The 144179-nt window shown below is 40.5% G+C and overlaps 3 protein-coding genes across 6 annotated transcripts; 1 reads left to right on the top strand and 2 right to left on the bottom strand.

Annotated features, from left to right (window-relative positions):
• Positions 1-24326: 24326 nt before the first annotated feature.
• NOMO2 (NODAL modulator 2) lies at positions 24327-52948 on the bottom strand. 3 transcript variants are annotated; one of them, XM_062587929.1, is made up of 31 exons: positions 52811-52948; positions 51969-52058; positions 50930-50975; positions 50398-50498; positions 50188-50294; positions 49920-49992; positions 49230-49382; positions 47938-48075; positions 46291-46380; positions 45570-45675; positions 44943-45093; positions 43482-43659; positions 42601-42742; positions 41571-41702; positions 40615-40751; positions 40252-40339; positions 39625-39688; positions 38467-38562; positions 35789-35998; positions 35400-35482; positions 34268-34427; positions 34004-34130; positions 33253-33366; positions 32427-32554; positions 31691-31832; positions 30762-30845; positions 29176-29286; positions 27217-27318; positions 26875-26994; positions 25796-25888; positions 24327-24799 (listed from the first exon to the last, which is right to left on the bottom strand). In XM_062587929.1, exons 2-31 carry the CDS (start codon positions 51987-51989, stop codon positions 24668-24670), a joined length of 3429 nt encoding a protein of 1142 aa, XP_062443913.1. In that variant the 5' UTR covers positions 51990-52058; positions 52811-52948; the 3' UTR covers positions 24327-24667. The 3 variants fall into 3 exon arrangements, with proteins under 3 accessions (XP_062443913.1, XP_062443912.1, XP_062443914.1); XM_062587928.1 differs by lacking the exon at positions 52811-52948 and adding an exon at positions 52363-52500; XM_062587930.1 differs by lacking the exons at positions 50930-50975; positions 51969-52058; positions 52811-52948 and having other exon boundaries at positions 50188-50313; positions 50398-50420.
• Positions 52949-53609: 661 nt separating this feature from the next.
• LOC134147182 (ATP-binding cassette sub-family C member 6-like) lies at positions 53610-80703 on the top strand. The gene is made up of 32 exons (XM_062588064.1): positions 53610-53663; positions 54304-54480; positions 54724-54849; positions 55531-55668; positions 56168-56293; positions 57061-57122; positions 57969-58100; positions 58690-58902; positions 59773-59950; positions 60425-60586; positions 62214-62306; positions 62898-63101; positions 63715-63861; positions 64661-64748; positions 65030-65099; positions 65845-65971; positions 66493-66669; positions 67088-67255; positions 67603-67605; positions 68924-69088; positions 69503-69651; positions 70319-70439; positions 71586-71793; positions 72824-73134; positions 73851-74050; positions 74729-74855; positions 75600-75701; positions 76439-76585; positions 77126-77284; positions 77509-77675; positions 78142-78336; positions 78886-80703. Exons 1-32 carry the CDS (start codon positions 53610-53612, stop codon positions 78992-78994), a joined length of 4605 nt encoding a protein of 1534 aa, XP_062444048.1. The 3' UTR covers positions 78995-80703.
• Positions 80704-86038: 5335 nt separating this feature from the next.
• ABCC1 (ATP binding cassette subfamily C member 1 (ABCC1 blood group)) lies at positions 86039-142509 on the bottom strand. 2 transcript variants are annotated; one of them, XM_062587848.1, is made up of 31 exons: positions 142430-142509; positions 128034-128210; positions 127119-127244; positions 125671-125808; positions 124240-124365; positions 121538-121599; positions 120619-120750; positions 118956-119183; positions 118279-118456; positions 117511-117672; positions 116419-116511; positions 114805-115008; positions 112091-112237; positions 111633-111720; positions 110059-110128; positions 109079-109205; positions 107733-107909; positions 105431-105598; positions 104865-105042; positions 98638-98722; positions 97503-97641; positions 96409-96616; positions 95076-95386; positions 94300-94499; positions 93661-93787; positions 93218-93319; positions 91906-92052; positions 91267-91425; positions 89743-89909; positions 88815-89009; positions 86039-87598 (listed from the first exon to the last, which is right to left on the bottom strand). In XM_062587848.1, the coding sequence occupies exons 1-31, from the start codon at positions 142475-142477 to the stop codon at positions 87490-87492; spliced, it is 4578 nt and encodes a 1525-aa protein (XP_062443832.1). In that variant the 5' UTR covers positions 142478-142509; the 3' UTR covers positions 86039-87489. The 2 variants fall into 2 exon arrangements, with proteins under 2 accessions (XP_062443832.1, XP_062443833.1); XM_062587849.1 differs by lacking the exon at positions 142430-142509 and adding an exon at positions 135635-135730.
• Between the last annotated feature and the right edge of the window lie 1670 nt (positions 142510-144179).

Genomic DNA, 144179 nt, shown 5'->3' with positions numbered 1-144179 from the left:
TATACTCTTCTAAAATGGTTTTACTTATACTACACACACAAGTGCTTCTGCAGTTGACAAGGGCAGAAAATGACTGCAGTGTTTGCTATTTATTAACAGTGTGCACTCACACAGTTGAAAAAAAATGTGATCCTTATTTCCCCACTAATAAACCTGGAATTGAAATCAACCAGTTTTGGGAGTGGTGAGGTAATTATTATGGTTAATTTTTTTCAAATTGAAACAAAAGCCTTAGGAAAATAAAGCTAACTGTAATTCACACCTCCAGTGCAGATGGGAACCCCTACTTTGCTAATAGGGAAAATGAGGCAAGCAAGTTAGGATGAATCTCTCAATTTATACACTACAATATTAGGCATCTATATCAGGATAGCCACGTAAGTCAGATTTTCAAGAAGTGTCATTAGGTCAGAAGTATTTGGTATTGACAACAAGGACACTTTTGTTTACTTACGCATCTCTATTTTTATTTTCCAAGTTTTACTTCCATGTAGTTATCAATGTTTGGCAAACAGTGATATAGAGGTACATGAGACAACACATTCCAACTCTGAAGTAAGCCTTTTTCTGCCAGCCATCATATTAATTTCTGCAGGAAATTGCTCTGTCATCATTACACATGTTGATCAGTCCTTTCTGCCATTAACAGCCCTAGCACACTTAGGGTGAACTAGGGTGTGCTTTCCACGTGATATTGCAGTTTGCTCTCCAAATACTGACTATCAGATGGATATCCCTTAGAGTATTCGTAAGGGAGAAGTCAAACAATCTGCCTCACACCATCAAGTGGCTAGTTTTCCAGCTCTTTCTAGCTCTTTCGAAAGAGTAAAGAATATCTTTTCTACCTTAAGTTGGGATAGGAAAGGGAAGTACAAAAACCATCATGTCTAGCTAGAAACAAAGAAGAAAGATGCCTTGGGAAATCAGAGCAAACATTTACTAGGATTTAAATAAAAACAGACAACATACCTTAGACTAAATTAAACTATAAACTGTTTCAAGAAGGAAAGAGGGATTTTGAAGAACAAACTGCAATAAATCAGGAATAAGAGACTGAAAGCAGCTCTTTAAATAAATGGTCCTTTGTGCCATGCTGCTAGCTCAGACAGTACTCCTAGGTACAAAGCTGTTGTGCTAAGTGCCAGTAGTCAGCGAACGCTTTTGGTGTGCTCTGCCTCTCCGGAGGGCAGGGGCAGCAGGATGAACTGCACACCTAACCCATGAGAAATCCCAGCTGAAACAAAGCATGACAGATTTACAAATGCACAGACTGTTCCATTTATTATTTAAAAACATAACATAGAAGGGACAAAGGAAATGTATGTATCAGAGGAAAACCACAGATTACACATCATGACTCAAGAGGGACAGAACAGAGGCTAGCAGCCTAAAAGCAGGATTTGCTATAAAATGCAGTTACTGCACCTGCGGGCTCCTTAGTCACTATTCACACAACACATCCTCAAATCTGAGGAGTCAGTCCTGTTAAGAGCTGTCAAAGCCATCTTTCTAAATAATCCATATTATTTTGTTCTAGCTTTGCCATCCTTTTGGGGTTTTATCCACAGGCTACCTTGCAGCAGCAGTGGTGCTTGTCACATACTAGAAAATGCATAATAAAAGGTTGCACCGCAGGGGACACACGATGTTGTGCTGCAGTCAGAGAGAACAGGCCTCCAGAGATCTGTGTTTAGGACCAGCCTCCCAAGTAATGCTTCATCATTGATATATCTGGCCTATAGCAGCTGGCAGTCACAGTTAACCTGTGTACATGTATGCACACGTAGAAACCAAAGTGTGTGTGTGTATAGCCACACCAATTAACTGTGGGCCAGCGTAGCATTGTGCCCCTCCTATTACTATTGCAATAAGCACAAACATAGGGTCTAATTTATACTCCAGCCCTTACTTTCAAGTTTATATAGAGCTAATATGTTAAATAGCAAGTGAATGATTTTATAAAAAGAGTTGGATTTGAATAGAGGCCTCTTGATACAGAAGAAACAAACATTTCTGCCTCTCTCACTATAAATAAAGAAAAAAAAGGTTAGATCTAAGGGAATATCACTATTTCTTGAAGATATTCTTCAAATAATAGGACCACTGGTATACTGCACTACAAGAATTTTCTGCACACATTTTGAAATACTAATAGATAAAATTAACATGGTCAACAATTAATAAAAACTAAATACATACAAAATTAAAACCAGGAAAGTTGGAAAACATGCTGGTGGAAAACCAACTTCCAGAGACAAAAATCAAAGTGGATATTTGACAGGTCTGGTAGGGCTGCTAGAAACAGTCAGCTGAACCAACACCAAAATCACTTGAAACTTTCCAGCTCTTAACACTGCTTGGCTCTGTGCCGAGGCCGTCCTGTGCAGTTCAGTAACATCCACTGCTCCAAAATGTCCCAAAGTAAGATAAAGATCCAAAATGAACACTCAGTCTTTAGAGGATGGAGGCCAGGGTGACATGCACACTGTTGGTCACAGGACCCAACAACAGCCATTATACAGTCATGCCATTATAGTTACAGACTTAAATACAGATTCCTGAAGAACAAATGTTCAAATGCCTCAAATAGATTAAATGGAAGAGATTTCCAGGGTCTGTTCCTCACTTAGCAACCTACACTCTAGCATCTTTTGACAGTTCCTTCATTTCTGGAAGGTGAACTCCTATGTTCCTCACTCAAGTCACCCAGGAAATAAACTATCAAATGTCAGTGGCTATTTAAAACTGGCATTCATTTAGTCCCAAATAGATGTAGGCTGGCAGCACCCATTTCCAGCCAGGAATCTGGCCATCAAGATTTCAGAATTAACACCATTTTCTGCTACATCAGCTCAGCCTCATTAATAGCACCAAGAGCATTATATTATCTACATCAAATGCCAGTGTCTATCTGTCCACGCATAGAAACAGTCTCCTCGCACTTGGAAGCTGCTCCATGACTTTTCTCTCCTCTTCCTGAGCCAACTCCCATTGCAGAGAACACATCCAAATGCTTGCTGACACACAGCGCATTCAAATGACTTGCCTAAGCTCCCACAGCAAGAGATGGGAATGAGAGCATCTCACTTTAACACCACTCACAGTGAGTGTTTTAGGGAGTGGGAAGAACCAAACTGAATAATCAAAAGAATATCACGTCAAAACTGCAATTTAACTATGCCTCGGACTGCATTCTCTCCTTCATTCTTATGGTACTATCCAGCCCCAATTTAACTGAAGCAGAATTAATCACAAATGCCATGCTAGTGTTCAAACATTTGTAAATCTCACAGAAACTTGGCTCCAGCTCATCAAAATTTTTCAGACCTGTCTGTTGCATAAGCTCTGGAGAGGCTACAGAGAGTCTGTAAGTGTTCTCTCCAGGGACAGCTCTGCCATATAATAGAGTATTATCTAGATAGCCTCTAACTAGTTTCACACAGACCAGTTGCAAAATCTGAGAACTTAGCTGCATCTACACAGCGCTCCACTTCGGTTAATCAGCCTACACACAGGCCCATAATATTGTGGTTGTATTGCACGTAGGACCAGAGCTAGGATACCTGTCTTGAGTCTGTTTAGCACAGTACTGCACTATGCCTGTAGACATAACTCCCCAGTCTGAGCTGAGGCTGTAACACAGGGCTCAGCACTCTTGAATTCATTCATTCTTGTTTCTTCAATATTCACTGTATCTTCACATTTGCTGGTTCTCTAGTGCTCACTTCCTGACACCATCTACTCTACAGACACTGCAGTAGATAATTCCTTCAGAAGCACATATAAAGTTTCAATGAATGACTAATGAAGTTTGCCCTCTGCCTCTCCCTCTGAAGATCTATTAGCATTCATTACCATAATTTAAAATCTCATGGTTTGAATGAGATATTAAAAGGAATTTGAGGGAAAAGGCAAGGGTAGCCTGTCAGAGGTGAACAGTCAGGTCTCACTTGGGTGAGAAGGACCTGTTGGCACTTTACTCTGGAAATCAGGACTGGGATTATCAAAGTTGCCTCAGGAGTTTGTATAGGCAAGTACAAATCCATTTAAATTACCATTTAAATTAACATCTTCCACCAGCCAGCCCCAGAAGCTAACTCCAGTAACTCTGTCTAGAGTTCTAACATTGTGTAATTGCTACAGAAGCAACCCTGAAGACAGTCCCAGGGTGCCCAGCCCATACTGAGCCAGTCTGAGCAGTTAAGCACTATCCCAGGGACCCCACCACTTGCTTCTGTCAGAGGAAGACATTGATAACGGCAAATCTACATCTTTTGCAAATAAAGTAGTGAAGCAAACATCACTTCTTCATTCAACCTCAGTAGACTTGATCTCAGTGCATTCACAGTTGTCTGCTTATCTGTTAGCATTTCTCATGCCTGTACCTTAAAGTTAATGCTACCCAGATGGCCTCCAATCATACAGCCCTAGGAGCAACTTTTTCCCAGTGCTGAAAAGAGCAGGAACCAGAGATCATTAGTGGACAATGCATATTACAAATACTTTCTGAGGTCCAAAAGTTAAGTAATACTTGCTCCCTTGTGGATGGTGAATGTATACATATAACAGCTGCAGAACAGCTATTTTATATAGAACGCACTCTGCACCCTGCTTGAACTGCTATTTATATAAATATTCAAAAATCTCTCTACTCCAGTGACTTTTTTTCCTATCACAATTCATCTAAGTTGTCATTAAAGGAAATCTATTGCACAACAAAATGCAAGTGCAGCTGATTTGTTCAATCAGTACTCCCACCTCACAAGAACTTCTATTTTCAATAACATTAATTACTTTTCTTAACAGCCCTCCTCTTCTGCATTCACAACTCCCATTTTAAGCCATTGCAAACTTCTAGCATAGCTTGTAACTGTTTATGACAGATTAATACAATAAAACTATTCCAAATTGGTTTGTTTATTGTATACTGAAGGATCAGATTGCTTTCTAAATAGCATGCATTTATTGAGAGCAGGAAATCTAATTGTTTGGGATGTTTCAGGTTAAACCCATTAATAGTCCACATCCATGTGGCAGTTCGGGGCTCATTCCTCAGTAAAATGCAGCTCCACCCCCACCAGCAGGCCTAAATACTGCATCTGGCATCTATCTAAAACAGCAGTAATACATTTCATATGTATTATGTATGATTCAGCTGCTGATCAGCAACGAACAAAACTGTAGTCAAAGTACAACCAATCAAAATGTTGCTACCAACTTCAGTACAGCCAAGATTTTACATATTCTGCAGTACTCAAGGAATCCTTTCATCTGTATTTCCAGATTTCCTTTCATCTGTATTTTCATCTGTATTACCATTACTAACTCTTCACAGCTGTTCAGGTGTACTGCATCCCTAATAATACACAGCAATATGGAAATAGTTTTTATTCAAGTTAAAAACAAGCTGTCAGCAAGAGTATGCAGCTTGCAGAAGAGCACACTGCTCCCTCAGGAGCCTGCTGCCTAATCTCCCTCTATCTAGGCTGGCAGAGGCCTTGGGCCAGCCCTCTGCACACAGGTTCAGCAGAGCTGAGGTGGCTGATACCAGAAGGGAGTGCAGGCTTACATGTTCCAGAAACCTCTCATACCTCAAGCAGCACTGTTAATGGCTTCATCCTCAATGAATAATTATCACACCTATTCAACCTACATATAATTCCATCTAAGGAGATATAAAGCAGTCCATCCTACCTCCTTGATCAAGCAAATATATTCAGAAGAGAAACCTTAACGCTTGCGGTCTTAATTTTCCAGTAACATAGAACACAAGCTAAGTCATGATGCTTTTTTATCTGCACAGTCTACCTGGTGGATAGCTAGAAATGACATTGTCTCAAGCCCCCTGCAATCTAGTTCTCTTTACTCTCACTTTTCATTCTTCAATTAGTGATTAACTTTTCACTCTTCACTTACACATCTCCCCCCAGCAGGCGTCATGTTGGAACCTCATACAGAACACATATTGCACTGCTCACACCCATATGCTGCAGTTAAAGCAATGCTTCATCAAGACTTAGCAGACAGTTAACTATTTAAAGTAGCCGTGGGAGCTCAGACTATATGACCCCAGAAAAACCGCAGCAAGGTTACAGCAAACAATAACCACAGTGCTCAAAAAAAGAGAATCCCTTAAGAGCCAAGCTGCTGAAAGGAACATGCAACTCTGCTCCAACCTCACTGTCTTCAACACATCGCTAGTAAGATTGACAATCCTCAGCACAATACTTAGTTGCCATCACAGGGAATAAAAGGTGAAAACAACTCTTCATACAGCAGCCAACTAGTCCTTCAAGACTTTTCTAGCAGCCTCCTGCAGAACAGAATTCTATCCTTTAACTTTGCGGCTACATACGTACCTATATTTCAGGTAATAAATACTAGTTACTGATAAAGGTAACTGGGGAAATCAGACAACATAAAGCAGCTTTTTAATGTACAGCAAGAAAAGCATCAAGCCTAATAACTAGTTTTACAATAACTATAGTAATAGGAGTAGATTTGAAGCACCTTCAGCAAACTCCATTTAAGGAAAAAAATCAAGATGGTGAATAATAATATTCACTATATTCAGTCATTAGTAAATATTCTCAACCAATACATAACTGGAAAAAAATTCCTAGAACATAAGATTTCCCCTTCCCTTTTAACTACTGGAAGTGAAAACACATTTAATAGGATGAATACTAATTGCCTACATTGACAAACTTCTCAGTTACTCTTTTTCTAATCAATGAAACTTCAGCTTAAAGAACAAAAATTCTTTTTTTTTTTACACTCTCCTATTCACTCAGATTAATAGACTGCTATTCCAGAATTGAGTTGCACATTAATAGGAGACTAACATATGGAAGTGACTACATGCGCATCTGCAAGGCCACATACCTTTAAAGACATCATATATAACTTATAACCATTTGAAACTTAGAATGAAGGTACATAATTTTGAGCCTTGTGGTTTACTTTCAGTGCACATCCAACCCAAAAGGCACACAGAGTCATTTGTAGAGGCCTCTAAGTACTAAAATACTGTTCTATCAAGGGTATGGTTGTTTAAAGCCACTAGCATATCAATAGGAACATGAACTGATTAACATGAGACAAACCAACGCATGTGCAAAATTGTGCGTAAAATGCTGATGCTCCACTACTTTCAGTTCATATCAGCTGAGATTCTAGCTCTGCAGCAACAGCCCTGTGCTTTTTGCCCTCTGATCTAAGCCTGCTTGTGCATCAACAAAAAAAAAAGCACAAGGAGTACAGTGAATACACTACTCTGCATTTCAGCTCTCATTGCTATCTTCATTCAAAAGAACTGAATACATTGCAAAATTAATTCCCCCCAGTTCTTTTGATTTATAAGTATTTTTAAGCCAGCATGTCTACTCTATCTATTAGCAAGATAAACTAGCTATAGTATCTTGTGATAACATCACCTACAACAAACACAGTCATCATAAGCCTGAGGATTTCTCTATCTCTAATATGATTTGTATATTTTGTCCTTGCAAGTGTAAATTACTTTCTTTGCTTCCCCCCGCCCCTTGCAACTCTTATCACTACAAGGTCATCACACTATTATCAGCCACCATTCAGAAAATGCCAGCTGACTGATAAAGCACTCAGTGAAACCTTCCACTCATCCTTCTGAAGATTGTGGGGAGCTGGGAAAGGAATTGTGTCATTTGAAAACATAATTCAATATCAAATTGGCTCATATGCCACAGTATCTCAAACTTGTGGCTCAAGTGTGTATTGTACTGTAACCACAGCCTTAGATGTAATCACTGCATTCATCATGCAGCTAAGAACTCATTCATTCCAACATGCAAATTTTAATCAAGCATGTCACTGGCACATCAAGTCTATCTAAAAACAATTTGAAGCAGAGACTTCAGCTTTGATTTTTCAAAAGCTCAAAGGACTCAGAAGCACATCTTCAAACAGGACTCCAATTTTCTTTTGAAATACTGGCCTCCATCCCTAGCTCCAAATGCATACACACACAAAAGGGTTCCTGGCGAGTGTCTCCACACTCTGATCCTTTAACAGTAGCTCCTTCTAGCTGAAATACTTGGAGGATTAACTTGAGGTTAGAAACCTAGAGTTCAGCCTCCATTGTTTCTTTTACAACTGAGATAAGCTAAATCCCAGGTATAAAGCTAAAAGCATTTCATATGCTGGGGGTGGGGGAAGCCAAAATAATTATAACACATAATTAATAAGGATTAAACATATTAGTAAAATTAGCTGCAAAGAGTTCAGTCAGTTGCTCATATCTGTCATGTTAATAATTAACACTTGGCACTATAAATACTCAGACTATGTATTTTACTCTATTCTATTCACATGTAACAGCTATCACAGCCTTTTTAGGAAATTACTAATGAGAAAGAACAATTGTCTGAGCAGAGCATTGGACTAAGCCTAATTCAAGGGCTGGTTCCTGAATTTAAGAATTACCACCAGTTCCTACGTGAGTGACTTTTCCACCCCAAAAAATCTGATTCAGATTCATACCTACTGCAGATGGGAAAGCTTCCCCATATATGGCGCACACATCAATCCAGACCCATTAACAGAGCAATAGCTCATGTTTAAGATTAGCCTTGGAAACCTACCAGTTCTGTACTGTGCAGGAATTGTTTGCAACTGCAATGCTAGCTATTATATATAGATCTCCTTGGTGCACATCCTCCTCTTAGCAGAGAGGCTCAGCCCATTCTTCTCCAAAATCTAAACATGAACTGGTGCCTTATCTGCAGGCAAAATGCTCAAGTGAGTTTTTCTGGCATCTTTCTCTCTGTGGCTGCCATAGTAGCCCTTGTTTTGGCACACATTCCTTCCAGAAGGGACAAATGGGGGCTATTTAAATTATTCCATGCAGCCAGACTGAAGTTATCTAGACAGTCAATAATGCTGCTCTCCAAGATGCCAGCCAAACACTACCAGCAGCAAGTTAAAAGGCTTCCTATCCAGCCTAGGACACTGGCTTCAAGAAAGTGAATCTTAAATATTAATTTACACAGCAATTACACATCCTACCGGGGATATGCTTGTGGTGGTCACAGAATTCTGATCTGTCATAGGATAGGAAGGATCATCACTACCTAAAGCTGTGGAATCTTACCAGTTCCAGAGCTCCAAACCACTTAAGAGACATCATCTGCTTCTGTGTACAGGAATCAACCAGCTTCTAGTTAGGTTTCATCTGATCATTTTCCAGTTACACTGCAGTTCATCTATTCACTTCAAGCTGAAACTAACTGTCCTTAGAGTACTACTGAATTCATACATTAAGCAGAACAGGAGGAAAACTTCCTCCTGTTCCTTACAGGGACAGGAATTTGCTTAGGAATAATATTTCTGAAAGAAACACGATGATTGAGCTCTTGATTTCATTTTTTCCACCATACTGTAACACTTAAGTCACACTGTCCTTAGTGGCCAGTCATGAGGCTCTGGCTTTAATTCTATAGACACTAAAACAATCCTTCATGTCACAAATAAAAGTGATTCCTCTGCAATATAATGAAAGTTTTCTGCACCCTCCTAGGACACCAATATTCTGTTCCCACCACACTAGCAAGATGAAAGTACTAGACAGGTTATCACCACACTGTCAGAAATTCTTCAAGCTGCCAGCTGCTGCTACTTCAGCCCATTTTTCAATAACCACTGCTTACCCTGCTCACTGCTAAAGTCTTCCATTTATGGAACACAGTTACTGCTGACTGGCAGGATTGCTTCAAGAAGGGTAAGGGCTTTGCTAGATTGTCTGCAATGCATTTACTTACCCCCTCAAAGAGGAAGTGCCATTTAGTGACAGCTCTCCATCAGTTAGATGATTGGCAGGTTGCTCGCATTTCTCTTGTGAACAAAATTTGTAAATATGCGCTTAACATGTAAGAGCTGTCGAGTCAAAAAGTTTGAAGTATTTCTTCAAATATATAGACAACTTAACGTTAACTCCTTCCTTAATGTGCAACAGTAAAGCAGTCTTACATATACAGGAAGTGCTTTGACTTTAAGCAGCATTCTTTCTCCCAAAGAGAAACAGAGGGGACATGATCTTATTCAAGCACCTTTGAACTAATCGCTTAGGGAATTTTTCAAACAAATTTCCTAGATTCAGCTGCTAAAGGAATTTTTTGCACAACAGTAAAGAAGATCAAACACTTGCCACAAGGTTTTGCTTGATAATTAATAGGTTTAGTTAATAAGCACAGAAAGCTGAACTGCAAGTGGCTGGGACTAGACTGTCCTACCACAGCCCACCCTCCAGAAAGGCAGGCATATACCAGAAGTGAGGAGTTTCCTTGTTCAGTGCTTTCCTGCTGACCTTCTCAGGTATTTGAGCAATAAGAAGATGCCATAATCTGAAAGACCCTTTTCCAACACCCACTCTTACTACATGCATACAAGTTAAAATGAGCTGCTGAGAACTTGCTTAGATCTCACTTGAAATCAAGGCCAAGGTGCAGAGCATTTCTAAAGAGCCACCACAGGGAGCCCGTCAGAGTGCAAATGTTCACCCTGTGAGTTTGAAAAAATAGTAGTAATTAAAAAAAAACATTCCCTCATAGACACAGCACATGAATCAGGGCCCTCTAGCAAATCACCTGGTAAGAACCACTTGCAAGAATGCAAACAGTCCAATTGCTCTCCATGAGTTCAAAATGATGCAACTGGTAACTGTCTGCAGTCTACTGTCATGATACGGTGCATGTTACAGAGTAAGTGTCAGCGTAGGCTGGCATCCATAAACAACTTGAGTATTTCCAGTTTTAAAATAAACCACAAGCAGTCAGTCTAAAGGCTGCATATACAAATGCACTTTTGGACTTCCCTGTTAACAAGACAAATTATTTTAACGTCTGCACTCCTTAGCATTCTGGGGGAGGGGGGAAGCGAGGGATATTCCAGTATAATACTCCAGCAAACACTTTCAGAGACAATTCCTGATCCGCTTTGAGGAAGCTCCAAGCCAGCGACTACACCCCCATGCCACGGATTGGCCTGTCACCACGGATGTCTGGTAAGGCACGAGACAAACCCAAACCCTCGGAATCACGGACAAGTTCTGGGCTGCCACAGGCAAAGCGTGGCCCGTACAGGACATGCTTGCAAGGCATCCCTTCAGCTACACAGAGGACTCAAGGAACTCAAAGACCGCATGTTCAGAAACAGTAAATGAAGTATCACAGAATAGCCTTTTTCTCAACAGCTTGACAAATCTCTGAACACTTTAACCAACCGGTATATGTGCACTGCAGGAAGGGTTGGAAGTTTTGTTTATCCAAAGACATTGGCAAGCACTGCACAGCGCTGTGCTACATCCCCTCACAACTATTTTGGACAAGCACAGAAGCACCCACTTTGCAGAGAGCACAGAAACATCTGGAAAATCGGTCACCAACTGCTGCCACAGTGCTCTTGTGAAGAAAAACCTCACGCACTGAAGCTTGTCTGTTTTTCCAGCTACATCTGTTGGTCTAGCAAGGGATGTTACCTCTCCGTGCGCCGGAGCGGAGGGAACGCCACAGCCGCCCGGCCCAGCGGCGGCGGCGCGGGCCGAGGCCGGGGAGCGCTCACCACTCCGCGGCCGGCTGCTGGCCGCCGCCCCGCGCGCCCCGCGCTGCCTGGCGGAGCAGCAGCCCGCCCGGCCCCGCCGCGAGCCCCTCGGGCGGAGGGAGCAGCCCGCCCCGCGCACCGCGGCGCAGCGACAGCAACTGCCGCCAGCCGGCCAAAACCGGCTCCGGCCGGTCTGCAACGGCTTCCAAGAGCGGCGCGGGCACCACAGCCCGCGCGGCCCCCGCGGAGCCTCCCTGCGCCCCGGCTCCAGCCCGGTGAGGAAGCCGGCAGCGGCGGGGGCAGGGCCCGCGTCCGCGGGGGGCCGCGGCTCCCCACGCCGTGGCCGTGACGCTCAGGAAGAGCTTGGAAGAAAACCATTAATCCCTGCACAGCGGCGGGGGAGCAGCGAGGGAAGCCACCGGCACTACTGCCCACTGCTCTGCCGGGGGAATTTGACACCCACAGCACAAATATAGGAAGTCACGACCGTGGAGGGGAAAGGCTTGAGGTGTTCAGTTGTCACATGCTTTTCTCCTCAATATTCGATCAGAAACCTGGTGAACAGCAATAAGCGAAATTCCCCAACTAAAGAGCATTTTGCCTGAGATACCGGGTGAGCACGCAAGCAGCTCCTTGCCCTTGTTACCAGCTTCCCCCGACAGCAGCTCCTTTCTTGTTCCTGTATGTGTCCGTGTGATACCAGGACTTTCAAAAGGCACTGTAAATTCTCAAGACTGGAACCAGGCAGCCTTCAAGTCAGAGCAGTTAGCCTTAGCAGAAGTCTTTTGGATGGTATCACCTTACACTTGCTTTGGATTAAATCAGTTACAGCCCTCCTCTAGTCATCAGGCTCCCACTTCAAGATTTACCTTCTTCCCAATATTAAACAAATTGGATACTAGGTTTCCAATTACACATTTTGCAGAAGCGAATCCATCACTGATGCAATACATTAATTTTACACATTAATTCCAGATCTTTCCTACAAAACAAATGTTACCTGATTCCCAAGAAACATGACTTGTCAGCATGTGAAGGAAGTGCTGCAAGGCAGGCACAGGGCATGGGAGGCAGAGCCAGACCAGGGCTGACATAGACCATGTCAGATCAGCACCACATCAGAAGATGCCTCCCCACTCAAATGATTTACAGCCACTTAGAGAAATTTTGCTTTCTTTACTCTAAAGGAGTTCGCTTGCACAGGAAATGAACTCTCTGGTTGGAAATTTTGGGTAGTTTGTCTGTAGCACTCTTTCCAATCAACTGGGAAATGATCTCAATTTCAATACAAATACGCATAATATGAGGATGTCTCAGTCCTAGCTTTCTCTAATGCACTGTAATAGTTTGGGTTCTGGTTAACAAATCTGTGCCTACACCTAGTGCCATTAATACTGGCTACTTCAGAGGAAAGGATGAGAAAAAGTATATATATATATGTCTACTTTTATAAAGCAAGACAGTGGAAAATCCTGTTCTAGGAGGAGGACTAATCAGCAGACAGATCTAGCAAGTAGCTCCTCAGCACCAGTTGAGCACTTAAATTTCTCTCTTCTTTCCATGAAGCCCATTCTTATCCAAAGCACACAAATGTATACCTAAATTTAAACATACTAAAGAACTTTTCTTGAACTGGACCCTAAATATTGCAACTGTGAAGGCATCCAGCAGCAAGGACCTATCCGCAAAAAAAATCCTCCTCTGCATTACTGGGATTACCAAGTAGATAGTCCTGCCTGGATGCCACAAAGATTCCTGGAAGTACCAAAATTTGATGCAGCTCACTGCTATAAGCAGACAACTCCAAGCAGATGAGCAATAAGAACCGTGTGGGAAGCTGGCTCCATCCCTTAGATGCAGAGAGAGCAGCAGTCTTCCCTATGAGCAGGAGAGGAACAGGACAGCCATGTATCAACAAGACAGCCCTCCAGCACTTTCTTGGTGAGTAAATCTCACTCCATAGGTAATATATTAAACTGTTCTTCAGCCCAAGCTGAAGAATATTCTCTCACAATATTTCTTTCTACTTCTTAAACTGAGGCATGTTACTTTATGCTAATGCTGGAAGATAAGTCAAATAATAACTAAGTATTCAAGTACCTTAGATTACCAAAAATATACACATAATAACAGCATCTGATACAGCAAGACTAAGCCCTGGGGAAAGGTAAAACATAGGAATGGAAAACAGCAGACAAAAAATGAAGATTATATGGGTGAGAAGACATAAGAGCATGGATCTTTCAAGATCTGTGGCCTAAGGTCTCAATACAACTGCCTTTCTTTCAAACCATTACCACAAGTACCCTCCTCCTATTTTAGGGCAAAATAGTATTCTGACCAATTTCAGAAGTTACAGTACAGTACTTTTCAAACACATCTCCAGAAGACATAGCTCCATTCTTTTATTTTCCCTGGCTCCACTTCTGAACTCTATTCTTGTTTGTTTACACTATCAAAAAATATTCCAGTGGTTCTGTATCATTTTTGATAGCAGACAAAAGCAGACATCCTCTAAAGGCTCAGAGCTGTTCTGAATAGTGAAATCTTGCCATTCCACTCCTGGAAAAGTTCTCCAGCTGGATTTGGGGAATCAATGGCTTCCCATGCCTGTCAAGTCAATGCTTCTCCTGAAGTGAAGAGCGCTGATGCTTTACCCAAGAGAGAAGCACTACTCTTTGATAGGAAGCAAAATGCATCCTCTATCAGGATAAGTTTCCAGACTAAAGAATACATCTAATTTTAATTTGCTACACATAGATAATTGACTTTATATTGAAACTGCTATCATTTAATGTTTATCATATTCAGATCCGATGAGCAGCCTAAAGAGTAGAAAGTACATTTATCCAGCTTGATTTATTCATGAGCTCATCTTTGCTTAATACAAACCAAAGTCAGAAAAATCTTTAACCTATTCCCAGGACACACACCGGGTCATCCCATGAAGACTGTTTCACATGTCACATACCAGGAAGTCACATGAAAGATTCCATGCTTGTAAGTCATACTTTATTCAGTGTTGCCTGCAGACTGAATTGCTGCATCTAGTATTCCCAGCATTAATACTAACATGAGCTTTTCAGTTTCCCCTCCAAGTTCTTTCATCCTTTGGCTCTTCATTAGAGATCACTGCACTCACCTTTCTATTGAGCTTTCACTTAATAGAAAGCTCTTCAGCTTTCTAAATACATTAACACCTAGTCATCAAAAGCCTGTACAGCAGCAGTGTGCAGTCTGGGATGGTTGCAGTCAATTATTGTACTGTTCTTTCTACCACTTAAAGAAAGATCACATGTGTTTTGATACTTCGGTTCTTATTGTATCAGCAAGGCTTTGCTCTCCTTTCTTAAAGGCACTCCCGACACTAAAGCTACTGCTTGGCATACAGCCACGCCATCTCATATTGCAATCCTGAGAGAGAACATAGGCACACTGAGGATTATGAAAGGCAACGAAAGAACAGTTGCACTGTATCTTAAGCAGTGCACAGAAGATTTTTTCTTTTAGAAAACAGTAGATCAAGATCATATACTAGCTTTCCTTTTCCCATTTTAGAAGTTACATTTTAAGTCCTACGTGCTGCCTGGGGTCCATTCCTAGTTATAGCCTACTAAAATGCTGCTATACTAGTAAGTAAACATTGTTTTCTTTGCCATTTGGGGCTGAGAGAGACCAGTGTTACTGCTCTGCCTTAACAAACAATTCTACTTTGAGATCAAAAGAACAGGCACAAGGTAGAATACTTGAGATGTCTCTAGAAATTCTCCACTTACTATATAGGAATTGTGAATAACTTACAAAAGTCTAGAGATCGCCAGGTTATACATTGTACAAAATGGACATGACAAGATTTTGAGAATGGCAATACGGATTTGTATGTGATGAGCTGTTTTGCAGTATTTCCTACAAGGGGGCAAATGCCTTCAACACATGGCAACTTACAAAAGCATGAAATAGGACTGTTATGATCTCCTGCCCCCCATTCCAAAATAATAGTAACAAAAGCAATCTATTCCTCACTCCTCCCAGGAACAGGAAGACTTGAAAAGGGACAAGAAGAATATTAAACTAGAAAGTGCCAGGAAAAAAGGAGGAGTGATTTTTTTTTTTTTCAAAATTAACTCCAAAATAGTCTGCAAGCACAAGCACTTAACTTACAAGTGCATCTTCATTTAAATAATAATTAAATCCCTACTCAAGAAAACAGTATGCAAATTAGTGCTCCCTTACAGTAATTACAGCATGGTAGAGAACAGCATCTAAACAGCTCAGACTGACCAGTCATTGCTCAGATTAGATGTAAGGAAGTCTTGGAACATCATCTACAGTGAACAAATTCCCTTACTCCTGCAAGCCCAAAGGCATCTTACAGACTCTTCAGCACTTCCTAACTCATTTTCGTACAGACACAGAAGACTCCTGGAGCAAGTCAAACAAAACAGGCAATACTGTTGTTTTGTTAAGCTTTTGCAGAACACGTTAGCCCTTCCCCTCCACACACCCATTAAGGGGGATAAAAATATATCTTTTAAACAAAAAAACTTTCCTGTAAGATAAAGGTGAAAATACTCATGAGCAATATTGTAACAGCAAAAATCGAGAGCTAACACTTTGGTTACCAGCCCACTGATCTCAGCTACCTTTGCTCCCATACACAGAAGCACCATAATAGTACCCGGCCCTAGAAGCAACGGGGTACCTGGTGGGAGAACCTACCTCACTCTGCAGGAGATGGGCTCACATCTTCATACTGCTCTACCAATTCAGCTTGCACTTTTGTCTTCCAAGCTGGCCTTTCTTCAGGAGCCCCAGATGGAAAAAAAAAAAAAACCCTTCCCAACTCACAAGTTTTAAGTCTTCTAGTTTTACATTTTGGAGATTTAAACTCTTAATTTCTTTTCCCCAACTCCTGTTCCCTAGGGACTCAGACATATCTAGGCACCTCCACAGCTACAGGCCCCAGCCATGCCCATAGCTCCCAAATCACCTGAGGGCTTCTCCCAAGCAGAGCTTCCCCCCAGACAGCCCCTTACCTAGGACCCCACCTACTCATGGGCTGAGCCTTTCATAGCAGCCCACAGCCAGGTGTCATCTCACTAACAACGAAGGCTTCCCTTAAGCCACTTGCCCCAGCTGCAGCTGTTTGACAAATTTAGTGAATAGTGCAGCTGATGCAGCATAAATTTAAGCAGTAGAGCTATTGAAGCCAGGCTATTTAAAAAAGGTGAGGAAGAAGAGAATACAGGTGATGGTTTGTTGGGATACTTGTCAATAATCTGGGAGGCTTTTTAAAAAACAGGGAAGATAAATTGTTTCTCTTCGTGTATATGCTACTGACTGTCACAGGAGGCATTTACTGAAGCATGTGAACTGGGTCTCATAATTATTCTGGAAAGAGAAGGAGGGCATCCTGTAGGGGATCCTCCTGCTTTCAGGGTTTTACAAGAGCCTGATTGTGCTGCAAGAGAAATACTACAAAGCAGCAAGGGGCCCTGTCCACTGTTGCAGGACAACTACTGGCACTAGGGTAGCCCAGCTAATACAGCGTGTGCCACGTGCGTTGAGTCACAGGCTCACAGGAATTTCCTCGTATGCACGCTTTGAGTAAAAGCCTTTTTGGTACTTTACACATTACAAGCTGCTATAAATCTATCTGGCTCTTTATCTGTTTTCCTAGTTAAATGTCCTCATGGCACCAACAGATTGGACTATCAGAGCTTTCTTTTTTGCCAACCTTGCCCCCAACTTCAAATGCTATGTGCAATTATGGGCATCTACAGATCATGTTATATCATCAGCTGAGGGGATGCCAACACCTATGTGACCGCAGTGTATTGTAGAGACGTCTGAGCTATCTAAAACTAGTTCCCTTGAATGTTGGTAGCTTTTTAACTGTAGTGCTGTGAGGATCAGCACTAGCTACCCACCCTCATTTACTTGTTCAAGTTTTCCTGTGCAAGGTTCAACCCTGCAGCAGCTAATTCACAGGCCAAATCATTGTCTCTCTTAGATTTACATTTAAAAAAAACTTCTTAAGATGCCAAGATCCCCTTCATCCAATCTAGCAGAGAGGAATCTGAATGAATTCGTACCTTCCAAAAGAGTGCTTTACATGGCAAAGGTGAGACTGCATGTAAAGTAGTGGAAAATATTTCAGGAGGAGGCTGAGCAAGGCTTTAGTTATGTCCTGATCTGAAATAGGAAGGAAGAAAATTTCCAAGTCCCCAAACCATTTAGAGGTCTGGAAAACTCTTTTCTGCTCAGTCCTAATTTACCTTACTGACAGATTTCCTCTAGGGAGGGTTAAGAATGAGAGAAGTTTGTTTCTGACAATGGCAAAGATATAAATAAAGGCATCCACTGCCTGCCAGAGTGCCAGGTGTATCATATATCCAGCCTAACCTCTCAGATTAGACAGCTGTCCTGTGTAATTGTGAGCTTCCAAAAAATGGTTTTACTCTCTGCAAAACATTCTGGATGCTCGCGAGAGCCATTTGAATAATCATGTCTCCTTTCTGGAGAAGGACATGGCAAATTGACATTTCTTTTTATTACAAAATGAAAAGATAAAAATAATAAAAATCTAGTGAAATGAAATTTCCTGATTTTTTTTGACCAATACAAACGTGTTTGCATTAAATTAAAAATTCTTGCTTCAATTTTTGTATCTATCATTACATTATGAAATTAATTTTAAATGCTATAATATAATAAAATTAAAAAGCTTATTTAGGGTAAAAATATAAATGATCCACCTTGACTCTATCAATATGCTGCTTTATTTCCAATCTTTTAAAATGTGCCTTTATTGAAATCAGCACTTTCTCATGCATTTAATTCATCACAAATTTTTTAGATTTTTATTTCCAGTGTTAACCTGAGTACTTAGCTTCTGCAGAAATATGCCATGAACTCAGAAAATTTTTCATAGGGAATATAAATGGAAGTAACCTTTCCAAACAGAATATATTAACATATGCTGGAGACTGCGTTGGTAATTGTGAGACGTCTCTTGGTCTTTAATCACTAAAGCCATCATTTTAGAGTTGGTTTTATAAATGACGAGAGGACCAATAGCTCTCATGAGAATGCATTTCTTTTCTAGACCTGGGCACATCTCACAAATGTACTTTTTTTCTAGTAATTATTTTTAGAGCAGAAATGTCAGACCATTCCCTAAAATGATAAACAGATCTGATTCTTTAGAATTCCATTAAGCTGCTTGCAAATGAAATAAACCTCATCTGAGGAGTACAAACATGCAGATGGCTTGTCCCTGTTATACCTTATTTCTTCAAACAGAAGGAAATTAGAAGAAACCAGAAATGAACAAATATCTCTAGGCCCTTCCTTTAGTCAGTGCTCATTGCTCAAAACGACAAAGGCATCAATTATTACACGCTCATACCTGGGCCACAGAAAGGCAAGAAAAAATTTCTGGAAAAGAGAAATACAAAAATAGAGAAAAAGGCCCTAGAGAGTGCCAGCAGATTGATGCTACGCCCTCTGCTACTGCTTGTAGGAAATCTGTTTTGTCAGCAACAAGATTAGTTTATGATTTGCACTGTGACTGTACCATTCTCCCCCCAACTTTTAGCTGTGCCCTTTGAAGCATGCACATCTCCACTGTACAATGTAGCCTGAGCCCCCTTCATCAAGGATGCCTACGCCAACAAAATGAACAAAATTGTTCAAATTGTTCATTTGCGTGTGTCTTTCTTTAGCACCTATTATTTTCTTTTGCAGCTGATAATAGGAAGGCTAGGAGTAGGAATTTGTTGGTGGTTTACCAAAAATTCCACATATTAAAATGAAAAAAATCCAAGTAGCTTGACTCACTGTGAGAAGAGACCTGTGAAGAAACTACAGTCTTCATGATGGAGATTTAATTATTCTAGTATTGACAAGAGTAAGAATTAGAGAAGGAATCAACAGCTGGCTTCTGCAGGTTTATCTTTCAGTGTTTATTGAGCTCTTAAGATATGATAAATTCAATAATGGTCTGGTAGGTGTTTAGTGCTTTATGTAATATATCATCAGGTTGAAAGTAATCATGGTTTTAGGCTATGAAGGCAACAACATATGAACAATTTAAAATAAGATTTGAGACAACATCAAGTTGTTAAACTGAAATATTCCCGGGGAGGGGGGGAGGGGAAGAACAAGGAAAAAGAGGTGATATTTAAAGCAAACAGTAAATAATGCAATCATGTTGCTCCTAGAAATAGCAGTTATAAGTGATAATGGAAGTTACTGGAGTAAGGCAACAACATATCAAATACAGTCAGAAAGCAATTACAAAAGGTATAGTAGAAAATTGAAAGGACAAGCTAGCTGATGTAAAATGCTCACAAAAGCTTTGTAAAACATTCAAGGGGAAAAAGTTGCTCTTGCTAATAATAATCTGTGAAGGCTCAGAGAATGATAATTAGTGTAGGGCTGTTCCTCATTTAAACAAGGACATGCGGGCCTGTTCCTGGTTTAAATGAGTGAGTGGCAGAGATTAAATTCATCAGTGTTCTTTAAAAAGTAAAAACCACAGAGTTCTGGCATCAGGCAATAACATACCAGAAATAGATTTACTGGATTTTCAGAACCTTTCAGAGATTTTCTGAAGCCACCAATGTATCTATAAGGAAAACATGACTTACATGCACAACATGAAACCATCATTTGGCATGATGTGGGCTAGCACTGTTGTGCACAACTCAAGAAACCTGATATCCTTTAGGCTTCCTCCACGCTACTGATTTTATTGCAAGTTAATTATTTTAATTGTAATTGCTACCTGTAAGTTATGCCCAACTTAAATTACTTTCAGATTGGAAAAAAAGTACAAATATAGATGCCATACACCACGGGGAATACTGAACAGGAGGCAAAATTAGTCATCAGTCATCTCAGGGTTCAATTCCACAGTCAGCCTCAGTTTTCTTGGACAGGTCAGTTACTTAAATGTCTAGTAAGATTCTCACCTTCAAAATCCTGAGTGTTTAGTCCATGTTTCTCTAGCACGGGGTTGAGGAGTGTGCTCATTGTTTTTTAAGAAGACAGCTGTTTCTATAGTGCACTTTTAATATCCAAAGAACAAAATTTACACAAGGAAAAAGAACAGCAACAGGAATCAAATTGGAGGATTGGATAGTAGGGATGGGGTGAGTGATGCCGAGGGAGAGCCCAGAGCATCGTTTTCTTTGTTGCTAGAGATGAAAATATCTAAGGATAGCTCCATAGTGTTGATTCATTTCGTTTTTATTTTCTTTCCTTGGCGAGTTAGAGAAGATTGCAAGGATCTTACCTGGATCCCAGGACGGGGCCAGGCAGGCAGTACAGGGGTGCATAGGGCAGCAGCTCTCGCTGGGCTGGCTGCCACATCAGGCACTTCACCCTCTGTAGATCTGCAGACCCACTCTCAGTGTAAATTATCATGGTCCCCCTATGCACCCTTGTAAATGAAATACTTAAGAAAAGCAAATGAACACAGCCCCAAGAATCTGTCTGTTGACAACTATATATCTTCTGTTAAATAGCACAACTCAGAAAATACTGAAATGACTGTGAAGAAACCTGGGCTGCTTCACGCTTGCTGAGAATGCTCATTTCTCCATTTTAAGTACATTTCCTTGCTTTTAAGCACATTTGATTTTTAAATGATTACCGCCTCTTTACTTAACAGTATTGCTGCTAATGCAGCTAAAATACTTGTTCTTAGAACCTGACTTGATCTGACAGCCATCTAATAAAGAGGGTGCTTTAGGAATTAAGCTTAATCACCTCCTAAAACAAATTGTGAAATTCAGTATTAATGATCCGTTTTGTTCTTAGAACAATTCTGTTGTATTCTGTGCATCACTGATGAGCTGACCAAACATGGGTAATATTCATTTTTGTTTTCGAAAGAAAAGCAAATAACATTCAATGCTATCTTTACCTGGAGGGCTTTAGTCTCCTTTTCAACAGGATTCAGACATTTGCTATATTTAGCTCACCAGACAAATAATTCTTTTGCTATTATGCTTCCAAAAAATAGTAATAAACACTGAACTTCAGATGTTTTGAAGTAAGAGTCAACATACAAACATTAGTCCCCATTTTGCAGTTAATTCTCTGCGTTAACATAAATGAATTAGAGATGCAGTAATGAAAATCAAAGCTGCTGTAACTGATGAGTTTCATGGGAAATACTAAAAACTCCAGTCCAACTGGTGCTGAAACCTTCGGTTTAGGAGCACAAGATGGACTGCATACCTTGGACAGCCAGAGCCAATATTATTTAAATACTCATCCAAATCCACCAGTTCGGCACTGAAAAGCACCGTGAGAGCCGCGCAGTATAAAGGAGATGCCGCACGGCTGCCTGCTCTGCACGCAGACAAAGCAGACGTGTCGCACCCGCAGGGCTGCGGGTGCGTCGAGGTGCTTGGCAGAGCACAGAGGCCCCGGTGCCTCTGCTGAGCAGCTCTCCAGAGGCAGGAAGGGTTTGCCCATGCAAACTTGCATGCTCGTTCCTTGCAGTGCCCTGTCAGATTGCTCAGTGCTGGAGTACGTACATATCACAGTCTATCTTAGCTTTCTCCACGTGGCTCTGGAAATTTGAAAGACTGCATTGCCGAGTTTTCTCCTTAGGCCCATGGTATAGCTGATTATAATTGGAAATACTGATTTCTTAGCATTTAGTACTTCAGTTCTACTTTAAAAAATGATCTTGCACTTTAAGTTTTCCCCATGTTCTTAAATGACTTTTAACTATGACTTTTCAACAAGGTGAAGAACTGCAAGCTATACTTTTTGTTAGAAATAAACACTTGGAAAGCAGAATAGATTTCAGGAACATAGCACTGAAAGCACGTAGGCTGCCAGTGTGCTGCCCAAGGGAGAAGTCCGATCAAGGGACATTAGGTATTGGAAGTGAAGCTGTCCACACAGGACAGGCACGGGTTCGCTCCGATGAAGCCTTCTTTGACCTACTCCCCCTCAGTGCCGCCGCAGTCCCTGCGGTCCCCGCTCTGCTCCTGCTGGGGCACTCGCAGCCCAGCCGTTCTGCTCTCCCGCAGCACACGCACTGTTCCAGGTGCCCTCGCCCTTCTCCAGCTATTTTCCCAATCTGCCTCTACAATTTTCCCAGATAAATCAATATCGGGATAAAATTACTCTATTTCTAGTCTTGCAAAAAAGTCTTTACGTAAACCCCTTTTCTACATTCACAGGTCTCCCTAGTGTTGTCCGTGGGAGGCTATAAAAACCATTCACGAAAGATGACTTGGAACCAGCTGATCAGTTGGAACTACTCACAAAAGCCGATTCCTGCATTATGGAAAAGATCTCACTTCAATACTTGCTATTTTCTTGGAGGAAACAGTTTGGTTTAAGCCTCTTGTAGTATTTCCAATGTTTAGTATCAATCATCAGCAAGGCAAACAGTTCACAAATCAGTATAGCTAGTAGTCCCTCAAGTCACATGTAAGTGTGCATTTTTCTCCCTCAAATATTCCCCCAAAGTAGCTATTCCTCTATCAGTATGCACCATCCTAAAATAAAGATGTATTAAAAAAAATTAGAATTTATTTGCAAACCCTAGAAGCATCTTATTTTCACCATTTCATCACAGTAATATAAAATTTAAGGTCATTAAATAGAGAACATGATAGTTTATTAGAGTTTCATCTCAAACTCTATACTTACTTGCTTTTCCAACATTCTTCGCCTTTACTCTGTTCCTGATAAAATTTCCCTCAGAGATTGTGTTGTAATGATGTAAGTTCAAAAAGAATGATCACTAACTGGAAGGAATTTTTAGTTATTTAGGCTCAAACTAATGCAAGAATACCAGCAAAAATAGCAAAAAACCTTTAGCATAGAAGTTTCAAAGAACAGTAGGGTGTGTAAGCTTAAATATTTGAGCATAGAGAGACTTTATTTCAGTCCTATAAAAGAGAAACATTGCCACTTACTGGCAATACAGACATCTATGCAATATTTGTAGGCATTTATGTGCATCTTTCAAAAGCTCTATTAACCTTTATACTATTTGTCAATAAAAAGCCCCATTAACATTTAAACTGTATATGTCTGTCTATTTCAAACAAGAATCAGAAGATACCCAGTGAGAAACAGTTATTACAGCCTACATTGGGTCTGTACGTGTTGAAGATTTCCAACAGTTCAAACTTCTTTAAAAATATATACATATACATACACACACACACATATATATACACATATATACATACATACACATACATATATATGAGGTGGTTATTCCTCCACCTGGCAAAAGAGCTGCCTGTGGCCTAAATGGGAGATGTGACAAACACATAAACAAAGGGTTATCTCAGACAATGCAGTCCTAGAAAGAAAGTACAACCAGCTGGAGGAACTTCAGGAATAGTGGAGGTCTAAAGATGCCACATAAACTTGAAATTTCAATGTCGCTTTTGCAGTAGGATCACCAGAATTCATCTGACTTTTAACACTAATGTAAGTTCATCTTTGTTTCCATCAAGTAAATACTTGATTTTAATTACAAATAACATAACCATTGAATAAGAACTGAAATCACAGCTGTGCAGATGACAAAGACCCTTCAAGTCAAGTTGCTGAACTGTAGGCACCAAAGACATAATTCACCAGTTGACCTATGTCTCCAAAAACTTTGTTGTTTGAAGCACTATTGATTTAGTAGAACCCTAGGTGCTGCTTCTTTAAATTGAGTATTTGCAAGTGTTAGGAAAAATGATCTTTAAAAAGACTGAACTTTAAATAAAGAATTTTATTACCACTGCCTTTACAAGTGATTAATGAAGACAGCATGACCCGTTCCATTAAAGAGAAAAAAAATTCATTGTCTTCAAGTATGGGAGATGCACTCACAGTGACAACAAAGGCCTTCATTTCATTATTTTATAACAAGGAAATCTGTAGAATCCATAAAAAATTTACAGCCAAAATGGAGCTAGTATGACAAATGAAGCTCATACAGAAACAATGAAAATGTAAAGTCCACAAATTCATCAAAAATGTATTTTAGTGGCTTTGCTTCCTCAGGCTCCAGTTTGATGGAGCATCATTTTATGCAGTCATCGCTTCCATCTCATGTCCGTCTTGTCTTCTGTTTTTTTGTTTGTCTCTTTGCGTCCTCAGGGCCTCCTGTGTCAGAACCTGCCTGTCCAAGTGCACGTACTCCTTGCAGTCGAGTCGTCAGCTGCAGCAGTAAGGGAATAAGCTGGCCAAAAAAGGGGGGGAGGGAAGAAGCAGTATGTGATTACAAAGGCATACAAGGTCTCAGTGATAATGTTTTTTAGACTCATATGTCTCCAAATAACCCTGCTTGACCTGAGGGGTTAGACTACATGATCTCCAGAGATCCCTTCCAACTTCAACTGTTCTATGATTCTGTGAAATGGAATCTATTGCATAAACAGCACACCTAAAAACATGTTAGAAAACAGCAGCTAATTCTTGGGGAGCCAAATCCCAACCTTCTGAAAATTTCTGATCATCAAAAATTAAAACGGTTGTCACTTTTTCCTGCAGTAATCTATGTGAGAACAAGATTTTGAGTACTGAGACTGGAAGATGACCACTATTTTCAGGGGAGGCAGAGAGTTATCAGTGCCACATAGAAAATCCTAGAGAATCTCATGGTGTATGTTATTTATCCATGTTTAAGGGAGTAAATCAAATTGCACAGACAAGTTTATTTTCTCTTAACAGCAAAACTGAAATACAATCATATCACCGGAAACTAGAAGAGCAAGGCTTGTTAACAAAGAAGGGATAATCTGGTAGCTCTTCATATATTCCTCTTGAGTATTTCACATCAGGGTGGGCGTAGAGCTAAAGAGACCAGGTTGATGGCTTACATAGGTTTCTTTTTTTTCCAGTCTGCTATTCCTGATGCCAGTAATTTTTTAGTTCATATTATCACAGTGTATGGCTATCTGAATTTGAATGCTGTTGTACTGTCTTTTCCATAGCCGTGAAAGGAGATAACAAAATTCAGAAACAGCACAGAAACTCAGCTTCACACTAGCATTTTTAAAAGGAAGGTAATTGTCCAGAAACTTGGCTACATTTTTTCTTTGGTTGAAATGTGTCACACAATGTGACATTTCTGCCTAGATACACATCTCAACAAACTCTCATTTTACACAGTAAAATATATTCACTGATAGGAAAACAATATTTGGATAAGGACAAAAAAACAAACATGACCTACCTTATCATGGTTGTAGCCAGCCAACAACAGAAGCAGCGTCAGTGGCAATGCAATATAAGAACCTTGGGCAACATCTTGTTCTGGCAGCTTTCTCTGAAAACAGTGAGGACCATGGACTTTAAATGGCTTGTTTCAATCATGAAAACTCCCAGCTTTAAGCAACTTTAACAATAGGTTTGTATGGCATGTTCAGCCCTTCCTATCTGACTTCTTTCCAAGCACCACTCTAAAATTTAAGCTACCTTCACTTTCAAATCAGTCCCACTAATCAGATTCATACATCTGCTACTTTTTCCTAGGGTGCTTGGGTTTGGGGGTTTTTTTGGTTTGTTTTTTTAAAGCGAATTCAGTAATGGTCAGTCACCACTTTGCAGTCAGCCTGGTGTGATCTGATTTACTTGTCACATTGCTTGAATCTCTCTGATCCCAGTGCTAACACAGCAGCAACCACACCTTCATAAAATCACTCAGGCATATCTGCATCCGTCATTTATAACTGCCATTTCATGTTTCCCTCATGTTTCACTGGCATCTGAACATGCAACGATGTAGAAAAGAAATAAATCATTTATGTATTACGAGAATAAACTGATTGCACTGTTCAGTTTGGAAGTGCAAAAAGACACTCCCTCTCTCAAGCGAGAAGTTTTCTCCTCACATTAGTTTGAGAATCCCTCTGCTTTACTCTTCTATCTTGGCTCCTATAACAAAAAAGAATTTTTGGCCTGGTGACATTTCTTTCCTATATGAAAATGTCCTTAAAAAAATTCCTGCAACAATCCTATCTTTCTCCCTCAGGCCCCAGTTATTGTACTTCTTTCAGCTATAGTCATAGCTGTATCTGGTTCCTTAAATCCCTACTTGCCTCCCACAACATACCAGATTATTACATTGCTGTTCGAAGTCTTAAATATGGCCAAAACCAAATTCACTACCACTTCAATGCCTCCCATAAAGCTCTTCATATCTCCATAAATAGAAATTATGACCAAAACCACAAAATATATGCAGGTTACAATATCCAGACACTGTTCTCAAGGTGAACACCTGAAATTAATGTTAAAATATTTTGTACTTACAGAGGGACTAAAGATCAACGTAATGTGTTTATGGTATCCAACGGCAGTGAACGAAACTTGAGGTAGAGTATAATCATACTGTGATTTGGACAATGTAGAATCCAGAAGCACTACATAATTCTGTGGGTTAAAAACAAACTCAGTCTATAGTGATGGTAACAGTTTTTGAGACAAAACTAGATTTAAAGACAAAAGTCAATTTAAGAGGCTTCAAATCTTCTGAGACACTGCTCACTTCAGCATGAGTATACTACAGGCAGACCAGAGAGAACAAATCAGCCTCTTCAGGAAAAAAAAAAAAAAAAAAAAAAATCTAAGCTAATCATTCAGCAATATCCTTACCTCTCCATCGCGGAGCAGTGGTGGGAAATGGAAAAAGAGGGATTGGCCTAGGTTAACTGTATGAATTGGGTTGTCAAGATTTTCACTTTTGTAAAGCTTCACCTGTGAGGGAAAGAAGAAAGCATAAAACTAGGCATTTGTGTATGTAACAATAACTATTTTAGACACTCGATACCTTAAGGGATAAAAAGCACTTCAAAATTTATTACGCAGCTTATAAACAGAAAGATGCTAAAGCCAATTAAAAGAACACCTGAAACTGTTCTAACCCGGAATATGAAATCACATAAACAGGCTTTTAACTGAACTTCAAATAGTTTAGGTACAAGTGACGTCCAGCATTTTCCCATATCTAAACATAGCAAAAATAGTCAGTATTGTGCATCAATAATTTACTAATTTTTATTCAGCAATTCTTTTAAATAATTCCAACAATTTCGTAGGAATTTGCAGATGGGGTTTGTTTCCGTTTCTCTGATAGGCTCATTTTGCTTTGTTTCAGTTTCTTTGCACTTAATTACCAAACTAGACTCTCAAGCTGCAGAGTAGGCCTAAATCCTGAGCACAGTTTGCTCAGAAACCAGCTTAATTAAGAGGATTGCAGCATACCAAAGTAAGACCAGTAGGGGTACCAGCCCTTCCTTCCCCCAAAAGGCATGTATGCACCTAACATCTGTCAGCCACTGTGCCTCCTCCAGAGGAGACAGACTGAGCAAAGTGTTGGATTTTGTGGACTGCTGTGAAGCAGCTGACTTAAGTCTCCTACCACCCACACTATCGTTTATAAAGTTCTGGATCAGATATTTGTCGAGACTTGGTTATTCTTGCAAGTCACAGGCCAACCAAATTCTCATCAGTTCTAACCAGTACTGCATGATCACAGCTCCAACCACAGCTCACCAGAGCATCTCCACCTGTTTCATCAAGTTCATGCACCCAGAAGAGGCCACGTTGAGCTCTCAAAACCTCTCACTTGTGCCTGTATCAAATCTGAGCACACCTTTTCAGGACAGAAACCTCTGCAGTGAAAACAATGCCTCCAATCACGCGCACTTCACAGCACTTCACCAGCACGTAAGCACTACACACAGTACGAGACCCAGTCTAATGTGGAACAGGTACAGACTTGAATAACTTCCACATCAATAAACTTTGATATCAAACTCTTATATGTTTAGGCTGAATGTATATGTATATGAACATAAGGGTCTGAATTCCTAGAAAGATGGGAAGCATGCTCAGGTGCTCTTCACTGAAGTGATACGTTATCTCTTCATACGTGCTCTGAGCATCGGATGCTTTGAATGCCCCAAAGCCCAGTATCTTGCCAATGAAACCTTGGCAAGTAAGACACGTAACAGACTAGTCAGAAAGAAATCTAGGCATTTATATTTGTAGTAACATTTCAAAGGAAGAAACTTTTAAATTTGAGAAATGATACTACAGCTCCTACCATATTAGCACCTTTTACAGATATCCTCAGCATTTGTACGCTAAGCTGAAAAGATCACAAGGGCTTTGCAAACTTTTTCAGACCACAATGCAGTTTTCTAAGTTTTGAAAATTTAAGCTATACTACTTGTTTCATACACTCTTACACAAATGTACTCTTACATTGATGTGTCCTATGGTATGTTTGTATTCACACACTATTTTCTTGGTAACAGACATATATGTCAAAAATCCCAGTTATTTCACAGATAAATGCAGTTCTGTGATGCAAACAACTTGTTTCACCTCTGGTGTCTTTCTTTCCTTATAACGAGTGCATCTCTCAAGAGGGAAGACCCAGAAAACAGAGTCAGCAACACTAGAATTTTAACTCTGCTTGTAATTCAAATTCACCTTCATTAAACAATTAGCCATAATTTGAATTCAGTATGTGCTCTGGCTACTGAAATTTTCCAGTGACCCCACAAAATACCCCATGCTTGACAAAGATCAAAGGGCTGAACTTACACATAACGTGGAGAGATATTCTGAAGATGTAATCACATTCCCACTTAAATCAAATTGATTAATTTGCCGGAACGCTATAATATTAACATCGTCAATATCACTATTCCCCACCTGCAACACACAACACAATTATTTTTTTTATACACAGAGTAAGAGTTAACAGAATATAAATACTGCTCATAATTTTAAACAAAAAGTGAATTTTGTTCTATAAAAACCACATGGAAGCTTGAAGTCTTTCCAATTGCAATTACTTTTCCTCTAGAGCATAGAACTTGCAATTAGACTTGTGCATTATCAGCACAAGCCTGATGGCATTAATTTATTCAAACTAAAAATGGAAGAAGTATCAAAAGCATGCATTATTTTGGGAGTAAAGGGCTGAGTTACATACACAGAACTGCCTGAAGTCTGAATGTCAGTCCCAGTGTTTTGCTTCTGTGCTGAAAAATGCATATTACTATGCTAGGATGTCTATAGAGCTGATTAATAAGGAATATGCACATACCATAATATAACCTACTGCAAAAAAACACAACTTCATATGCTTCAAAGTTGTTTAAAATATAAGACATATGTATTTCTAAACCTGAATTCTGATCAGAATAAGGAAAGACACTTACAGTAACTACACTACTAGAGAGCTTACAGCTGGGCCAGGTACCATAGGAACAGACTGGCACCACTAGGGTTGTTCATTTTTTCCAGCAAGTACCTTTTAAATGTATTTCTCTCTTGCAGAAATGGTAGGCTAGGTAGGATATAACTAGTACAAACCACTGTAGACACCTATCACTTGCATTATGTAAGCTTCATTTGATTTTCTGTAACCTGAGAGGTCATTCTTCTTCCCTTTCCCAAAAAGCAAGCACGCTTAGCAGGAGGAATCTAAGAACTCAAAAAAATTCTGCCCTGCTGTTTTCTTGCGAAGGAGTGCGTTCTGGTCAGATGCCTGTTCAAATTTGAACTATCTCCCACTGAAAAGTTCTGGACAACAAATGAAGGTTAATTAACCTTTGCTGAATCTCAAGAGACAAGTGAGGGGCAGCTAACACAAATCTGTAAGGATGGAGGAATATTTTAAAGGATTTGCTCAGTTTTAAATTCAAAAATTATTGCATTTTATAAAGATTCACAAGTCTGAATGGCAATTTTATCTACCACAAGACTGCAGGATTTGGACCAGACAGAGCATAGTAAAATATATCTATCAATCAATAATTAAACATAAGATAAGATCATATGACAAATTTTGACACCTTCAAGTAGATAGCACTTTGTTCCATATCATAAGGGAATGCTGAAAGGTATCCTATATATTTGTTCTCTTTTATTTGATGCATGGTCTTTCTGGCTGTGAAAGTTCTTTACACTTGTTTCCTCTTCGGGCTTGATTTTATTTTAATTTTAAGCTATGGTGCTGATACACAATAGGGGACCTGCATTTAGAGAGCTAGCTTCCTGAAAACCATTTGTCTAAACAGAATGCATTCAGCTACTTTGCTGCTGACAGAATACACACAATGTTTAGGCAGATTCAAGACATAACATTTCACATTAAGTGATCTGAAAAAACAAACAATTACCTCAATTGCCCGATGCTGCGGTAAAGCTCTTTCAATATGATCATTGCCTTCAGCTTTGAGTTGGACATGATACACACAACCAGGCTAAAAGCAACATTCAGATGATAAAACCCATCACTGATTAATACATGCTTTATCATTAGACAAATTAAGATAGTCAGACAATTTTCTAATATTCCAGCGCCTAAATATATCCAAACTTACCCAAGTAAAATTTTCCTTATGCTGAATAGAAAATTTATGTGAATGATTAAGAGTGTTTACTTCCAGCAATTACAGAAAGGCTATCACAGAACTTTCACTAGTTTGTTACATTACGTGATTAAAAGTAGTCATCTAAGGAACGTTTTAGTTGGAAAGAAAACACATTAAAAAATTAAAACCAGATTAAATGCTCCTTTCTATTTCACCATAACTGCTTACTCCACATGTAGTGGTCCCAGAAATTCAGCTTCTGGGTTTCCTGTTGAATGGCTTGCTTCAGACGTATGTTGTACAACCATACACGCAATGGTGCCCCACTAACACACCCTGCTGTAGTATCTTCACAGAAGAAAGTAAATGCTTCCCCAAACTCTTTTGCCCAACAAAACTCCCTGCTGCAATAGCTACGCTTTTACTTGCCTACCTGTTAGACAGGCTCAGTGCAGCAACTGAGGACACATCATGGGAACTGTCCGTGTTTGCTTAAAGGCCACCAAAGTATGCTGGCAGAAAGTTCCACAGACTTACCCGAACACATTTTTCCCCTTTACTAAAATAAATTATCACTACATGAAAATGTTTCCTACCACAGAGAGGCTCAAGGGAATCTGAGCAAACAACTTGACAGGAAAACAGAAATCTGTAGCTAATTAATAAAATACATTTTATTGCTCCATGATCACACTAACATAAAAGCAAATAATAAAGAGTATTATAATCCTTACCAGAAGGCCACGTAGCCTGAACTTGCCCTCTTCATCAGTTATTGTGTCTTCTCCATAGATGCTACACTCTTTCTGCCCCACAGCTTCTACTGAGACTCCTTGCTCAGGCTCTCCATTTAAAGAGGAAACTGTGCCGTAACAACTAGAGGTAAAAAGAGAACAAATTGCTACAGATCTGCAGATTCTGTTTTAATGCATATTTTAAAGACATTTTATTGTTATAACTGATGGGAAAAGTACTTAGTATATTTAGCATACCATGGAGAAGAAAACAGGAATACATAATATATATGTAAAGTTGTTTAAAGCATTTAAATTAGCTGCAAGTCAGAGCACAGTTTTAGGAATCTGAGTCCCTCTCCTCCAAGGCTGGACAACGGCATACAGCTCTGAGGGCAAGAAAAGGGAGAACCTTGAAGTGAGATATCTGATGTGGTCTGCCAACCAACACACAGAACTCCCCTCTCTGACTACATAGAGCACCAGTCACCTCCAGTGCTGCTAACAGTATTCACAGCAAACATCCTGACATCTGGGCTCAGCAATAAACTCCTATCTATGTGAATAGGCTAAAATAACATACTTAGACACAGAATAAAACCCCAAACCTCCAGCACAATGGTGCATCAGGATAAAACACACAGTTTGCATAACTGAAACTGTGCATTTTGCACAATGCATGTTTGCATCCAGACACACTATGTATCATTTCGCACAGCATTTCAGCTCTACTGACCTGTAAGCTGTTCTGTAACCAGTTATTCGAATTTTAAGATTCTGTCCTTCCTGAACTTCAATCATTTGTGATGATGGTTCAAAGCGAAACTCTTTCATCATGGGTTTAAAATAATACTGCCCTGGGCTCTGCAGAGAGGTATCAAGCAATTTGTTTACTAACAGTGACACAAAGATTCACCAACTCCAGACAATTACATTTGTGCAAGAGCTCCCTGAAGAGCTGAATTTCTCTTCCCCAAGCATAAGTTAAATTGGTTGGAAAATATGAACACTTTAAAACAGAGAACACATTGGACAATAAACCAATTTGCTCTTCCAGGAAACAAAGTCTGAAAAGGGGAACTGTTGCCCTAATACTTTAGTAGAAGGGCTCAAGGACAGGAAAGTAACCGGGAGAGAAAGATGTATGCATCTGCAAACTTAATTCTGGCATGTCTACACACATGTACAGATCAATAATCTAATTAGATTTCTTTTTTCTAAAGTTTCTTAAATGATCACTAACAAATTGAGTTTCTTAAATGATCACTAACAAATTGGCTTGTTTCATGTTTGCAGACTGCACATTGGTAATCAAAATCAAGATCATATGCTTTCTTTGAGGAGAATTCTCTTTCCACGTTAGATTTCACATTTTTCACTTCCTAAAATTTTAAGTGCTGTCAGGCAAACTAACAACTGGCCCCTCTACGGAAGCTACAACTCTCATTGTGTGTTACAATCCCATAGGGAAAAACAAATGAGAAGCATTGATAACATCCCAATTTTGGAGGGTAAAGTAATTGTAGCATTGCCACATTCAGAAGAATTAGTTTCAACTTTACCAGATTGGAGAAAGTCAGCATGCCGTTATCCTGTGTAAGGAGGTTGGACCGGAACACCCCGCCACTGAGAGACAGGAGAACTCCAGCAAGAGCTTGGTCATCGTCAGATCTGATCTATTTTTTGAACAAGCAGTAGTTGTAAGTACTAGCTATGGTTGCTTTACAAAGAAGAACTCAATATAGAATCCCCTTGCGGACTGCATACATTGTTGGCTCTGAGCCCTCAGCTATGAGCTGAAGAATAACAACCACATCTGCAGCATATCCCTTCCTGTCACACCACAGGGCTACCGAAGCTTGTGCTCCCAACATCTGGGCAGCAAAGGTACACAGAGCATCTGCCACTAGAACAGCCATCCCCACGCTCTCAAAGGAAACGTGGGAGCCAGAGTGAAGAATCCCATAGACTAGAACCAGGTACCAGCTGGATCAGCCTGTACATGAAGAAAACCTCTCTGAGGGATAAGAGTAGCAGAAGATAGTCCAACTCTGCAAAAAGCAAAGAAAGACAGTCTTTCGGATTGAAGGTTCTAACATTCGCACTATAAAACAAGCAAGATAACTCCTTTATGGCAAGTCATGGTCTACTGCTATACTCATTCACTGAGATTTGATTCCCCTAAACAAAATGATCAGATCCCCACATCTCACACCCATTTGCGGTTGGCTAGGAGAAGTGGGATAACTTTTTTGCCTTTCAGGCTCTCGAGTGCACACTATTCATTCAGCACCCAAAGCATTAGAATATTACCTCAAATGTTACACCAGCAAGGGCAAAAGCTTTGAAGTCCCCAACTGTTCCTTCTACCGCAGTCAAAACAAACCCTTCTTTCTGAGCAGTAACAGTATATTCCAAGTCACTGTGGAGTGGCCCGACACTTCAAATAAAGGAAAGAATAATTTATTTCAGAAGAAGTAAGTATCTGCCAAAAAACATTTGGGTATCTCACAGGTGTTGTCAAGTCACAACACAAGTGTAAAGAACCCAAAAGAGCACAACAAATCTGCTAATTACCTGTAAGCACCCTTGTCATCAGTGAAAACTGTGATCAGTGGAGAAGTTGACCCCTTTTCACCAATGACAATCTCCACACCCTCCAATTCAGGATGAATCTGCCCTTCCAGAAATAAGCCTGCTTTTCCATGAATTTCTATCAGCTTTCCAGGACAGCTCTCTTGCTCATTGCAAAAGGGATTCAAGACAAGAAGAAAGTAAAAAATTGTCACCAATTTGTCTTACAGCAATAGTTTAACTACTTCCAAAGTGATCGGCTGATGTTCTTTGGTTTAGAATAAGAGATCAACCCATATAACCACATACCTTAAAACTTCTGAACATTAACTAAATCAGTAACTGAGCTCAAAAGCTGCAAGCATGTCTCCAAAACAAACATTTTGAATATTTGTAGGGTGCTTTGAGGATTCATAAAGTTCCAAGGCCTGTAGCCACATGGAGAACAATATTCTCCACTGATATTACACTGTGCTTTGATAAAACTTGTTGAGGTCAGATTGAAATCAGTATTTGCCATGCTTCAAGACATCATATAAAAAAAAAAATAAATTTACCTATGTATTTAGAATTGGCACAGCAAAGAGGCACCTAACATTTTCTATTAAAATCTAACAAGAAAAGGTGTTCACTTTAGGAACTTGAGGGCTAGATGGACACTGACTGCACAGGTAGCATAAACTGACTGCTGATAGCCCTGACAAATGTAAGGTTTTTCCTTTGTAAACATTTTTATTATTGTAATTTACTATTAAGAAAACTTGACAGAAGCTTGAATTTGGTAACACTCTTGAAATACAAACATACTGCTTTTTTCATCTATTTTTCTAGACAGCAAATGTAATACAAGTAATTCTGAGAATCTGCTATCATTCCAAAAATCTAGTCTTTCCTCTTGTGTCAGCTGGTCTAGCCACGCTTGCAAGGATATTCTGCTAATAAAAAGCAGTATCTGCATTCTCTACCAAATAGCCAGGTTTCCAAATTCCACAGAGTGAAATTAGGCCACCAATGAATTTCTGCAATTGAAACTGCCTTCCTGGTTTTACCTTTGTAGAGCTATTCATAGGTTCACCTGTAGGAATACATTTCTGCCTTAAAATCTATTTGAAGAAAAAAATTTGTTTATATTCACCTCCACTAACAACTGTTTCCACATAAGGTGGGTAGAAAAGAAGCTCTTTTGATGAAGGGGTCACAGTGATTTTCTCTCCAGACCTATAAAACTCAGATAAGATACAATTAGAAGATAAAAAGGAATTAATTAGCAGCTCTCTTGTACTACACAGCAGTGTATATTGACTAGAGGACCCATCTAAATACCCAAATAGGGGCGGAGGGAAACAAAACAATTACTTGAGCTACATTCGTATTATCTGGTACTAGTTTTCCTTTAGCGGGCAGGCTAACGGCAGGTTCTGTAAAGCAGCTCTTTTCGTTATGGAGTATGTCAGTGTTCTGTTTGGTGGCAACATTAGACAGTAGTACAAAGAATACATCCTGTACTCTGGAGCTCTGTAGTACCTTGCCCAGTAGGAAAATTCATATAAGAACGGTCCTTGGAGTTCCTCCACCATCTCCTGCACTGGTGGCTTCGTTCCTTCCTCCTCTTGACCCTTCTTTTCTCTCTCCTGTCGGCGGGCCTCAATTTCTGCCAGCTGCTGCTCCCTACGCAACTCCTGTGCAGATTTCAGGGGCCCTAAAACTAAGGCAGGTTCACTGTCAATGGATGATCTGAAAATGGGAAGGAGAAAACAAAATAACCTCCTCTGGCATAGAGAGATGGGAGCTCTTTATATCCCTTTATGCTCCAGTGGACAAATCCCAGGATTTTTTTAAAAACCCATTCCTTTAATTCTGCTCTTTATTCCAAGTGTAACTAAAACTTTTAAACCTCCATATGAACCAGTTACTACTAAAGAAGTTTGTTCATAGGAGCTACAGAAAATCTACTACAACTTAGCCTAGCAGAAAAGGACCTACTTGCAACACTTGTGGACAAAAATTCTGCCCCATCATGTTATGGCCATTCAAGAAGTCACACCTCTTCCTCTTATCTGCTACACCTCAGCATCCCACTACAGAGCCAGCAGAAAAACAGTAACAAACAACAACAACAAAAAAACCCTACCCACATCCTTACATCTCAGCCACTTTGCAGAGTCCAGCATCCTAGCTCCACTTTGGTTTGGGGAGTAAAGTGTCTTGATTTTGCACAAAACAGCAGACAACAACTCTCCAATAGGGGCAATAACCTCCCACAGAAGCACTGATGAGCCAGAGGGAACCCAAAGCAACACAGTTTGCAAGAGTAATTTAACAAAGCCCTAAGCCACAACAAGAGAAAGACTGGAACTCCAAAACTGAGTACTAGTTTGATGCAGAAAGGATGAGTTACACAAACAAAAAAATACTGGTAGCTTGCTTTTCCCAGTACTACCTTCCCTCAGCATATACCTCTCAGGGATAAGAGTATACAAGGAGAAAATAATTTTGTCACTAATAAATACTTCCAATAGCTGGCAAATTCCAAGAAAAGCTCTGATTTCTGCCTATCTGCCTTAGAAACCTGAACCATCCAGCTGTCTTGTCACTGTCTGTTAACAGATTACTAGATAAGTTTAACCAGGTTATTTTAGTCAGCTTAGAACATTGCATCTTAATTTACCTTCTCTGATCTTATGTCCTCTCTTTCTTACCAATTTCTTCTAGCCTCCAGCCATCCTTTGCATCTTATCTTGTCTCTTCTACAAATAGCCTGAAAAACTAGTACAGAATATTGCAAAATTCTCTAGGAGTGAACTGAAAAGATCATGATTACTTTTTCTGCAAACATGCTGTTAGGATATGCTTTCTCCTACTTCAATATTCACTAGTATTCAACTCTTTCTTTTGAGACAAACATATACTACTGCTCTATCACACTAAATTTTATCAAAGACTCTACATTTTTTTCTCCGCAGTCCACAGACAATCCTGAAATGTATCATTTTTTTTCCTTAAAACCTATTAAAAACCCATACACACACATGCACACTCTCACCATATTACCAGTTTAATTACTCTAGTCTCACTTTTCAAACAGAGAAGTGTAGAGCAAATTATCACTAGGAACTGCTAAGAATAGTTTCATTTTTTTTTAACTAACTGAAAGGAAACAACTTACTGCCACAGATCTTAAACACAAGAACAGACCTACTAAAAACAACTGTCTGGCTTTTAACTCCAAAGCTCTTCCCTTCATGTTGATGGCATTTCACAAAAGAGACTTTAGCTAAAAAGATTCACATGGCTTGAAGAGAGACAATCTCTGTCAACTGAGCTGCCTCCAGACTACCTGCCAGCAGTCTCAGGAAAACCTCAACCAACCTGGAAGGTCGGTATGATATTCACCTCCTCACTTAGCTGTTTCTAAATCCTAAAGGCTCTTTACTGTCTCAGTATTCTTTTTCCAGCTGCTGTAGTTGCCGAGTAGTTGCAGTTTTAAGTTCACTAAAATCAGGGACAAGGCAACGCGCTGCAGGAAATACACTCTGTTAAGGTATTTTCTACACTCAAAAAAACGTTTGAAATCGCCTAGTCCAGAACAAGTGGACACCAGGAAAACACTAATAAAGCACTCATCATTATCAGCCTCTTTCAGGCAGATCTGCCACTTACTATATGCTCCGTATAATTAAAGCCGTTCACAAATCAGTGCTCCCTAGTGAGCTGTGTGTTCAAGTAAACATAAATTGGCACATTAGTGTGTGATCACTCTGCACAGTTTTCCTTTTATAGCCCTCTTCACACCACTAACAATACTCTAAAGCAACAGATTCTCTTCTTGAAGTAATAAAAAAGGCAAAATAGATCCTGGTGCTAAGGAGCTCAGACAAGGCTAAAACAATATCCTCTGAATTGTGAAATTTCAGATCACTAAGAAGTGTAAACACTCAAAAAAATTATTCCTTTTTACCATGACACAAAAATAGAAATGCACTACAATGAAAAGAAGTGTCAGTGTTCGAAGTGATGACTGATTTTACAGGCTACTCAAAGCACAGCTTACAATTAAAAAACAAACAAACAAACCTCTTACAGTCTAGATTGGGACCCCACTGCCTTAGAAAGCAGCCACTGAGGTATTAAAAGCAAAATAAAACTTTATGAGCAAGATGCCTTCCCCCCTTTTTATAGGCCCAAGATTTCCTCGTTCTTACTTAATGGTAACAGTCACATCCATTAGTTTATCTGTTGAAATCGTGCCAAGGACATGGTGTCGAATTGCAGTGAGCGTCAGTATACTTGGAGAGGACCTATATCAAAGTAATAAAAGAGATGAACTTAAGGTCACCCTCTTAAAGAAAGTAATCAAATCTCATTTAGCTGAGTTTGTGCTCCCATTCCTAAGTTTAATGTGCTTTATAAAAGACAATACACAAATTACACAGGCAAAGCTACATGGCTGAGATGACAACACACTGGAAAGGGAGCGATACTCAGCTCTGAACTCGAAACTACTGCACGGCATTGGCTAAATTACTTCCTTGCTTCCTGCCTCCTGCTTCCTCTCAAGCTAAGGTCGCTTTGATTGATTTCATATGTGCAGTCCCTTTATACACAGCAGAGGGATACTCACCACTTCTCCATATTTAACATGGTTCAAGATCTCCAAGGTCTAATTGCTCTTTGCTGTCAAGGGGTATCCTGTTTCCGTACACTTACTTGCTTTATGCTGGCTCTGACATTTATCACACATCTCTCTGAATTCACTAACACAGCAAAAAACAATCAGCTTTTAATGCTGTGTTAGTTTTTTGCTCTCTAGGAGCAGAAACACTCTTTTTGGAGGCAAGGAGCCATTAAGCACCCTGCCAAACTATAACCCAGCAATAACTAATAAAACATGGCTGACCACGATGATCAGTACTGCTCACTGACGATTATAGTGAGTTTTTATTCTGCTTGTAAAAATTGGAGTGAGCAGAATTAAGTCACCACAGATTGTTTTCGTAGTGGCATGTGTCTTCTAGTAAACTTCTTAAACTATCTTTTGCATTTCAACCTTCACAAATGATCAACAATTTCCACTGAAATATCTCTGCTTTGTTATAAAGCAAAACACACTAAATACAGACAGAAGGCAGTCAGAAATATCCTTTTGAAATAGAAAAACATCTCCAAAGCCTATCATTAGTTGAATTTTTCTTTTCTAAATGCTGCAAAAGGACATATCTGCCTTGCTAAAGTTTCCCTCTACTGGTTAAAGCCAGTCATAGCAACACATCCCGAATACTGAAAGAAAGCAGTAAAAGGAAGCTTTATGAAAGTATAATGACAGGCAAAAGATCAAAACCAGAGTATTATTTTGTTCTTACGTATCATAAGTGTAATATTCATGTTCAAATCGGTGGCAGGAACGTGGTGTCACTTCATATACACCTGTAAACATGAAGTCAAAGATAGATTCAAGCTTACTGTGTTAGTATTCAGCTGAATTCTAAAGACCACATGAGACCTGAGGTATAGACACATTACAAAATTTCCCTACATCTTTACTACCTTTCACATAGACACCTCTGATCTGATTCACCTCTTTTCAGTCACAGATCACTCCTGGACTCTGCTTAGAGTTACTAACGTACACTGATGCAAAGCACAATTAGGCATCACAAAGACAGGCACAGGCAAACACAATTACAAACACAACAAACGTAAGAAGGTTGGGAGTAGCTTATTAGGGTCCTATATCTGGTGCCCTTCTGACTAATTACAGAACCACTGTTGTAACTATATTGAGAATGAGACCACTGGCTTTTTATTTAGTTAAAAGACTATACAGCAACAGAGTTCTAAAAAATATTGTAACAGAGCGTCTATATACAGATGGAAGTAAAATAATGCATCTCAAGAATCTGAGATATCACAATAGATTTTTTTTAAAGTTATTAGCAGTATTAGGTTGGGTTTTTTTCTTTTTTAAACTAACATTTAAAAACTGTTACCTGGCTTTGAAAGACAGAATCTATTAACTCCTTTGGACAGGTTATAAATGCCAACATTCTCTGGTCCATTTCCATCCTGATAAAATTCCTGTGAAGCCACAATGCAATTCACTATTAGCAACTGCCAAACAACAAAATGAAAACAATATTTGCCTAAAGGTTTATTAACGCTTCTCCTTTCTAGCAGCTAACAATAAGCGACCATTTTACCAATCCTAAGATAAATTTCAAAGCACTCTAACCATTAGTGTTGCTGTGTTTTAAGACTCTCTAGAGACAGAGAAAGCCTTGCTTCAAAGCATAATCCAACCTACCTACACAAGTTTATTAAAAAATATAAAAGCATGTTTGTCACCTACATACCAGTGTAATTGCATGGGAAAGAGAACACCTCAGCATATATCCAGTCTGTCTGAATTCTACTCCTGAAACATCTTCCTCCATGACTTCCAGCTCCAAGGACTTATTCTTCCAGCACCAGTCTTCATGTACAATGCTTACTAGAATACACACCACACAAAGCATTTTAGTAATAAAGTTTTGTGAATAAAGGCAGTTATTGTCCTGTAGAAAGCTTATAACATGCTAACTGTTCTCTAACAAAAATCTTCCAATTCAGATACACAATAATTATCAGCCCAGAAAACAGCCTTGGCAATGGACCTGGCTCAAAGCACTGCAGCCACACTAGGAATCCAGCACATCTTGTAATAGAAAAGCTATTACAAAATAGAACAATAAAGTCTGGGAAGTTCTGCAGTGTACACTACCCTTGTGGTAGTCAAAGGAGCCCTGAGGACTTCAGATCCCAACTCCAATTTCAAGTGTGGAATGATGTTCTGATTCACGCATAAAAACAGCAATCTGTATGTGCCCCTTCCATGCCTTCCACCAGAAAGCAATTTCTTTTCATAGTAGGCTAAGCCAGGCTGTCAAAACACCTATAAATGCTCTCAGAAGAGGCTAGTTACTATGGAAGCAAAAGAACCAGGACATGATCCTGCTCTCACTTTTGGGACAATTCACTTCACAATAATTCTCTTTCTCTTTATACCAACCAATCCATGAGATTAGCATGCTGTAGTCCCTAAAACTTACAGGGGCAGTTAGTTGTTAACTGACAACACGGTTGAACGTGCAAGACTGAGGAAACATGATGCACTGGGGCACAGTATTTTCCAGCTTCTCTCAAATTTCAAAACCAGTTCACGTGTTGGGCATGTGACATACAGGTAAATAGTATCCATAATAAAGTGAAGAGATTTAGTCACAAATTTAGATCCTGAGCTAATCCTTCAATTAATTCCCTATAATCCTACTTTTGTATTTGCCGGGTAGCACATTTTCAAATGTGAAGGCCGCTGAGTCCATGTTCCCAGAGAGCTGGAGGCTTCGTTTCTCACCCTGGCGGCTCACAGATTGTAATGTCACCACCAGATCACCACAAGCATCTGTGCAGGAGGGACAGCAGAAAATTACATTGCACTCTGGCTTCCCAGCTCCATACCACCTCCCCCAACCAGGCTTCATGTGTATTAAGATTACACATGTGTATCAGGAAAACAATTACTTGGAAATATTTCTACTGGAAAAGAGTAAAACTATTACTCTTCTTTCTTAAGCACATGTTCACCAGTGCTTTGCTGTATTTTTCAGTAATTTTAAGCTTATTAACCATATTCTTGCATCTAATGGCAAGTAACAACCAGCAGCTCAACACTAAATTTCTGGGCTAATACCTCTCCGCAGGGACTACTAGAACCAAACAGGACAGGACACCAAGTACAGAGAAGGCTCAGAGAGAACAAGTAAAGGGCAAAAACAACAAATCAAAAGTCAAATTTGAATCATCTGCTGCTGAAGCTAGAGGGCACTCAAGGAAAACAGGAGAAATGAACCATAGACCAAAATAAAGAGAAAAGCATTAGAAAGAGAAGGGAGACTACACCTTTGCATCAACAGCTTGAGCCTGCAAGCTTCTGCATGTTTACATCTATTGTATTTTTAATGGCTTTTTCCCTTCTAGTACTTCTCTGAAGTACAGTATCCCTTGTAAAAGCCAGTAGCATTTCTTCCAAAACTTGGCCATCTCCAAGCAAAGCAAACAGCCTAGCAAGTATTTAAAATGGGTACAAAAAGTTAGTAAAAGAGACAGCTCCAAACTTTACTGAAGTAGTAAAGCTGTAGGGTCTTCAGAATAAGTGCTGTTTATACGTATGTGCTGGAAGTTAACTTATCGTCTGATGGGGCTAACCACAGCAACTGCCTTGATCCAAACAGTAGTCATTCACATACACAGTGCTAGAGTTTTCCTTTTCCATTTTCACTTCACTTTCAATTTTGGCTTACCTAAACAAGAAATTTTTCCTGAGACTGAGGCCAGAAACTGAGAGAAGGTCACATCCATTACTGGTCTGTCTCTAACAGTAACAGGGAACATTTTGGGTTTCAAAGCCAATCCTGCTCTGGTTTCAACCTCTGGAACAATTACCTAAAGAGCACATAACATCAACACATCACCAGTCCCAATACACTTACTGTACCAAGTTCAACCTACCAGCAATGAGAAAATGGAAATTTACTTTAACTCTCAGACAAAACAAAATCAGCCTCTCAAACATGCTTTTCAAAATTCTGTGGCTGATATTAGAAATCTTCCAAAAAAACTGCAAAAGGTCTGAACTGAAAGTCCTCCACACAGCACAGTTTCAAACGCCTGAAAGTTTCCACTTTGGGAAATACTGCTGCTTCTACATTAGTCTCTCTCATTAATTATGAAGACAGTTAGAAGCCTTGTAACTATGCACTTCTTTTTCCAGTCTGCACCATCTCCCACACACAAGACACATGATGGTTGTGCTATATATTCTGCTGTGACCTATGACCTAGGGAACCACTGAAACACTTGATAAAGGTACACATTACATGTGTCAATCAAAGGATAATATTATTAACATAAGTGATCTAGAGGACATCTCAGTGAAGCGAGAGACAAAAACCTTTGAACTCAATGGCCCAATTATATTTTTAGTAAGTGCAAAGGAAAAGAAATATGGGAATTTCAACTTATGAAGAAAAAAGGAAATAACTGTCATTGTTTAAATAATATAAGCAGGTGAAAAGGACCACAGAAACCAATTTTCAGCTTCTCAAACTTTAGAAATAAACTCTTATAACCTTATAACAGCTCTTGACCGCCCTATAGTGGAGTAACCAAAGCTCATTCTTACCTGAACATTGTATGTACCCGATTTTGCCTTAAAACAAAATGTTCCTTGAGGGTCAGTTTCTGTTGTAACCAGTGATGCTTTGTCCTTGTCTTGAGGCATCATAGTTACCTTGTACTTATTGATCTGTTTGATTGTGTCAGGGAAACGAGTTACTGAGATGCGGCCACATACACTGAATCTGTAAAATAAATGCCAGTCATTAGAATAAATATATTAATTTGACAGAACACACACAAAATACTTGTCTTAAAGCATCCTCAAAAGCAAACTTCATTATATGGAGGAACTAACACATGAATTAGAATGAATTCTCCCTTAAACAGTGTTTATATCAAAGTGATATTACAAGTGACCACAGTAGAGTAAATTGAAATTCTTGCACAACCAATGGGATTTTTATGATGGAGTCACTATGATGTTACTTATTTTTTTGCAGGCAACCTGTTTCATTCTTTAATTTGATAACCTTTTTCCTAAACCATTTACTTTATGCCTCCCCTGGCGCCTTTTTTTGGCTAGGCAGACAATTGACTTAGGATTGCCAACCCTCAGGTTTTAAATAGTCTGGTATGTTTTGTGTCAAACATCTCAAATATGATAGGTACGGCCCTGAACACAACCCTACCGAACTACATTCTGTGAGAACAGAAGACAAGAAGGCAAATTAGAAGCTGTTAAGTTTTTACTTTTCACCTTCAACAGTACAAGATTCACTGACTGAAAATCAACTGTAAGCAATCATTCAACAGCACACACTTTTTAAAGAAAATAGCTAGCCAAGTCCATAGGAGTTAGTTGCCACCTCTCTTAATAATTTTCTAGTTTTCATTTGCTGCATTTACTGCTATTCTTGAAGGTTGCTACTGTTTCCTCCTAAGAATCTCCTGGGGACAGAACCATGCCCCTTTTGTTTTGCTCAGTTCACACCACACCTCCACCACTGTGCAGCCTTACATTGCCAAAAGCATCCTGTCACCATTATACTGGCTTATGCTCAGCAGTCAGAGAATAACAAGTTAAAAAAAATTAATTTGTGTAAGATAAGTATAACCTTAACAGTGCTAAGTAATAAAATGTACCAGTTTGGTATTAGACAGTTATGCAACTCCACTGCTATAGAGGAGGGTTAAATCTGAAGTGCAACATCAGTGGCAGAAAGCCTCTACGTTCTTTTCCTGGTTCTGCCACATGCTCTTCTATAATTGCTTAATATCTCCACGTCTCAGTATCTTCATTTGCAAGGCAACAGTTTTTAAAAGGGTGTTCTAAGCTTTAACTACTGTTGAGCCACTCTGGGTAAAACACTGCCGTGCAGTGATGTTGTCCTGTATTTCTTGAATTTCTGAAGCAATGTTCAGCTCCTGGCAACAGCACACAAACCTAGGCACAGGAAAGGACCATACATTTTCAACACTTTGCCCACATATCAGTTTACACTTTCATCATGACACCAGTACTTACCCTGTTGCTATGATATCTGCTAACTGAGGTGTATTTGGTGCAATTTTCACCGTAATAGTATCAAAGAAAAGGTGCTCTTTCTGGGCATGAATTGTGTATGTACCTGTTGTTATGTTCTCAAGGCGGAAAGAGCCATCAGCTTTTGTTTTTACTGTAACAAATAAAGTGAAGAGTTAGGGGGAAAAAAAGGCAAAGAAAAAGAAAGCATGTCTTGACTGTCTGTCCTCATGTCTTAAAAGAGCCACTGAGGGGATGCATTGCTTCAGCCTATTTGTAATTCATATAGCGAAGTAAAGAAACAATATTATGCTTTCTTACTAGACCAACTTTTGTTCCTGTATTTTATAGTACCATTTCGAATTTGGCATGTATTTGACAAAAATGAGAGCAAAGCTTTCTAAATCAAAACAGATGAATACCTGATGCTCTCTTCTGAAGTCAGAAAATGGAAGCTTAGTCAACTGAATGAAAATCACTTCAGTACTTCAAATAAATCACTACAGAAATAGTGTATTTTCCTGAAAGCTTAATTCCAGCTTATACACTAGTCCTGTACTTGAGCTTAATTGAAGTCTTCCCTTAATTAAAGGCTTTCTTATAGCAACAAAGACCAAGAGCAATTCATACCTTTAATCTGATTGTTTAGAGTAACAGTAGCATCAGCAACTCCTTCTCCTTCAGGACCATTCAACACCCTGCCTGTGACAGAGAAACCCATCACATGGAAAACAGGCTGAAACGGAAAAAAAGTTAACTCTAACTTTTACCCAGTAAAAACATTCAGATATCTGTAGCAATGAACATGGAGGAGGTTCTTTCCCCTCCAGAAAGGAAATTTATTTCCTCCTTGAGAAAAAAAAATCTCCCAAGATAATCACACTGAAATTCTGGATTAAGCTCAAGGAATGGAGTCTCCAGAAGTACAGGAACAAATTGCAATTTATTTGCATCACTATGGTTCAGAAGGCCCAAATCACACACTGTAATGCCATTACACAAGATGCTCTGTAAAACACACAAATTTACAGGCCTTTTCCAGAGATCTGACAGACTGATTGAGTAAAGCAACCGGGAAGGTTACTGATTGCTTGCAATATGGACATGAAAAGTGAACTTAGAAACAAAATAGGGAAAAGCTGTTTACTATCTAGTAAAAGGGACTGAAATACAGAAATACAGCACAATGCCAGACACTATGGTCTATTTGCTGTGCAAGTGAGTATGGTAACAAATGTCTACAATACTTCATATAAAACCTTTTGCACAGCACACCTGCTTTCTACTGAAATCAATTACATTTTTGAAGGAAAGAATAGCACAGACAACTTTACTTCTCTGAATACCTTACCTCAATTTGTAAACTATCATGTTCTACAAGAAAGTCCAATCTAGATGGCGCAACATCAAACGTAATTCTCTCCCCTCTGTAGAATGGTATCTGAAAGAAGACACATTGCTTTGACTCCTAAGAAGCTATGATGTCAGAAATGCTTTCTATTACCTCCGTAATTCTTACTACCATCAGAAACCACTATGAAGTAGAAAGTTTCCAAGGGGCTGCAAACTTGCTGGAAAAATAACTCAGAGGGAAGAAGATTTGAACAAAAGTGGTCTTTCAGAAATGTTTGATGAACCATCTGAGATTACAGAAAGGGACAGAAAGGTAACCCTGTACTCAAAATGCAGCAAATGCACTTGGATGTGTAAGAGTTTACAGAAAATAACATAAGAGAATAAATGATCACTAGAGGGATTAAAGGAAAAATTTGGATTTCATTTCTAGACCATGGAGACTGAGAACGCAAGACCACCATTCTCAGAAGGACACAGACAGCCACGCTTCCACACTTCCTTGTCTTTACCAGCTTTGGTCCGGAAGCCATATCTCTACTTCAGCATAGTATCCATGTAATTCTAGATCATCAGCGGCCCATGACCCTCCACAGCGCTTCCTGTGGATATACACCTTAGCATCCATTCTTTTCTCCTATCCACAGCTCTCCCACTCCAGTTGATTCAGGTCTCCCATTTCAATTTAATTCTCCTTGAAATATTTAAAATTTCTGTCAATTCTTAGAGCTTCATAATCTTTCCAGAGAACAGATGAAGCACAGAAAAACAGAGATGTACGCAAGTCATATGCTTTTCTACCCTTTCATTTTCTGTTACTCCCAGAAAACAAGCTGCTTGGCTCAAGAATTTGGTATTCTAGCATAGCAGCAAAGAAAGTAAACCAGGCAACTTAACCTTTATTCTAGAAGCGCAGAATTCAAACATGCCAAGCAGGATATCTGGAGTGCTGTCCTACCACTAAAACCAGCAAAATTACTGCTGGCTACTTTAAACTCTGTTCTTTTGGGATTAAAGTTGGCATTTCAGCCAAAAGACTTTGAAGTGTAAAATGGGTATGTTGGAGATGAAGTTTTATCAGAGCCATTAATAGTGTAACAACCGCTGAGGACATCTTTGAAGCACTCGAAAGAACTGTGAGGCTGAAAGTATAGAGAGCTTCCAGACTGCGTGTAAAATTGCACTTAGTGCTTACAGCCTAAATGGGAGCTCTAGTTTGAGTTAAATAGCTTTTCCCTCTCCAGCTATGTGTGAATATGCCTAGAGTTAATGCTGAAAAAGAATGGGCAAAAAAGAAAACAAGACAGAACTTAAAGAACATGAGATAGCAGCAGCCAAATGAACCTTTCAGTCTAGTATCAGCTTAGGTGTGGTTCTGTGACCGGCCAAAGTATCCAGGTAATTCAGAAAGTGATTTACAAATAAGTCCTGTCTCAGAAAGCGCACCATAGAGCTCTTCCAAACCAACTTACTTCAGTGTCAAACATTTTAGGATGGATTTTCCTTCTTGATGATTTCATCCATTTCAAAATGCTTCAACTACTTCTGCATTAGCAGTTACAAAGTTATACATACATTATCTAGTTCAAAAAACAAAAGTTAATGACTCAATGGCAAACAAGCAATGAACTTTCTAGCTACTTACCACAGTGTATTTCCCACTAGGCAGAGAAAGAAAAGTGAAAGATCCATCTTCTTTTGATACAACATTGCATAAATAGGATAAAGACTCATCTCCTGACTGGAATCCATCCACTGGAGAAATGTTACAGCCCATGACATCCTGTGTAAATACACGCATTACTACTATTTCTTTGCTCCTGAGAGAACAGAGCAGAAATAACTTGGGGATTTTTTTTCAAAATGCTATGCTGAGAATGAAGGAGGGGAAGTACAAATTATTTTGGAAGTCTAAGCTTGGTAATGTAGCTTATATTTCAGGTATAGGCATAGAGTAACAAGGGCATCAAACTGGGAAATTCAACATTCCTCAGCACTCCAGAGCAGCATAGCATGTCTCAACATTAACTGACTTCAGTTCTGAGTACAAGATTAATATTACAGATCAGAGGTCTACTCTGCATATCAAATCGCAGTACATGAGAAAACATTCCACAGTCATTTCATAACACATTTTTATGGTAGCTATAGCAGCTGTTGAACTTTGAGAACTTTGTCTTCACATTGAAAAGGCAGACTGCAATTGAAAGAGTCAAGCTGAAGACAAACCACATCCCTTCTACAACAAAATTCAGGGTTTGTCTGGTAACATTTTAATCATGAGCCAGGAGGTGCTCTTTCACTCTGGCAGAGTGTCATCCTGATGAAGGACCACTATTACTAACCAAAATTTAGCATAAAAAAAGGTGTAACTGGAAAAATATTGTCTAAAAGCTGCAGTCCATAACTCTGCTGACCCACAAGGAACGTAAGATCAGTAACATGCACTGAATAATATTATATTTGCACTTGTTCACTTCAGCTCTATGCCCTTGAAAAGCCCAGGTGTTGAAGAGCCTGGTTGTTTGAAAAAGAATGATGAAAAGAGTTGAAATTAAAAGAATTTTCTAATTTCTTGTGTCTGAAATACATGTATAAAGATGACTGTATGTAGACCTTTGACCTCAATTTTACCAATACACACAGTTACCGAGTTACACATCTGAGTAATTCCACGGCGGTCATGTGAAAACTAAGCATGTATACAAATGCTGTAAAACAAGGGACTTGTTACAAAAGAATAACTTAAGGCGTTATTTATTCTGTAAGCCAAGCTCACCACATAAAAAGAGAATCTTTTGGTTCATTTACAATATCAATATTTTAGATTGTATCAGAATGAAAGGCAAAGATAAGATAGAGTATTGTGAGTCCAGAAGCTATTTAGTTCTTTCTTATGTCCATACACCTACTGCAAAGATTCCGATATGCCATTACCTCTTTAGTGACTGAAGAAGAGAAAAGAAGAAACATGACTCCTTTCATGGGTTCTCCATCACTCCTTACTGACCCAGAAACATTGTAGCCAGCAACAATCAGAGGGCTAGCAGCATAAGCGTTAGAACTGGTCACCCGTACCATTGTATTTGACTGAAATACAGAAACACACACATTTTCATCAAAAGTAGATTTACAGCACCTAAATAACAATCAAAGAATACTATATTCAACAACAGAAATACCAGAGCAACAGTACTTAAAAGCCAGAGCATCAGTATTTAAAGAAGGACCATGGGCTATTCAAAAGAGAAAAGGGCACTAAAACAAAGTTATTTCTGTAAAATAGCACTTTTACCGTAGGAATTGGTCAGGATTGTCAGAGCTCCTCAGAAGCCAAGAGGTCCAAAAGGGAAAGATTAGAGCACTGCTACTAATCTCCAAGCTCCTACAGAACGTACATGATTAGAAGACCTAAAGCAAGAGCTCACATGCCAGTCCTTCCTAGGCTGGCTTCACACTCTTTAAGTTGGCACACCTAATTTCTTGCCCTCCTAAATGAAATTTAGAAAAAACGCATTAATCTTGTCCACTTGCACAAGCCCTCACTCATGACAGCCAAAAAAAAAACAAGGTTTAGCTGATCCACCTTCACTAAACATACAAACAAGAATGCTTATAGACTCTTACCTCTTTCAACGTCCAGGTAGGATGAGATGCAAAGATTTCATATTCACCAGGAAGCACTTTAAAGAAAGAAAACCTGCATGACAAGAGAAGGGTTTCTTCAGAAATAGTCCTAAACACTTGTTTGCATAAAAACAATCCATACCGTCTGCACGTTTTAAACATATTTCAGAACAACTATAATCCCAACCAATTTAGCAGAACTGAAAGACTGTTGTGTAAATGAGCAGCTGAGCAAAGTATGTGTGCACATGCATACTCCCACACTCACTTTCCTCCAGGCTGGGTAATAGTTGCTTGTATGTTCACGTCACTGCCAGCATTTCTCAGTACAACTTGGATTCCAGCAGGACCTAATGCCTGACCTTTGCTGAGAACCTGTTGAAACAAAGAGAAACTAGAGTATAAATGGATAAAAGTAGCTTGCATGTTCCTATGAGGGCAGAATTAAAATGGGATGGATTAAATAAAGGAATCTAACCTTTCCATTCACAGAAAACCCAGTGAACACAAAGTTAATATCGCCTCCCTTTGTGCAAATGTCATTAATGCCATCCACATGGATGTCTACACTGGTTGGTTCTGGAAGTGAAAAACAATGAAACAGCATGGTAGTTAGTGACAGAGGAATCACAGAACAATTCTATTCAGGCTTTACAAAACTTTCACAGAAATCCACTAACTCGAGCACCCAAGTTATGGTTTGGAAGCCTTGTCTCAGCAAAGTTCACCACCACAGCTCCAAATGTTGAAAAACCTCTTTTTGTCTGACATGACATTTGCTGTCAAAATCCCACATTCCCTTAGAGCAGTTCAGGGTTTACTCTCCCACACCATCTTATAGCTTTATTTCCCCCCCCCCCATTCAGTAAGTACATTTTTGTTACTAAACCATACAGTACTACTTATCTCTTTTGAAAAAACATTTGATTTTCCCTGCCAACTGCTAGCTAGGCATAGTTGAAATCCCACATTGCACAAACACTGCCCTATGATAAGATATAACCACTTACCAAAACTCCACCCTAGGGGAGGCTCAATTTTAAGAATGAAATCCCCCTAAAAATAAAAAAGCAATAATCATCTTCACTGATCTAAAAGCAATTCAGCAAAAACATGAAAAAAACAGACAAACCAGCAAAAAAAAAAAAAAAAAAAACAGAATGCAAGCATCATGCTGCAGAGAATAATGAGAGTCAAGCGTCTTGTTTTCCTCTCCTCCTACCTAGGATACTCTGTTGAAAAAAGCAGCAATGTCTGTTCCATGAGATGCACCCTAAATCAGCCTTAAATATTTCCACTGGAAGTCCTATTCACCCACTCTGCCCAAACATGGGATATCAAAATTTCAGTCCTTTTAAAAGCTCTGCACCAGAAGGGCATCAATCTACACAGAGGTCCTCCTTCAGCGGGCACCACACGCTTTCCAAACCTCGTCTGTGAGCAGACTCAAAGCCCTAAGAACGAAACCTCCAACATCAGAGAGTTTCTTACATTCTCACATTTGGAAGGGAAGGACTTACTTATTTTCCATAAATTAACCAGTTCTTTAAAAGAGCAAAACACTTTGACCATCTAAGGCCAGTTTTTAGTTAAACGCAACCATTTTTTTCCCAATCTAAACCCCCAGGAAGCTCCCGAGACATGCTGAGCTTCCTATTTCATTGCTTTCACATTTAAAACATTTTTAATAGCTGCAGTTCATTATTCAACTGTTTTCACTTTGGTCACAATAAAACATATCCTTATGCAGCAGATTTATTTTCATTTCTGCAGGTAGAAAAAGGAAAGCTTTATTCACGCGCGGCCGGTGGGAACTTGCGCTTCGCTGCCCAGCGCCTGCCCAGCTGCGGGCACCACACGGCTCTGCCGGCCGCCGCGGCCCAGCGCCGCAGCCCGACACGCAAACGGCGCAAGGCTGCAGCTGGCACTGCCCGGCTTTCGTCCCGGTAGGAGCTGGCAGCAAGCAGCAAAGCATTCGCACTACGAGACGGAACAGCCGTAGGTCCGCCCCGCCGACCGCGGAGCCCCGCGGCGCCGCTCCCCCCTCACCTTGTCGTAGAGGGGAATCATGAAATAGCCGTTGTTCGGAGCGCAGTCGGTTTGGTACTTCAGAGTACCGTGCTTCGTATACAGCTTTATCTGTAGGAAACAAACAAGAGAGCAAGCCGTAGCTTAAGAGCGGCCGGCCGGGGCCGCGCCCGGCCGCGGCTCTGCGGGGCGCGGAAGCGCCTCCCGCGCCAGCAGCACCGCGAGCCGCGCGAGGCGGCGCGGAGCGAGGCCTCGGCCCGGGGCCGCGGGGCGAGCCCGCCGCAGGCGGCCGCCGCGCCCCCCCGGCCGCCGCAGCGCGAGGACGCGAGTCACTTCACGGAGCCGGCGCCCCGCAGCGGGAGCGGGAGCGGGAGCTGCCGCCCGGCGGCTGCGTCCTCCGCGGGCCGCCGCGCACCTCGATGAGGGAGTAGTTGATCTCCACGTCGGACTTGACGAAGCCGCCGCAGCCCACGACGATGTCCTCGGAGCCGCGCGCCCGGGCGCAGCACAGCGCGCAGCCCAGCGCCAGCGCCGCCGCGGCCCAGGCCCCCATCCCGCCGCCGCCGCCGCGCAGCGCCGCGCTGACTCAGCGCCGCCGCCGGCAGCGCCGCTGCTGCCCCCTGCCGGCGCGGCGGCCCCGCGCCGCCCCTCGGCGGCCGCCCGCCGCCCGGCGTTTGTTTTGCCGACTTTAGGGAGCAGCTCCTGGGTTTTCTCTCTGTTTCGTTCACGTCCTGACCCTCGTTTTTATCCCGAAAGGCGGCCAGGGCAGCTGCTCGCGGACGGCGCCGGGGCACCGCGGGAGCTCGGCCCTCCGCCACCCTCGGCCCTGCCGCGCAGGCATCACGGCCCCGCCGGCGCGTTACCTGCTTCGGTTCCTTTTCTTCTCCTGCCGGTTCCAGATGTCGCCTTTCCCATCGGCAGCTTTGGGAGATCCCTCAGGCCGCAGGGACCTGAGGCCGGTTGCCTTCCCGGTGGCCAGGCTGTTGGCGTGGGATTTACTTGGCGCCGAGCGAGCGTCCTTGGTGCCGGGGGCATCGCAGCTGCCAGGAGCTGGCACAGGCAGAGCAGCCGGCGAGGCAGCGAGCTTTCCTAAAGCTCTCAAAACTGAAAAAAAAAAAAAAAAGGAAAAAAAGCTCTCAAAAGTGAAAAAAAAAAAAAAAAAGGCAAAGTTCAGCTTCAGCGAGCTGGTATTCCAGGGTGACAAACAAACAGCTCGCAGAGGAAGGGCCTCGCAGCCCCTCCGCCGGCGGGTCGGGCCCACGGCCCAGGCGCGCTGCAGCTCCGCGCCTGCCCTCGCCGTGGCCTGCCCTCCCGGCCGTCGACCCGGCGGCAATCATTTACCCGCCCCGCGCCGCAGCGGCCACGTTTGAGCTCTGCTGCCCTTTGCCTCGTCGTCCCCGGGGGACCTTCCGGCGCCGGGCGACGGCGCCCGCGCCCCACCGCCGCCCCCCGGCCTGGCCGCCACGCGGGAGCCCCCGGCCTCCGCCAGGCCCGCGGGCCCTTCGCCTCCGCGCCCGTCGCCTCCCCCCGCGGGCCGGCCTCCTCCTCCGGCCGAGCCCGGGCGGCCGCCCGGGCGGTCACCAGGGGCCGGGGGCGAAGGGCGACGGCCGCCTTTGCGCCGCTGGGGCCCCCGCGGCGCTGCCCTTGGCACGGGACGGCGGCATGGCGGCGGGCGGCGGGCTCTGCGGCTCCCGCGCCGGCTCGGCGGGGCTCTGGGTGAGTGAGCGCTGCCGGGACCTTCCCCTGCCCCGGGGGCGGCCAGCCCCGCCGCCCCCGCCACCCTCAGCCCGCCGGAGCCAGCCGGGCTCGGCTGCCGTGGGGCCGCGCGGGGCCACCCTGAGCTGCTCCTCCACCACCCTGGGGCCAGGGACCGCAGCCCACTGGTGGGCAGCTCTGGTTGTGGAGCCGCAGCGTCAAGGGCCAGGGCAGGGAACAGTCTGGATATGCACTGCAGGCACTTACTAGATGGTTTATTCCAGAGTTAGGTCTAGATCTACGCATTTAGTAAGGCAGCAAAATTGTAACTTTGGTCATTGAGCCTTTGCTTGGAGTCTGCTGTAACTATTTCTGCCATATGCCATAACCCAGAAAAAAACCTTGCTGAACCATTTTACTCTACTCCCTCCAAAATGCTACTGCTGAGCCTTCCCCTGCCTGTGTCACCTTGCTGTTCTTCCAGCTGACCCTTTACAGCCAAATGTTTCTTACATTTAAATTTATATTTACATTTAAAACTCTAAATCAAGTTTCTCTAACATTAAGGTAATCTCAGTGTAGCATTAGCAATATATATTAGCTAGTGAAACTGTGCATTCTTTAGCATTACTGTTTTGCTTCTGTGTTGATTCTGTGGCAGGACTGGAACCAGACGTGGTACACAGACACCCCCAGATTTACCTGGTGCTTCGAGAACACAGTCATTCCTTGGATCCCTTGTGCCTATCTTTGGATCTGTTTTCCATTCTACTACATGTATCTTCGACACAAAAACAAAGGCTATATTAGGATGTCCCACATCTTCAAAACTAAAATGGTAAGGGCAGAAGCTGGGGTTTGAGCCTAACATTATGGCAACTTTGATACAGAATTTAATTTTTCTAAATTGTCAACTCTTTCCTGGCAATCCATCTCTGTGTTTGCTTCAATGTTTACTTTCTATCCCCAACCAGCCCTCCCACCTCTCCAGTCTTACAGCTCAGGTTGCTAGGAGCATTCGGTTTGGTAGATCATCGCCATTTCAGTCCATTCCAACATGTGTTTGCTGTCTCTACCCCAGGTCTTTGGATTCATCCTTGTAATACAGTGCTTTTCTAATGTCTTCCTCATGCTGTGGAAAATAAGCCAAGGAATCCCATGGGCTCCAGCAGTCTACATTACCCCTGCAGTGCTGGGGGTTACAATGGTAATTCTTCCTTTGTTTTGTCTATATGTGGCTCAGCTTAGCCCTCCTGGGCTCGATCTTCCTGTATTTCTTATGTTTCTCAGTATCTTTGAGCACAAAGACGGCTGACGGAGAATAGAAGCTGCTGTGAAGCCTTTGCAGGCTGGTACCATGCTTTGTGAGTTTCTGCTCTATGAAGGCGCAATGGGTTAGAGCTAGAGCATGACCACTGGGACTACAGCTATGTTATATACAGCCCTGTGAGTAGAGTATACCTCGCAGGAAAAGAGGCAGCAGTAGTGATTAGGAAGAGATCTCACAACAAGAGGACAAGATCCAGTTTCTCACAGTCACGGTACATGATGTAGTGTGCTTAGTATCTTGATGAATGAAATGGGTTGCCAGTTCAGCTAATTGCCTCTTCTCCCCTTCTATCACTGCATCTTTATAGCTTTGATCCTCCCAACCTCTAGGCCTGCTTGTAGTTGCATTGCTTGCCCTTTCAGTACCTCCATTCTTGAGTACAAAACTGCACGTGCCTTTCAGCTTTAGCCTTTTAGGAACAATAGTTCAGCGCTGACCATCTTGAAATGTTTGAGCATAAAACTAATTTATTTTGCTCTATGTATCAATTAATTTGATGATGATGTTTGGCTTTCCCTAGCCAGCTACATATTTTACATATTTTTCGCTTCCTGTCAGATGCTTGCAATGTTCCTTACCCAGGCGGAAAGAATGGTGGGCACTCAGTCTTCAGGCATCTTGCTGATTTACTGGCTGCTCACGTTCCTGTCTGCAGTCCTGATGCTTAGTTCCAAAATCCAACATGCCCTAGAAAAGGTAAGTGAAATGTATTTCTTAACATGCAGGGGTATGAAGTTTCTAAACACCATTGCTCTTTTTGCCTCATTGATTGTGCAGTGGACAATTAAATTCCTCTCTTAACATACTTGCTGAGAGGAATGGCTGATGATTCTTGGTCATCTCCATCCATGTTATCATTATAGATAGAGCGTTGTTTTCTGAAAGCTCAGCTGACTTCATATGTGAATAAAAGCAAAATGAATTTAAATACTGTCACTAAAAACTGACCTCATCACAGATTTTGTAACAGCATAAATATCTTTGTATATTATACTTACTTAGTATTATTTGGGTAATTTTCCATTTAAAGTTTTCCATTTATGTAGCTCTACATAACAACAGTTTAAATAAATGCAACTATAGAAAATACACTCATGCAAAACTCTGAGTCCATGGCTTATAGAATATTAGGTATCATCCTTCTCCACTGATTTCATATTATTTACCTCAATCTCAACAGTATTCTGTTTCTTAGGGCTTCCTGGAAGACTATGCCAACCACATTATGACTTACCTTTATGTTAGCCTGGTGCTAGGAGAACTTGTGTTGTTCTGCTTAGTTGATCACCCTCCCTTTTTCTCAAAAGCTGTCAACAGCTCTGTAAGTATAATGGTTTTCATAATGCATTGATTTTTTGTCCAATCAGGAATTTAAATTTCTGCAAATATGCAGGAACATGATTATTTGGCAGATGTAAAATGCATCATTATGTGTAAAGGACAACATTTTAAAAAATAACAGGTAGTTTAACTGCTTGTTTGAGATTGAACCAATTTATTTTCAGAACACCTGTACTTGCCATTAATGTGATGGGTTCTTTGCCCTCCTAGGAGTGCCATAGACCGACCAATCTATTCCCCAATTTTTGTTAGCTAAGACTCCCCATCCCACTCTTCATATCTCCCCAGTTCTCCTACCAGTTTGCAACTTACTCATGAGCCACTGCTTTTTCCTACTTCTCCAGTTCTCCCACTCATGCTAGCACTAGCAAAACTAACAAGACTAATTAACCCCTTCTAGTTAATTCCTGAGTTGGCTGCACACAAAGCAAGCACAAAGGCACCAACGTTGTTATCTTGTACGAGGTATGAGCAGAGCACAGTTCTGTACTTCAGAAAATAAATGTCTTTGGGTGTGAAGAGTGAGATTCTTTCATCCTCTGTCTTAGGTGTCATTCAAAGTCTAATTCATTAAACTCTCTTGCTCCCATTGATCCTCCACAATACATTCACCTTGTCTGGGGCAATGAATGGGGGTTGCATTGCTTTATAATTGCTTTTCCCATGGAAGTGCAGAAGGGAATTGTATTTATCTGACATGTACCCATTTCTATATATAAATATGATCCATATTTTTCCTCCCATCAGAATCAGTGTCCAGAAGCCAACAGCTCTTTTCTTTCAAAAATCACATACTGGTGGTTCTCTGGGTAAGAAAACACAGAAGACAACAGGTTTTTTGTTTTGTTTTGTTTTGTTTTTTCTAGCATATCAGATAAAAACAATTAGGGTAAGAGAAGGTGTAGATGACAGCCAGCAGCAAATATCTCAGCCCCCAAATTAACTTGCCTAGTGAGGATTTAAATTTTTTCTCTGAAGACTTGAGGAAGTCCCAAAAGATCAAGTTATACAAATTCAATTATTTTTTTCCAAAATAGTTTGAAGCACAAATTTGAAAGTTGACTTTGCCATTCTACATAATCCTCTCCCCACTTCCAGCTACTCCTCCAGTGCCCTCCCAATCCTGAAAGAGACCTCAGTAATCTAAAATTATCTCTGTACACCATCCATACCACACCACCCTGACTGCCTGCCAGATCTTCCTGTAACAAATGCTGGGTGGAAAGGACATGTCAGAGAGGGACCCTGGCGCGCCCTGCTGCTTCGCATTCAGAAGGGAAATGATCACACACTCGGGGCCTGACTTGTTGGCAATGGGGAGGCCTAGCCTATGTTTCACCGAGTGACAGAATGTGCTAAACAACTTTGTCTCCCACTGCCCACTCCTCAAATCTTAGTACAATGTAAAATAGAACTAGGGCTTACTTGCAAATGGCAATTATGTTGGCAGAAGAGAGCATATGGGTTTGAAGCAAAACTGTTATTCCTGAATATTTGTGTTTATTCTGGGAAAGCATATTCCTAAATAGTGTTTTACGTAAGCAACTCTCTCAACCCACTATGGAACCCTGACTTAAAGTCCATCTGTGTTGAATATGCTACACGCACAAAAAATCCTTCTGTGCTTAGGTTACAGCAGTCTCTGTGTTCTCCAGGCTTGTCTGGAAAGGCCATCGGCAGTCCTTGGGGGTGGATGACTTGTGGTCCGTGAGAGAAGAGAACTCTTCAGAAGAAACTGTTGCCCAGATTGAAAAAGAATGGAAAAATTACCGTAGCAGAACGAAGCAGTAAGTACTTGGTCTGGAAAGTGTGTCGTGCACTCAAGCAGGCAGTTTCTCTTTCTCTTCTAGATGATGCAGAACAAACAGGATACACAGGTGCTGAGGCGCCATCTCAGAACAGATGCTTTCATCCTCTCCATTTCCCAGAGAGTGCCAAACAAGTTGCTTCAGTGCATATGCATGTCTGAACATCACATCTGCTAGGTGTTTCTTATGTGGACAAGGGAATGGTTGGAAGGGTCATTCCCACTGAATTATTTGTCAATTGAGCAAGGAAAAGAAAAGGATGGTCTGTGTAAAATAATCTGAGTAACTCTCTGCTATGAAAACTTGGGGGTCATTACTCCTTTGTGAGTGAGTACTCAGTGAGTTCCTTTGTGCAAAATCAGATTTTAAGTATTGAAATCTGCTGAAGAACATGCTTTAATTTCTTAAAGTTTGAGCTTTAAATTCTTTGTGAGAGAGATCATTTTTTTCGTGTGCATTTATACTGGACATGACATTAAGACCCTATGTGAGATTTTTAAGAATGAAAGCACAAGATCCTCAAGCTTTCTCCAGTTGCAGCTATCCTTCTTACTGTTTTTTTCTTTAGAAAAATGGAGTCCATGACATTTAAAAGGGGTGAGAAGAGCAAAACAGGCTTAGCAGAAGCTGAAGAGACCCAGGTTCTACTGCAATCAGAGCAGAGTCAGAGTGGGCCCTTACTGAAAGCACTTTGGAGCATGTTTGGAACCTATTTCCTTCTTGGCACCCTCAGCTTAGTTATCTGCGATGTCTTCTTGTTCTCCATTCCAAAGTTACTGAGGTACGTGCAAATTTAGAATATATTTCCCAAAGGAAATACCACACATATAAGATTGCTGTGTGCATGAGCTCAGAGACGTGTGTGACAGCACCCACTGAGACTGTCATACAGAAAGTTGAATTAGAAATTTTATAGTGCTGATGAAAGGAGTTCAGTTATCATTCGTACTAAACCTACAGTCAATTCAATGAGAAAAAGCCATCACTGGCCAAAGCTGTGCACATTTTTTTCATGGCTCTATTCTGACAGAGGAAAGGGCCCATTGCTCCAAGTCTTTTGGCAACTTGACTGGACTGGAACAGGGGTGTCAGTTCTCAGTTTGTTCTACATATCACATCAGTCACTTGTGCTGTCAGCCACTTGCTGTCATCTTAAGACTCTGATCTCTGATTAAAAAGAGCACAGTTGTGCATCCTATACATCTCAAATAGCTTCTTTATTCAGCTGCCTTTCTGCTTTGTGGACTGTGTTGGTACAACACATCACAGTATATGTTCAAGGCCAGAATCACTTGCCACTCATAAAAGTTAAGTGAAGTTCTGGAATTTCACTTGCTTCTTTAGATATGGCTTCCAATTTGCATATTTCTGACAAATTCATGCAATTAAGAGTCATCTGAGGCTGAAGAGACACTGAAAATGGGGTCACCCCCAAGGGGAAGATGCTGAGATCTGAGATTGCTCCAAAACCAAGAGTAGCTACGTGTTTAAAATCAGGATGTTGTAGATACAGGATACTTAGCAGTTTGTCCCACTCTTCTGCTCTTTTGCTGAGAAAGTTCAGCCAGAGAGAATACAGAAAAATCTCTTGGGTGTCTGATATTTCATCAGTTCTACAGGGGTTCATTGACACCTTGCTCCTGTCTTGCAGCCTTTTCCTGGAGTTCATTGAAGACCAAGAAGCCCCTAACTGGCATGGTTACTTCTATGCCTTTGCGATGTTCCTATTAGCTTGTCTCCAGACTCTGTTTGAACAACGATATATGTACATGTGTGTTGTTCTGGGACTGAGACTAAAAACTGCAGTAACAGGGCTTGTATACAGGAAGGTGAGTCTGCAGCTTCCCTTTCAGCTTCATTTTTTTCTAAACCCTACGTTAATCATTATGACATTGTTGGTACCAATTCTTAACAATATCAGGGAAGATGATGTTCCTGGAGAACTACTTTTAGCATATAGTTCTGTGCTATAATCATCTCTGAACAGCTAGTGGGAGGTATTTCACTATTTGTTTTTCAAATCTTACCTCTGAAGGAAAAAGCAGGAAAAAAAAAGAGGAAAAACAGCATAAGCCTTCTTATGCTGTAGATTATGGTTGAGGCTTTTCATTAATTGTCAGAAGGAATAAAATCTTAATCCTAAAGTTAAGTCACGTATCCCAGGCAATAGTGTGTTTTCCGTGCCTAAGATTTAACATTTTTTTCATCTTTTCCTTTCTTTATAGGGAAAACAAAATTGTTTGATTCTCAGGTCAAAAGTTGTTGCTTTACTATATCTTTCCTTTCTTCTCTTCTCTGTCTAGATCCTAGTCATGTCAAATGCATCAAGAAAAACAGCAACAGTAGGTGAAATTGTTAATCTGGTATCTGTTGATGTCCAAAAGATAATGGATCTTATTATCTATTTTAACGGGACCTGGCTTGCTCCTATTCGGATTATCATCTGTTTTGTCTTCTTGTGGCAGGTAAAATATGAAAAGAGTACCTACCAACCCCTTTCTATTCTTGACATCAAAGGAAAGAGGAATTTTCAAAATTCTGCTTAGAGCTTTGCTGATCTGAACAACTAGAAATTGCCATACTTTTCTTAGTTCTGTAGCATGGTGTTTTATTAGAAAATATTTTTTTTTTTTTTAGTATAGAATCCTTTCCTGATGCTTCACTTCATCCTTTTACCTATGTATTCAGCATTCAGTCTCTTGTAGGCAAAGACAGCAAGTCTGATTGTTCCGAGCTTACTGATAAGCTTCTGCCGTCAGATCTTCTTTTGTCAGCTCTCTTTTTGAACAAAATGAGCTGGCCCACTGCAGGTTGCAAGTTCAGTTCCAGCTCCTCAGCATAGTTACAAAGCATAAATGAGAATGGTCTGAAATGACAGCTTGAAGGACTTCATCCTGAGGTCTGATTTCCACAAGATCAACAGAACAGTCTGAAGCAAGGTTATATGATATTGAAAGAGGAGGGGAAACATTAAATTTCACAGGTATAGAGGAATTTAGCAAGGAGAGATCAAAACCTAAATTAGAATAAAGGCTGGTAGTCTAAAAACTTCATTTTTCTCTTAGTTTCCTTAGTTTCTTGGCATTTTCTCAGCAGGACAGAGCCCTATTTCTCAGTCCTGTTTTTTGCTAGTTGCACATCAAATGGAAGTACGAGTGCTACAGAGCCAGTAGCTTTCCAGAGGCCTTTCAGACTTTCCTTTGTTAACTAGGATCAGCCAGTCCTTGTACCTGGCAGGGTCCTACAGGCTTGGAAAATAGATTAGAAGCCATGGTATAGACTTTGAAAGTTCATCATCCCTTTCTAATGATGGTGACAAGCTGAATGTTGTTGCATATAATGGAGCTACTTGAGATTTTTCAGTAGTAACTTACAGCTTGCTTTACATCTCTCTCTCCTTATTTAGGAATAATTAATATTTGTTTGCTAGTGTTTACATGTTTACAGACCTTATGTGTAGTGAATACCTTTTTGTTTCTGTGTATACCAGCACTCACCTCTCTACCAAACTGAACTAATCTGCCACAGGTTGCAACTAAACCAGGAAAAACAAGCTCGCTATATTGGCCCACAGTCAGTATCACTGTGAACCCTGGTATCCAAGAGCTGTCCACGTGTACAAGGCACGGTAAAATCCTGCCATTTCATCTCCCTCATTGATGTAAACTCAGGCAAGCTATTTATGCCACAAGAGTATTTTGTTGAGGGTCTGCTTTTCTTTTAAACAAAATCTGATTTGGGTGACTCACTTATGACAGCCACAAGATGTCCTCCTTCACACATCCAAGAGCAGGTGGGAAGAAACAAATGACTTGAATCTCCAGCGTTTCTGGATCGCTTGTTCCTAAAAGGGAAGCTGATAAATTCAGCAGAGCACAATGTCAGGAGCTACCCTGTCTGGGGAGTCAACAAACCCCAGTGATTAGGGAGCACAACTTCCAAGAAAGGCAAAGGGTAGACTAGAGGAAAGCCTTAGGCATGAGGAATGTCAGGCAGAAGCTTCAAATGGGAAGGAAGGTGAGGAAGGAGGAGTAGAAGACATTTGTTTCTAGCAATCACCAATAGTTCTTCTTTCCTTTTCTCTCTTGGCAGCTTCTTGGGCCATCTGCCTTGACTTCAGTTGCTGTATTTCTTTTTCTTTTGCCACTGAATTTTGTGATCACGAAAAAAAGGAGTCAATTTCAGGTATATTTTGCTTTTTAAAAATGGGAAGTGTTTTACTAATGTGAAATATGCTGGGATTGAAAACCTAAAGGTTGCTGTGATCTCCCAGGAAAGGATCATGTGGAACTCAAGACTACAATACAAATCCAAACCTAATGATTACGTTAGGCATGTTGTAACAAAAAGTATTGTACTGAAGTGGATCACTAGTGCATAATGGCTTAATATTTATTATCCATACTGGCTATGACTGTCAGAAGGACTGTCAATAGAAAGATTCAAAGCCTATAAAATTTCTTGATACTTAGAGTAAGCTTTTCTTCACATCCTTTCTTTTACTTTATGTCTGCCCACCTTTTCCCTCTTCTAGGTTTCTTCTTTTTTTTTTTTTTTTTTTTTTTTTTTTTTTTTTAGCTTCCAGTAAAAATTAAACTCTGAAGATGAAAAGCCAAATATCTGTCAGCCTGGAATTTTGTAAGCAAAAGAGTATATACAGCTCAACTGCAGGGAAATTTGTTTAGAATTCATAGGCAAGATTAAGATGTTTTTTCAGAATAATTACACAGCTAAACACTCATCCTATTAAATGATGTTCATAAACATTTATTGCAGGAGGCCCAGATGAAATATAAAGATGAGCGGGCCAAACTTACCAATGCCATTCTCAGTGACATTAAAGTAATCAAAATCTATGGCTGGGAAAACATCTTCATGGAGAAAGTGCTTAATATCCGGAAGCAAGAACTTCAGACTCTGAAAAGATCTCAGATTCTCCTCTCAGCATCTCTAGCTTCCTTCCATTCATCAACTTTCCTGGTGAGTGGTTCACCTTCCTACCTAAAACACGTGCTGCTATTATTTCTACTTCTCTTCGTGGTTCTGTCTGGACAGGTTTTTCTTGTTGGACAGCTATGGATAATGTCTGTCCAGAAAATCTAGTGGTCTCACAGGAGGAGCTGAGCCCCAGCAGAATGAGTCATACAGACATTTACATTGTCCTAGCAGGTTCAGTGGAGAGTTGCCTGACCTGGTGGTGTGTTTCAGGCAGACTGACTCTGCTTTGCTTCAACCACCTGGAGACCACCAACTGCACTGAGCTTATGGCACTGACAGTATCTGAACAAGTCACTTTTGCACTTGTCGTTCTTGTAGCTCAATAGTGAATTAGTTGTTCCAGTGACCTTGCCATGGTTGCAGCACCAAAACGTCCTTAAAGCAGAACAAATGTCAAGCGATCAAATTGCTGTTTTTGTCACCAGCATGCAAGACCTTTGCCTCTGATATTTGCAGGACAGTGGCATCACGTTTATGGCTGATACCCTGACTTCAATTAAATGGGTTCGAGTCTTTAGGAAGGGACCTGCCACCCTTGAAGCATTCTCTTTCCTATCTGAAGCAAATGATTTGCTTTTTCTTTGCTTCCTTCCAGATTGCATTTGTTATGTTTGCTGTCTACACCCTGGTGGATAATACACACATCCTGGATGCTCAGAAAGCTTTTGTATCTTTAACCCTGATCAACATTCTCAACACTGCACACTCGTTCCTGCCATTCTCCATAAATGCTGTGATCCAGGTCAGCTTCAGGCTATGTTCCTCTCTCTTTCACCGTAACTGTTTTTTTTTTAATGTATTATCATTAACAGGTAAAAGGTAGGTATTTATTATGATATTCAACTCTGGCCAGCTGTTCAATTGATGTTGAGAAATAGTGAAGGGCAAGGATTTGCAGCTGCTTTGCAGGTACTTCGAAATACTATTTTTCAGAAAGGCTCCATATATTAACAAAATAGTTACTAATAGCAACTTTTCAGTCTTTTGGGGCCATATCACTGTCCTGTGGTGTGAGGATCTAGCTAATGCTCTTTTTGTTGGGCATCTGTGCTTCAGCTGTCTTTTAAAAGTATTAACTCCTTCTTAGTCCTATATCAGCAACGCTACATCTCAGAAGTGCTTCCAGCTCCATTTTTAATACAGAAATCAGAATAGATGGGGCAAAAGTTCCTTGGGAGTTCAAAGGAAATCCTGCTAGCCAGGCCAGAGAGAAAATTGGGAAATTACACTTCCCTCTTGCTCACCAAGACTCTTCATTAACAGAAACAATCACTGGGAAGTACTGCAAAATGAATCCCAATTTTAAGCACCTAGATAGTAAAGAAAACAGTTGGAAAAACATGGGTTTTTTGCTGAGCTAGGTGAAAAAAAAAAAAACAATTAGTGTAGGGAAGAGCTACATTTATCCACCTAAGCATATGGCATCTGCAACACAGCACCTAGTCAACAGTTTAAGTGGGTCTTAAGATTGAATCTTTACTTGGAGTTCTAGCTACTTTCTAATTCTAAGTCTTATTGTTTCCTGTGTTTCTTTATTACAGGCTAAAGTTTCTTTAAACCGCTTAGCAGCTTTTCTGAATCTGGAAGAACTGAATCCTGAGAGCTCAAGCAGAAACACTTCTGACTGTGGTGAGCTTTTGCTTTAGCATTATTGTCTTACGGGGGAGTGGCTTTCACTGTTTTGCTGCCACTCTGAGTCAAGAGTGAAAACCATTTGCCATTTAACAACATTTTCTCTCTTAGGTCTATTCATTTCTATCAGTGCCCTGATAATTAGCCTCTTCTTCTGGGACATAAGATTCATCTTACTTATAAATATAGAAGTACACACTGAAATGTAAAGTCACATAGATAGGGACATTTCTGTACTTACCTTTGAAAATACATTAATTCTACTGCTTATATTTTAGTGCAGGCAAGCATCACTATAAGGAATGGGACTTTCAGCTGGAGCAAGGAAACTTCTCCTTGTCTTAGAAGGTACAGACTTACCCTTAATCATCCCACTTCTGAAGGCCAGGTTGGATGCTGAATGAAATAATTCTTCAGCGCCATAAGTGAAAACAGTGTGGAATATCTAGATACTGATGATTTGAGTTTGCTTCATATTTAACATTGAATTCTGAAATTATAATATCAGAAAAAAATTAATCTTGCTTTTATGCCTGGGCACAGAAATGGGAGAGTCCCTGAATCTGGATGTTGGCTAAATATATGCAAACTGTTTTCTTTACATAATTTTCCTGTCCAAATATGAAATTACAGTAATTTTAGTCAAAAAGTGGAAACAGTTTATACAAATATTATATATGGCATCACTACATGCTTATCTCAAAAGCTACAGCATTTTCAGAAAAGAAAAATTGTTGCAAAGCACTGACATTCAGGAATGTTTTGCATCCAGTGCTTTGCACTAGGCTGTCTCCAAAATGGGGACCTGGGCCTTGGATCTGCGTTTGAATCCCATTAGGAAAGAGCAAGATGAGGGTATGACTGAAGGATTTCTGATTGAAGATGCCTTTGAAATGATCACTCCTGAGCTGCTAACAAAAGTCAGCTTGACAGAAAGAGTAAAGTTGTATAACTAAGGCCCAAAGTATGACATTAGGGGAGTTGGTTGGTATATTTTTACTGTTACAAGAAAATAGCAAGAATTTTGTTTATTTTCTTTTCAGAAAGCACATCTGAAAACTAACTGGGCAGAGGGGGGCTGTTTTCCTTGTAGGATAGATCTCACTGTGCATCAAGGCTCCTTGCTTGCTGTAGTTGGCCAGGTGGGTGCTGGGAAGTCCTCCTTGCTGTCAGCATTACTTGGCGAGATGGAAAATACAGATGGCTGTATGACCATGAAGGTAAATCTCCCGCTAAGCACTTGCTTGTGATTAGGTCATCTTCAGGAACAATAAGATATTCCCCAAGGCATCAGTTCCTTGATGAAAACCTGTTTAGTTTATTGCTGAACTTTGACAATGGCTATCATGTAGCAGCCTGGATCTATTCATCAGAAGGTACTTTAGACCTCTTGGAGGGGCCTGGCCCATGGGAATGGGATCTGAAAGAGGACTTTAGAGATACAGTCCCATTTCCCACTCTAACACCAAGCTGAAATAGTATCCTGGTAAGGCACTTCATCTGCTTGTACCTCATTTCTTCTTCTATATGGTAGAGAGAGGTGTAGTCTTCTGACTTTGCAAAGGACTCTGAGAGCTGTCAATGATGATAGTCATTCCTCAGTCTCATTTATCATACCAAACTTCTGTAAAGCTAACAGAGGTCTTTTCTTCAAAGACATGGTGCCACTGTATGTAAAACTCTTCAAGTTTAGCTTTATGAAAAGGACATTGGTAACATTCTTCCATTTCTGTTTTTACAGGGCACAGTTGCTTATGTACCTCAGCAAGCTTGGATACAAAATGCTTCAGTAGAAGATAACATTCTCTTTGGGAAAGAGATGGATGAAACATGGTTCAATACAGTGATTGATGCTTGTGCACTTCAAGCTGATTTGGAAAGCTTCCCTGCAGGGCGGAAGAGTGAAATAGGAGAGAAGGTGCTGGCTCAGTTTTATATTTTGGCCAACTTTTCCACAAGACACTACAAATTATGGTACAAATTACTTGAAACACCCGTTGAAGGGACTAAATTTGCAGGAGGGAGGTGCTCAAGAATTTCTGAAAAATCCTGACTTAACAGGGTCTGAAGCCCACCAGCTGACAGTTAAGGTAGCTGGCGATATGAGAAATCGTTAAGATGAAATAAACATCTCCAGGTCATTCTTGGGTCTTTTTTTGCAGATCAGTGGAGTTGCAAGTAAAGCTGCTACTGCCTCAGTATCTCAGGAGCCCTTTTTGGAGAAAGTGACACTGATTTAAACACAAGGAAGCCAAAAAACCTCAGAGTAAATTGCAGACAAGGGCTGACAAAGATGATGCTACTTTGGAATAAACAGTGTCAATGCATTTTTACAGGGGATTAATATATCTGGAGGGCAGAAACAAAGAGTGAATCTTGCTCGTGCCGTGTACCAGAAGGCTTCCATTTACCTACTGGATGACCCTCTCTCAGCTGTTGACGCCCACGTTAGACAGCATATTTTTGAACATGTTCTTGGACCCAATGGCCTACTGAAAGATAAGGTATGTCATAAATTCTAAAGGATAAAAGATAGTAAAACTGTACCTAATCACAAGGTCCCCTCAAATGCTTCTCATGAGGTGGGGTACTCATTCCACTCATTCCATCAAAGGCTCCCAAGTTGTTACTCTTTTTTTTTTTTTTTTGCTAATGGCAGCAGGCATTACCATTAACAACAGTGGAAGTGCAATGGGTAACCCCTGCAATACACACACCACATGGAATTCACATGGAATTTGTGCAGTGAATCTCACCTAGAGAAGAGGAAGAGTAGAAAGTTAGGTTCTGCTGAAAGACTGCCTGCATCCTCACTCAAACCACGTGCCTAGTTCCACCCTTATTTGTACAGCAAGTTTGGAGCTTTTTGTTCTTCTGTCAACATTATTCTTCTCCTTCTTTGGGATTTACTTCTAATACAGTTAGGAAGAACTGTCTGATCTCTTCCAGCTTATCATGTCTCATCATAATGCCTCATCCCGTCACTTTTGAATACTTCAGGGGGGCCTTCACAATTTTCATCACCCAGACATTCATCAGTTAGGTGTGGTCTTAAGACCCATCTTAAATTCTTCTCTTCCTTTCTTCTTTGCAGCTTTATTTTTTAATATTCCTTGGTATTTCTCTGCTGTCAAGCAATCTGAATCTTAAATATGTGTGCATGAGAGGAGAAGATAGGCCAGTTCAGTTTGTTTCTTAACATAAATTGTCAGAGCATTGCATTAAAGGCAGGAGTTTGCATGCAGCTTCTCATTTCTAGGCTGTGCTTTACTTATTTCAGGAGGACAGGGGACAGTAGTTGCTTTTTAAAAAAAGAGAAACCATAGATCTAATCTGCACACAGGCAGAAGGGATCCTACAAAAACTTCATATGAGGTATTTTTTCATTAGAAAGCCCAATTAAAGCAGAAACTTCCATAATTACTAATATCTTTCTCTTCACATGTAGATTGCTTGCAAGCATCAGAATGTAATCACTATATTGAAATACAGAAAGACTGGTAAGGAGCAGGTACCAGACTTAACCTGTACTCAAAGATTGATAATATATTAGAAATACAGTACTTGCCCATTTCTTATCTGAGGAAAAATACTTTTCTTACATTCTTTCCTACAGGTAAGTATCTGTGCAAATATGCTTGAAAACTGAGATGAAAAGGAACTTCACTGTTACTCCATTCAGGCTGATGAAGTTGTGAGGCACAGGTTTGGCTCTGAAATATTGATAATGGTGACTATAAATACGACACAATCCCTGACTAACATAAATCTAGTTAAGAGCTTCAGTCTGGGTGGAGTCAACAATGTGGAACTGGTCAGTGAGCCAGGTAAAAGGCTCCCAGGGTGATAGCCAGTGACTTCAGACTTTAGTTTCTTTGCTTGCTCTTTTACACTGGGTGACACAAAGCAAGGTGGTTCACTCCTCTGCTTATGAGTTCTGCACTTTCAAAGTGGGCACAAAGCCATGCTGTGATGCTGTGAAGATAAAGTTCATCAGAGAGCTGCTCAGAAGTGATAGGAACAGATGACCAAAATACTGTTTTATATATGTTAGCAGAAATTCTAGCTCACACCAAGTATGCGTCTTTCTTCAGAAGACAGCTGACTGCAACAGCTCAGGTGAGCAGTGGAATGTGCAAGCAATTGTAACTGTTCTCTCTTGATTCAAATAGACTCGTGTGCTGGTGACTCACACAATCAACATTTTGCCCCAAGTGGACAATATTGTTGTGCTGGTGGATGGAACAATCTCGGAAGTTGGTTCTTATCAAGAACTTTTACAGAGAAACGGGGCTTTTGCAGAATTTCTTCATTCCCACATTACTGCAGAAGATAAAGCAGGCTCTGGTTTGTCAGGTAAACCAAATGAATTGGAATCATTTTTCCCAGTTTGATCAGTCACTTGTTTCCTTCTTAATGTTATACGTAACATTAAAGACCTGGAGGTGTGCTGCTGTTCAGTTAAGAAGAGGGAAAATAGAACAGAACTGGAAAAGCCACTCTTAGTTTTGTTCTATTAAGGATATCTAAAGCAGAGATTCTATCCCTGTGAGCTATCATTTTTCATGGAAAAAAAATCCCTGTCAAATCAGCTGACTCATCACTCCAAAATTGTTTCTTCCATAAACAGTTTCATCTTAATGGGCAACAATCATGCTGTTAACATAATTACCCACTATATGTGCCATTCTTAAAGCTTCGCAGAGATTATTTCTAACTTTAGAAATGATTCTTTGTAATGAATCTTTCCTCCATGTTACCAATCTCATGGTTATACAGGACAAAATGGGAATGTAAAGCATTTAGAGAGAAAAAGTGCACTTATGTCTCCTACAGCTGTAGGAGACACCAAAGGCACTGTCATTTCTGGAAATGATCCATCGTGGGAGAAGCTCTCTAGGTAAGCTTGAAGCTGTCTCAGGCACCAAAGGACTTCCTCCAAAAGCCCATACAAGACTGTGAAGATTCCTACTAAGTATGATTTGAGATCAGTCTGTAAATGAGCAAGCAAGCAAAACACAAGACTGGGCAGAGAACTGCTCTTGAATATGGATGTCGAATAACATTTTCTCTGTATTTCACAAGGAGCTGTGTAATTCATCCCAGAACTCAGGTACAAGGCATATTGGTGTATTTATTTGCTGTTCAGTTCCCAGGAGGGCTGCAAGGTTTGACTCATTTCGTGTCAGTCACAGCTAGTCAATGCTCAGACTGGTAATAGCTACACTTGACAGATTCCAGCACCTGTGATAAACATGAACAATGCTATGGGTCACTCTGGAGAACACTAAAAACCACACTCCTAAAAACAGGCATGGATATAGAGACAGATGGGTAAGGCTGTCCAGCTCCCCCAGTTCCCACACCCTTTTCAACTTGGGGGAATATCACTCCCCCAATACAAGAAGTGTTCTTATGTGCTCTCAGGGAGAGGGAAAGGCAGTTCGGCTTTACCCTCTGTCCTCAAAGACACACAGGTGGTGGTGGGATTCCTTGGATCTGAAAAGGCTTTGAAATCCTCATTGGCTTGGCTAAATGTCAAAAGGATTTTTATTTGCTTTATGAAGTGACAGGTCAGTCAAGTCTTCTGCTATGGAAAGGGAGATCATTGCTGTAAGTCAAGACTGTACCACTGCTGCAGCTGCCAAAGGAAGATTAACCAAGGAAGAGAAAGCTCAGCGTGGCAGGGTAAGTGAAGCACTTCCCTGTAACAGCAAAGACTTGTATCATGGGCTTGTTACTGATCCACTCATGACTCTTGACCCACTCCGGTGGGGGGGATCAACTCTCTGCCTGAGGCAACCCAGTGAAATTCCAGAGAAGCCAGCTAAGCTGTACAAGTTTGCCCTATAACTGAGGCAAAGTCATTTCATCATTATTTTATGTAGCACCTTCCATGCAAACTGTATCTCCTGTCACATCCTAGTCTAAGTGGTAGTTATAAAACAATAGTAAGGCATGTACATTGCACATTATGGAAGTGATGGAGGAAAGAATAATTTATGATTACTCAAGAAGAGAGATACTGATTCAAGAATTGAGCTGAAGAAGAAAGCACTGCAGTAGTCAGAGTGAGATAGTGGTGACAGGCAGAGGCAGGGAAGAGCGGGACTTTAATATTGGGTCTGTCCACAAACTCTTGAGGCTGCTGGGAAGGGACACATCACCGTTCTTGTCTCGTCCAAGGAGAGCATCTGAAAAGGCTGAGGCAAGGAGGGTATTATGGAAGACAAAGAAGCAGAGAAAGGATTCCAGCTAAGAGGAGTTAGGCATGGATGAGTTCTGGATGCAGGACACACAGCAGTGGGGAGGACATGGGGAGGACAAGAATAGCTGAGACTACACGCTGCAACAGAGGAAAGATGAGAATAGAAAGTGTGACACTCCAAAGAGATAAGGGGGCTGATCTGCCCCTAGGAAAGTACGTTGTTAGCCAGACTGGGATACTCTCACTTCTGCTGGTCAGCAGCTACTCACAAAAGCAGTCAGTGGGATACATGCAAGTTATTGCTCACACTGACAACAAATGTAAATGACTGCCCAGCTTAAGGAAAGCCGTACATTCATTCCAGCAGTAACAACAGCCTAATGGGACCAACAGTCAGCTGTTGATTACGATCAGTGGTTAGCAGCATGGATTTATTTAAATATGGCTTCATTATTCATCCAACAGGAAAATGAAAAGAGAATTAACATGGTTGCTATGGCCCAAAACAGGGTAGATATGCCATAATAAATCATTCCTTGTTTCAGAGCTGCTGTTCCTTGCTAACAAGCTTTATCCTTCCCACCCCTTCTTCTATCTCCTTTATTTACCTAATTGTTTTACTTCAGGTTAATATTTCAATTTATGTGGCATACCTGAGGGCAACAGGCTCCTTGCTGTGTTTGTACATCATTCTGTTGTTCACATGTCAGCAAACTGTGTCGTTTTTTCGTGGTTACTGGCTCAGTATGTGGACAGATGACCCTGCTTACAACGGAACACAGCAACACACAGAGCTCAGGGTTGGAGTGTTTGGTGCACTGGGAGTCATTCAAGGTTTGTTGAATTTGCTCACCTAATTCTTCTGTGTGTTTGCCTTCCCTTCCCCATATCCAGGGTATTTTCTTAGAATATAAACAAGTGCATGCCCACAGGCTTGGTCTCTTGGCACCGGCCCTAAGGGTTTGGCATGGGATCTAAAACTACAGGCTCTGACGCACAGAGAGGACTTCTAAGGGATCTGAACAATATTTCCAGCATTACTGCCTGAAATTCTACTTTGTGGTATGCTGGAAGTGTTCTGTGCATTTCAGTAGATCATGATGAAGAGTGTCTTCCTCTGCACTTCTGCTTATTGGAGCTATATGGCCTGATACCTTAGAAAAATTCACCAACTTCCTTGTTTTTCCATTCTGCTCCTTTGTATCCAGCACTTCTACTGATCTTCCTCTCCCTTATCCCATTCCATTCCTCCAATATAAAGAAGTCATATTGAAGTGGCAAGAGTGGCTGCTCTCCATCTTGAATTAAAATTTGATTTAGATTTTTTGAGTGTAAAGAAAGTTAAAGTCAAGGAATTTTACATTTCTTTAAACCCTTCCCTTGAAAATAAGTGTCTGCAATTCTTTTGGCCACACTTAAGAAATTACCTGCTTCAGGGCTGAAGTCAAATCTGGAAAGATATCAGCCCAAGAGACAAAAGTTTTGGAAAGCTTTGAACAAGCCTAGAAGAATGGAGTGGTTATGGTACCCTCCTAGTGAATCTGAAGGTAGAAGACCTAAAGTGCCATCCACGCAGGAAACTTAGAAGAACACAAAATAATTCTAGTCTAGCTCATTCTGTGGAGAATGAAGGGTTTCTGCCCTGTATGTGCAAGTTGTTGAATCCCTAGCCCCCGTCAGTCTTGCTTTCACGGTCTTACGCCCCCTCTGGAACTACCCTGCAGAAAGAGAACATGCAGCTCTAAGACTTAACTGCTACCACAGCAGTCACTTCCTTTCACTAGTGAAAATCATCATTTCTGTCAAAGGGGAACTCTAAGCTGAATTTGTTCAGACACAGTAATTACTATTTTTAAAATTACAGCCCTCAGCAGATTCATCTCCACAGCAGCAGTCCTTCTAGGTGGCGTGTTAGCATCACACAAGCTGTTTCTTCAGTTGCTGAGGAGCGTCGCTAGATCCCCAATGATCTTCTTTGAGCAGACACCCATTGGAAACTTGCTGAACCGCTTCTCCAAAGAAATGGACGCCATTGATTCCGTCATCCCAGACAAGCTGAAGTCCTTGCTTGGGTTCTTGTTCAACTTGCTGGAAATCTATCTTGTGATTATAGTGGCTACACCAATGGCAGCAGTGGCCATAGTCCCCTTGACTGTGCTGTATGCTGTATTCCAGGTAGGAGTTCAGAGCAATACACAGAAGAGGCTGAAGCAGCATGGCCATGTCCCTGCAGAAAGCTTCCTCCCATTTCTTAGGGGCTGAGACATGCAAAAACTAGTTTCATCATCTCCAGCTACATGTGAACAAAAAGAACACCAGTGACTCCTCCCGTATCACCTCAGCCCTCCAAAGCACCCCAGAGACCTCAGAGACTTGTGTTTTTCTGATGTCCAAATCAGATCCCACCTGCAGCTTGCTCCTTGTACCCATTAACGTAAATAAAATCATGTCAAGACCAAAGGCATTTTTCCTTTCCCCCAGAATTCCTATGCTGCTTTCTACTATAAATACGTACGCAAAGCAGCTCTTACACTGGGCTCTGAAAACTCACGTGCTTTGTTGGGTAAGACTGAACATAAGGGAAGGGCAACTAAAGGGTGAAAGTACTCCTCCATTCTCCACCCAGCAAAGGATGAGTGCAAGTTTAGAGGCTCTGGGAGTTCACAGTCCCCTGGCTTCCCTGCATTAACCATGTAGTATTCTTAATGACAGTCAAACAGCACATACCAGGCAGAAACACTGCAGTCACTTTTAAGGGCATCTCCTGCCTGCAGGTTAGGTTTCTGCAACATTATCCTAACGTGTATTGTTGCACTTACTGAGCCCTATTGAAATTTTCTGGGAAATATCTCCATACTAGTCACTTCCTCTTTCCTTTCCCTTTGTACCAGCACTTCTACGTCATCACCTCCTGCCAGCTGAGACGCCTGGAGGCTGCCAGCCGATCACCCATCTATTCCCACATTTCAGAAACCTTTCAAGGGAGCAGCGTGATCCGCGCTTACAAGGACCAGGAGAGATTTATTTTGAAAAGCAATTTCCGAGTGGATGAGAATCAGAGAATATGCTTCCCTGGAGCCGTTGCTGACAGGTACAAATCTGCAGGGTAGAGGAAAGCATAGTTTAATCTCACAGCCCTGGTGAGTGGAAATTTGCTGCTTTTGAAGCTTGGATAGAGAAACATGGAAGATGGGACAGTGGTGTGCAGTGTTCTAGCAACAGGATAGCCTCTTACAGTATCACTCACGCTGTACCCCTCTCTGGCATTATGCCCGGCACACAACCAGTGTGCTCTCATCTCTGCTGTGGGGCTGGGTGCACGCACACACACACGCCTCGCCACTTGTGTGGTATGACCTTGTGCCCAAAATGCAGGAATCTGGTACATGCCTAGGGAGGCCCATCATTGCATGAGAGAGGGCATGGGGCCTGCAGCAAACCCATCAGACAGTGGAACAACCAGTAGTCAGTCATTGAACGGGTGAGGAGTACCAGAAAGAGCGAGAGATGTCAGACCAATTCATCCAAGCTGCGTGCTGACTGCCTCCAGCAGTGCTGACTGCTGGAGACCACAGGCCAGCATGTTTGGACTGACTGGAGCCCTCCATGAACCGATGGGACAGGTAGATAAGCAGCCAGGGGGTGGTAACGGCTTTGCTGAGCACCCTATACCCCTGCAGCTCCCCAAGTGTTTTACAAAGTAATCACAGATGCTGTGGGGATGAAAGAGGGCAGTCAGCAACAGCTCTATACTATCCTTCTCTTGCAGATGGCTTGCTACAAACCTGGAATTTCTAGGCAACGGCATTGTGCTGTTTGCAGCACTATTTGCAGCAATTGGCAGAACACATCTTAGTCCAGGAATTGCTGGTTTTTCTATTTCATATGCTCTTCAGGTAACTTGACATTCAAGTAATATAATGCTGTCTTATGTCAAAAGCAAGTGTAAAGTTACAAGTGTAGCCATATTTTAGTGTTTTGGAGGACTTTCTATTCTTTGTAGGACTGAAAACATCTTCCAAGGGTGCATGTAACTGCCTTAATTCTTCTAAATAATACTAAAAGGGGCAGAAGACCAAAGGTCATAAAGTATGAAAACTCTTCTAAATTAAAAAAAAAAAAAATCCTTAATCTGCTAATCTAATCTAAAGTACTATCATTGCTGAAATCCAGAGCCTCCTGAGAACATGGCCCATTAGAGAGAACAAACCTGATAAATCCACCAGCAGGTGTGTTTTTCCTCCTGCATGTGAACTCATTCTTGAGTTTATATAGCAAGCTCTGAACTACTGAAGCATGTCTTATGTGCTTATAGTCTAACTTTATGCAATGGTCTAAGAAATTGTCACACCATCTCTTTAAGCACCTGAGTCAGGTAGTAACTTTTTATTCTCTATAAATTTGTTTAGAAGAAACTATAGGGGAAAGCTGGCCAGGCTTTTTCCATACAGCTTTACAAAATTTCATAAGTGATTATTTCTTAGCCTTTTAAGAAATGATATCTAAAGTAATTAGCTGATGAGGTCTTTATAAATAAATACTATGACAAAGTACCAGCTACTTTTTGAGCACAAGTCAACAGTCATTTTCTCTGTCCTAATGTAGGTTTTTGGTAACACTAATGCTTCTCTTTCTGCTAGATAACTGGCGTTTTGAACTGGATGGTGCGCTCCTGGACAGAAATAGAAAACAACATTGTTTCTGTGGAGAGAGTGAGAGAATACTTGAGGACTCCTAAAGAGGTAGCTTAACCAGTTATTGGTCTTACCAGGGGAGGTTAACAGCCCTACAAACAAGTGACTTTGCTGTTCCATCTAGAGAAGCCACCTAGTTTTGCCCGCTCAGGAAGGCTAGTTATGTCTCCTTTAAAGAACTGCAGCATTTGTTTCTTTTATCCGGCTAACTAGGCTTGTTTTATAACCACTGATCATCGTACTTCCTTAAGCCAGCTAAGCATTAGATTGTCATTAAAATAGCTTCACTTGGTAACACCCGTGGAATGAGCTATATTTTCTACCCATATTTGGAGTATTGTGCCAGTTCAGATGCAACTCTGTGATAACTGAGGCTGCCAGATAGCCTTTTAGCCACTAAGAATCTCCAGTGCAATCATTTTTATGTTCTGTAATCATTAAAATTATTATTTCTCCATATATTGACCTGAAATCCTACTAATGCAGACGTTCAGTCTCGTTTGCAGGAGTATATAATTTTTTTTTTTATTGAAGCACTTACAATGTCAGAACACTGACACGTGAATTAACGCTTATCCTCATTTTCAAATAGGATCATCTAACCTTTGAACAAAGTAAGAAAGTAAAAATTTGGATTATAAAAGTTACAGACTCTTTCAGAAACTGTAAAGAAATCTGGACGAATTTTGCATAGATATTTTCATAAATCTCCTATTTCAGTTTGGCCACTTGTTTTGTTAACTTAAATCAGATTTATACAGTGCTGTTTATTTTTGTCTGTCTAGGGACTCTGGACTCTGAATGGCAAACCTCAAGATCAGGTTTGGCTCACTGAAGGGAGAATCGAATTCAGAAACTATAGTTTGCGATACAGGCCAGATCTGGAGTTAGCACTGAAGCATGTCAATCTAACGATCAATGGGCAAGAGAAGGTATGCAAAGCCATTTATTGCATAAGAGCTACAAGTGTGAACAGTACTTTGTAATGATCAGATCTGGACAAGTATAGTCCCTGCCGTACACCAAGGTAGTAGTTTATAAGCATGAAGGCTCTGGTAAGGTATAAGCCCTTTCCCATCTATCACCCTGAACACCTCTCCGAGAGCAAGGCAGAGTTGCCTGTATGCATTAGATATTCTTCTGAGTAAAGTTTCATTTAACAAAGGATTAGCAGAGCTTCTGTAAAGAAATTTAATTTTTCAAATCTAGTGCCACATTGGGGTTTCATTCTAGCTGGCAAATATTCTACTTACTCTTCTCAAAGGCTTTCCTGATTTCTTCTTCATATACAACAATTACAAACTGTAAATGATTCCCTCTAAGAATATATCCCTAAGCAACATGAGTCTCAAACAGCCCTCAAGTTTTGAACCATTTTCAAAGTTTGTACATCAGCTAAGAACTATATGACAGGACTGTAACAGTGAAAAAGGATCAACATCAGTAACAAAAGCTTTCCTTTGTACTCGCAGATTGGTATAACTGGGAGAACAGGAGCTGGGAAATCTACTCTTGCTGTTGGATTGCTGCGGTTAGTGGAAGCTGCAGAAGGAGAGATCCTAATTGATGGACTAAATATTGCTCAAGTAGGTCTCCATGACCTTAGAACCAAGATAACTGTGATTCCCCAGGTATGAAATTAATTTCCAGAATGTTTAAGCAGTGCTACAAGGAAAGCTTTTGAAACTCACTGTGAGATGAAGGACATTAGAAATTTCAAATCTGTAAATAACTTCTGTCCTTTGCTGGTCTCCCATTCAGTCTAACATTAGCCACAGATTTCACCCAGCAGAGAGAACTAGAAAGCTTGTTTCTGTGATTCATTTCAAGAGTTGTTTGTTCTTTCTGTACTCAGGATCCAGTTTTGTTTTCTGGCTCTCTAAGAACAAATCTCGACCCGCTAAACCAATACACTGATGCGGACATCTGGACAGCTTTGGAACTGACTCAGCTCAAGAACTTTATCGCAGATTTGCCAGAGCAGTTGGAATATAAGTGCACTGAACAAGGGGAAAACCTAAGGTACCTTATTTGCAGAAAGACAAAGGCAGGGCAGTGCCAGCCGCTAGGCTAGGAGGACATAAGTAGCAGGACAGTCTTATTTATCATAGCAAAGGAATAGTATCCAGACAGCAAGTCACTGCACGATTGTCCCATTCAGCAGCATAAAAACACACCTAAAGACTCTGACCGGAAGACCTTCCGGACTGAATGATTGTGGTGACTTGTGTTTGTGCAGTGCTTCGCTCACTGGAATTCCATTCAAAATTCAGATCTCCTGGATCCTACAGCAATGATCACCCTTCATTTTCTTAGGTCGTTTCACGCTTTTATCTGTGGTGCCACTCAGCCCCAATCACCCTTTCAGGTGACTGAAAAGGAAACAATCACCATTTCAGACTGTTTTCAAACCAAACACCAGTTCTAACCCCAGAGAAAAAAAAATCAACTGCGATTCTCAGTCTACCACCCCTCTTCTCATTTGCAGCACTGGTCAGAAGCAGCTGGTTTGCCTGGCCAGAGCACTTCTCCGAAAAGCCAAAATCCTGGTTCTAGATGAGGCTACATCAGCTGTAGATCTAGAAACTGATCTCCAGATTCAGTCCACCCTGAAGACTCAGTTCAAAGACAGCACAGTGTTAACGATAGCTCACCGTGTAAACACCATCATGGATTGTGACAGGTAAGCACATCTTCAGACAGTTTCCCAAGGAGGAAGACAGACAGAGGCAGCTTGTGTGAACTAGAGAAACCACACAGTGTTAATGAGCAGCAATTCCACTTCTGTACTTTTCTTTCTTACCCTGCAAAGCTTTGCTTTACATCCTAGGAGCTATCCGACATCAGCTAGGCACCAAGCAGCTAATCAGATTGTTTATGTCGATATGACGCATTTCATGCTGCATCATTCCTCTCTTTTGGCCTACTGACAGCTAAACCATGGCTACAGTTCTTTGCTTCATGTTAAAATCACAAAGCCAAAATATGTTCACAAAGTTTGCTCTGGTCAGAGTTGCCAAGAGTTTCCCCTCCCACACACTCAGTACTTGAACAGTCACTCATCAGAAACCTATTTCCATCCCACAGCTATTTCTCAAATGGAAAGCTGTTGGAAGCTTGGTTAAATGACAAGCTAATCTTGAGATTTATTTTAAAACTAGGTAGAAATAACTGAGTTTATTGCAGTTGTTGGTGCATCTCCAGGCTTATATTTCTGTTTTAACATTCACAGGATTTTAGTCTTGGAGAACGGCTGGATAGTTGAATTCGATACTCCTGAAAAATTAATAGCTCAAAAAGGAGCATTCTACAGACTGGTGGAAGAATCAGGCCTTGTCTGACTCACCTGTGGAACATACTGTAATACCGCTTTTACTGGGAATAATTGATCTCTTAATTGAATTACCTTCATTTAATTCTAAAATGCCCAATACTCAACCAAATTGTGTTTGAGCTATAACTGCACTGGATAGATGAGCAGCGATGACTTGGGATACACATACTGCTTCCTTAGGAAACTTAGAGATTCCATGCTCATTATCTTTCCAGATACAAAAATTCACTCTGCTGTTGAAAATGAGCCGGTCAGAATCTTGAACTTAAATGCATGCATGCCTTGCTGCTTTTATGTTAAAAAAAACAAAACCAAAAACCTATCTGATTTATACTATAAATGGAACCCAAATACACTGCCATACGTAAGGATTATATGGAGTATTTCTAAGTGCTGAAGAGATTATAATCAGTGAACGAGAAAATTAATTGCTAAGAACCAAACCTAATTACTTACAGCTTGCCCTAAGTTGCAGGGAGAACACATTTAGTCTTTTGAAAATGCCTTAGGTGCTCACCTGAACACTGTTTGCAAGCAGGTAAGATAGTGTCCAAGGCAGCAGCTGTATCTAAGTCATCCAAAGTGCAAAAACACTAGGGGAGTAGGGAAAAGCAAGAGCAATGCAAGTAAGCATGAATGCGGATCGACTCCACTGCCTGTGGCCTGCCCATCACAGCTGGCAGTGACTCCATCTCGCTTCTGTGAGCTTTAGATGAGGCCTGCACAAGCCGTGCGGTTTGGAAGGCCGACAAATTGTCTGCGAGGACAAGAGGCAGCATATACACTGGCTTGTTGGTGCAGATGAGAACAACTGGGCTGGGACCAGGCAGCAGGAGCCGTTCATCCTGCCGGAGCACTTGGAGCTGCGCTGCTGAAAGCCAGGCAGTCACCACGGTCACAGCCAAGCTGGTCCGAACTCCAGCACCCATTTCCAAACTGATTTTGTCACAAAGAATTTGCCTGGTAGAAAGCACCTTCCTGTGATCCAGCGTATCGCCTGCAGCATGACAGTCCAGCAGACATGCTCTAGGAGACCCTGCCAAGCAGGGAGGTTGGACTAGATGATCTCCAGAGGTCCCTTCCAACCTTACTGATTCTATGATTCTGTGTGGAGGCAGCAGGCACTTACCTCGTTTGTTCCCAGTTTTCCCCTGGCCTGCTGTGTGCTCTCAGGCAAGGCACTGACCTCATCGCACTCGCTCCCCCTTCCAGCCTTTCCCTTGTCAGCAGAGAGTGCAAGTGCCCTGGAACAGCAGAGTCTCTGGCTTGGTGCAGGTAACAAACCGAAACAGCCCCCCAAAGCAAAGCCTCTGCACAGTGCGGGGAATCGGCCGTCAGAGCTGTCCTCGCGACCCGAACGCAACAAGAAAAGGCAACAAATAAATCACACCGTGAGATACTGACGTTCATCGTGACTTTCCATCTTCTGGGAGGCTGAAATTAAAGCAAAACCAAGTACTAAAATAGCTCTCTCTAGTAAGTTAAACTTATAATATAAAAATAAAAAATGGTGAAGGGGATGTGTCAACCCAGACTAGCCAAACCAGCAGCTGCTTCTCCACTAGCTGTTTAGAAGCTTCTTCACCCATGTTACGAGCAGTTCACAGTTTCTGCTGAACAGGTGCCTAAGATCTTAAGCCCAATGCCTGCTGCCTTACTTGTGCTAAAATACTAGGGAAAAGGTTTTTTTCTGATTTTTTTTTCCCCTAAACGTTTTTTGTGGTTAAACAAAGTATCTCAAATAGAAAAAAAATTTTCAAACAGAATATGAGTATCTTAAAGATTTATTAGTGGATCTCAAAATCATGTTTTAAACTGTGTTTAAAAATAAGAGAGTTTTGTTTTGGTTTGGTTTGGTTTGGTTTTTTAGTTATTTAACTGAGGTCAAAGAGCAAGAGAAGTGCCTGATTTGCTGGGTAATTCTGAAACAGACATAGCGGAGATTGTGGTATGCCAAAAAATAACATCTTTTGAAAGCTCACTTTCTGTTAAGTTGGTAATGAAGAGAGAAGGCAACAGGAGGAGAAAGTAAACACACTTTCACAGTGAAAGTCTTCGAAAGGGCACACTTTTGTGTTGGCTTGCACAACGTAACAGCAAGCAAAAACACCATCAGCATTCAAGTGTCAAGCTGTGCTGCAAGGGCAAAACAAAAGGGATTCTCAAAATTGCGTCCGACACAGGAACAGTGTTCTGGGGCAGTGCAGTCCCTGTGTCTAAGCAGTAACCTAAGTGAGAGATCAGGACCTCAGGTCTCTCACAGAAAAGCTAACAGGCATCACAAGTTAGCTAAGAAGTTGGCCAAAGCAAACATATAGAAGTGTTAACTTTTGAGATTTCATCCTGACTTGAAATCTTAAAAAACATGAAAGAAGGTTCAAGAGGACAGGCCTGCTGGGTCTTTGCGAAGATGCCTTTTTTCCTAGGTTAGGCTACTTGGTAGAATTACGTAGTTACCAGACGAGGTAACTATGCCCATGTTCAAAACTCTATATTACCTGTTTTGTAAGTTGCTCTGAAAAAATATGAAATATTAAGAATTAGAAGTCTGTTTAATATCTCCAATTATCTGAATGTATAAAGCTGATCAAGAGAAGGACCTGGACTTGTCATACCTGCCCTTCTGCAGCCCTGATTGGGCTTTTCAGTCGGTTAGTGTGCAGCACAGAGTGCAGCATGCACACAGCAGCTACGCTAGTTCAGCGTGAGCCACCAGCTCAAATTCCAAGTAAAACTTACCCATCTAAATGCAGTTTATTGACATCTTCGTGGCTTTCCAAGTCTATTTTTGCCTTCTGAGCAAAACAAATGTTTCGCTGTAGGTCAGGGCAGCTCCAGTGATGACTCTAGACAGAGAAACCTAGACCTCAGCAAGAACACATGGTGTCCCCAGCATTTCTATGGCAAAACACCTATTTCCTGCCATCCTCAACCCCTGGGCTGTGCCCTTGCCTGAGTCGGGAGGCAGAGGCACACCGTAGCTGGACAGCCTGGCCCGGCTGGCCCCGGCCAGGGAGCCTCGCTGCTGCCCAGCTCCTGCAAGAGCCCAGCCCTCCCCTAGATGCTTCCCCTCCACCCCACGTACTCGGGAGCACAGCAGAGACCACCACAGCACTGAGGAACAGCCTGCACGGACCCAAGCAACTCACTGCTGCCTTACTTCATCCCCACAAAACCACCCGGTCCTAAGATGCCCTCTCTCCACCAGCTGAGCCAGCGCAGGACTTCTAAGCAATTACATGAAATGAGGTCAAGAGCTTAATTCGAGCCATAAAGCATTCACTGCTCCAGTTCTCGGTCCGATCTGGACAGCAGAGTTGGGGCTTCCAGTTCCAGATTAACTGATGTTTTTTCTTTTTTTCCTTTTTTCCCCCCTCTTTTTCCTCAATTGAGGGCTATCTCAAACAAAGAAAGCACAGCATATACAAGAGAAAACTGCCCACTATATATATATATAATATATATATATATATATATATGTCTATATATATAATATAAACCACCCCAAAAACTTTTCCCACAATTACCAATATAAGGCAACATTAAAATTGCCGAAGCCGGAAAATGAAAATCAATGCAGTGTCAGGCACTGATTTACATCAAGTTCTTGCCAAATATGTAGTTTGTATGACCTGCTCCTGGTCCTCTAGATGGTCTCTAAATGCACAGAAATGCCAAAATTTGAAAGCCTTCAGTGATTGAGGACATATTCATTTCTGTGCTTCATTTTGGTCAAGTCAGTGAAAGATGTCACAGATGCCTCAAAGGGCTGGAAACAGCATCAGTTAGGTCTGTTCAACTATGTCAAGAACAGGACGTTATTTGCAGATCTCCTGAAAATCCTAATCAATATTTTTTCAGCAGAATCAGCTCTTCCAGATGCTAAACATCTTCCACCTCCTGTACACCAAGTGATCAGTCAGCCAGGATATATCAACATGCATAAAAATTTAGTAAATTGAGCAGCTTTCTTCTACTTTCGTAAGTAGTAATATTATAAATACAAATATTAACATATATATTAATAATAGTAGCAGTAACTTCATGTGGGCTGCAGATAAAATTGTGTCTTCATGTCCAGTGGCCCATGTACTATAACCATAAGATGGAACATGGCACAGCTGGCGGTGAACTGGTTCTAAGTGAAGAAGGGGATTCTCAGCATCTTTAATGAGCAGGCCCAGAGGAACAGATCAGAAAAATGTGGTTTTGGAGAGGGGTAAGAGCGTTGCCTTGAAAGATAAGGACATTTCAAAAGATTGGAAAAAGTGGCTTCTCTACCAGAGAGAATAGGATAAATTGGAGCAAGGCATAGCCTTGCTCTAGATGATACCAAAGATAATATGTCACTTTAAGTCTGGCCACTTAAAACATCAGGTTATAGTCGAGCCTGACAGGCATTTGGCAGACTGTGCACAAAATACACTTAACACAAATATCTAGCAAGTCTAGATACATCTAGAACGTTCCTTGTTATCTAGTAGTTGGGTGAAGGTGCCCAGCTTCAAAGACCAAGCTACTCACTTTAATGCACATTCTCCCTCTGGTTCCCGCCTCTTGTCCCAGATGGCTTCTTTCAGAGCTGATCTTAAGTTTTGCTGCATAAATGAAAGTATCTGACATCAAGGCAAGCAAACAAAATAGATGTCTCCTACATGGCTCTGACCTCAGCTGCTGGAAGCGCACAGCCCTGAATTTACTAGGGCTTTTTATTAGCAGCTGGAGGTGAGGCTCGTTGCTGCCCTGGGCCTTGGAATCACTGATCTCTCTCTACTGGATGGCACCAGACTCCTTTGTACTGGCGTCCACAGGCCTTTGTGTACGTTTCACCTATTCAAAAGGGTTGAAAATGCTCCAAGTATTCGGTCCAAACACACATTAATGAAAGAAGAAAACAGATTAAATAAGGAAAATCAACTTAAATATGGGCCAGATTCCAATACTTTGGCTTGCAGCAAGCTGTATCATTTTTTGCAATCAGTCCCAACAGCAATACATGAAGGGATGAGTATACCACCCTCTCTTTTCTTGCTAGAAGAGTATCTGTCATAGCTACCTTGCTTCTACCTTAAGGCACCCCAAAGACCACACAACACTGCTCCTATAGAAAGCTTCTGTGGGGATGGGGAAAAAAGCTGTGTGTTCACAACCACCTACGCAGTGAAGACCAATTCAGACTCATCATGCATAACATTTTTCTTCAAGTTACGCTCAGACAAGATATTAATCATTTTTATGGGACAGACATTTGGAATTGGGATTACAAATAAATTCAACAACAGCCAAAAGCTCTTATTGGTATGTAAGTCAGATGGAAAGGAGTATCTACATCAAAGCTGGGACAGAACAACTTGTGCTACCAGTGTACAAATACATAAAACTGAGGATCACGATGCACATTAACAACCACATCCTTGAAAAAGAACAAGACCAAGACACACAGAAAGAGCTGCCCTCTGACCTCTTATTGCACTGTATGTAGGTTATCCTGCAGAATACAGGCAGTGTTTTGGACATGCAGTTCTCTGAATGCTCCCAGTCCAGGAACAGGAGGGAGAAGATCCAGTGACCTTTGAGCGTACCCATTCCGAGACAGCAAATGCGTTTTTAAAAGATTCCTACATAGACAACTCCACTGCAAACACTTTATCACAAAGAAGCACAACTCTGCGAGCTTACATAGATCACGCTCTATAAGGGCAGTTCCACTGTTTGCAAAGGACTTATTCACATGAGCATGTTAAAGCTTGTAAATCTCACTTAATTGGCATACAGTGGAAAGCATCCTTTAATCTAAAATCAGTTTCCACTGAAGACAGACCTCTAGTAACACAACTTCCTTGGACTGTATGTCCTATGCAGACAACTCTAAGATGTTACTATTATTCACACACTTTTTAAAATGTATCCCCGATTTTAAGTGCACAAGCTTCTTCCCTCTCTGAAGCTCACATAATGATTGGTCACATACAGATTTTATGGATTACATTGGAAACTTCACTGGAAGTAGTAACTGGACCCAACAAGACCCTGGACCAATGAAAGTTTTCAGAACTCAAGCCCAGACCTGGAGAGTACATGCAGATATACTACCTCAGTAATAAGCTGCACTAAACCCACCAGCTTTTCACAGCTATTTGAAACCTAATCTGCATTTCATCACAGGACCTTTCTGCAGCTCTGCCTCGAGGAGTAAGCCAGGGATAACAGGAGCACAGGGTGGTTTGCTGACTGGATAGGGCAATGCCAGTTGCCTCTCTTCCCTTCCCAGGGCTCTCCTAGGAGTAGCTGGAAGGGGAGAGATTGTAAAGGCATCTTGGTTCTTCATAGCTGCAATGTAACAACCAGTATGAGAAAGCCTGTGCCCAAGTGGGAAGGGTCTCAAGCTGGTATTCTCCACTGCTCCTCTGGGTCTGTTCTACAGATACGTCCGTCTCCTCTGTTTTAATGCATCTGAGTAAAATGATACCAGCCACTCATCTTACCAGTCTGAAGCAAATTTCATTCTCCGCTCTGCACTCCATTCCTGGCTAAGGATTTGCTCCAGTATTTCTACTATAGTGCTGTACAAGTGTAAGGTGGAGACAACAACATGAAAATAAACCCACACATCCACAAAACCAACCACTTCTCCCCCAGCTCCCAAACCACTCCTTGCCCATTTCATTCTCCTGGAGTAACTCAACAACAGGCCACCTAGGAAGCATGGCGACACACAGGAGCTGGACAGCACGGCGATGGCAAAACATCCTCTCCACAGCTCCACTGAATCCTGCTCCAGCGATTCATCTTCATGTTCTGCCCCCTCAGCGAGCTACAGGACTCAAATGGCAGGATAAACCAAGAGATGTGATCAACCCCTCCCATAGCACATGGGTATTTGCCCTCAAGATTTCTCCCAGACAACGCCTGGCGGTCTGGCTAATCTCAGTAGTTCTTCTGAAGTGACTCCTCCAATAACTTCTGTTTTCAAGGGGAAAAAAAAAAAAGGAAAAAGAAGGACTGCAGAAGCTCTGACTTTGTCAAATAAAAACGAAGGTTACAGGTTACGTTATCATTCAAACCATTTTTTTTTACTGCAAGTTCTTTGCAAATATTTGTATTTCCAATATTGTCATTACAAAAAATACCAAAGAAAATTTCAGTCTATTCAATTTCAGAGAGTTATAATTTACAGAAAAAAATAAATAGCTTTACTCTAAAGAGAAAACAATTGTCTAGTCAGCAACATTATTCACAGAAGTCCACGTTCTCAGAGTGCTGAATGTTTGGATCCATCTGACTCAGTTTGCCTTCTTCCAACAATTTCTTTCAAAATAAGACCGTTAAGAACATGAGAAATGCAACTGTTTTTCCTTCCCACAGAAAAATGAACATTCAACAAAAAGATCTTGAAAAAACAGACTCCATGGGTATTTGAATTATTGGACCCCTCTAACACACAACTTTAAAAACAGTAAAACAAAGATTATTTTTCTTTTTAAACTTTAACAAAATATTTTCCCACAAGATTTAAGAGTCAGCAGCAGCATGAAGGGCATGTTTCTTTGTTATAAGGCTAATGGTCCTTGATGAGGCAGAGCTGCTACTAAAGTACAGACCTGCCCAAGTCAAGGGTATTACAATCAATATTACATTGGAACTCAGTCTGCAATCTTTGCTCAGACAAATTCTCGCTTCTAAGCCTTGTCCCCACAGACATAACCAGGATTCTCCATGCAAGTCCGAATTCCTGAGTGAACCAGGTGTAAAATCAGGTACTTCATACTGCAACACTCCAGCTGCTGCAAGAATTTGGTTTTGGAGTGACTGTCATTCCAGACGTGCTTAAATACTGTTTTGAAGTTGACTGTGCTTTTTCACCTCAGCACTACTGACACCTTACAGTGAACTTGCTGCTATGTACTGTAAACACATATGAAACCTTTAGGAGAATGCGTAAAAGCATTAACCATGTACAGTAAATGCTGTAATGAGAAAATCTGGCACACGCATTATTTCACACGAAAAAAATCTTTGGACTATAGTACTTTATGCCACAAAATGTTCCAAATACATCCCACAATAGATGGTTCATCAAATGAGGTATCAGCGAACAAGCAAATAACTAGGCTTTGCAAAATATTTTAAACAAAAAAAGGGGGATTCAGAACATAAGAGCAGATGAAAAGGAAAAAGTTGTTCTGAACTTCTCTGATGAATCACTTCAACATACATTTAAAGCATAGTATGACAGATTTCAGACAGAAATTAATATATGTCTCTAAAGTGTTCCAGCCAGTATATATGCCTCTCCTAAAGCAGGCTTGCTAAATCAATACTAAGGAGAAAAAACAAACAAGAAAAAGATATTGCATTTTTCTGTTACCTCCATCTTCATGCTCTGGCTGACCTCATGAGGTCTGAGCCCGAACAGCATGGTTCACACCAGCCCAGTCAAAGCTACAGTTCTCTGAATGTATCACCTTCCTCTTCCTCAGGCAAACAAAACAAATTTAAATCCTACACCAAGCCTGAATCTTTGGCCATACTATAGAAAATGCCTTTTTTCTGAAGTAAGTTGTCTGGGCTACCGCACTCCACAACTTCACCTCTTTCAAGGACTAGAACTCTGTAAAACAAGGAGGGAGGGGAGAAGGAAAAAAAAAATGTTCACAACAAGATCAATCTAGAATGCCAGTGAGTACAGATTTATACGTGGACACAGAAACTGACTGCAGCACAGTCATTATCTGCAAAGAAAGGCAGTTCAGACTACATGAACGAACAGAAGGTTTCACCTCTGTCCTTGCTGATCTCATTGTAGATGGTCTGTCTGGTCTGTTTTTTAAGAAGCAAGTGTTTATTCAACTGTTTGCAGGTAGACATGACACTGCTCTGACTATGGTCTGAGCCAACCAGAAACTACAGGGTCATACTTACTGTCAAGCTACATGAGAACCCCTACAACCTTGTTAAATTTCGGGTAAGGCTCCCTCAATTTTGCACTACACTAACTGGTTATACAGCACCCACTAACAAATACATATAGCTTGTGCAAAGTAATCATGCAACTGTAATTAGGAAGGCTGGAAAAGCAAGTCATAAGTCAGTTCACGGTTAAAACATTGCCTTCAGCTACCTCCATCAACCAACAAGGCACTGCAGAGATGCTGGCAAAGCTCCTTAGCAGGTGCTGCTGCATAGTGCTACTGGCTGATGCATTTAACTAGGTGTTAATCTGAGGAAAGGACTCCTGTGGATCTGAAGCAGGCAACACTCCTGTCTTATCTTCCACCATTGACAGTATAAACACAAGTCTACAAAAGCAGACAAAACATCTTATCACTGGTCACTTTGCTCTCTGCCACTCTGTGATAAAAAGGACAAAAGAGTTAAAAAATGAAATTACCGGGGGGGGGGGGGGGGGGGGAAGGGGGGGGGGGGGGGAAGGAACTGCCCTGAACCACGTTGAGACCTGTCCCTCTGTCTCCTTTCATTGCCTGGGCCTAATGTAGTGTATGTGCTCCCTAAAGCTCTAATGCCTTTTCCAGCTGTGCCTAAACCTATATTAGAGCAAGACCCAGCAACAGACTCTTGCTGTCTCCCTGGCCTCCCTCCCCTTCCTAGTCTGTCTGGGTAGTACTGGCATGACAGCAGTGTGACAGAGGGACTGGAGCAGCCCCTGAGGCCAAGCACAGCCACCGCAAGCTGCAGTGAATACGCACTACCCAACCAGTGGGTAAAAATGCAGTAGTCGACAGCTAGCTAACAAACATGCTCAATTAAGCAGAGAACAATACGAGTCACATACACCACTTCTCAAAATAGAAATGGTATTATTTTACCTTGTGTAGTCCATAATTGTGTTTAGGCGATGTGCTATAGTTAAAACAGTACATTCTTCAAACTGAGACTTTATTGTTGACTGTATAAGGTTATCTGTCTCGAGATCAACAGCAGCTGTGGCCTCATCTAGAACCAGGATTTTAGACTTTCTGAGCAGAGCCCGAGCCAGGCACACCAGCTGGCGTTGTCCCACACTATGCAGAAGGCCCGAAAGAATAAAAAAAGAAGAAAAAAAAATCACAATTTTGTAGTATTTCATTTCAAAGCCTAGCAATTTCTTATAAGATCTCTACCAAAAAGAATAGGAACCAAAAATCCAGCAAAATAGATAAGGTCTTTCTTACTACTCCCCTGTAAAGTATGTAACAGCATCCCTAACTGCACAATCTCTGTCAGAATGAAACTTAGGCAATGTAATAAAAGAAAACATGTTACAAATGGTTCCAGCATGACTGCAGCAAACTGGAGCACTGAATTAATGCAGTGTTGAGGATTGGTCTTTAAATGGGTTCTGCAGACTGAACACTTCTCCCTCTTATGGTGCAAAAAACAAGCTAACAACTCCCATAGGAAAACTGCATCTGTTGGGCAAGAGCCGCAGTAAGTTCAGAGCATCTGCTATAAATAGCAGGCTGCTGTTACTAAAACCTCTCCAAGATTGCCTCACCTGGGAAGCTTAACCTAGCAGCATTTTCTAAGTATTTCTTAAATTATATTAAATACACTAAAGTTAGTGTATGTTCATATTGCCCCAAATGGGCTCTAAAGTTTCTGGAAGTAGTTATTTTACAGTACACGTAACTCTGCAAGGAAAATCTAAAGTGAAGCCTGAAATAGTTGCAGATGGGAGGGCACAGGGTAGGCACACATGTCCAATTCTTATTTAGTTCTTAAGGTAATTTTCACAAGCAAACTTTATTTATGTACCTGAGATTCTCTCCACCTTCAGCACACTCGTGATTGAGTTTATCAGGGAGAGATGATACAAAATTTTTCAAATGAGCCAATTCCAAAGACCTCCAAATGTCTTCATCAGAGTGTTGGTCAAAAGGATCAAGATTCATACGCAGAGTTCCAGAAAACAATACTGGATCCTAGTTCCAGAAAGAGGTAATCAATCAGCAATGTGCACAGAACATGGCAAATGCTTCCAAAATACATTCTAGATAGCGAAAGGAAAACATGGCCAGCTGCAGTTACAAGAAAGCCAGTTTACTCAATTTAGGAGTAAGACATCATTCCCCCCCATAACAGCAAGTTATTTTTCCTCTCTTATATTCCTTACACCTCTACAGGCCTGACCTCTGTTTTCTGCATATTCTGGCACTTCAGACCTTTCCATGAGTCACTAATTTGCCAATTCAGAAGAAAACCAGCCAGCTATTTTTACTGAGCTACTGAGTGAAAAAACAGGCGTTCCCAGTACAGTATTAATGAAATCAATGTATTTTTTCTTCTTTTTCTTCTTTGATTTGAAGAAATACTGCTTTGAAAATAGTTTTTGCATTAGTTTGACTCTACTGTGTCAAGTGATCAAAAGGAGAAAGCAAAGACATCCCAAAGACTTCAAAGAGAAGCAGTGTGCAAAACCTCTTACATGTTCACCTGTTTTTGCCAGCATGCTGCAAGTGTGATTTATATAAACATTTTAGGGTCTTATTTTGAATCAGAGCAGGCAGGCAATAAAGGCTATACAATAAAAATGACAAGGCAGGAGATTGCAGGCCCAACACTTGAAAAGCCACATTTCCAAATGCTTTGAACTGTTGAATACACAGTTGCTGGACTAAACCAGGACGCTACATGTAGGTTTCTGCGAGTGAAGGTTGCTGCATACCCCACTCAGGACACCCTCCCGAGTTCAGAGCACTTTGTACAGAGCATGTATCAAGCCTGAAATATTAACTCAGCATCCCAAACCCTCAGAACTGGACTACACAATAACTTTATTCAGTTTCTAAAAAGAAAGGAACGACCTAAAATCACAGAGGAAACTGATCTCCAGAACACTTCCACTGAGGGCTCCTGCAAGTGACTCTACTCAGACTTTATTTCCCCTCTACTGGCCAGAAGAGCAACTGGTCCCAGCTTACAAAGGGATCCCTGAGCAGGTATGCAGCTGAGATAGGATCTCCCCTCAGGCTGAGGCATCCAGAGCATCTAAGGGCACCATGGGGTGCTGACAAAAGCCCCAAGTCCAAAGGCCAAAGCTTTGCTTCCACAACACTCAGCCCAGTCACAGCTGAGCAACTGTTTGTCATTTGTTAGGCAGCTCAAGTAACTAAAGCTGGTCCAGGAAAAACCCCCATTTCAACCAGCTCATGAAGGAGCATGGTAAGATGTCTACTTTTCACAGCCACGGATCAGAAAAGGAATATTCTCTCCCCAGTTCATTACAGGAACAATATCGTTATAAAACAAGCTCAGGTAACAGCAGTATTTCACACCTACCTGAGGGATGATGGTGATCCTGAACCGCAAGTCATGTAGTCCTATCTTAGCAATATTAATTCCATCGATAATAATTTCTCCTTCAGCTGCTTCATTAATCCGAAACAAACCTAAAGTCAGAGAGGATTTCCCAGCTCCTGTTCTTCCTACTATTCCTATCTGTTGGGAAGACATAGAGGAAGTGGGGAAGAGTTAAAGTATTTCCAGGAATCTACATGAAATAGATACAAAACAAAAGGTTGTTATATTTGTTGTGCTGTCAAGCCCTTAAATAGCATAGCCGACTGAGGTATATCAAACAGCAAGAAAAAATCATTGAATATGGAGAAGGAAAAAAACAAAACCACAATCAAACAAAAACACACAAAAGGCAGTATCAGAATAGCAATCCACCCACAAGTTTTCAATTAGCCTGGAAAGACATATGGAATCAAACACAGAAGACCAAAAATCCCTTAACCTTTTGTTTGGTTCATGTTTGCAGTTAATTGCTGACCTGACCTTTTGATCTTCTTTCTGCAGAAGCTCTTTTAGCTCCTGAGGCTCAAGTATCACTACAGAACAGTGTTAGATCTCTCTTTGGCATATACATGCACACTTATAAACAACCATCTTCTGGTACAAATTCAGATTTATTACCTTCTCACCCCCATTTATGGTAACATTTATGTTTTTCAGAACCAAATCCAAGTCTTCCCGATAACGTAAACCATAGCCTTGAAACTCAATCTTCCCCTTCTGTGGCCAAGTACTTGCTGGGGCAGTTTGTTCAATATTCCATTCAGCCTAGAAGAGCCACACAGAAACATATCTGATCATTTTATCCTTCAACAGGACATGAGCTCAGTATTTGTGAGAGAATTTGAGAAAAGCAATTAAAATCCTTAGTAATGTACAACTTGCAAATGCAGCACAACTGCAGATGAAATGAATGAGTCATTAACTGATTTGAATCAAAACAGAAGTAAATCTTGTTTCTTCCTCACATTGAGAGTAAAAAGACACACACATTAAATAAATAAAATCTAGACGCTTAAGAAACCTGTATTTCCACAGCTCCACTGCTTAGCCAGGGCATAACAACAGATTTCATATATAAAAATGTATAAAGATTGGCACATACCTCAAAAGCACCCATAGGAACTACCCAGTAAGTTACACCCTGACCCTAGAAAGCACTCATAGCACTCTGTTATGTCAAATTCCTGCTTTTGCAAAGCTCAGAGGACATGTCCATCTGCACCTTCCAGCCCAACTAGCCAGGGTGTGGGTTAGGCTGCAAAACAGTGCTCTGACTTCTACACAAGACAAACTGCAAGACACTACTGAGACAAAGGTGCTGGGGAGGGCAAAAGGAATTATCTGGCAAGGAGGAAAAGGCCTCCCATTTGGAAAGCTGCCATTGCTTCAACTGAGTGAGCTCTTCTGCCGCTCATCATACACAAGGCAGTGCACAGCCACATGGATGTGCTGGAGACTTGAAGGAGAGATCAGTATCCCAGCTCCAAGAGGGTCCCCAGGAGACTGCTAGTTTTGGTCTCTTTCCATTGCTGAGCTCAAAGCCGAGCCAGACACTGGCATGCCTGAACTACACTGGTGAGCTGTAGGTGGCATGGGAACCTGAGGTTACCCAGAGCAGAGGTCTCCCTCACGTGTCCAAATGAACACTGATCAGAGCTAATGAAGGGAAGGGCTGTTTGCTTCCCCCATCAGGATGGATTTTGTGTACCATAAGCTTGTCTAGTGAGGAGTTAACAGAGGGGGGAAAGCATTTCAGTAGCAGCTGAAGATGTTCTAGGTGACTAAGGATAAAGTGTTAAGGGAGCTGGAGCTTCCTTATGCTACTGCTTATACAGCCAGGGAGGCTGCATGGATCCTCATGTAAATGATATGGTCACGAGTCCAATGAAACGTCCATCAAGCGCTAGCTGTGATGGACAACTCACTGTACCTCTTTCTCCATTTCAGCATATTCTTTGACTCTTTCTACTGCAACAATGTTGGTTTCCAGCTCAGATGACATACGAACCAGCCAATTTAAGTATGCTGTAATCTGCAAGAAGAAACAAGATGTACATGTAGTTTACATTTAACACACATTCCCTGCAATAATGAAATCAAACCACAAAAGCACTGAGTTCATTAAATGTATATGGTTTTTATTAATCAGTGCTGGATAGAAAAAAAAAAAGGACATCTTTTACATTCATGGGATGAGTATTCTGAGCTGCATCCTTCACACAGGCAGGACACAGTAGTTTACAAATAAAATCTGGAAAGATGTTGGAATTACTGTTCTTTTTTAAATGTTCCTTACTTTAGTTTTCTCTCCAAGGCCTAAGCAAGGCTCTGGCCACCCAATAAAACCTTACAATTCAGAGATTTTTTTCGTACCTGCAATGAGTAGGACACCGAGAGGCCAACCAGTCCTGCACTAAGCCTGTGGCGCGCAATCACTGCAAACAATGCTGCAAAGAGGACTATACAATTCCCCACACACTCCAGACGGACTGCCAGCCACCTGCAAGAGAACAAAAAACGTAATGCATCTTTTTAGTAACTCACCACAGTGAATGAGAATAGAGGCTAACCAGTGTTCTACCATGCATCTGTTTTTTAAAAGATTTATGATATGGTATCTGAGTACGGCTAGTGACACAAGAATTGTGAAGTATTTAAGGCTCTGCCTCAGCAGCATGCAAACCTAGACATGTACAAAATTAATAAACCTTTCAGGGGTATGAATTCCAGTCTTAGTTCAGAAAGTAACTGTGGTTATATTGGGAATCAATGAATCAAGACTTGTAAAAAATATATTTTCGAGAAGTAAGGCAGGAAATCCTGGGAAGAAAAGAAATTTAGAAGTAATCTGAATTCCTTCATGCAAGTTTAAGCAAAGTATCTGTGAAACAGATACAGCCACAACAGCATCTTACCTTGGACAAGAACGTAAAGAGCTGCAACTGAAAGAACACAGACAGCAGAACCATGTTCTCCTGTAAATAACTTTCAATATTTCTTTCCCATTGTTACCTGTTTGCAACAATGCTTGGATAATAAGCTTTCTGATTTTCATCCACTTTCGTGTCATTCTGCTGTATGAAACGCTTCTGCTCCTCAAAGGCTCGAATGACACTAACTCCCAGGAGGGTTTCATTGAAGTGAGAATATACTGGAGAGCGACTGACAGACTCCAGGCGTTTGAGCTGGCGGGAAGTGGCCACATAAAATCTCTGTAAATCAAAGAGCCAGAATTATGGTTATGTCCAGATTGTGCCTGACAAAGCACAACTTGTCATGTACTAAGAAGCTGCAGAGCAGAGCAGAGCAGAGCAGAGCAGAGCAGAGCAGAGCAGAGCAAATGCACCCTGTCTCCACAAGAGTGAAAGGCTGCCATCACTTCTCTTGCTTTGTAAACACTTTTCCGACTGCACACGCACATTGGCAGACATGCACATAAGCCTCTTTTGTTCAGAAGCAAGCTTTAAAAAAGCACACACATCTTCCATATTTTGGCTGCGAACAAAAAGCTATATAGAGTTTGCCTAAAAATCTTAATGGCACTTCCAGAAAATCTGCTTTGGTATTAAAAGTTCACCTTCTGCACAGAAGTCAGACTTCCGCACTTGACAATGGTAGGGAACACTGCTAAATTCACCAAATTACAAAGCCATACACCAGTCAAACACAGACTCTCAAGTCAAACACATTAAAATCCATTCTACTGCAGAGTCAGAAAAGAACAGTCTTAAATAACAGAAGATGAGAGAGTGAGTTCTGGCCCAGGTGCCCCAGCTAATACTCCCTACCTGCACAATCAGGTAGAGAAATCCAAGAGGTGGAATAACAACAGCAGCTATTGGTGTGGTCAGCAGAATGATGATACAAGCCCCAATGACATTAAATGTTGATCCCATGAACATCTTGATAATTGGTGGAATGGTGGAGTCAATGGTATCCATTTCCTTAGAGAAACGATTCACCAGATTTCCACTGGGTGTACGTTCAAAGAAACTCATTGGAGACCTGAGGACGTTGTGCAGCAGGTTAAAGTGCAGGTGTCGTGAAGCAATTATTCCCCCTATTGACACAATCATCGAGTAGCCAAACACAGCAATACCTGCAGAGAGGTGAGGAAGAAAGGAGTGGGAAAAATATATTATACATATATTCTGCTCTCACCTCTCACATAAAACATTTTTCTTCATTCTGTCATCATTTAGCATTACAGACTCACAGAATGGTTGAGGTTGGAAGGGACCTCTGAAGATCATCTAGTACAACCTCCCTGCTCAAGCAGGGTCACCTAGAGCACATTAGCAGATATTTCTAGCACTAAAATCCCAGGAATTTGCATTCACTACAGCTACACTAACCGAACCATATGTCTCAAGTAATTAGAAGGTTTTTTGTTTTTTTGTTTTTTTTAAGCAAAAACACCACACTTCTCTCATGGAAGAATTTGTTTTTTCCATTACAAAGTTTTGTGAGGTAGTTGAGCACGTTCCTTGAGTAAACATCACTCAGTGTTAAGATTTTTTTTTTATTATTTCTTATTGCAGGATTTGTTACAGCAATTCTGAAGTGCCATACTTGGGCTGTTAGGTTTTATGTCAAACAAACTTTGACCACAAAACAAAAGACACATAACAAAAAGCAGCTGGCCTCTCCATGCTGACCAGGATGGGTCCTCAAATAGTCAAAGGTAATGTCAGCCTACATAGCTTAGCCAGGTTGCAGTTGTGCTTCCTGGAGGGCCGGCCAGGCTCCAAGGGGCATACTGCAGCAGAAGATCTTGTCACATACTGACTCCAGGAATGGGACTAACTCAGGTTTGTCAACAGACTGAAGAGCCATTTCTTGGGATAAACTTCAAGTTATCTAGACTCACGGCTCACAAGACCCTGCAACTGCATTTGTTCAGTTTTGTTTCCATATGAAGAAAGGAAAATCAAATTCACTAACTGAATAGTTTTGCAGGTTGGTTCACTAAGTTTTAATTTTCCAATTAAAAAAAAAATGCTTACACAACCACACACTCCTTAGTAAACCTTTGCTCTAGTTCTAGGGATACAATGTTACCACAGAGCATTAGAAACAATCCAAACCAGCTAATCTTAAAATATGTAAGTCCAAGCAAACCTTGAGAAATTCCCAATGCTCCATACACTCCCAGTCTGACATTTGTGTACTGCTGGGTCCCATTGATAACAGGGTCATCGGTCCATAAACTTAGCCAGTAGTTGGAAGCCAGGGAGGCTATGTGATTACACATAAAGAGAAAGATGCTCAGAAAAGAGATAAAGAGTCCAATAGCTTTCATGTAGTCCCAGTACACTGTAGCCTTTACCTGAAGACAAAAGGGGAAAAGAAAACTCACGTTAAAAAGTAAGCTTCAGACCCAGCAATTCTCCTTTCTTCAACCACTATTTACAGTCAGCATTTCCTCCATCAGGCCATAAAAAAACACATGGCAGTTGTACACTAGAAAGTCAGTGCTTGGTAACACGAGTTGCAAAGGGTTGTACAAAGATGTGCCAAACGCAGCCTCTCTCCAGGGCAGGCTCCTCTGGAAAGGGAAGGGAGAGGAGAGAGCTGCCTGAAGTAACGCAGAGCATCAGTAGCAGAGCTAAAAACAGGAGTTCCAACTATTGCTGCTCTCCTTTACCACAACGTTATATAGCCTATAACACTCCTGCTCCTGTATTCTCTGATCTATCTTTAAGCAGGGGATTCAAGCAACTTTATTAGGAGATGTAACTGCCATTTTCCCAGATATCTCCCTCTCAGGTTTCCCAGGAAAAGCCCTGGGCACCCTGAGATTAGATGTTTTCATCTATAGTGGAAACTTGGCTTAAATTCAATGGACTCAATTCCAGCTCCTTGCACTGAAGGATAGATTTCACTAGGTCACTTAATTTGTCAGAACTCTGCAACCTCTTTCCAAGAAATAGCCAGAAGGCTTTTATGTCTTCTTTTAAACTTTGGTGTGGTTGGGCCCATAATCTGAAACAGAATTGTTGATGTCAACACACTTCTGCAAGCAAATCTGGGGCTCAGCTCTGGGAGCAAACAGCTCAGCAACACTTCCATGAAGTGCTACAGAACAAGCAGTGAGCTCAAGAACCCACTTAGCCCTTCCTCAGCATTGTTCCACAATCTTCAAAAGTTACACTGTTCTCAGTCCCGTGGCTTTCTGGGAAGCTGAAAAGGTGCACAGGAGGGAGGAACCTTACCCTCCCAGTCTGTGCAGTGTCTGCCTCCGTCAGCTTCCAGGAATTCTTCTCCGCAAGTGGCTTCTGCAGCTCTGCCGTGCTGCTCTGGTGCTGTGACTTCCCCATCTCGTTGCTGTACGTTGAAGAGTTACTGAGTTGCCTGTTTAAAGACACTTATTTTTCAGTCTTAGTATATCACGGGCCTGGTGCTTACTTCATAAACAGATTTCAACAGCCCCTGCCAACAGGTCAGGATGCTAACTTATACTACTGTGGTGATAATTAGTCTCCTAATGAGCCACTGCCTGGCAAGTGGTTACCTTCATTTTCCTTCTCCCCCAATTCTGCACATTCCTAATCTTCCTTGATTTCGTTCAGATACCGGTTGACAGGCTAGCAAGCCAAAGCAGTCTGGGCAACTAGACTCCAGGAAGAAAAACTGCTTGGTGAAGACCAATACCAGCCTTTACAAACACTACCATTATATACAGTGCATCTGTCAAATACTAAATACCAAAAATGGTATTCTCATCAGCATCAAAACGGGCAAATTTATTCTAAACCAGTCATTAGCTCCCAGAAATACAGCATCTCTAGAGTACCATAACAATATGGCATAGATGGGGTTTTAGGAAGGTATAATCAGAATGATCGCCTTTGGCCTCTCTCAAGCATAAGAGCAGCTGTACTAGCTCAGGCCACAGCTCCATCTAGCCCTGCATCCCATCTGATATGGTCAAGCGCAGAAGCCACCCAGGAAGAGTACAAGAACTGGACTAGTCAATACAATATTCCTCCTTTTAAGGGAGCCAAACCCACAGCACCTAGCTATCTGAGCTCAGAGCAAGCATATTTGAAAGACTATTTGACACGCATTGCTGATAACCCACACTGTGCTCAATCTGGGATACAAGCTGCATAGCATACAGCAATTAGTTGATACTAGGAACTCCAAGGTCAGCCAAGAATCCTAAGCGCAAAATATCAAGCAACTAAGCAGAAAAGCAACCAACTCCAATGTACTAAAAAAGGAGCAGGTTATTATTGTAGCTACAGATGAATATTCCTCCCAGATAAACTAGTACCATGAACAGCAATGTACTGTTTGTCCACAACTGGGTAAAAAGCAGAGGGGTGGGGAAGAGATACTACACACCTATGCACCAGTTTTCCAGGGGCTTCGTTTGCAAGGACACCATTCTCTATAGGCTTTCCTTCCTTTCCAGATGGACTATTTGCATCTGTAAGAAAAAAGTAAACATGAAAAAGGTAGCAAAGAGATACAAAAGTCTAATTTCAAACCAAACTTCCTGGTGCAGACCTAGCACACAAATCAAAGGGAGAAGGCAAGCGAGTATTTACATGTGCTAACAGACAACTGACCATATAAACAGAGTCATTTTGTTCTATCCCCAGCACGATTAGCTGCCAAGAAAGGGAACATTTATTTTCCTATTTTTCTATCAAATATAGATCAGTAATAGTAATCTAAAATAACTGCAAGGACATGCTTGATGTTAAAGTATGTAATACCAAGTCATGCTACGCCTCACATGGTAGAAACGCTCCAAGCATCTTCTGCTCTTCATATCATACCTTTTATAAAGTTAGCTACAAATTATTTTCCCTTTAGAGCCCAATGAGAAGACATCACTGTGTCCAGTTCTGGGCTCCCCAGTACAGGAGAGACATGGAGCTACTGGAGGGAGTCCAGCGTAGGGCTACGAAGATGACCAGAGGGCTGGAGCATCTGCCCTAAGAGGAACAGCTGCGAGAGCTGGGCCTCTTTAGCCTGGAGAAGAGAAGACTGAGGGGGGATCTGATCAATGTGTACAAGTACCTGAAGGGAGGGTGTCAAGAGGACAGGGACAAACTCTTTTCAGTTGTCCCGTGTGACAGGACAAGAGGCAATGGGCAGAAATTGAAGCACAGGAAGTTCTGCCTGACCGTGAGGGGGAATTTCTACCCTGTGAGAGTGACGGAGCACTGGAACAGGTCGCCCAGAGAGGCTGTGGAGTCTCCTTCTCTGGAGATCTTCAAGGCCCATCTGGATGCAACCCTGTGTAACATGCTGTAGGTGACCCTGCTGAGCGGGGAGGTCGGACTAGATGATCTCCAGAGGTCCCTTCCAACCTTTGTGATTCTGTGATTCTATGATTCTAGTACGTGAAGGGAGATACGTATAAAAGCAAAAGGCACATACTACTGACTTGAAGCCTTCCTTCAAAGCTCTAAAGTAACATGTAAAATCCTGAAGTTTTAAAGGCAACAGTAGGAACCTGATTCATTTAAGCAATCAGAGGCCACAGACTCTGTAGAAACAGCTTTTGTTATCCCATAATGTATTAACAAGATGCAGCGCACACAAGGCAATGGCCTAAATCTGTTAGCTTGAAGTATTAAACAAAAGCGCTCTCTGAGCAACTCAGTGTAATACAGTGCAGTCAGTAAAACTTCTAGGTTCCAGTTATCTATATCATCATTTTCCTATGCAAATAAAATTACTTAAATTATACTACTTCTTTAGTGGTTAAAATGGAACAGTATTTTCATATATGAAAGATTATCCAGAATTTGAAATAAAAAGAATTTTGCATTTAAAATGACCTATGCATACTCTAAACAGTCAAAAAAGCCCATCTGCATTGAACAAATGCACAGAACTTGTGCAGATCTAGAATATGAAATTTTTGTGTTTTGCTTTAGATTAAAAACATGTGAAACAGCTCATCAATACACAAATCGTGGACTGTGTGAGCTTGAAGTTGTTCCCTCCTGTGTTTGCAAACTGCATTGGTTCATTATTCTAAAAACCCAAAGCTCAGCGCGGTCCAAAAGCAAGGAGAGCGGGGAGGAGGAAGAAAAAAAAAAAAAAAAAAAAAAAAAAAAACAAGGGGAAGAGGAAATAGTAGCAAAAGTGAAAATTTCAGTGATTTAGTTCTTATTTTTAATAATGAATGAGAGCAAACAAATATGGCATTGTTGGTTATTTTAACTGCTTGACAACATTTCTTCTGAAAAGCTCCCATACGAAAAACAGGAAGTATTCAAAATTCCCGTCATTTCAGGGCATCACTGAAGCTCTACATCCTCACTGACAAAACTAAACTGAAAATAAACTACCTTTTGTTAGTAGCTCTTTAAATTTGATTTCCTTTTGTAGGCTGCAGAGATTTCCTGCATATACTGCATTTACCTCTTCAGAATAAAAAGTTCTCACAATTACCATAGTAAATCTGGGACATGAGCTGAAGAATCCCACAAAAAGAAAGAAAGGAAAAAAAAAAAAAAAAAAGAGAGAGAGAGAAGAAGAAAAAAGGAACAGTCACGAAATACCAAGCAGACACACACAAAAAAAAAAAGGACCCTCAGGACTCGATCCCAATCTCTCCCTCTCTGGAGTACACCCACTAGGCTCCTGAGCCCAGGGTGGGAGCTGCATCGTCAGGAAGCAGCCTTGCTTAGACTTTAAAGCATTTGAGCTAGGAGCTGCTGCTGGTGCTGTATCTACAGGCTGATACACCAACCGCTGCAGTCGCTGCTTTAGTGCGTCACGCTAAGAAAACAGGCAAACCAAGCAGATAACTTTTATTATCGTGCAGCTGAAATTCCTTTAATAATAACTCGGTCTCTTTAAATGAAATGCAGCTATTTTTATTGCTCCACACAAGCACTAATATAAAGCCACATTGCAAAAAAAAAAAAAAAAAAAAAAAAAAAAAAAAAAAAAGTTACCTGTTGCCAGCTGTTGAATCGTTCCTTCTAATGAAGGATCCAAGTCTAAAAGCATATATCATTAACTTTTTTTGCAGAACATATATTCATGTCTGTTATAGTATAGTCAACCATTTTCAATCTCTACAAGCACAAAAGCATCCAAGTAGCACAACCTAAACCACAAAAACATGTAAATGCCCACAGCATGATCAAATCTGCTGAAACAGCCTATTTTTTTTAATTCCAGGACTCATTTGAAAGAAAAAGATAACCTTTAAAAAAAAGTAAAACAAAGAAATTCAAATAAAATCAAACGGTTTCAAGTGACAAATCAAGAAACCTTCTTTCAAGATATCCACTACCAAAGATAGGACCAACGAAATGACTCTTAAGGCAACCTTTCATTGACAACCACAAAAAACACCAGTACGTACACAGGGAACGACCCCTCCCCATTGGTAAAAAAGACTTCCTTCAGGAAACCTGAGAGACTCCCTGACGTTACCGTGAGCGACCGAGGGCAATGCTTTAAGAGCAGCCACTGTGTGGACGGGGTCTGGGCCTGCCCCCGCGGGAGCTCAGCTCTCCGGCATCGCTGGAGGCAGCCACTGCAGCGGCAGTGGCTGCCGCGCCAGCCCCAGCCTCCCCGGCCCCCTTAGCGTGCAGCCCCCACGCAGCCGCCTGAAGGGCAGGCTACCAAGAGCGAGCAAGATTCCTCCCTCTTCCAAGCATCTCGACATCCCAAGGGCGCTCATCTCAAACCGCTATTTGCTTCTGCCATTTGTGGCAGTGGCTGAAAACAGCTTTTACTTTATGAGAAGAGGAAACGCGAAACTTGAATTTTGCTACAAGATAAGCAAAATAAATTTAAGAGGAAGTCAGATTATTTCCTGACCCAGGCAGGTGGTTCCTGAATTACCACCCAGGCCCAGACCCCACAGCAGTATTTGGAGAAGAGCCAACACGTCTTACACTATTTAACTCCTGCCTTCCAAGGAGTTTGAGTGGTGGGAAGCACCCAGGCCGCCCCGGGAGCGCCGTGCGGGCTACCCCACCCTATCACAAACGTTACCAGTAAGCTCAGCCCAGTCCAGCCCTTCCTGCTAGGAACAAGTGCAACCACGAAACACAGGGGGCTGCCGGGCTCCCCTCCCTCCAAGACAGGGCTGATCAAAGTGCAATAGAAATCCCAGCCCATAATACAGTAGTGGTCATTTTTATTACGAAATGTCCACTAGTATATAATACCAAGCTACTGAGCAAGGAAAATATCTTTAATTCAACTTCAGCGGTTTGCTTCTCAGTTTCAGGAATAAACAAAACTTTTTGACTTATTTTTTTAAAGAGGCCAAGCAAGGCTTTAGGCATCTTAATCTTGTACTGTACTATCCCTTTCCAGAAAGCAGATATCTGTTTCATGCAGTATAACAGCTTGAATTTGGGGTCCATAAAGTGGACCATAAGGCGGGGGGAGAAAAAAAAAAAAAAAAAAAACAAAAAAAAACACACAGACACAAAAAAAAACAGGATTCAAATCAAATGTCTACACGTGACAGATCAAGAAGCTTCTTTGCTTTCACGACACACAGATTGTTAAACTACACCCTACAGTTCAGTCCTGTAGTTGTTCTCAGCAGTTTTACCCACCTTTCTCTCCACTCCAAAACTGAATAAGCATTTTGTGCTGACAATCCTCATCTTAAAAAAAATCAACTGAGTAGCCACTATGAAGTCTTCTAGACTTTTATTTGGCTGTTCCAGGGTCACAGAGCCAAATGCTGGGGAGAAAGACTACCAGATTGCTCCGTCTGAAGTGCAGTCCACACAATACAATAAATGTGGAAATATTAATTCTGCTCTACACCTCTATCTTCCAGGCACTGTGGCCAAGTCCAAAGTTGAGCCACACCATTAAAAAACATTTCAACCTTATGGTGCACTTCCAGGAAGTTCTAGCTGCTTTTACTTCCCATAAATACAGCAAAAATTGCTCCAGGCTTTGCAAAGAAAAGCCTTGCAGATGCTGAGCACATTCTAAAGAAGAAAAACAAACATTCCCCACACACACACACAAAAAAAAAAAAAAAAAAAAGAAGAAAAAAAACCACAACAACAAAAACCCAACCTACACACATCATAAAAGCCAGGATCTGCTTTATCAGTCAATTTGTATGGGAGAAGGGTGAAAGGGTGGTAAGCAAGGTAGTCTTAAAGTTAAAAGTGCAGTTTTCTCCCACCCTTGACAGAGAAGAAGCAGTATGAAACCCAGGATGGCTAAGGCAGCCCACTACACAGAGCAGGTAACCTCAGGAGCAGGGACTTTCCCAACCCTCTAGAAGTGGGATGTGTTCTGGCCAGAAAGCACCAATATGAAATTTTTTATTTTGCTGCAGCTTAATGTTTACAGTTGACCAACACGTAGCTTCAGACATACGGGGGCCTTCAGAGTTCTTGCTAGCTCTGGTTGACTCTCTTCACAGATCACTCTGCATTTATCCAAGAACTTGCGATTTTTAATAATATTTAGTTATCCTTTACACATCCAATAAATATTAATATTGTCTCCGAACCAGACAGATAATGTCCTTATTTTTCACTTCTTACCCTTGGCAGAAGATCACTCCATCACAGCTAAGAAACAAAATTTGCTGCAAACAAGCCACCCTTGCGATACAGCAGCAATGTGTAAACTACTAGGGTTATCCTGAAGTTAGAAGTGCTTTATATTAAATAGCTGCAGGCAAGCACGGTACAATATAAAGCACTGACTCTCTTTTCAAGACAAGCTTCAGTATTTAAATGCAACAAGAAAGTAATTTGCTTAAATGTAAAGGACTTAAACTATAAAATACTTGGAAAGGAGGAGACACAGGCTAAAAGAATAAGGCAATTAAAAGAGGTAAATCTTTGTACAAATTAACTTTCCAAGGGGAAGCACAGGATGGCTAGTTAATTTATCTCCAAAAATCTCACATGCTGAAGTTTGTAACAAGCCTGACAATGCCAGAAGTAGCTACAAGTGACCTTTCCAGAAGGAGAGCTGGTTTACAGCAGGGACACCCAGATCTTGAGTCTCAGCTCATAAACATGTGCAAGTATCAGGAAATCATCACAGGCAGGCCATGAAAGAAAACAGGCTGGGTGCAGGAGATTAAATTTCTCTGCTAAGATCTAATACTATACCTGTCTGCAGGAAAACAAAAATTAAGAGAAAAACTCAAGTATATTCCTACCTCAATACAGCTCTACAGCTGTTTGTAGAAGGGAGTCAGGGATATCAGCTAGAAAAACGAGCTGCTGTTCCTAGCCCACAATCCCTAATATATTACCTGTATAAAGGAGCCACACCCCAAAAAGCAGAGAGAATTATCTACAACCTCCAGCTAACTCTTACATGACCTTACAGCTGTCTTGATTTTCTCTAAGTGAGAATAATTCCACTATGGAACTCCATGTTCTGCAAAACTTTAGGAAACATTGTGTGTTTAATTTCTCACCAACCTTCAGTGCCCTCAGAAATAAGTATCTCTATCAATGGATCTAACACAAGAAACACCAGTTTCCTTTAACTAACGTTCCTTCTACTACTAGTACTTTTCCTTTAATACAATTTCCCTAACATGCCACATATCAGCTTACCCCAAGAAGATTTATTTGTAAGCTTACCACTGTTCTCCATGCTCTGTTCAGCATTAGCATATGTACGAAGGAATTCAGCAAAAGCCCCATCTTGTTTCAGCAGCTCCTGGTAGGAGCCCATCTCAGATATTTCTCCATCAGTCATCACCAGAATCATATCCATCTGAGGCAGATAGTTGACTGCATGGGTTACCAAAACCCGTGTCTAAATACCAAAAGGGGGAAAAAAATTACTCCAACATCTCAACATTTCAAACCACTAAATCTAATGGTTAGGTAATCACTCTCACTGCTTGAATTAGGTGCATAACACAGTAATAGACAGACATGCAACACTTAATTAAAAAAGAAAAAGAAAAAAAAAAGACTGTCCTTGTATTTTGACTTTTCTTTCACAGAGTTCTGAATTACAGAATCCAGGGCATATTTCAAAACAGAAACTTACAGAAGTCCTCTTAAAGTCTCAGAAGGATCACTTCATTTTTTTCAGATGCTTAGAAGGAAGCATCTGATACAACCTGTCAAACTTGGAGTATTTGAAAACAGCAAATAAAAATCATTCCCCAGAAACATGTACCCTCATTATTACATACTTTATTTTTCAGGATCCCTTTTGGTCCAATAACTTTTTCAAAAATATGCTTCCCAACATGGGCATCAACAGCTGACAAAGGATCATCGAACAGATAGACATCTGTATTACAGTAAACTGCCCGAGCAAGACTAACTCGCTGTTTCTGTCCTCCAGACAAATTCACACCCTGAGTAAAAAAGAGAAAGAGATCCTTTATTTACAGCTGAAGTGAGATGTCTTGCTATAGTTTGTTGAAGATAAGTCATAGGAGATTAACACAAATTAGAGAAGCGGTAACACAGTGAGAAACAGACCAGTACCAGGAATTATTTTACTATCTCAGTAACATGAGCAATCACGGTCAAAATCCCCTCCTGGAAGAGAGCATATTAAGTACTTGTTATTAATGAAGGGTTAGACCACAAAAGTGCATTCAGTTTACTAATTTTATAAAGCAATTAATCCATGCCAGAGATTTTATACATTCAGAGGCTATTTTTATTCCCAGTCACATTTCTGCAGTGCTGCCTCCAACCTAATAAACAAACTCTACACACTCTTCTCCAGTTTGGTTGGCCTGCTTCCTTCCATATTTCCTATATGGAAGACAAAGCTGCACTGTTGACTGACTCTGGATCGGGCACTGTTACTTGGCAGCTATACTAGTCAGCAGGCAAAACACATCCTTAGGTTATAATACCTTTCTTGATTCTTTTTTATGCAAGTCTCATAAAAAAAAATTAGCCACTTATTTTTGTACGTCTTCTCAAGTTACAGATAGATATATAAAACTTTCCAAAGCATTACATAATTCCACTTGGAAGCAGAATTGCCACCATTAGCTTGGTAGCCAGTATGGGTCTTCAACCCCTAACAGTCTGTGTCATTCCAAAGAGGGAAAGAGATGAAATTATTTAACAGATGAACAAAAAAATCCCTCAACAAATCAGAAGTTAAGAAACTCCAGCCCCACATTTAATAAAACATTATGAATTAGTAATTCGCACCATTGCACAATGTTTCTATTTTGTAAGTAGCAGTGAGAAATAAAATTGTTCCTTAAAATCAGTAAAACAGACAAAATGGGAAATTTGCAGCAACAACCTCTACCTATGCTTGAAAAGTTTAGAGTATCTAGAATAAAGACTACATTGCATTAAAAAAATGATACCACATATCCTGCAACTAATATCCCTCTGATTTTCCAAAGTTATCAGTGGCAGTCTTGTGAACAAAAGGAACATTTCAATTTCAGTCAGTGTTACGGAAGTATCTTAAACAATGTTGTCTGTGGCTTACTTTGTGTTAGGGAACAACATAGAATTGCATCAAATACAGACAAAAGAGGAAGCAGACTTCACATAAGAATTCTTGCATGTTGAAAATGACACATTTTTCTTATGTTATAACATGTTTGAAATTCATTTACTATAACACTATCAGTTAGATCAGGAGTAATTCTGACATTATGAAAAGCCAGAAGCACTGAATGGCTACGAAAACTCCTTTGGTGGTTTGGAACTTATTCAACTTCCCTGAAAAATGACAAGAAATCTTACATGCCCTGTACATGACTGGGCCTCAGCGTGCTGAACCACGTCTCTTCCATGGTAGCCATTGCTCAAAAACACTCAGCAGTTGAGGGAGATGTTCTGGGGTACCTTACAAACCATGCAGACACTCTCACTCTTTTGGGCTTTCTTATTTTACAGAAACTGAGGGCGAGCAGCTTGTTTCAGCAGTTCACATCCTCCTCTTTTGCATGGATTATGGCTGGGTAAGAATTGTCTTGGACAACACCCGAGCAAGTGCAGTCAGGCCTCAGAGACCCTTGATGCCAGTGACTGGAGAGCATCAGCTTGGCAGAATGCCAAGCAGGTTACATCCACACACACTGCTGGCTGTGTTATTAGGGGATACCTGGTCCTGCTTGTATAGCAGAGCACTGAAACATTTATACATGTTTCTGAATTCCATACTGTACATGTTTTTGCAACAAAGGGCCACTACTTTTTAAAATAACTGAAGCATTCAAAAGATGCTTCTCCCTGTTTCTATGCAGTGTGCTGGCATGCCATGGCAGCTCTGAGTTAATTGAAAACAGCAATTGTAAAGTGTTTTTGCATTTATAATTGGGGTCACATTTCCCCTCCTCTGAGTTTAAGACAAGGACAACACTGTTCAAATTTGCCTCTTATTCCAGAAGATTTCTAAATATAATGTTTTCAATTAACTACAATTTTAAGAAAAAGTAGAATAGAAGTCATGTGCTTTTAACTACAAGCAATAGTACTGTAACGGTACAGTGGGTATTTAAATACCTTTTCTCCTATTTCTGTTCTGTCTCCTGAAGGAAGAATCTCTATATCAGGCAGAAGCGCACAAGCCTCAATCACACACTTATACCAGCTCTCATTCTTCTCCCTTCCAAACACTATGTTGTCTTCCAGAGTTGCATTTTGGATCCAGGCTTGCTGAGGAACATAGGCTACTGAGCCCTGCAAGAAAAATTGTCATCTTTCAAAACTCTTGCCTACTGTACTTAGAGTCAAAGCAAGGGCAGGGCTTTATGAGCCACCTAGTGCTAAGCACCTTACAAATTGCCTGTCCTCATTTCTGAACTACACGGACAAAGCAGGCTCTTGGGGTACTGCCTCCTCCAGTATGTTATTTATATTCCCTCTCTACAAGTGAATGTAACAAAGGCTGGTGGAAAATAGAAAACTTCAAACAATTTCTCTAACATAAACTTGGAGGGAACATTCGTTTAGAGAATATGTTTGCACAATTACTGCATGTCAAAAGTCATTAAAGCTTTGCTCTTTCATATAGTTATAAATTATGTTCTATGTAAAACAATTTAATCTGGAATGAAAGTGTGTTTAACACACACATTCCCTGCCAAAAGATTTTTACAGAAAGCAGGGGAAGTAGCTATTATGTAATAAGTCCCTTCAAAGGAAGGGACTGGGTTCCTGTAAAGTACTTTGCTTTGAAGAATGGTTCTGCCTCCACTTTCTGCACAAATAATTATTGCTTCAATTCTAATCACTTAATTTTTCCAGACAATTCTGGAGATGACCAAATATGCATTTTTTCTAGCAAGTATGTTAATTCATTTTGTTCTTCAAACAATTATCTTTCCATACGTTAAAGTACCAGCAAAATTCAGAACATAGGTTTTTCCTTTCTTTCCAGGCCGCTTTTGATCTGTAAGCTCTGTGCAACTGTTGATGTTCAAGAAAGTACAAGCTACAAAAATAACTTTTCCCATGCTTGGGTGTTTGTTTGTGCCCTCTCTCCTTGCAATTCTCTGACATTAAGAAAGTGCAAACTAATACTGCATTTTTTTCATGCTATGGTGTTTGTTATATGGTCTCTCTATCCCATAGCTGACTACCGACAAGACTCACCAGAATATTTATTTTTGACACCTCCATCATTCTGTCTATTTTGGCTAAATCTGAAACCAAAAGCTTTAGAAATCATTGGGTCAAGGCTGAATAGACGGAATTACACAAAGCACAGGTTGAGACACAAGCATGGTTTACAAGGAAAACAGCTCATCTGTAAGGCTGTCTCTTGCCCTCCTCACACCACCTGCAAGTCCACAATCCCTTCAGAAATACCCACAAGCAGCTGAACAATTCTCTAGGTATGATCACACCTTGACAACCACGTAGCCTTCCTTTTTGTCCATCTCCCCCAGTAGTGCCGACAACAATGACGACTTTCCACAGCCAACTTGCCCAACAACAGCTATCAGGGAGCCTTCAGGAACGGTGAAGTTAATGCTGAAATAAAATGCACATAATTCCACTTTGCTTGCTGGCACATCCTAGTAGCCAAACAGTCTATCTGGAACAGCCCATATAATGCCAGATATAATGCCACATAATGCCCGTTGCAAAACAAACACTTGGAAAATGTAAATGCCTTGTTCAGAAAGCACCCACCTCTGCTTATACTTAGGGAATAGTATCTTAACAAAGAAGAAACCAAAATCTCCAAACCCAACAACACATAGCACAGTGCCTACATAACGCTGCAAATACATACGGATGCTTCTCAAACAGCCTCCTGGTCCCAAAGAACTTGCAATTTAAGACCCAGCAAACAGCAGCCAAAATTAAGGGAATTGGCAGGGCTCAGGAAAGACAGTGTTTCTAACTACACCACTCCAGTTCCTTTATTATTAGTACTGTGTGCATTTGAAGGTTTCATAAGGGTTCTTCATGGTTTTTATCTGGTACTGGAACTAAAGGAGTGAAAAAAAAGGATTTTAAAGGGGAAGACTGAGGATATGGTGCAAGCATGAAGGACTAGGGATAACTAGGAGAGGACAATCTGGCTGCATCCTCTAGATGGAGCTCATTCCCTCTGCAGCCTGGACCAAGAGCTTGAAATCTTTGAAGCCTTCTCTCTTTTCATTATACCTCTTGCTACTCCTCTCCACCCCACCTTCCGAATGCAACATACTTTCCAATTCATGAAACTCCTAGTTTAAAAAAATATAAAACAAATGTATTTGTCTTCCTGTTCCTTTGAGGCAACAAGCTCTTAAGGATATAGACCTTATAATTTAAATATAGATTATCTTTGATGCATCAAGATTTCAAGGCTAGAACAAAGGGTATGAATACTTACCTATTCAATGAAGGAGGATCATTTCTGGACCAGCTAAATGTTGCATTCTTTACAATAATGCTTCCTTCCACTGACAAACAGAAAAGCCATATTTATACAAGTGCCAACATAAGCAGCTAAACCATGTTCTGGATCATGCCACAGAAGTAAATCTAAGCACAGAGGCACACATATAAAACAATTTTTGCAACAGAACTCCAACAACCTGCTTCTTATCAACAGCTTGTGTTCTGCTTTGAATTTACCAAAACTGCAGAGGTTCTGAGATTACACTTATTTAGTAACCAGGAGGTATGTGAATATCAAGGACACACAGATACCAACTTATTCAGCAGCCCCCTCCTTCCAGCAACTCCTCTGCAGCACTGCAAGAAGCCAGCAGCCTTAATCTGACTTGTGATTCAAGCAAATCATGAGCTAAACCGCTGCTTTCATGTGCAAAGCTGAATTATCACAACAATGGTAGGACAAAAGAAATCAAACTACCAAATAAAACAATTTTTACCAGAAATGCAGTTCAGTGAAATGTTGCACAGTACTAGCATATTTTGAGTTTTACAAGGACAACTCAGAATGTACCACTCCTAACACAACCAAATAGGCCATAAATACTTAGCCTTGGTAAATTCTTGAACAAAATTTGTTTTTCAAAACCCCACTGAAGATTTGAGAGTTAACTACACATGGTTACCACTTCAGAAAGGGAAACAGATGTTCTGAAAAGGAAGATGAGGGAAGGAAAGAGAGCAGAGGTGACCTGTTTACAAGACAGCCAAGTTGTTGTAACTATTTCAGTAACAAAGTGACTGAAATGACACAGTACTCAACTAACTGTGTGAGAAGAAGGCACAGGAATTTTACTATCTTTGTTAAAGTGTTAAAGACAGTTTATCTTCATTAAAAGGAAGTAAGAAAAATCATTTAGAAGTAACTGAAGTAGTTAAAAGAAAGTCAAGTTTTGTTTTGCAAGAAAGGGGCGTTAGCTTCTCTATAAACCCTGCACTCAGAAGACATTCAGATGCAATGTAAAACTTACACGCTCATCTGCCTCCTGAAGGGCTCTATCTAACTGGACTGGCAACATTATGCTCAATAGAGCCAGGAATGAGGTCCTTTGCATAAAATAAAGTAGAGTCATTTTCCAGCAGTAAGACTTACCCTTTTTCTTTCAGCCATGCTGAAGTGTTACATGATCATTCTTCTCCAAAGTACTGGGTTTTGGCACAGCCTTAGTTATCCTCTGGCTTCCACTGCTATTTGGAAACTATTCAACTATCTACAAATTTCTCCTGGGTACGCTTTAAACAGTCTAAGTAGTCTAGAAGTTAAAGTGACCATCTGTATCTAGATGCAGCCACTCTACAGTTTGGACATAGGAGTTCGAGAAAGAAGAAAAAATACCCAAGGAGGAGGCAGAAATACAAAATTCTCATTTTTGCAAGTTCCCTTCTCTGCTGTCTAGCTGAAATTAATCAAATCTAACAAAATGCAGTAATTTGTTACAGAAAGCAAAAGAAACACTGCAGACACTCCAAATCTGCATACATTAATTTTCAACACCAGAAGAAACTCACTGTCTTTGATGGGCCCCCTGATTACGCTGTCGGGATCCAGCTCTTCATGAGAGAGGAACACCCTGAGGCGTTTCAATGAGACACTGGCCTACATGGGAAAAAGACAGAAAAGTATTTTATGCTTTGCTCGTTGTATTTAAGAGTTTCTGTTTTTATACTACGTAATATTATTAATATGCTTTTCCAAACCCTCTTTAAAGTCGGTCCGTCATTTCTTGGATAGTCATCAAATCAGCATTTCTCAAAACACAAAAAATATGACTAGTTTTGGAAACACCCATCCACCATAACAGAGATTGATAATTTTTGCTTGTGCAGCCCTTCATACATAGAAAACCCAAAGTTTCTTTTATGAAGTGGCTGAATTTGACCCATGGACATTCTCTAAGCACAGGAATGTAGCATTTTCATCTAATGTCTGTTTCTGCACAGAAAAGCCCATTAATGACAAATCTTACTTCTACTATGCTGCTGATAACCATAGGAAGAATGTTCAGTGGAAACCTGAGGATGTTGAATAATGCTAGTGATACAAATGCCTTCTGAGCATCCAAGATGTTGTTCTTGTCTACAGTTACATACACAGCAAACGTGGACAAGGCAACCTGAAACACACAGTATAATGCTCGCAGTTAGAGTAACCTTTTTTAAACCATTAACTCAGGAGCTATACTCCTAGAACTGGAATGAGAGATCTCCAAATCAAGTAACAAAAGAGGAATGTTCTGATAACTTCCTTGTTCCTGACAACACTTCTTGCAAAGCAAACATTTGATTTAAACTGTATTGTAGGAAGAAGTTGATGGTGCCTCTTGGGAAACTTTGAGGAAGTATCACATGCTCACTTTCTTCATACGGCAAAGATGAAGCCACAAGCGTCCCAGGCTACGCATGGAAGGGGTGGAGAGGAACAATCACGGGTCTTATCTTTCTGCTCTCTTTCAGTTACAGAGTCACTCCATTGTACCAGATATCGGATCAGTAACAAAATAGGCAGACTGAAGTGTTATGAACAGTTTGTTGCTGGCCCATTTTACATTTTGTATGGACTACCACAATTCTGGGTTTCAAAGCACATCCTCCTTCACCACACACAGATTGTTTTCTAAGAAGTTAGAAACATGAAAATAAAGTTTCATAATGCCCAAATAGTTCACAACAGAAAAGCTTAAGAGTCATCTTCCGAACAAGCAAATGTCATTGAACCGTTGTTGTCAATGTATAAAAATGCAAAAAAAAACCCTTTCTACAATTTAAAAAGCCTATATAGTTTGTTGATTAATAAGTAAAGCCCCCTAAAAGTACAGTCCTTCTCAATCATGCCAAATATTAATTTTTACACCTATTTCCTCCATAGTATTTTCTTCCATGGTTACATCACTCATGCCTTACTGTATCACAAGATCCAGTAACTCTTTCTGTCACTGCCACTGCCAAAAACTAAAGGTGGGCTGAGCAGTCCCATTCCTCCTCCCTCAACACTTGAAACAATTATCTCAAGTGCCAAAAGCACAGTCTCATCTAAGTACAGTATCCATCAAAAACATCAGTATTCCTGTTAAAAACCCATCAGACTGCTTTTAAGACATATATTGCTGCTCTTACAGCTGCTGACTCAGCAATGCCTGGTACAGTAGCCTGTTTGTTCAATCCTTTATTTGGACAACTATCCTAGGGAAAAAAGCCCTCCCACAGAGATGAGAAACAAGAAAGAGTCCAAAAAATGACCTCAGAAGCAGCATGTCTGCACTCTTGTGTTACCAGCAATTAGCCTGAAACACACTCTTATCAGCACACACAGCAGTAGGTGAGGTACTGCACAATTAATAGCTTCCAGACACCATTAATAAACAATGTTTTGAAAAGCCCTGTCTGTGGAAACAAACAGGAAAAGGAGAAGAGGAAATAAGGAATTTTGCATGTCAAAAACACTCTCAGGCAAGCACCTGCAATAATTATTTAATCAGAAACTTAGAAGAATACATACTAAAGAATAAAAATCTGAGAAACAGGATGCTGAAGAACAGCCATGCCCTTCGGGCTACACAGACTCCACTCCAGCAGCAAGCCTCCTAAGGTGCAGGACCATTGCACACTGAAATGGAGCTACTCATTAAAAGCATTCAACTTCTTAGTCTCTGCGGAACAGTATGGAAGAGTCCACCTGCAAAGTTTTACTTAGAAACTTCATTTTATAATGTATTTATGTTAAAACCATCTCAGACTTCTCTTAGACAAACATTCACTTAAGAATGCAGCTGATGTTTCCTATGCAGGGCACTGATCTTCTGCCTTTCATCATGCCCGAAATGTAATGTAAACATTAACAGCATTTAGAAGGAAGGAATCTGAGACTGGAAAGTACACTTAAACACCTCCAACTAGAACAGCACATATTTTATCCTAATGTAGTCATGGTTTTATTTGCTCTGTAGACAAGAACAATTGCCCCTTGTTCTAACAGGGTCAAAAGCAATTTTAATGTGGTCTCACCCTTCTCTGCCTTTTATTGGTTTAAATGTAAGCTAACCACAAACACAGCAGAGATGTTTCACGTATTAAGAATTTTTGTTTTTAATAAGAATTTTAAATAATCCTAGGGTATGCAATGGCTTTACCTCTCCGTATTATTCATAAATCAGTGTAGGGAGAATCAAAGACCTGAAGCATGCCTGGTGCACAATGTTCCATTTGATCAAGGACTCTTGTTTAAGTACCTGCTTCTCTCACAAAAATGCAGATACAGTAAGGTCAGTTGTACCCTACTGTCAGCCACAGAGATCATCTGCAGGGGACTGCATGCATTAGTAACCTTAATGTTCTGACAGTACATTTAATACAAGGACTAGCAAGGACACCAGCAAAAATAGTTTTGGGTTTTAGCGTTTGTTTTGTTTTTTTCCTCTTTCTTTCTTTAATTCAATAACAAACTTCTAAGATACATCCAATTTGTATGTTATAATATCCAGAGTAAACATAAGTGCCTTTTAAAAAAAAAAAAACAAAAAACAAAAAAAACAGAGCACTGAAAAGGCAAACGCTCAATTTCCCGTTGCTGTGGAGGACATAGAGACTTTTCCACTAATTAAAAAACAAAAACAAGTCGTTAAGCACTGCTTTGAAAAGCATTACCCCAAACAGGAAGACAGGCTTCCAAATTTGTTTCACTTACCAGAAAAGGAGCACAGACCCATGTAAAGGTAGCCATTGCAGCAAGGTAAGCAGATTTTTTTAGGACTTTCAGCTCTTCCTGTCTGATCTCTAATACCTTCTCTCTGAAGGCTAATTCCCAGGCATAAAGTTTCAGCACTTTAATCCCATTGAGAATTTCATTCATCAGCTTAATTCTATTGTCTTTGCTCTTCATTTGAGCCACCTAAAAGAAACATTGCAATAAATAATTAGCAGAGCACAACACTTGGCAGACCCACAAAGATCTCAGCTTTGTATTTTGCCATAGCAAAATTTATCTCATTATTGTCAAAAGCTTACTAGCTTCCCAAAGCAGGAAAGCAGAGGTGCTATCTGAACAAACAAATATGCAGAATTAACAAGATGTTTTAAGCCAATTAAAAGAAAGCTTCGAATCATTTAAAATTTGAACCAAGATCAAAATAATTGTGGCACTGGTATAAGCGTAATTAACCCTGCACCAGAAAGCCCTAGGACTCAGGCTCCTCTTTGCTACAAAACACAGTTTAAATTAAAGAAAAAAAAATAGCCACTGTAATCAAATTTCAACGACACACAGTTTATGTCTAACCCTAGACCAAACTTGTTTCTGCTTAATATTCAGCAGTATCAATGTATTTCTGATGGTGGCCTAAGGCCAAACTTTCAGCAGTAAGAAGAGAGTCCATTGTGAGAAAGGGAACTTTCGAAGAAAGTATCTTAACAAGGACTGTGCAAGGGTGAAAGGATGTTCAGAGTCAACACAAGACTGGGTTAGCAGACTGCTCTGGTACAGCTATCGCAGGCATCTGTTTATGAGGCAGTGTGGCTGTGACAGGCTGGCTATTCCTACTTCTCCGGTGTAGGAACCAAATACTGTTAAATATTCTAATGAAGAACTAGATCTAAAAAGTTTCAGTCTTTCTAACACAAGAAAAGTCCCAACAAAAGAAAAAAAGAAAACAAGAAAAAAGCAGCCAACCAACCCTTCCTCTGACAGTTCAATGAAGTCTGGAGCAGAAGGCACGCAGTGGGGTCATGAAGGTAGTTCTTGTGACACAACACTTGGGAGTTTAAACCTATGTTTATAAAAGTGCTCTCTCTAACTAAAATCCACTCAGGACCACGAAAAGCCAGAGACTGAGGCTCCTTCCCTCTTCCTCCCACCAGGGAGAGAAACAGTAACTTGCCAACACTGCAAACATCATACTGGAAGCAAACATTTTGCTCATTTTAAGGCTCATTAGGCAGACAATAGCCCAGGTTTGCACTTAAGTTCTTCAGTAGCAAAGTATATACTAAACTATTTCCATTCCATCATCAGGCATCACATGAAGGTGGCTAGATTGCTACTTTAGTGTTACTACCAAAAAATTTTTGTATCATTATGTAGAGATATGCTGTAAGGCTAAAAATATGGCTTTAGGTTAGTTTAGGTTGTTCCGCATATGCAATGTCTCTAGCCTTTATTCTTCTCCTTCAGTTTTCAAGTAGAAAAAAGTGAGGACAAATTTGGTGAAGGGAAAGTAGGGGTAGAAAAGCACTTAGGATCTGAACAGGTCAGAGAACAGTATGTTTCTTAAAAACCCTGCATCAGAAATATAAAGCTTCTTACCTGATAGGTTTTTGTCTTCATTGCCATCACAGCATTTACTGGAACCAGAAGGATCATGACAGCCACACCTGCCAATACAGATGGACCTAAATTCTGAAGAGATAAATAACTGCTTGTAAACTTGTATCCACATAAACATCCCAAATCATTTTTTAAGATTCTGGGTCAAGCACATGCATGTGCTTCAGAAAATCATTCTGAAATAGCTTTTCAACCCCTTCTTCCCTTTTCAAGGGCAGCTGTGAGGAAGAAGATAGATCAAACAGGGACTTAGGTTTATGTGCTTGATTTTTGAAACTTAGCGGCACATACATAAGTCTCTATAAGGAGAGCTGTATATGGATGTGGATCTCTCCCCCCATACAGATACGTATCTATAGATACATATATATAAAGATCTTTGAACACTTCTCAGTTTTGCTAGTTTGTCTTTCTTCTGAAGTAGAGATCCATCCAGGGAATGACCAGCTTATTAGGAAATTGCATTCCTTAACTGAAAGTAAGGGCTAGGAAGACTCAGCCTGATGGCTGTTTGGACTAGACACAGCACACATCTCTGCCATACAATGATCTCGGAGCATGGAACCAGTAGGACAAAGGAGGTAATTCAGGTGTCTGCAGCACCAGCTACAGCAGCCCCCACCTGGACCCCCCCCCCAAACACACTCAGACGTGCTGGCAGCTCTTCATAGAAGTGATTTGGGTTAAATGGTAAGTTATTTTAAAACAAAGATAGCATCTTTCATCTAATATCCCAAGTAGCACTAAAGAGTTGCACCAGCACAACCAAGAGAATGGCATGAGAACAAGGAACAGGAGGAACTGTCTCCTAGAAGTGGGAGAGAAGGCATATCAAAACACAATTCAACTTCTGTGCAGAAGCAGTATATGCAGTATAGAGCCTGGGCTTGCAAACTGAGAGCCTCCTGCCTTCCTTTTTGATGGCACTGACAGAAGTAACTCTAAATGGCTTCAGAACAAACAGCATATTCACCTCACACTACTGTAAACCAGTGGTCTAAACAACTGCTCTCCAAAGTCATGACCCAGAAAGCTGCAGTCAAAACAGGAAACAACATGCATGATACTCACTTGCCACAGTAAGTACAGTGCTAATATCACCTGGAGAGGTGCAGACCAAATCATGTTTATATAGGTAACCAAGTCCATGAATCTCTGAGCATCCACAGACATTAGATTCACAATCTCACCCACAGTAGAAGTTCTTCTGGCAGAATTTGTGATAACTAGTGCCTAGGTATGAATTAAAATTAAAACATAATTAAAAAGGGCAAAAAAAAAAAAAGCTTACTGATTTGCATTTTTCCTACTAAATTGAAATTATTTAGAGAGCTTCATCTTTAAAATTACAAGCAATGATTTTCATACATTCATCTTACATCTGCACATCTTACAAAATACAAGCTGCATAGTTTCAAGCAAGTGGTTGGGGTTAAACTAGCAAGAGAGCTAAAAATGACAAGAAAATCTGTTTAACTATAAAAATGTTCCAGCACCCTATTCCAGGATGAGGCGGTACTGCCTGTTAAGTTGCCAGCGAAGATGTAGATGTACATCTATCTTAACTTGTGCAGAAGTCGAAACAGTTTCACCTCTTGTCTACATAATGGCAGATTTCTGGCTTGTGGGTGTGCAGAATAAGGTGCCTGGACTTCAAATAGTAAACTAGAAAGTTGCTCTGTCTTCATGGTTTCTTTAAGTTAGATAATCCTTTATCTTAACTATTAAGAGTTAGGAGACTCTGCTAGGCTGATTCCTAACTGCTTAATTATTCAAACTTAATCAGTGCAATAGCACAGCCACAGAGACATATAACCATATATTTAAAGAAACACCTACCTTTCGATAGATTACACCAACAATAGCTGTTTTGAGCCTCATTCCAGTGACAAAGCAAATATGAAAATACTGGTGCAGAATCAGTGTCTGAAGACAGGCACAAACAAAGAGCAGCCCTGTATAAAAGTAGCCTTGCCAATTTGGGGCACCTTTGTCATTTACAAATTTGATTAGCAATCTGTAAAGAGAGGAATTAACTGTCTTCATATATGCAAAGTAAAAATATGTCAGAGTTACAATTGTAGATTATTCCAAATATAGTACTGTTCGTGCATCCACACAAAGTGCCAAACTTAAAACATTCAAGTAAACTTCTCAAAAACTGAAGATCCTTCTATACCAGCACATATCCTTCCCTCCTAATAGCAGTAGCAACAACTGCTGTAAGACATAAAAAGTATCATATACTTTATATTTACAATATTCTCTTACTATACTGCCTGGCCTTCCTAGTGCTAGAAAGGAAATTGTTAAAATCAAACAGTTAATATATCATTGTTATCATTTGAAAACCAATAGATTAAAATCATTTTGGTGCATGCTCTCTCACTTGCAAGAGAGCTCCTCCCAGCTGACATAGCTAGAGGCCAAACAGCTTGGTGACTGACTGAAACACCAATGTATGTAAAATTCTGTCCAGATCCTTTTAAATTGAATAATAAAGTGTTAACTCTTACTTCAGAATTTCCGGGCCTGTAAACATCAAGAGATCATGTGCAGCTTTAAACAGGAAGCTCATGAGGAAATATGGTCCAAAAGTTTTATATAACACCTTGAATAAAGATGCCTCAGAACTCCTCCGAGTTGGTTTTATAATCAAAGCTTCAGCCTCCTCTGTCACCTCACCGCTTGAGTCGTTTGATTTTTGCTGCTTTTTGGGCAAGTACAGCATGTTTAATGGTTGCCTGAAATAAGAATTAAAATGTATTATATATATAACATAGCCTTTATCCAGGCTCAAAACCACGTTAAAGAATGCATAATATCCAAATGAGACATTTACTTCAACTTTAGCCAGAAAGTGGTTAACAATTTCTGATGTTAACCAACACAACAGACTGTACCTCTGACATCATCCCTCATTTTAGCAACTACAGGTGTCCTAGCAACAGAGACCGCAGTTTACTGTCCTTCTTAAAGGTTTAACTCAGGATTTTACTGTGAATCAACCATCTTCTTTTAATCATACAATCATAGCTACCTGGCCCTTCAAAAATGGTTGTCTTTGTACAGACAGATAATATTCCTGGAGAAAGTCTCCTACAGCTCTGTACAGAGGAATGAGAAACAGAGCCTTAATTTGTGTCAAATTCAAAGAGCAAAAGATGTTACGATTCTACTATCCAGTATGCTGAGCTGTTATCAAAAATCATGGCTTCACTCTACCACAGGATATAAAAGTTTCCAGTCAGACTTATTCCAAGTTATCCCTAATGAGCTGAATACATCCATTTCACATCTGGTTTATGCCAAACTGAACACTTCCGAACTTCTGAGGACAAGATGCATGTAAAAGAATACTGCGTAAGCAAGAAAACACTCTTCCATCAATGAAAAGGTATTTCTCTTTGCTACAATAACAGATGAGGAAAGCAGGACGGAAACTGAAGGCATGCAGTCCCAATTTTAGTTATCTCACTTAGGTGTCCAGGTTCCCAATATAACTAAAGGTAAGAAATAAACTCCTCACCTTTACACCCTGAACTGCTCCTTCAGAGGCTCCACTTACTGTAGAGGAAGCCCAAGCTCTTAAATCACATGGCTGAAGTTCAACTGTATGAAGACTCCCTCTCAGCCTTGACTAACAAGCCACGCATCAAAAATCACAATAATACGCTTTGGACTATGAAAGACTACAGGAAAATTGATACAGCTCTTCATAAACACATGCACGTGCCACTTGTTCCTATTATCAATGCATCTGAGAAATCCAGAGCTGCTGTTTCGGCCCTATAGAGGCAAGCTTGAAAACATGTGACAAACACCTCTAAATGAAGGCTGAGTACCTTCAGCTTTTGAATTTCAACATCTCCAAGGCACTGCTAGTCAAGCGGAGCCCCCACACTCTTTACAACATTTCACTGGGCAGGGCTTCTGCAGCACTCCAAGCAGAATCCAGAGGGACACAGAGGAACTTAGCCGATGGGACCGAAGCACCAGCCAGCTTCACCTTCCCCAGTACTCCAAATCACACATATCCACTGCTATTTTCTCTTTCTAATCATTTTACAAATGCACTTAAAATTCAAATATTTTAACAAAAGGACTCTTGACTAACTAGTTTTCAGTTCTATTAACTAAAACTTCACAATTTATCATTGATAAATAAACAGAACTTACCTCTTTGTCTTCGCATACTCTTTTGCCCAGTTCCTAGCCAAACCTGGCACTATCTGTTCAGACATGTCCTCTTTATTTAATGACCACAAATCCTTGGCTTCCAAAGGTGTCCGATAACCTTGAATCATCAACCTATATTAGAAAGAATGTATGTATTTAAGAATATTAGAGATTCACATGTTATAAAACAGTTGTACTTACACCAACCCCCAAAACAGAGCCAGCTCTTCACAAAAAGCACATGCAAGACCTAGTACTGGTAGCAACACAGGTCTGGATGCTGAAAAGCTTAGGTATGCACATCCTCCTACCCTTTACTGTGAGAATTAGCCATCAAGGATTCTGAATCATTGAATTCAAATTTTGGTGAGAATACAAGAAAGGATGAAGTGATCACATTTGAAAAACAGCTAGGCAATTAAAGTTCCCATGTTTACCAAGCTGCAGAGTCTTTATTAGCCTTTAATTTTACAATGCAATTCCTTTCATCTAGTTTTCTATTGAAACTCTGGCCAAGCACCAACCACAACAGTATGACTACTACTATTTTAGATGTTTGTATGTTTTAATTCACAACACTTGCATTGTGATCAAGTCATATGGCATAACAAAAGGTAAGTTAATGAAACAAAAAAGAATATACTGAACAAAAAGAGCTATCAGTTTCAAATACCTTAATTTCTATCTTCTTCCATTTCTCCATCAAAAAGATACTTTGATTACATTCTTTTAACAAGCATACTAAATATACACCTTTAGAAAAGCTCAAAATTGCAAAGGAATTAGTAAAAAAAATTTTAAAAATTAATCCATTTACAAAAACAAACAAACAAGATTACTGCTAATTTAACTCCCAAAGTGGAATTTCTAAACTACTATCTCATTTTAACCATCTCTTTATGTAGCATCTTGTTCTTACCCAGTGATCCACCAGAATGTGATTCTAGAGAGGAAAGAAGCACTGAACTCTGGACATGGCTTCTAAAGAAGAGAAAAAGAAATTAGCCTACATACGACATGACTGATATAGGGACCAAAAAAAAAAAAACCCAAAACAAACAAACAAAAAAACCTACAAACAGGAAAAATGTTTTTTAAATTCCTTTTGTTTACAATTTTTTCAAATTACAAAGCTATCCCTTGCTGCTATAGAGAATTTGTGTGGAAAACATAGGCACAAGCACAGCTTCCGGGCTGTCAGCAGACTAGCCCACAGGGACATAGAGAGAGCAATGCTCCTTTGGATTTATGCTTGCCTCTAGTCTGCAATCAAATGAACTCTGAAGAAGAGGATTTCTGATTGTTTTCCCCCTATTACTTTCTCTATACTATTTTCAAGTCATTTAAATTTTTTAAATAAGTAATCTGGACAGATTAAAATATTGAAAGGAACATTGGAAGAATTTCAAAGGCACTAAAGGTGATTTACTTGCAAAATTACAGCAGAGACTTCTCTCTCCTTCTTTCACTGCTCTGATCAGTATTTAAGGAATGTCAAAAACAATCACTTCTTTGGCATACAAACCACTATGTTTTTATCACCAACTATAACAGCAGTGATACAGGTATTCCCATCCACAAAAGTCAATAAACATAATTAGATTACTGAAAACAGCCAAAGTTTTTTCAAGATTTGCATTTTTCAAGGCATGTTTGTACAACTCAGCTTTTTCATTAAGCTGTATTTTGAAGTGTGTTGTAATCAAGCTATGCAAAACAGATTTCTGTATTTCCTCTCTTCCTCACATGACAATTCTGTTTAACCTTGTAGGGAAAAATTAGAGCGTGCATGGGGCAATTTTTGGAAGAGCTAAAAATTCAACATTTCCAAAGTATTTAAGCACTTATAGCAAAAAAATTGCAAGAAATTGAAACATACTGGCTTAACAAATGAATAAAAAAATTTAAAGTAAATCAGAGGAGCTACAAATAAGTAAGTAAGAAAACAAAAAGCCTGTAGCCACTTCAGCATTCCTACCAGACAAATTTCTACTTTGGCAAATACAGAAAAGAGAACACTTTCTACTTCAGGAAAATTTCAAGATATACCAAACTTCCCAGAAAATGCATTTTTTTCTCTATTTAGTTTTTTAGATGGAAACGCCAGATTAGACAGTCAACTAGTTCTTGTACTACAAAGAACCGGACTTTATTTGTTGGGAGGGGGGAGAGAGAAAGAAAAAAATATGTTGTTTGTGCAAGATTGATTGTATAACAGCTACATAGTTCACTTCATCAAAAATAGCATTATTTTAAAATATTAAAGAACTATTAATCCTGATGTTCATGTCAGACAGAATAAAGACTGTTCAACTGAACATGAGTGTTACAACTGGAACTGTAACGGATCTGGACTTACATGAAGCAAGCAAAGTAAAAACAAGAAACAACACATTAATTGATTTGTACAAACAGCATCTATGTCTCAGAAATTTGTTTTACTTAAGCTAAAAGATATTGTTTATTTAAGCTAAAAAACTTAAACTTTATGTTTTTGTTTTGAAAATGCTTCTCAGAAGGAAATAAGAATTTTTATAAAGAGTGTAATTATTTACTTTTTTGTATTTATATTGTATATTTTGTATTAAAACATTCAAAAAACCCACACCACCTGCAAAAAAAAAGTTTGTATTTTCTCTGCCCTGTTTCACAGACATAGAACACAAAAACAAATCAGTGTGCTTAGAGCATCTTGTAATTATTTTGACTGTGATCAAAGCAGAAAAGGTTTCCACAAATCCACAGTATCCATTCAAATACATTTCATCCCTGAATGAGATGAAAAGAACAGAGAGATTAAAAGAATCCAAAGACTCAGCAGTAAACTTTTTCTCTCCAGGCATACAACGTGCAGACAGTCTGCAGTGGTAATGCAGAGCATCAGTGGCCTGTTGGGCACTGAAGAGGAAGGTGGCTGTAGAGTCAGTAAGTGTAACTGGTTACAGTACTTTGGAACAAAGACACACAAAGTCCCCCTCACACGTTTCAGACTTTCTTTATCTTAATTATATATTATTAAGAACATGCACAAAAGATCACCACCAGATAAAGATCAAATTTCTACATCAGGACCACTCTGTAACTGCTATTTCTGTGGTTGATACAGCTCTTTAAATTTAACTAGCTAAATCATTGCTCAGTGCAAGAGGTACATATGAAAAGTCAAGTGCAGCTAGGCAAATTCACAAGTTCTCCAGATGTAGACTTTGCCCCATCTTCTGCAGGAAGGGAACAAACATCATTATGAGTTTACTGCCTACTGGATGGTACCTGGCCGGGGGGGGGGGGGGGGGAGTGAGGATGGACAGTGTTTCAAATCAGTCTTTCCCACCAATTGCCAGAAGCACTGCTAACTATTAATGTATGAAATTACCTCCAGGAATGCTACTCAAGAATGACTGAAACAGTATTTCCCCTCTCTCAAAGATAGCCCACAGTGTTTTGCATGTTACAGGCTTCATCTCCTGCTCCAACAAATAAAGAACAGAAAGAACACTCTACTGCAGACTCAAGTCAGTAAGATCTGAATTATTTGGCACCTGGGAGAATAGGGCCCTATATTCCATTATGTAGAACATTTCAGGTATAATACCAGACATTCAGCATACGCTGAGCACTTACAGGATCATTTACTGTTTCAGAAAACAAAGGTGGTCGTTCTGGAAAGCAGCACAGTATGAGTTGTACAAGTAACAAGACAAAGTAGCTGCAGAAGGTCGCATAACGAAATGCATCCACTTCAGTGTCCTATGAAAGAAGGTAATATTCTAATTAGAAGGCTTGAGGAATTTCTCTGAAACTGCATGTTACTACTAAACATAAAGCAGATCCATAATTTAAGCTCTACACATTAGGTTAATATTACTGTCAACCTAGTAACAGGTGGACTGTGAGTTGCTGATCAAACTGAAGCACGCACCAGCAAGCAGCCCTGTAAGAAAACATCTGGCTTCTTCAGCAAGGAAGACCTGTAATCAGCTCTGGTAAAACACTGTTCACCACTAGGCAAATTAGGGTCAATGTCTATTCTTGTAAACAAAAAGAGAAGAGAGAGAGCAAAGAAGATGAAAGATGTCACAAATGGAGTCCTCTAACTTAGTATTTTCAGTCAGTCCCTCAACGAACACAAATGCATAAGCCTCTGCTGTACAAAAGTGTTCTTTACAACACAGTTCATACTAACATAATATGAACCAACTTGAAATCATGGTGGGCTGCACAACAGCAGGTCATTTATACACTGGATAGCAAAGAGCATCCAGTGCAAAGTAGTTAATTACCACGTACACAGAAAGTAAGAATCAGAGGAGCAAAACTTAGGTTACAATTTGCTGTGTTCTAACTCCAGAGGTTCCCTCATCGTTTAGACTGGGGTGATACATAAAGCTTAACTCACAGAAACGAAAGCACAGAGGTGGACATACACACACACACACAGAGCAGTCAAAAAAAAAAAAAAGTCTATCTAAAGATTTTTTAAAAAGGTAAAAAGTTCTAAAAAATTCACAACATGACTTAAAGGTTTCAACAAAAAGTGATATGCCATTTTCAGGCAGCTCCACAACTGAACTGATATTTGAGGTTTTACTATAAAATTGACTGGCTTAAAAAAAATTATTTCACTGGTGCACTTTCATTTTGTCTCAGCAGATACATGAGACCAAATTACAATCAAAGCTAGTGTTTCAGGAAATCCACTGTATAATCAACAGGAAGACGATGTAATCTCCCAGAACAGTTTCATATCAAACACTGTAAAACTTTTGTGTTCAAGTAGAAATATCCCCTTTCTGGAATAACTAGCAAAACTTTCTTGGCAACTGTTGCTACAGCAACGTCATTATGAATTTCATTAGCATTTCAAAAGTTGAAAAACAAGGGTCGTTAAGTTTTGCTCATTTTGGTTTTATAACTCAGCAATAAAAGTACACTGAATGGATCATTAACTGACTTGGCATCTCACATTGACAGCTGATATAACTGGCAAGCAAATACTCTATTATTGTAGTATTTGGGATTATTTTCAACTGAATGAGGTTAACAATCACTTACCATATTTAAGGCATGTATTATTTTGGATCTAAAAATTACTGTGGCACATGACAATGAGATGAACCAGAAAATCATCATTACACCTGAGGACTGGACTCCTTTTATTCTTTCATATTGTATTAAAAATGTGGCAAGCAACTGTGGACAAAGAAGATAAAAATATATTCACAAGGTTTATATTCTACAATGACATATATTATATACATATACAAGGTAATATGTTAAAGTGTATTTATTTGGCATTTCAAATCTGGTATCTTCCAGGCATTCTAACACACGGATATTTTCAGTGTATCTTGTCTTGTAAAAGTGTAATTCAAAAGGAAGTTTAAATTGGAAATCATCTGGAATAGTAAAGAATTGGAAATGGATGGAAAAAGGAATAGGGACATATAATACATGAAAGCAAATCACCACATTAATAAAAGGCTTTTCGGGGCCTTTTTGTCAAAAAAAATATATACATATATATATATATATATATATATATATATATATATATAAAATGACATTTTATCCTTCCTAAGTATTTCCTGACTACTACTTTTAAAACAATCTTCCTACAACATAAGAAGTCACAACTCGAACCAATACTGACCAAACATTACTCTAATACTGAATTTTGACTGTTTTCAGAGACGTTAGGGAACTGGTACTTAGTAATCTCATTTGGTCACTGCAACATGCATTCTTCATCAGTCTGATAAAAGCTCCACACTTACATCATTAAATGATCACAAATTAATGGAGAGGTCTTGCATTGTCTGTATCTTTCAGGATTTGTCTGATTTTGTTTTTTAAAACGTATTTTACTGCTACTATTCCAAATCTGCAATAAACGTAAAGCAACTACCAATGAATGAATCACAAGTCTCTTTCCTTGAAATGGAGGTTGACGTGATACTAAGATGGAAGTCGACCACATCCACACATTTAAGCAGAAAGAATTAGCTGGGGACACCTTGGTGCCTCATGCAGCATTTAACACCTTCCACCATACCATCAAACAACTTGGATGAAAACACGCACTAAAGATTTGTTACATGCAATACAAGTTTGCAATGAGATATATAAAAAACCTTCAACAGTCTTTTATTAAATTCAGTAAGTATGATTTGTATTATCTAGGCTTAATCAGTCTTCCTGACTTGACTCCTCCACCCAATGCTTGAGTCAAGTTCTTAAATTAATTTCTGCCAAAATAAAGCAAGATAATCAGCATCAATTTACACGCTGCCATGCAACACACGCAGCAAAGATAAGTTTGGGTGTTTTTCTCTATTATACATTAAAATAAAATAAAAACAGCAGACATCACTTCGCAGTTCAACCAAATTAAGTTTGTGAATAAAGACTGGACCTTTAAGAATTACAGCTCTGTGCATAACAATAAGATTCATGTTGTTCTTTCAAAGCTTTAAATCACCAAAAGCTGTAACAGAACTTACCATTGTTATACCCAAGATTGTAGGGCTAACAAGAAAAAATGGAGCTCGAAAGATATTTTGACTTCTTTCCCAGAAAGAGTAGAAAAGGTCTGCCCAGCAGACTATCCACAGTATTAACCCCAAAGCCTGGAATATGAAAGTACATTTTATACATCAGTTCATGCAGTCTGAAAAGGCAAAATAGGCAGCATAACACACACACAAACACCAAATGTAATGAGTTAGTGTAAGAGGAGTCATAATCAGATCACCTCTTTTGGGCAATCCTACTTAGTAATAACATCTTTGGAAGAAGAGTAGTTTTGTTTTACCTAGTAGATCCCCATTAGAAATTTTTTTAAAAAAACATATTAATTCTTAGTACTATGCAATTCAGTGTATCAAGCAGCAGGTAATTGGTGAATTTCATTCCTGAATAGCAGATTAAAAAGACACTCTCCAATACACCAAGCTAGCTATTAAATTCCTTCTTAAAAATTTCTAGTTATTCTACAGAAAAACAAATAAGAACACACTGAGTACCAACTTCACAACAGAAATGGAATAGAACATCTGCATTGACTCTAGAAGTCTGTGCTGTATATTTTAGGAAGTTGACAGGATAATGAAGTCTTTTTGTTACTTCAAGATTTAGTTGACTCAAAGTGGTCCTCTCCAACCGTGTTACAAAGGATTTGCATACTTTTTTGACATGCCAGAATAAGTTTCAGAAAACTTATTAATAGAATAGAAGGGCAACAAAAAAACACAAGACTTCAAAAATCACAAGTACAACAAGCAGATTACAACTGAACTGTACACGCAGCCCGAGCTTTGATGGAGTTCAACAAAAATAGTTCCACCAAAATATAGCTGAAAATAGACTCAAACCCCTCAGAGACATTTAAAAGATCATGATTTTAAGACATCACAGACCGTTTTGGCTTTGTTGAGGTGTGACATTTGGATGTATCCCCGGTCATGATAACGAAGGTATAGTAAGTAGACTGGGAAGCAGACCCAAAGGTAGATGCAAGGAATCCAAACCAGGACTGTGTTCTGAAAGCATGGGGTAAAGTCTGGATTTTCTGTGTGCCATGTCAGATTCCAGTCCTGGGGAAAAGAAATGGATTGAGTTAAAGGGAGGGAAAGGAAAAAACAAAACAAAACAAAAACAATAAACAAAAGCCACACACAACCACCCCCGCACATGGTACTTAAGTACTTAAAAAAATAAATAGCGACTGTCTTATTCTGTACCTTACCAGATATTCACTTACACTTGCATTAAACTGGCTCTGTTTTATTATGTACCTAATTTTATTGCACTTTGTATAGCTCAAGTTTTAAACCTTCACAAGAAGGCATTAGTGTTGATTGTGTTGGTTATACAACAGCTACCATTACAGACAACTTGCTCAAATAGTGTACTGGGATTTTTAACAGTACTAACTGAGGATTTTCACATTATCGTTGCAGAGAAAAACAACACTAATTGTCTCCTATCAAAACCAATGTGTGCATGTATGTATAAAAAACACCCAGATATACTCCATCCTAAAATTAAAGAGTGGTAGAGTTATCTGGCAAGAAGTAAAAACCAACTGCATGAGACAGCATCACTACACTGTAAAGTATCTTCAGAGCACTGAAATTTTCTGCAGCAAATCCAGCTGAGACTTTCCAGCAACCCACCAGAACAGCATGCAGACCTAAGCAGGAGTGGCTCGCCCTCGTGGCCCTGTTTCTTACTCAACAAGAGGAAGATCTAAGTTAATATAACTCACTGTTTCCCTATTTCTCTCAATGTGATTCTTGAAAATAAGAAAAGCCACTATGCATTTCTAAACAAAACTGACGTTTACAGAAATCAAAATGTGATCGTCATTTCCATTACTGGTACAGGGACTATTTATAACAGCCTACTTAGTAAAATGAACTTTCATACCATATTCTGTACCATACCATATTCCGTATCATATTCATGATTGCCTTGAATTAGGGAAGTATGTTCTGGGAAGTTTTACCAATTTATCAATTCCTTTTGTAAAATAATTCAACACTGTGATAGTAAATTACTGCCTTTGCTGTGAAATTATCACAAGTTTCCTCTCAAGTGCTAGAGATTTCTGGCTCTCCAACAAAATGATGCAATATACAGAAACCACAGTCGCAAACAGGTTGTGGCATTAAACAGCTGAAGCACAGCTCACAAGCATTGGGTTTGAGAGCCAGGCAGCCGGGATGAGAAATCCCATGCCCGAAGGCGTGTTAATTAACGTTGTCTTCAGCTGCGAAGTGCGTGTTGTGTTTCAGAGGGTCACCCAGCTTACCCTCACACCACCAGTACAGCTACTGGAACATACCAGCAGCCACTAAGCCTGCCTGAGCCAGTCACAAAAACAAGTGCCGCATTTTACACATGAGCAAACCGAGCCAGATCTGCTTCCTCGGCAGCGGTGCCAGAGCTGGAAGCAGAGCCTTGCCTGCAGGGTCTCCATGCATCTCTCCTCCTCCACTCTAGCTCCCACTAATTAAACAGAAAGCTTCAAACACAATTATAAAGAGAGGAAAATGCAGTTTAAGAAAGCATAATAAAAAACCCCAGCAGCTATAGCTTGCAAGTATTTCAACTCAATGCTGACCAGTTGTTATTTTATCATCAAGTAGTTTCCCCCTCAAACTTGACCATGTTTTTTTTTAAATAAAGGTGATAATGTCTACCCTTAAAAACAAGCAAAAAAAAAAATTCTTCTTTTGAAAATGTAAACAAAAATATTTTCCTTCCCCACTTTCTCGTCATTTTGTCTTCTTTGAGGCTTCTTTCTCAGAGATAGCAGATGACGTGCATGGTGCACATAGATAACTATTTTTCTCCTATAACTCCAGAGTGCTCCAAAATTCTTCTCTCTTAATTTGCTAGCTAACAAAACAAAACAAACAAAATCCCCTCTCCCTGAGCTTAATACAACCAATTTAAATAAATCAGTAAACCCAAATATTTCTAGGGATTTACAAAACACTGAAGCAAATTAAAAACCCACACAGCTGGAGCACACATACACACACCCCGATTACGTGCATAGAGGATCTACGCAGGGGTCAAGTAAGGCCTGCGGGCGAGTGCATGGCGCCTGTGCGTGCTGCTCATTTCAGCTGAGTCACCCTTACATCTAGCCACCACACAAGCACTGTGGGCTGCTGAGTCCCAGCTGCTCCGCTGCAGCGCAGCGCAACAGACAGGAGAAAAGTCTCCTGACTCTGCAGAGCAGTTTACAATTCACAAATTAAGACAGTTAATATGATTATATAATCAAACTGACAGGATTTAATCAGCTTAAAAAAAAAAGAAAAAAGGAATTAAAAAAGAGAGCTTTGATACAATCTTATTTACTAAACAGCAATTCTAGAGATCTACATGCTGCTCAAGACAGTTACCACCTCACTTCTGTTGCTGTTCTTAAACGCTTGCTGCAAATGACTTAGCCAAGTGGCTACAAAGAGGGAGGCGCTGATGCAGGTGTCATGGCCTCATGACAACCAAAAGGAAGAAGCGCCGTACACACGACCGCTTTGCACGCTGGCAGCTGGATACGCTAAAATTGTGTGCTCTCTTCAGTTCATCTGACCTTCACGTTCATCTTTCTTGCCAAGATATCGCCAAATAACTTGCAATAGAGGACAATGCAAATGTATCTCAGGGTTAACAACAAAATCAGGACAACTGGGCAAATTTGGGGTAAGAAGACTGCTAGAATTTAGCAGCTGTAGCAACATCAGCATGTTCCCTTCTACAACAGTGTATTTTGTTCTGCACTCTGCCAGGATTTGATCCAGATGCTGCTGCTCTCAATAGGAGTTTTCTGTTGATCTTAAATACATTTTTCTCCTCTACACAGACAAAGGGCTAACGGGCAGAAGCCTGCTCCATTTTACATTCACTTCATGCAGCAGAAGTTGGGTAAAGCACACGTGAAAAGGCAGCCATGACATTTATGCGGTATTTTTTCCTGTTGACTCCCCAGGAACAGCTCTCTTTGGCTATGCCCATGTGCGGCGCAGGCACAGATGCGCAGAGAGCCATGGGCAAATGCAAGACCTGCACTGGGCATGTTTCAGGGGCCTCTCCCATGGGGCGAATGAGCCGTCCACCACCACAGCGCATCTCCCCGTTGAGGCCTGTCTGCAAGGACCCCATCCCACCTGAAACGGTGGCAACCTCCACGTACAAAGTCAAGGAGACCTCAGATTCAGGGATGTGTTGCAATGGAAAGGCATACCCTGAACTCTGCCGTTGTGGTACCACTGCTTTACAAGGCTCAGTCCCAGTGGTAAAACGTGCCAACCTCATCAAGAGGCCAACGTGAAAACACACTCGAATTACGACACTCAGCTACACAAGTCCAGACCAGTTCTGCCGTTAAAAGACACGCTTCTCCTTTGCTTTACGTAATCCCACTTTCATAGTTTTATTTTTTCAGCACAAATCAACATTCTTTAAAAGTCAATGCAGAAACAGTCACTAAAGCAGACCTTTGTGTTTAATCGACATTAATTTGCAAAATTAGTGGACTTTATTTGCTCTGATTCAAGTATTACGAACACCATTTTAGCATGTTCTATTAAAGCAATAAGCTATCGCGTATTTACATCTCAAGTATTGGCAACGCCTAACTTTTCACTCTGATGGAAGCACCTAACACTTCCAAGTTTCAAGAGCACATAAAGTGATTGAAATCCAAATGTTCATTGAATGGCTACATGAACTAGCAGCCTCCTGCCATGCAGCAGTCCAAAACCATGGACTTACATTGCTTGCTGGTCTCATCTGAATAGTAAGGACTCAGGTTTGGTAGGAAGAATCTTAAACTGCATTCTGCATAGAGATTTTCTGTTTGCCTGTGAATGTCAGATGTATAAAATGATTTTTAAAAAAAGGGGAGGAGGGGATAAATTTTGGAAGTTCGGGCTATAGCTTTTAGACAGTATACCCTGGAAGCAGCCTGTAGTTTAAGCCATGGCTGCAGGAATCCACATGAACAAATCAGCAGAATCACTGAGTCATCCTTGTTCCTTCTCAGCAGACACAGGGACGGGACATATCTGCTGCTAGTTTTGTTTTACTCTGTCCTAAAATCTTTACTGTCCAGAAAGGCAATTTCTGAGATGTTAAATAGTTTGTTGGGTTTTCTTCTTTGATTTTTTTTTTTTAATTCCTGGGCAATTTTAAAGTTTCCCAGAATGACAAATGGGTATTTTTAAAGTTGTCTGACCCATTTCTTAATTTTTATTCTAGAAAGCTTTCATTTTCATTTCCAGCACTGTGGTTGCAAAAATACCACTCCAAGTTTTTAACAAGGTCAGGAGTAGTCTCCAAACAGACAAATGACAGGTTTTGTGCCCAATGACATTGTTTTCCAAGTCACAAAAATGCCTTCTATTCATATTTGAGGTAAAACCCTCTACCTCCAAAACTAGCAAAATAAATGCTTGATGTTCTCAGAATCACATGGATCTATTCACAGGTAAACCACTTATTTAGTAGTGCATAAACCTTAGGAAAATAAAGAACAAGTTATATTCATTCTTGTCTAAAATTTCAGGAACAGTTAAGAAAAACATTGGCAGTAATTCTGTAAGACAAAGAGTTACAACACAAAACATCAATTATTCTGTCTTTATCGAGGGAAGGAGGCTATATACAGGTATATACAGGGAAGCTATATACCTTCAGCATACCTAATTTCAGAATAGCCGTATTTGACACTGGATGGGGCTTCACTGTTGGCAGCCTCCACTCCAGCAAGCAGTAATGGCTGTTAAGTGAGCAGCCACCAGCTGCCTGTTCTCATATCAATAATCCTATTTGATCCACATCACATTTTAAAGTTCTCAGTAGCAGAACTGGAGAGACCAAAACCACTCAGTTTCAAGCCTGCTGTGCACAAGCATGGCAGAAGTGCATGCTGCCAACTATGCTGCTGAATCTACCTGTATGAACCTAGCTCAGACTTAAAAATGACTTAAGCATTACTATACACCTACATAAAAACCAGTTAGAAGGCCACCTTGGAATTTAATATTAAAGATCAACATTTACTCCTGCAAATGGAGCTTGACACTGACACTAGTGTATACTCACTGTTTCTGCATCTCCTGCGGGGCGGGGGGAAGGAAAACACCCATAAAACACACTTTTGCAGTATCAGGATACGGTTTCTAAATCTTATCTTCCAAACAACAATCAAAAACATTTTTCATTTAAGGCAATATTTATATTTAGCAGAATGTAAGTAATTAGCTATTTCTAGCACTAACACTGTTACATCTGCTGACAACTTTCATTGTAATAGTATCACCACTTTCTCACTGAAACAGAAAGTCCCACAACCTGAAAGCTCTAAATTTCATACCAAGAGGTCCCCCGAAGTAGCAACTGTACAATCCTAACCCAAATATTCTCCCTCAGTCTGTCACTGGGGCATCCGCCTTAAGCCTACGCTATTTGGGACAGCAAATTTACTGCCTGCTTCTCCCCAGATATTTTCCTGATCTGGCAGAGTGTACAGTGTCAAAAGACAATGGACACCTATGGACAACAGGGGGTGAAGAATAATTCCCTTTAAAGCTAGTTTAAAGAAACTCTGAAAATGCAGACCTTACCTGATACAATCACTCTCCAGCAAAAATAATAGTAAAAACAGATTATAAATGCTGACACTTACTGTCAACAACACAGAAAATTAGGGAAAAGAACAAACTCAAGTGATCCCAATTTTAGATTTTGCAAATTTTTGATGAACTTAAAAGAGCTCTTCAAGGTTATTCAGATTCTTTTTTTCTTCAAAACTTTTAAGTTTATTAAAATTTATTTGGCAATGTTCTCAAAGCACTATAAATACAGCATCTTTATTCTATCACTCAGACTTCGAACTCTGCTCATGAAAAGTACACTGAATTTTAACATTCCTCTAAGAGAACATATTTAGAAAGGAGCCTAGAAAAAGCATTACCACACAAGAGCTCTACCGATGTAACATTTGGTCTGCTGTGCTTACTATTCAGGCTAAATCACAAGAGGCAACATGCTGATGAAACACGCAACAAATTCTTGTACTACCAATACTCAAGAACTCCCACAAAAAGCAGCAGAAACACCCACAGCTAACACTGAAATTGCAACTGCAGCTCTCCTGTATGCACAGCAACATCCATGTAAATAAGGAGCAGAAAATAACAATACCCCTGACAGCAGCACACAACGCACTACCATGAGACTTTGGATTTTTTTTTTCTTAATAAAGACAGTTGCCCAAAATGTACTGAACTCTGCTGTGAGCTGTGATATGGATCTCCTCCTTGCAACTGAAAAACCCTTGGCTGGAGGAAAAACTGAAACCATTGACTTTACATAGCCAAATAAAATGCAATCATTAACTACAGATTGTTTTCAGATAAACTGAAATTAAGAAATCTATGTTGTTACCAAACTAGCCAATTACCTGTCATATTAATGCAGAATGCACTGATAAAATGCTACCTCTTCTGTGAGGCACACAAAATTACCTCATGTTGCATTTAAAGAAAGCTTTCAATATATTCCCAGTTCCTCTGAAGAACCATTCTAACTATATGGAATTAATGATTTATTAGTTTACTCTGTCATCTAAGGTTAGGGTGTAGTCTGCAAATAGGGAAGTATAAGAAAACTTTAAGATACTCGTACATATTTTATAATAATACCTTCTGAACAGCTACTCCCTATGCATAATGAAAGAAAGCCAGAAGTGATTTGATTTGTAAAATAGACAAGAAGAGCATTCTAGTAAAAAACAAAAGCCACATAACCACATACTTGACTTATTCCCAGACCTCCAAATACTACTTCTACAGGAAGAAGTGACACAACTGCACATCTACAAGGACTACACCGCTTATCACGAGCGGTGGAATGAACGAACATGTAGCATGCTAGGCCACTGATTTGAGAAAAAACCTCAGGACTTCTGTTCATGGTCACATCTGACCACACAGTAGGCAGCTGTACATCAAAGTTTTCAGACATTTCTTGAGACCAGTAACAGCCAGATTAGCTTAATATGTTTCTGCCTGTTTGTTCTTCTTCCGCCACAGAAGTGAAATGAGAAACATCAAGGTTAAGTACAGAATTGGCAGGTAGGAATTAGATTCAGATCTCAAACTCTCCCAGCATGAGACACCCACAAAAAAATCCATATTTTTACTACAAGAGAACCAAATCTAGTATTTGATTGTTTTTTCTTATTTGATACAAGAGTGTTGTTGTTTGGGAAAACAGTGAGAACTCAAAATATTTTTCTTTGTGAAGTCATGAATGGAACAAAAACTGCTTTTTAAGTCCAAGTTCATTGGTTAAGATGCTCAACAGCAGTCAGGGAAGCAAGAAAGAGATAATATTGTTTAGTAAAAACTAGAACAATATAACACTGCAATTGCAGCATAAGAAGTCTTGTGTCTGAATAAAAAGCTTTAAGTCATTCACAAGCAAGCCTTCTCACCCAAACAGTCTCTCAAAAAACACATGTCCAGATCCAGACTTCAGTTGGAGGAAAAGACCAAGCCTCCTCTTCCTTCTTTGTTTCCAAGGAATTCTGAAGCTTACACTTAATTCCTGTAGTCTCTCAATGTTGTCACAGGGCAAGATTCTCAGAGAAAAAGGAGAACAATTTAAAATCACATTATAAAAGAAACAGTGACACTAAAGAATCTTAAATCATTTATATAAATATAAATAAGACTTAGTGAAAAAGATACCAAAAGCAATGACTTACTTAACACACATCTGCCTCATTAATAAAACAGTCAAGAATAAAGCCTCTACTTTCCAATACCTAGTCCTGAACTTTAATCAGAGGTCTGCAGTTCTTTGTCAAAATCCCAAGCATCAATCTTCAAAACTTTTTGTGAGCATTCAAAATTCCTCCTCCCCATATCCCAATAACAGAGAGCACTGCATCAGCTGAAAGAGCAAAAATGTAACATGGCAAGGAAAAGCATGTCTTGCCTTTGGTTCCCTTTAGCCTAAGAGAAGGGGATGCCAACAAACTACCAAGGAAAGGAGCATCTGCCCTTACGGAATTCACAGACCTGATCTCTTTAATCCAAGAGGCTAAAAGCCTCTCAACTGGGGAAATTTTTTTTATGTCAGAGAAATGTATACTAGATTTCATTGGTACTTGCAAAATTAAAATATATAGCCTCTTTCTGCAGTGGTAGGATTTCCATATCCTGTCATGTTTACAAGTACCATGAGACAACATTTGGCTGTGTGACAGAGTATCATATAACATCTATATTTTTAGAACCAAAAGTATAGCTTTTATCCTTCCATAAATTTTTTTATCTGAAATCACTGTTACTCAAAAGAATACAGGAAATAGATTCTTGCTTTTAATCTTTTTTTTTTCCCTGGTACTGAAAACAGTGTTTTTCCTTAATAATGCAACAGCTAATGTACCAAGTTTCAAATCACTGTGGCAAGATTGAAACACCTGTGTAAAAAACCAACAAAGAGATTAAGATTACAGTTTAAGTTGAGATAAACTGTATTCAAAGCTATCAGAGATGGAAATAGTGACAAAAAAGTAAGGCAAGGAATTCCAACTTTATTAAAAGTAAGCAAAAGGTCAGTCCCCTGCGCTAGGCTTTTTAGAGATGTGACCCAGAATGACTTCAGTGCAACCCAGGTTAACCTTAACATAGTCTGAGTACAGCACAGGGCTTCAACATAAACTGCATTGTAATTACATGGGACAGAACAAGTTACTCAGGCTTTTTTGTAATTTTTTCCCCGCTTGTTTAAATTTTCAACATAAATGTTTGAAGGTTGTTCAAAACTGACAGCTCTAGAGCTACAGGTCCTCTGTTAACAAAAGCCTTCACCAAGAAAGTACTGGGCTTAATTTTTTCATACTTTCCCTAACCTGATCTACTTCTGAATAAACAGGAATAAGATGATTTAATTTCTATGCAAATTCAAAACCTTGTTTGGATGACCACTAGCAAAAAGATGTTACACGAGTTTAAATGAGAGAAAGCTCAGGAGTAGCCTGTTTCAATCCCACACAAATCCTGCAGCCTCTGACTTTTAACATACACCCCACCCATCACAACAGCCACCACCAAGTCATAGGAATGTGACAATCAACTGAAAATTACACTAAAGGCACTCGCTTGTATAAAGATTTTTCTATCTAATGCTCTGATCCTCTGTTGCAAATTCTGTCTGCATGTGACCTTCCCAGGTAAGTAAATAAATAGGTTTATGGTCTGGGTCTGCATGCTCGTTAAAACTCTTAACACCCAGCTTGTCACAAACACATTCACAAACTCAATACCATTACAGCTAAAGGAAATAAGAGCCTAGCTTTTATTATACACCAAACACACTCACAGCTGCAGAAACTACCTCCCTAGCTCTCACAATCCCACTGGAAGTGTCAATCAACCTACAATGAAAACTAGACAATAATTCCTTAAAGGCACAGATTGTGTCTTTTAACACCACTAAGAAAAGCCCACATAGGCAGACAATGATGATAATGGGCATAACAAAACAAAACAAAGAAACAGGAAGTCCTGTATTACTCTGTATTACTACCTAAATTAAGCAAAATCTTGAAACACCATTTTATAGAAACTGAGTGCCTCTAGCTAAATGAAACATTTCTACCTTCTGGATTTCAATCAATTAAGACAATATCTCTCTCCTAGATTTTTTTTTTTTTTTTTTAACTTACATATATATACTGATCTCCTTTGGAAAGGGCTCAGAGACTCACTTGTGTAATGTATCTGCTATACTGCTTTATTACAGCTACTTTACCCTTCTGTAAAATGTTTGTTGTTTGCTCAGACATACTGCTAACCTCCCACTGATTTCTATGTTTTTGAAAAGGGGAAATAAACTTACAGATTAAAAGCATAAGAACCCAGTTAGATACCAGGCGCACATTTGATTCAAGCCTCCTATCCTATCACTCTGTCTCCTTGCCCACAATGGCATTTATGCAGCAATTTTGAACCCAGTAATTTTGCATTTAACAGTGCAACATCAATAACCTATGGCACACTCTTGCCGTACTTACTAGCTATTGCTGTTTATAAAAGTATATTATCTGATAAAGCAGATGGATCTACTTTTTAATAAGTTGTTCAGTTTATATTTAAGTATACATGCTGTACACACATTACAAGTACAAAAAGCTGCAGTGTTCCCAGAGATGTTCTAATTTGTTGCTTACTTAATGCATGAGAGTATGAGCCACGACATCCAGAACACTGAACTACTCCTTACATTAAAGGTCTGTTTTTCCTTTGGAACTCTATTTCAGGAAACTACCAGTGTCCTTTCCCTCCCAGTGTCCTCATAACCATAATACCTGTATACCTCACACAATATTATTTTGCAAGTGTCAGTTAATCATTATAATTAAAGAACATAAAACATGTTTTCCCTAATAAATCGTATCAAGTCACATTATAGTCTCAGAAAATACTAACTCGTCTACAATCAGCTGAGAAAGGTTGATGGATCTCCCCTCACTACAACAGTGCCAACCCACATCCTAACACAATGTATTTGGTTAAACATTCAAGAAAATCCATTATACTAAGAAAGACAAAACATATCTGAGAACGTCTGGTAGAACTCTATACAGTAGCAAGGAAAGCAGAGTCCAATCACACAAAGTTCATTCCTGGCTTTTATGTGCAAGGCTCTGCCTCATCTTTTCTCCTCCAGTTTATCTAGCTCCTAAAGTTTGGTTCCATATGAAGAAGCTAAGTGTTAAATTCAAAACTGTCTTTGGATTCATTTTCTTTACTAATAGCAAAGAGGATCCACAAAAGCTTTTCTGTATGAACAGGAAAGAAACAGGCCTGGACTAACACTGGCAAACACAGCTCTATTCATTATAGGACACTAGTTTTCAAAACAGAACAGAGTAGACGAAACATGCTTTTTTCCTCCAAGGGGATGAAGTCAGTTGCTTTCAATCTTTCTTTCACAACCAAAAGCCCAATTCACAAAACATGAAGAAGAATCTTGAGTTTCCAAGAAGTTCCCACAAAGGTAAAGAAGAATTAGAAATTACTTCTATCTAAATTAATTTTTTAAAAGAACACAATGCCTTTGCCTGTGAAGGTCATAGTAGGAATTTAGATAAACATAAGCTAGCTCCTTCACATTCCGTAAGTACAAACAAGAACCTCAACGATTCAGATTCTATTTGACTTGCAAACATTTTATAATGAATAATTGAGACTCCAACTAAAACCTGAAAGAGCTCTTGGCACTGAGGGACTACATAGTTTTATTTGGCTGTTAGTCTTCATATCTCCTACTTCTTTTTCCTAAAAGTCCTATTGTGGGTCAGTCTTGATAATTCTAAACATCACAAAAATTCTTAACCTTCTCTCCCTTTAACAACTTCAAATGTAAAAAACTTCTTTAAATGTGATATTCCATAGCTTACAAACTTTGAAAAACTAAAGTTACCCCAAAACTCTATTCACGAGAGAGAAAGAACAATAGACTGTAGCTATGTCAACATCTAACTGCACTGAGACCACTGATTACGTGAGAGTGCATATATGCATACAGCTAGGTCAGCAGGTCAAAGCATCTAGCAAGTTCTAGGTCTGCCTTGATTATTATCCTGGAATATGAAAATGAAAAAGTTCCTCATCCTTCCCCCCCCCCACCCCCCGGTACTGAAGCAAGGTTGACTGCACTCATACACTAGCAATACTCCAGGCAAAGCTATCTCAGTACTTTCAGGTCAAGTTTTTCAGTTCAGGCAAACTGTTAAAGTAACTGAACTGAAAGGCAATTAGTAGTGCAAAATGTTACCCAAAATCCTCTAGCTTCTTAAGGCTTTTTTTATTATTATTATTAAAAGCTGTTAGTTAATAGTAACATTATCTTACACAGCTACATGTTTGTATTACGGACAAGACACTTTTCTGAGATACTCAGTGATGCTAGGCAGAGCAAGGATGAAACGGTACCCTTCCAAAAGGGAGTCTGGTTCACAGGGATGCAAGAAACAGTTAAGCTCTGTAAACAAATCTGATTGCAGGGAAAGTTAATAGGGTGGGGGCACAGGAACTAGTTAAAAAAAATTGGAGGGGGGTCGAGGACAGAGAAGAGCGAAGAACAAAATAGCAAACTGGCCTGAGCTGTTTGAACTTTCAGAAGGGGTATTAAATAAAATCAGTTTGCTTAATCTTCAGACAAGAACTTTCATCAATAACATTCCCTGGGTGTGCAAGGAAGAAAAAAACCTAGCCAACAAAACTTAAGAAGATTAGCATTAAGGGTGCAGTTAGTCTTTTCCACCTGCAAAACTTTTTCCCCACAATTCGAAACCGAGTTGTCCCAAACCTGGCACATGCTTGAAAGAGAACATCTCTGCTTGAATCTAACAGGCTAACTGGGTTTGCCAGTACTCGGAAACCCCACTCCTCCCCTAGCAAGGCCCAAGCTCTCACCAAACCTGACCGCAGTTTGCCACAAGAATGCACTTACACATTCCACTGGGTATCTAAGCACCGGCCAGCTCTGAAAGCAGAAGACAGCAGTACACAAAACAGGAAGAACAGCAGCACACACACACAGGTGATAGAGACAAGCAAATCTAGCACTGCTAGCCTTACTACCACTGGGAACAAAGCAATAATAAAGCAGATGCCCGAGAAGAGGACACATTAACAACAACATGTTCAACAAGGAAAAGATCTTCCCAGACATGCCTGGCACCATCTGAAGTTCAGAACTGTTCTCTTGTAGGACTGGAAAAATCCAGAAGGCAACAACCACACCCGCAGGATCATTTTCTAGAATAAATGAAAGGCAGACTCCACATGGTTTGGAGAAGGATGACACATCGCAAAACCATCTATATTATTGGAAACCAGTGCAACTGGGGAAAAAAAATCGATTGTGGTATGTGGTTACTACTGCATGTAACAGAAATGACTATATTATATACAATAATTTTAAGTACTTTCGTAATAAAAGAACCTACCAACCTACCTAGGAATACTAGACAAAATAGTAGCTTCAAATGCCATAATTTTAGTTCTTCCGTTTACCTGATGTTACATCTCCACAAGTCACTACACTGGCAACTTACTCTTTTCCACAAAAGTACTATTCTCTCAAGTCAGTCTTTCCATGAGCATAATTCTCAAAATAAGTATTGCCTAAAGCTCTGAAAAAAAGAAAAAAAAAAGAAAAAGAAAGAATGAACGCAAGCTCATGATTTAGCCAGTCTTGAGAGTGCAGAAAACCCAACCGGAAAAGGATATAAACACAAGCAATGTAAGTGGCTTAACAGAGCACATAATATTAGAAGAGTACAACAGGTTCTCTTTTTGTAATTGTGATGTATTAAGTTACAAGAAAAAACAGCAGATGGAAAGAATAAAACAGGTACTGTCCACATGGATCTGTTTCTAATTGATTCAGCTCCAAAACAGAAATATTTGCTTGCAGATCGAGTATAATACGTACAGGAACAAGGTCCCTACATGAAGCCAGGTCAGTGTTTTTTTTCAGTGAAAGACACACAGATTTCATTATGCAGTGGATTCAGGGCAAACTTTGAAGCGTTAGATTGGCCGAAAAAAAGCCAAGTATCTTAAGTTTCTAATGATTCTTGAAATATTTGCTGAGTAATATTTTAACAGTTATGGAGACGGATAGTACAGTAGTATCTGTTACGCTTTTTTTTGTTTTCTTCCTCTGAACTAGCAAGCTAGCTCATTAGCTCAACACTATTTGGCAAATATCTGATAAACAGCCGGTAAGTTGTTTGAATGGCGGAAGAAAATCCACACGCGATCTTTTCACCCCCAACTCCCCCCCCCACACACACACACGCACGCACGCACCCGTCCCGCTGAACCCCCTCGGCCCGAAGAAAGCTCCCGCCGGCTCCCCGCGGCCGCGAGCCCTGCCGACGGGGCTGCAGCGCTCCCGGAGCGGCGAACCCCCCGCTGCGCAGCGGCGCGGAGCCGCCGGGCTGCGAGCCGCGCGCGTGGCCGCTCCCGCAGGGCGGCGCGGCGCAGCGCCCCGCCGGGCCGCGCGGCGGCTACCGGGGCCGCTCGCGCTGCCCCCCCCCCCGAGCAGCGCGCAGCGCTCCCCGCCTGCCCCGCGGCTCCCGCGCTGCCGTGTGCCCCCCCCCGCTCCCCGCCGCACCGGCGGCCCAGGGACGCGGGCAGAGCAGCGCTGCGGGCAGCGGGCCGGGAGGCTGCCGCCGCCGCCCGGCGCGACCCCCGCGGCTCACCCAGAAGGGCTCGGCGGCGTCGACGCTGCAGAAGCTCTCGACCCCCATGGGGCGCGGCGGCGGCGGGCGCGGGGCTGCCCCAGCGCGCTGCGGGCCGGGCGGCGGCGGGCGGAGGCGGCGGCGGCGGCGCCTGCTCGGCGCCCTGATTGGCTCCGCGGTCACGGGGATGCCGGGCGCTGCCGCCGCCGCCGCCGCCGCGCGGCCCCGCCTCGCCCGGGGGAGGCGGCGCGGCGCCGCCCGCGGGGGCTGCGCGGCCGCCCGCGCCCCCCGGCGCCGGCCTCCCTGCCGCCGCGGCGCCCCGGCACACGGCCTCGGTCTCCCGGTTCGCTTTCCGCGGGAACCGGCCGGACTGGTTTCGAAAGCCGCAGCTAGGTCAGTCTGTTACCGGCACGAGCTGAGACTGAAACAGAACGACTTCACCCACGACCCGGTTTGCACCGAAACGTGTACTGCTGAAATAAGTGCATAGACCCCGTGGCTATTCGGTTGTTCCTCGCTACGTACTCTTTGCTTCCAATTTAGAGCCCCTCAGTTAAACCTTCACGGACAGTATCTATGCTCAGCTGACCAGCCATGTACTAGAATAGACCAGCTGGCATATGGACTGCATGTAAGTAATGGCATAACGCACTGGAGGAAAGAGCACATGGTTGTGTACTGCCCCGCACAAAGCTTTAATACCATTTGAAAGCTTTATCACACAAGTTACATAAAGAGCCTGCATTTAATATGATGCATCCAGAGTAATTATAATAACAAAGTTGTTACGATACAGAAATTCCCACTTATTTATATCTAAAAAGCAAGAATGATGTGTAGCAAACAATGTAGTGGGTTATTGCGTCTTTACTCACCTACACCCGCGAGGCTTTTCCCCCGTGCAGCCTCTCAGCCGTGCTCTGCTGTCCCAGGCACTGGCCATCCTGGCCGTCCAGCTGGAGCAGTGCAGGTCCAGGCAGCCGTCTCACCCCAGCTCTCCCCAGGACGCAGCAGCAGGTTCAGCCTGCAGCAAGGTCACATAGTCCTCAATGATCTGAGCAGAATTATCACAGAAAGATCAAAACAAAAAATGGGGTGTCATAAGCTATGTGAGTTTGTGTTATAGTTCATACAATGTTGATAAAGTCCTTATTGGTTTACAGTATTGGAAGAAAGAATCTAAATGCTAAAGTCTGATTCCTATGGCTTATTTTTATTAAGAGTATTTCTGTCCCATTTTGTGCACTATGTTCATCTTAAACATTCATTGTATTAATCTGCATTCATCTGTTCATCTAATATATTGGTAGGTTGGTTTTTTTGATGCCTTCATGCTCACTCTGAGTCCTGCTGAAAAAAATACGTAATAGTCCCCAGTGTGTATGTATCCCACTGCTCTCTGCTGTAAGGAATACAATTTTACTCCTGGCTGTTCTGCAAAGCATGTAAACCTTTATAAAGCTATCCAGTAGCTTAAGCTAGAAGAGCTTTTCTTCTTTAATAGCACTATTAATAGCATAGCAAACCAGAAAAAAATGCTGAAAAGATAACAGCCTCTTTTATAAGAGCCAACACTTCAATGCATATTCTGAGTATGACAACAGAAAAGTTACAGCTGAAATGATACAGTAGAAAATGATTTAGGGTCTAGAGATAACAGTCATAAGCAGAGTGTTGTTCCAAATAAGAATACAATAATCAGACATGAAGTAAGGAGGGTCAACACAAAAAAAATTTTCCCCACCCATGTTTTTTTCTGGATATTACCATA

Source organism: Rhea pennata, chromosome 15, assembly GCF_028389875.1.
Source record: "Rhea pennata isolate bPtePen1 chromosome 15, bPtePen1.pri, whole genome shotgun sequence".
Taxonomy (NCBI): domain Eukaryota; kingdom Metazoa; phylum Chordata; class Aves; order Rheiformes; family Rheidae; genus Rhea; species Rhea pennata.
This window is presented reverse-complemented; position numbering and strand designations above follow the sequence as displayed.

Bases quoted from the DNA above. Each gene is read 5' to 3' on its own strand.
- LOC134147182 (XM_062588064.1), top strand. From the start codon at position 53,610: ATGGCGGCGGGCGGCGGGCTCTGCGGCTCCCGCGCCGGCTCGGCGGGG. The intron at 64,749-65,029 runs GTGAGCTTTTGC...CTTATATTTTAG, and splicing joins CAGAAACACTTCTGACTGTG to TGCAGGCAAGCATCACTATA. The intron at 74,856-75,599 runs GTAACTTGACAT...TCTTTCTGCTAG, and splicing joins CTATTTCATATGCTCTTCAG to ATAACTGGCGTTTTGAACTG.
- ABCC1 (XM_062587848.1), bottom strand. From the start codon at position 142,477: ATGGGGGTCGAGAGCTTCTGCAGCGTCGACGCCGCCGAGCCCTTCTGG. The intron at 107,910-109,078 runs GTGTGATCATAC...TTTTTCTTGCAG, and splicing joins AAGGCTACGTGGTTGTCAAG to GGCTCAGTAGCCTATGTTCC. The intron at 92,053-93,217 runs GTACAGTGAGTT...TGGCTCTTCTAG, and splicing joins ATGCTGAAATGGAGAAAGAG to GCTGAATGGAATATTGAACA.
- NOMO2 (XM_062587928.1), bottom strand. From the start codon at position 52,500: ATGGGGGCCTGGGCCGCGGCGGCGCTGGCGCTGGGCTGCGCGCTGTGC. The intron at 42,743-43,481 runs GTAAGAATGAGC...TGTGCTCTTTAG, and splicing joins CGGGTACATACAATGTTCAG to GTAATTGTTCCAGAGGTTGA. The intron at 30,846-31,690 runs GTAAGGATTATA...TGTTGCTTTTAG, and splicing joins TCAGGCTACGTGGCCTTCTG to CCTGGTTGTGTGTATCATGT.